Source organism: Haemaphysalis longicornis, unplaced genomic scaffold (assembly GCF_048455015.1).
Source record: "Haemaphysalis longicornis isolate Haplotype H1 unplaced genomic scaffold, Haemaphysalis longicornis Haplotype H1 scaffold_3, whole genome shotgun sequence".
Classification (NCBI taxonomy): domain Eukaryota; kingdom Metazoa; phylum Arthropoda; class Arachnida; order Ixodida; family Ixodidae; genus Haemaphysalis; species Haemaphysalis longicornis.
Window position 1 is genome coordinate 192,111,817 of NW_027526335.1, and position 108,393 is coordinate 192,220,209.

Sequence of the window (108,393 nt, forward strand, 5' to 3'; positions counted from 1 at the left end):
CAGCGCCATTTTTTTAAAGGTGAAAATCGTTTTTATTTATTTTCAGGATAAGCAGGTAAGTACCGTCGTTGTTCACGGTGTCAAACAAAATAGACCACAAAATGCGACCTTCGTGTGAAGTTCGAGAGCGAACCGAGTGGCGGTTCGCTCAAGAAAAATTTTTAGTGTTCCAATTATCGTTGCAACACCCGGTATAAAGCTTTCGAGTGTACTTTCCCCCTGAACGTTACGAAGTACCATTGGACCTTGGTGTGTGCAGCAGGGCTCTTCCAGACGATGGCAGTGATGAAAAACACGTGTGGCTGCGCAACACACCAAGCAGTGATGTAACTGCGGCAAGGGTCGATTTAGAGTTTACCGCCCTCTCCTGCAGTTTGTGCCGAAACGCCAACGTGGTGTCTCCATCGTCTTCGTTAACAAAACTGTGGTCTGACAACTCGTGATCTCCGCTGGACAGGGGCCACGCAACGCGACTCTCGATGTGGCGGCGGTTTATTACAGACACAGCAGTATGTCACGAACTTTGCTGCTGGTGGTTGCTCGGACTGGGATGACGCCTACAACTCGAGCGTGTGCTAGCATCTAATTAAGTTGCTTCTAAACAAAGCCCACGTTGTTGCGATGTCGACGGCTTGGGCACAAAGTCGATTTGCGCGCTGCCAACTAACGCGGAAAATGCATCGACGTGGCGCTTCCGCTCCTGCCTGAGCTGCCGCTCGCTGCTTTCTGACATTTGGCATCCAGTAAAATTATACAGAGAGCTCACGTTTGTTATTTGCACCCACGACAGGTACTTACCTCCGTGCGTGGCGGCCATCTTTCTCAAGCCGACTGGCTCGTCTTCAACTTTCAACTTGGCTTGACTAGAATAAGTACTTGCGCGTGGTGGCCAGCAACAAAATAGAAGTGCTGAAAAATTGTTTCACACAGAACGCATGCACGTACTGAACATTTTCTCTTTTGCATCATTTTTGATTTTAAAATTTGCAGAAGATATTTGTATTCTTCTGAATGTTGAAAAGGTACCCAGCCAGTAAATTAGAAGCGCTATTTTTTTACCTGTATTACAAACAAACAATGTGGACGAGAACGCTAATCACTATCTGTGTGAAATACCTGCGCGTGAAAATTATATTAGCGAGCGTTCCCATTGTCTTCTAGTGACCAAAATTAGCACATCCTGAGAAAGTCCTCAAATAAACGTTTATAGGACACCAAGCGCACTGACGTACTGAGGATCTCCTGAGGACATAGCAAAATCAGTGAGGACGTTTGGACCTTTTGAGGACGTCCTGAGGACCTTGTGTGTTGTCTGGGACGTACTACGCCATCCCTACCAATGTCAGCAACTTAACCAAGGTTGCGTCATTAGTAACGTAAACAAGCATGTCACCAGGGATCATGTATCCATACATGCCATGGGGAAAACCGGGAAAACATCATCCGAGTTCCTGCGAAACTTTCTGCCAGTAGAGCGAGGTCGAAACAGCGTGTCGAACCGGAATTTTTCAGGTTCGGTTCGGGTTCGGGTTCCGGTGAAAGCCTTTCGGGATCGGTTCCCTAGCACCATGACTCGCCATGCCTCTGCCACATCCGCACATTAACAAAATCCCTGGGGAAGGAAAGAAAAACGCACTGCAGATTATTCCGTTCCGGTTCGAACCAGTTCGGAGAAGAAAAAAACATAGCTTTTCTGTTTTGCTTTTTTAGTGCTGCGTTTTTGTTTCTTCATTTCCCTGTCAGGTTGGTGTAAAAACAAATTCATGATGTAGGTTTTCTTGTAAATCTTGACTTGGCCAAGTTAACTGTACGATACACTACAAAATGTTTTCTATGGGAGGCCAACGATTACAACACTAACTGATGAGAAATAATAGCCCTATATAACTGCAATTATATAGGGCTAGTTACGTTTGTGTGTGAAAGCATTACTCTTTATGGCTTCAAGTTCACATTTATTAATTTTATTTTTGTTTATTATTATGAATAAATTTAATTTTATTCTTGGCTCATAAACCCACAGATCGCCTGCAGTTGTTCTCTTGATGAACACAACAACAATGGCTCTACGTAGCCACAGCAGTGCGCCTTGTGCTCCACTCCCCTCACCGATCAGTGACGGGCCGCACCTCGTCTCCAAATAACGCATCTTTGGGCAGCCTCTGGCTGGCAGGCAACTTTTCTGGACAGCACGTGCACAAAGCCTGCCCGTTCGCCATCTTTTTTGAACCATGAAATGTCGCCACACACACACGCACAGTACTCTCCCCCAATGAGGCAAGTAAAGAGCTCTGTTATGCTTTTCGTGTACCTGTACTTTCAGCGGCGTTTTATCTTTAAAGGAGCCATGAAGACAAAATACAAGTTGGGTTTATTAGAAAGACTGCTTAGTCCCGATAACAATGATGCCAATATCATCGTAATCTTCGAACAAAAAACGGAGATATTAAAGAAAACGTGTGAAGCAGTCGCGACCCCGTATCCGATTTCCCCCAACTTTTCTATGACGTCACGGAACCTTGTTTGTGCGATTGGCGGCCGCCTGACCTGTCGCGACGACACATGACCGGATGTCTGTAATGGGGCCTCTATAGTTCATATCACAAGCTAGCTGCAGCACTGTGGAGGATACATTGTTGTCCCCCTCAGGGCGCCTAACTCACCGCGAAGGAAGCGACAAAAGGCGCCGGGGCCGTGCGGTGCCACTTGCCGAGAGGGGTGAAGGGAGTGTCCTTTCAGGACCCCCTTCACGGCGGATTAGGGCCCTCAGTGGGCCCACTATTGATAACAATGTAGCCTCCACAGTGCTGCAGCTAGCTTGTGATATGAACTATAGTTCCATTTGACCGCATCACTTGAATGCTAACGTGCAGTTAACGCGCTGAAAATTATATTTTATTGTTGGCCCGTGTGACGTCATTCTTGCTCATAACACGTCACTGTGGCGCGAAATTTGAAAGTTTTTAAATACTTCTTGCTTTTTTTCGTTAAAAAAACATCTTTTGTGGCTCTAATGGAGCTGAGCGAGATACTGAATCCCAGTTCTTTCAAATTAAACGAAGTTGTATTTTCTCGTCATGGCTCCTTTAACGTGGGCGCGTTAGCAGTGCTAGACGTCGAAAATTGTCCGGCGTCGGCATCAACCTTCACCTGTCAAGCGTGGCAGGTGGCAGAGGGATTTCATTCCCCCCACCTTCCACCTGCGGCTAGAACGAATTATGGATCGGCCATGTGTTTTAGCATAGCGGGTAGCGTCCGCTAACGTTACGGCGGCAGTACCGGGACTCCACTGGGCACTTGAGGATTCGTTCCGGTAGGATGGATTAGTTCCGCCGGCCGTCCCTCGCCATGCCCGCGCATTCGTTCCGCTGAGGGGCGAGCTCCTCGCCCTCCCCGCGCGCGCATGCGCAGTGGGGTCCCGGTAACCCGCCACCGTATACCGTTAGCCTCCGCTAGCCGCCATGCTAAAACTCCATTGACTCACCATGGCTAACCATACCATAGGGAAATGGAACGACGATTATTGGAACACTTCAATTTTTTTTCCTGAGCGAACCGCTGCTTGGTTTGCGCTTAAACTTCACATGGAGGTTGCATTTTGTTGTTTATTTTGTTTGACAGCAGGAAGAACGACGGTACTACCTTTTTTTTTTTTCTGAAAAAAAAAAACGATTCTGCCTATGGGCAAATGGCGGCCGTCTTGGACGTGGGAGCTAGTGGGAGCCAGTGCTCCTGGAACGATGGCGCCACTTGGGGTATGCATAGCAAAACGGACAATTTCACCACGGCAAGAAGCTAAATGGGGTAGCAGATCAGAAAATGTGAAAGCGGGTTTTCTGATCATCTGCTACCTCATTTGGCTCATTCCACTGTAGGAATGAGCCAAATGAGGTAGCAGGCGATCAAAACCGAAGAGAAAATGGTTGCTGGTCCCAGCTGGTTTATGGGTGAATTACCAGCTGGTCTTAGCTGGTCACAGCTGGAACCAGCTGGTCCCAGTGGGGAATTTAACCATAAACCAGCTGGGACCAGCTACGTTTTCTCCTGGGAATGTGAAAGGAGGTGAGGAAACAAATCCAACGTTTATTGGCGACGATGAGCCGTGGGAATATTTTACTATGATTGGTATCATTTGCTATGCAACTATTCGTGATCATTTAAACTATAGGGACGAAAGAGATTTTCAGATCGTTCACTACCATACAGAGAGAGAACAACTTTATTGTGTGCCCGGTGGGAAAAGGAAGAGGTCGGAGATCCTCCCCGGTCCTCTTCCCCCTTTTAGGCGGCAGCCAGGAGTCCTTGGACCCCGGCGGCGTCTTCAGCCATCCGGACGAGTTCAAGCGGCACTTCGGGATCGGAGCTGAGCCACATTTGGCTCCTTCCGACCGTGAACCCCCATCGTCCGTTTCACTCTGCATACCCCAGGTCGCGGCATCGTTCCAAGATAAACTTGCGCTGGCTTGCACGTCCAAATCAGCCGCCATTTTCCCATAGGCGAAAATCGTTTTTATTTATTTTTAGAATAAAAGGGTAAGTACCATCGTTTTTCCCAGTGTCAAACAAAATAGACCGCAAAATGAGCAGCGGTTCGCTCAGGAAAATTTTTTTTTAAGTGTTCCAATTATCGTCGTAACACCCTGTATGCATTATAGGCAACTAAACTTCAGTGCGAGATGTCAATCTTACGCTAGAAACAACATAACAATGCAATATGTGTATAAAGGCCATTTTATAGCATTCAGCCTGTCTTCATAGAAAAACATTTCAGCCATTTTGTGCGCAATTAAATTTTCAAATTTGTTGGGAGGGAGACGCCACAAAATTTGCAAATGCCAAGGATCCCAAAAATATTGGGGTTGGTCCGACCCACCTTTCCTTTCACTGTAACCGACCCATTATTCCTTTCACTGTAACCATTCCAAGATCCGTTTCAATAACCGTTCCCGGAACCGGTTTGGAACAGTTCCTTTGATTCGTTCCTCTTCAGGTGCAGTTCCAAAATGGTTAAAAAATACGGCTTCAGTTTAGTTTTGGTTTGGGGGAAAATTTCGGGTTTGGTTCTGGTTTTCAGTTTGGTTCCGGTTCCAGTTTGACACCCTGATAGAAAGCTTTTGACAGCCTGCTTGAAGCTTTTCTTCTTCCGCTAGTACAAGCAAACCGGGAAAAAAAAATTAATGAAAGATATATTGATGGATCTTCGAAAATGCATGAACAAATACATGAACATTTTCCCTCTCCTTCGCAAACTCAATTGATGCTCTGCTGGATGCACATGCTTGCTCCAGTTTTAGAGGCTTGCTTCATGGTGTTTCTCGCACACCCCTCAAACTCCATCTCAGTGCTCACATTTCCTCGCGTGGCACCATTGGCAGCGTGTCACTCGTTTTGTTGTCCTCCAGTATCGACATTTCATCACAGTCAATCTCATTCCATCCACTGTGCCACCTGCACTTGATGCATGCTCCATTTTACAATACATACAAGCAGTGACAAAGGGCATTAATGCAAGTGAACTGAGGAGGGTTAGTTGGTGCATGATGCTACTTAGAAAAACAGTGCTAAAAACGATACGACAGGAAGTAACGACAAACACATTCAGCACAATGTTTGTCGTTTTTTTCCTGTCGTATCATTTTTAGCACTTTTTTTAAGTGGCATTGATACGCTTCACAATGGGCACCTCTGCCACCGCTTCGACTTGACATAGCTGCTGGGAATGAGGTCAGCAGCAGTGAGCAACAGAAGAGCAAAATTTTTACCCCACACCTTATCGACTGCTTACGCAATAATGACACACCACCAACACAGTCTGCAGTAACAAATTTACTTCCGTTTTTGAAACACAACATGGAAACACCTCAGTAGAAAAGAAAACGAACAAGTACCACGGCCAACAAGACCGTCATACAAACGTGCAGCACATACAAGTATGTATACGTACATGGCCGTGCCCAAGCCTGCGTTCGACCATGCATGTATGCACACTTTTGTGTGTATATCTATAGCATAATGTGTTACTGTCACTCCACACAGGTATATCGATTCTTCGCGAAGCCACGCATTCGTGCTCTAGGCCTCTAAAAGCACGTCCCGATCCTCGCAGCCATTCAAAACACTCCACAACATCCAGGAACATAGAAGTAGTTTGCCTCTTCTTCACAGGCATCACATGATTTACACCGAGGAGGATTTCTGTGCGCTTTCAAGTAGCTTAACTGCGAGCAAGTAATGACAGCTTTGCTATGTTATTCCAGAGCAAAACAATGGCGGTGCAAGGTCATTTTGAAGGTCGTATCTTTCGCTTCCGTGAAATAAGAAGCACAGTTTTACCTCAAGAATTGTGGTAGGGTAGGAAAACTCACTCTTTTTACAGAACTTTTATGTGCGTGTACAAAGCTGCAGGCATCATCATCTACTCGTGCACATACCCCAAGGTATCCGTTATAAAGAAACCATTGAATTCTCTCTTACAATTGTCGCTATCTTCTGTTTAACTTGACATGTTTGTCGTTTTGAAGTAGCTGGCTGCTCTTATTCAATTGCAAAATTTGCCACTTCGAACTAACGTTTTTTCAACTGATTCTTTATGCACGCAGATTTCGCACAATAGCATGTCTATAAAGGCAGCTGGATGTTTGCAGCCAATTTACAGACCATCAATTCAAATGTTCGACAGCATAGCTCCTCATAATTGTATATGCTTATGGGCAATGAGCAGTTGCGTCTTATCCTTGTGCACGTGAAAGCAAGCTCCAGCAAAAGTGAAAATGTCTTTCACTGTGAGGATTCGCTTAGAATATCCAACAGCTAGCATTTACCAACAGAAAACTGTGTCAGCTGTTACGAGCATAGTGGCGTTTTCATGATAAATTGAAAGACTAGTGCAAACACCCTGTGCAAAGCTAATGTCCCAAAGTGGTCTGCTATTGCGATTCTTTCATTTGCAGTAGGACAACGAGATAATCTTATCTCAGAACTGTGCGTGGCATTGTAGTGCTAAACTGTCGCTTCCCATAGATTACAAAAAATCTCTGCCATTGCAAACAGAAGCAGTTGTGCAAGCACATCCATGTTGTAGATAACGAAAGCACAATGAACATAGGCAAAAATCATTTATAGCAGTAGAAAAACCTCAAGTATTAGCGTACTAGACTAAATATACTACTACAAGTAGCATTATTTCTTATCTGCAGTAACTTTACAACCTAGCCACTGTGTACTGATAGTTATTTCTCCCACGAAAATATATATAAAGGTTTTTCCTAAAATAGTTTTGCTATCTCTCTCGACGTGTTCTCGTTGGCGTGAATTTGTACACAGCAACACTGCACTTAATGGCGCTAGGCTAAACAAAGTTTGTTCGATCGATCCGTTGAAAACACTTTGTGTAGTAGGCTGTCAATTTTCCAGTGCTCTAAGGCATCTTGATATCGACCTGGCATCGGCGCATCTCTAGAAACACCAGACGTTCACTACGGTAGTTCATACAGAATTGTAACCAGCAGCTGCTAAAATACCTAGCTTCAGTAGTTCATACAATATTGTTTTCGACTGCTGGTAAGAGTGAGTCCAGCACGATCGTAACACCAACCCTGCGGGCGCTTTTTTGTCCCCTTGTTGCATTCATCCATTTACTTTCTGTTCTGCCCTTGCACACTGATAACAAAACAGTAGGTAACGTCTGGAGCAGTAACAGTGTAGGCACCAATGACCACTGAAGCATGCGTGATTAGGGGAGCTTTGCACTGTGACAACATGAAACATGACAGTACAAGCAAGTCTGACAGATCACTTGCGAAGGGGGGTGGGGCGATACTTTTCAGAATGGGCAAGGGGGAAAGGTGGTATGAACTGTAACCTTGGTAGCGGTATTTTCGGACACCCCTGAAGGATGCATTGCCCCCTCTCCCACTCAGATCCGTAACTGAACAATCCTGAATACACGCTATCAGTTTCTTACACTTTGTTTTACAGAATGTGTCATGTGACAGTGCTTCTCGCAAGGGCGCAGCCGTTCCATCGCTAAACAGGTTTTGGTATTAAGGAGTGTCTGGCTAGCTGTTCGTTCTAAAAAAAAACACCCTCGCAGCTCTGATAAATGACCAAACCCACTTTATGAAAAGCTAGAGCATGAATATTTCAGTGACAGCCTAACTAAATAACCTAACGCATTAACTCTACAGCACGATTTCAATTCCAAAATGTCAGAAGCAAGGGGAGTTCATTGCTGGCAGGTTGCAAGGCACAGTAGACCTCTGTGGGGCAAGACATGGTGATGTCGATGTGCAGTCCAATCAGAATTCATCTACAGCGCACAAAGGTGTCAAACTACAAAATCTGAAGTAGGCTGACTGCAGACCGAAAGTGGCACATGGCGCCGCGCTACTCAATCATGGGCATGCCTACATGAATCGCCTGGCAACAATGCCAGGTGGCAAGCACCTTCCGTTAACGATGCGAAACTCACGTAGTGAATACACCTGAAGATGCAAAGAGCATCATCTGTCACTCTAACTAGATACACAAGAAAATACACTTAGGGGAAACGTTTTGCGAAATCACGAGAAACGTTTTGCGAAATCTAGCGATACCCATCACCCAGTATAGGCGACTGTTCAAATTTTCCAGGATGATCAGTTCACTCGTAGAAGCCACGAACACTACTTGAAGTGTGCATAAGACGTTTCCTCCGATTGACAGAGACCACCGTCGATGCACTCAGTGACAGTTCACGTTCAGCCTGATTCTTCATACTGTGCATACTCGTAGCACGCATTTACTGTTTACAATGCATCGATGCAAACTCCATTCACAGGATCATGAGAGGTTGCATTTCTCTGGCCCTTTCAAAACACCACAAAATATATCTGCCCTTTAAAATGTCCAGCAGAAGCAGTAGGACTTTTCCTTTTTTTTCAGGAAGGCATGTTTTTCAACAACACAAGTAAATGGGGCGGAGGCACCGTCCCTCGCGTTCGTGTATTTAAATTCAGATTAAAATACATCTAAATTCAGAAAATATATTTAGATAAAGGTACCCAATTCCTCGTGATACTACACTATTGTGGTGGGCTTACAGAAGCACTACACAGAGGCACATAAAAACAACATTGAGACATATCAGCTGTTACCCACATATGAGAAAGCACGCTGGTGCTTTTTCGATAGAATTTCGAAGATGTTAGAGTGTACTATATAAAGCCGACCACAGCTTTCGCATATCGTCCCTACCAGAGTTGCATGAACAAAACGTACACATCTGGGTGGTGTACCGTCACGCCTATTCTATGAAACGAGGCTCGATACAAGTGTAAAGGTCACTTTTGAGCCACGAATATGGGCTGGTCACACAGCTTTTGTTGCTAAACCAAGAGGAAATTTAAAAGGAACATGCCGTACTTGCACTGCAATTCTGCACAAGATAACTGCCCTAAATGGCACTGGTGATAAAATCTGCGCCTTAATGACAACCTAACAAATCAAGTAGTTAAAAAAATTACGAAAGGTGAGAAACAAAGTAAGTATTAATGACTTAAGGCAAACACCTGCAATAAAACCACCTGTCCGAGGCAGCTACTCTCCTCTTACACACTTGCCACAAAAACCTGGCATGATGAAGATGCAACAGGGAGGGTGACAGCACAACTTGTACGTACACACTGCATTCAGTGGCAAAGGACAACGTTGCAGCCTCAGAAACTTTGGTAGCTCATCGAACGAGACAGCGACTTCCTCTGAGGACGCAAACGGGGGTGTCATTGGTTACACTGCGATTGCCACGAGGAAACTGTCAAAAGTACACACACTCGATTCCTACGAAATAGTAATCGGCGACATAACGGTGTGGAGGATAAACAGCCATCCAGTACACACATTAACTAGCCACGCCTGGTTCTTCAGAGCTTAGACATTCGCTGTATACGATGGGAGAACCAAAATAGAACATCATATGAATAAAACTTATTACGTCCTACTTCGAAACGTACACAAGCACACTGCCTAATGGTTCCACCTGTAATAAGCGATTTTGGGCTGTGCTACACACTAGACTTGGCTGAAACGATCTCCTTACATGATTCCTTGCACTTTTCTCCTCTGCTGTGGTTAAAATTTTGGTCATCTAAATGAAACCACTTTTTTAAACCGGTGCCAACGTGGGAAGGACTATCCCTGCGCATTTCTCCACCCAGCATGCCTCACCTTCAATATTTAGCTTTCTTCGTACATACACGCAGCCGCTTCAAATCATTTCAACGATCACAAAATACAATGAAAACAATGCCGCACCACATTCACCCAGACACGTTGCAAACACCACGCTGTCCACCTTCCTCGCGCACCATTTGAGGGCCTCAGTGGGCAGGGGCCCCTACTGGGGCCACTACTGTTTCTTTTTGTCGTCAAGTGGTATGTTGTCGGTGGCGGAACTCTTGGGCGATGCTTTCAAGCCCCCTGGCGGGGAAGCATAGTCACTGTGCCAGTGCAGCGACAGGTCCGACGGCGACTCGCTCGGTGCGGCAACAAAGGGCGACTCGCTCGACTCCTCAGTCTCCATGGTTAGCGTCTGTTCATCCAGCTGCGGCGACTCTGGCGACTCCAGGCTGATCCGTGATGGAGTGCATTTGGCGGTGACTGTCTCCTCGTTGTCCTTGAGGGGCGAGCCAGCAGTGGACGCTGGGTGGGACTTGGGGCGCGGCGGCGGCGGCAGTATCACGGGCAGCACATATATGGCCGGCAGGCACACGAGGTGGCCCATGAACCAGAAGTGGCTGCGAGAAGGGAGGGGAAGCGGTGGTTCAGGAGCTGGGTGGCTTGGGCCCAACACTGGACAGAAAGGCAGCGGTTCAATGTGCAACGCTACTGTGGTTATAATCATCATCATCATCATCAGCCTGTCAACGCCCACTGCAGGGCAAAGGCCCCTCCCATAGATCTCCAATTATCTCGGCCCTGTACAAACTATGACTAATTTATCCCCACAAACTTCTTGATATCATCTTCCCATCTAACCTTCTGCCACTTTCTTTCTTAGGGATCCACTTTGTTGCCCTTAAAGGAGCCATGAAAACAAAAAACAAGTTTGTGTTATCGGAAAGATTTCATGTTTTATAGTGCCCCAAGCGCTTTTCTGAATGTAAACGAAGCTTTATTCATTGAGAAATTAATTATTTTAAATTAAAATTTTGATTTTCCTACTAAATCGTGTATTTTCGTGGTCTGCAATGACATCACAGGAACCGACCACTCTGCAGCCGATTGGGAAGCCTTGTTTACTGTTAGTGAACGTAGATGGCACCACCATACCATGGCAAGCAGTTTTCTGCCTTTGGTTTGTTTTCGACCATATTTAAACCTGGCTTGTTTTTGTTCAGGGAGAAAATAATCGTTCCGTGAAACATAGTGCTTGCTCGACAGATATGGTCACGTAAGCTACCGTTGCTTGCATCAATGGGCCAGTGTCGTCTGAGACTACCCCAATGCCCCGCAGTCCTGTGCAGCTAAACCAAGCATAGTGCACGCAGTACCAACAGCAGTATGCATCGGTACTTCTATGTTTATGTGTGCATCCATAACTTCCACAGTTTGTCCCACCATTCTTATGGCTTAAAAAAGAATGTGCCCTAAATTTAAGCGCAAATAGCTCGTTCGGCAAGCTTATAAGCTCTGCCTAATTTTCGTTTGCTTTTGTCGCCCTCTGCCAATCACAGAGCTGGCTGGTATGACATCATAGGTTCTGTTGCAGAAAATGAGCGTGTGGGTCGCATGGCCACTCCATTTTTTTCCTAACTATGTTGCTTATTTGAGCGAAGTTTACGTTAAAAGCAGTGTCAGTATGATTCAAATGAGGCAATCTTTTGAATGAACCAAACTTGTGTTTTCTCTTCATGGCTCCTTTAATGACCAACAGTTATCTTGCCTTTGCATTACATGCCTTGCTAACACTTATTTCTTCTTCTTAATTTCTACTAATTAGTCCTTAACACGCGTTTGTTCCCTGACCCACTCCGCTCTCTTCTTGTCCGTTAATGTTACTCCTATCATCTTCCGTTCCATTGCTTGGTGAGTCGTCTTTTTAATAAGCCTCCAAGTTTCTGCCCCGTAGGTAAGTACTGGTAAGAAACTGTGGTACCCCACCACAAAACCACAGAAACCACATTAAACCACCGTTTAAGCACAGCAAAAACCAGACAAAGGATGTGACAGACAAGGACAGGCACTTGTTTTTGTCTGTCATATCCTTTGTCTTATTTTTGCTGTTTCTTAACGGTGGTTTAACAAGGAGTACCAACTAGCTCGTACCCATACGTTGTTAACTGAGTCATGGAAACCAGTGCACACAAAAACGCCGTTGTTATAACCAGTAGTTGCTATAACACGGTTGGGCAGAAAAAGTTTGTTTTAGCATTTAGGGGTTCTTACCCATTACTTAAAAAAATGGATGTAACTGTGCAGCCAATCACCCAGATTTAGCCATGAGTACGCCAACCGGTACCACAAGTCCCCTAGGAAAGACCACCATTAATCACATAGGAGGAAGCCTCCACATCAAATCCTTGACTTCTTCTTTCATGTTTCATGATTTGCAGATTGCATGTTACTAAAGTGGCGTTGTTTTCTATATTTTTTATACATTGGTAATGAACAGTAGCTTTATTTTTGTTGCTTCATTTTTCTTTATTTTAATCTGGACAGTGTTGAAGGGTCACCGCTGCCTCTCTTACTTTCTGGGCCAGCTGACAGCAGGAGATAAAAGGGGGAGTCAGGAGGTCTCTTCCTTCAGGGATAGCGTGGCTACATAAAAGGCACCAACTTTTTCTGAGTGCTGGACAGACAGAAGATGCCACAACTTATTTCATGCTTAAAAAGTCAATCTTGGTCACACACAATGCACCCACGATCTCTCACAGATCTCTGAATACTATACCTTTTGTAGGCTCGTACTGTCAGGCTCAATTGTTATAACCAATAATAAGCAAAATGGCCATTGTTATAAGTGGTTTATTTTACCATATAACGCAGCAAAAGTGATGGTGACACGACTTTTCATTGTTATATCCAATATATTGTTATAACCGGTATTGCTGTCAGTGGGTTGGACTGAATGCCAATGAGAGCAAGTGTGTATTTTTGCTTACAGCATTAGAGTGCGACAACTAGGGTTGCCACCTGCCCGGTTTTGGACCGGCCCGACCGGTTTTTTAAACAGCAGGCCGGTTGCCGGTCCATACTTAAAGGGACACTGAGGTGATATGTAAACATTGCGGGATTACAAGCGCAAATTGTAGTCCGGAGTCCCCAGGCCATGTTTCCACCACTCTAGGCGCGTTTACGCGATTTTATTTAGTAGAAAAACTAATTCGAAAATGCTGTCCTCCTCTCTTTACGCTCGCCCATTTTCTGTGGTGTTTCCGTGTGACGTCAGGAGGGGATGAGCTGGCTGCGCTACTGCACGGCTCCCCGGCCTTCAGACAGAGTCAGTCGGCCCAGCGTTTCGTCCGCCGGCCGCCGGCGGGTCGTCGCAATCAAGGAGGTTAAAAAAAATTGCTTGGTCGCAATTCGTTCGCTTAGTTGAAACGAACCCAGGACACGGTTGTGAATGGAAGAATGTGCCTTTCTTTACTTGAGTTGTTTGTACACTGTATCTAGCTCCAAGTCAAGGTCGCTTCACACAAGCACTGCACAAGCACACATGCGACGCTTCGCTGACTGGTACGCCAGTAGGAAAATATAAGGCCTCTTGAAGGCGGGAGAAGAGTCAGCGAAGTCAATATAGGTACTAAGGAAATAAAATCAACTGATATTTTTACCGTACAGCGTAAAACTAGGGCGCGGGAAGCACTTTTTTGCGCTGGGCGAACAAGCACAGCGGTCAGCAGCACGACTACGCATCTGCGAACGCTTTTCCGTCTACCGTGGAAACTCGGGCGACGCTTACTGCACGAGCGTAGTACAACAAATAGTCATCTAAGCTGCTTGAAATGCCAAAAGTAAATAAAAGTGTAAACCGGTTGTACAATATATACCCTATATTAGCCGACCTTCGCATCCCGCTCCGTGGCTCAGTGGTCTGGGGCGCTAGGTATGTCACCGCAAGTGTTTTGCAAGTCACGAGTTCGAATCCCCGCGGGTACGTGCTTTTTTTTTTTTGTACGTTAACTTTTTTTGTTTTCCGCCGGTGTTTTCTATATTGAGTTCACCTTTTTTTGGGCCGCAACGTTCATGGCTACACGAACTAGTTCACAAAACGCGCGCAGGCTGGCACTGGCGCGCTAGCGAGTTCTCGTTGGCGTGCTGTTGCCATAAGCACCGACTGCTTGCAGGCAGTGGGCACAGGCCAGAATGAACAGACCCTTGGCCTGGTGCGAACACGCTTTTTACGATACAGGCATGAGGGAGGCAAGCTCCAAATATAAGGGAAAAGCGCATGACATTTGGGTGTCTGCGGGTACGCGGAGGGCGTTCATGCACTGCGTAGGTCTCGGCTAGTGAATGCTACGACTACAAGCCGTCCTGGGAGGCTTATCTTGTGCATTTTACAGCCGACAACATGGCAGAAGCGCGGTATGATGATTACTGAGATATTGAGAATGCCCATCCAACAACGCCATTGGTTATGTTTTACAGAACCGAAACCGAAACCGAAACTTGTTTGATTGCTAACCTTGGGCATCGTCCAATCACGGCGCCCCTCCTCCCAACGTCACAGCCTTAGTTGGTGCGGCCGCCGCAAACCGCGCATGGTAGTTTTTCTTCTTTCGCGCTTTGTAAAATAATTACCGATTTGTCAACCGGATAAACGATGAAAAGTGTGCTAATTTGAGCCAGTCTACGCAGTGCAAGCAAAAACGGGAGCTTGACAAATTCACTTCAGTGTCCCTTTAAAACCGGCCGTCATTGGCCGGTTTTTTTGGCCCTCGTGCCGTGATTATGTCCGTTTTGGCGTTTTATAAGCGTCAATTCAACAACTAAGACGATAAATATGTGTCGACAACCTGAGCAAAGACGCGCGAGCAGAGAAAATACGCGGGCGAGTGCGCTGCCTGAGATGAAGGGGGACCTAAGATGCTGCCGCCGCGGTCAGAAATTGCGGTTACTTTTCAGCAAAGCACATACAGAGCAATAACCAAGCTCTCAATCACTTTCAGTACAAATGTTATGTTGATGTCTCTCTAAGAAAACACTAGAATAAATGGCGCCGCATGTCAAAATCGTGGCGTCTTTTTAAAACACAAAATAAATATTCTATATACCACGCCTCTCCCCTTTCTTCTCCCCCCCCCCCCCCCCTCCCCCAAAGGGCCGGTTTTTTTCTCGGGGAAAGGTGGCTACCCTAGCGACAACCAAGTATAGTGTGCTTGGTGTTCCCCGTAGATGCAGTAATGTTGTTCACCAAGCAAAAGTAGGTGTTGCAATGGGAGTGACAGCAAAAATATTTGTCAGGGTGACAAGAATGAGATGTGCAGCATTTGATCTGACTAAAGGGACCAAACCAACTTCACGCTCTCGCGGAGTGGCAGGTATGAGGATATCGACACAGCATGTTTTCCCACACCTTCACTCTGCTGTATGCACATGGGGTCATGGTTTTTCTTCTTTTGTACTTTGTCCCAGTACAGCTTCCGCTTAGTGCAGCCAAAGCCACATAGCATTGCAGCCAGTCAGGAGACCAGATGCGTCTACAGTACTGGCGCTGTCTTCATCAGTGCTGCAGAATACATCCCCTCAATGCACTGTTCACTCATGTCTTTCGCAAATTGCTGAAATAAAGAGCAGTGACCTTGAAAAACGTTGCCTCCGTTTTTTTTATTAAAAAGCAGTGCAGAAAACAGGGACCGTGACAGAGAAAGCAGACGCGCAAGCTTTGTATCTGCTCCACATCACGCAGCACTCATGTGCACCAGCTCATCCTTCCAAAATCCCTCTTTTTCATGCAGCTTCTTTAATTGAGATGTGTAGCAGACTATCGCAACGCCAACATTTAGCGCATCCTTTTCCATCAGGGTTGTACAGAGCCAGCCCCAGCTATAGGCCACAGGACATGCCTTGGTGCACTATACCCATCACACCGCCGTCCTTTCCAAACACCAGAACAGGGCAAAATGTGTTCATAGCGGTTGAGAAACCGGCGTCCTTGCCGCCTTCAACCATGCTCTCCTTGCTCTCTTGCTGCCAGTATCCAACAGAGCTTCACTGCTCCGTCTGTCGCAGTGCCTCCCCCCCCTTGTTCGTCTCCCACCTCGGCCTCTGCTATCAGTGTCTTTCACACTGCTCACCTTGCTCTCCTGCCACTTCTTTTCCTTCCTTTTTTTTAATCACTTCATGCCGCCGTTTGTTTACATTCTGCCAGCAGCCCATTTCCTTCACTGCTGGTTCACTTTGTTAGCAGATTCCCAGCACCTTTCTTTCCAGGGCTCATCTCAGGAAAGCCCCCAACAGCGCTGTTTTTTGCTCATTTGCAATTAGCGAAGAGCACACAGGGTTTGTTTTTACTGTTCCATGCTGAGCACAATGCTTGAAAACATAACGCTTGGTGATGGGATCAAAGTAAACCGAAGAGGCGAGAAGAAATGTGGCACTGCATTCACTGCTTTTGTGTGCACCCACAACATTTCCCTGCTCCAGTAAAACTCGTTTCAGCGATGGCATTCGCATCCTGTTTGCCATTTCACCATGCTTGGCCCTGTCGGCCTTCTCAAGCTTATATCGTGTGTGCATGGTGTGTGGCTTGCAGGATAGCACACAACAGTCCCAGAGAGTGTAAAATGTGCGAGCACTTTTTACTGCAAAGCAGTGTATGTCTAACCCCCCCCCCCCCCCCCCCCAGTTTTCATTCCAGTGTCATCAATTTACTCGGCGCCGCTCCGCGGCTACTCCTCACCACCGCTGTCACCTCTTTCACAACTATTTTCCCCCTCGCCTCCACTGATGCCCCTTTGGCAAACTGCGCAGTCGGCAGCTAACGCTGGTAGTGCGGTTATGAGATGATTGCAAAAAATAAACAGAAGCGCGGATGGGCGTAAAAAAATGCACTGACGATTACTACAGTCCCAAATGTGAAATTTTTGCGCAGCGCGAGCTGCAGTCTTCTCGGTCACGGTGCATTTCTGCTGCGTATCAGGAAGTGTTCGCGTGATCAGCAAACGTATGGCGGCGTGCGCTACTCGGCTGCTACCTCGCAGTGCGCCGCCGCCGCCTGCCAGTATGTTGGGAATCGTGCTTTAACCACCCGCGCAAATGTCACGTGGTTTGGATTAGCATGGCACAAGGGAGCAGCAGGCATGTTGTTACATATCGTGTTTGAACCTCCCGCGCGAACGTCACGTGGTTTGGGTTAGCGGAGAATGGAACAGCGGCTCGGGAAAGTGTCAGGGGGAGGGAACTTCTTGGTGGTGACACATGAAACATGTGTGAGAGAAAGGCAGTGAGAGAGATGATGCTGTAGCCGCACGTGTCGTACTCCACTTCACCCTTCGCTAGACGCTCCTCTCCGTTTTCTTTCTTTCGTCGCTGCTTCATTCGCTCACTCGGGTACGCGGACATAAGCAGACGCTGCTCCCGCGAACCCCAGGTAACGGCTGCCAAAGGGCTGCCCCCTGAAACGACCGAAACCCGCCGTCGCCGTTTCCACTCATATTCACTTCGCTAAGTAGCTGCGAATCCCTCCCGGTAGAAGAAACTTCCCCAGTTGGAACGTCGGCTTGAGCCCATATTTCTTTTTCAGCTTGGAAGGCCTTCCTGAGCAACATTTTCGCCGGGGTCTTTCACGCCTATGTATGCGCCATGACCGGTTGCCGTTTTATGCGTGTACGGTTTGCGGGTAGAAAAGGGGGGGCTTGCATGTACAGCTTGGCTTCATGCCGCACCTGATGAAATACCGGTTGCGCTGGTATTAGATGTCGAAATAACACAGCGCAGTGCCGTTAGTCCTTGTCAATCGAGTGGTTCGGGAGTGGGTTGATGTGTTACACCGACATCTTACACACACAGTAAGATGAATACGAGGGGGAAGGAAAACGGGCAGCCGCATGTTTGTACGCGAGAATCGAGCTCAAGGGCTTCCAGGTTTCAAATCGTTATGGGACGGATGCATGTCGTTCGTTTGGAGGAAGAAGAGCAAGAATCGAAGCGTTTGCTCGAACACAAGCAGGAATGAGTGCAAAAACAATGGTAAGCTGCTGGCACCACCGTTACCGCCTCAAGTTAAGCTCGTGGAGTAGCGCCGAATCCCTCCCAGATGAACAGAAAGTTTCTCTTCGAACAACGGCATGAGCTGATATCACTTCTTCACAGGGCTTTCAGGCGATTTTTTCGACGGCGTCTGTCACTTCTAAGCACGCGCACATGGCCGGTTCCCGGTTTATGCGCGTGCAGGATCGTATCGAGAATAGGCACAGGGAGGAGGGGAGGCGTGCATGCGCAGCTATAGGTTTCATGCCTGTACTGATGGATGACATGTCCGTTGTGCTGGTGCGAGATTTAAATGCGGACGTTAAACAGCCCAATGGGACCTGTCCGGAGTCCTTAGTGGTAGAGCGGATTGGGTTTGTTCAGATTACAGACGCAAAATCAGTATCATAATTTATGGACGTAAAAAATGCCATGTAACTCCAATCGGTTGGCTGAGATGTGAAATGACGTAATTCTTTAGTTATTATGACAGTTACAGCAACAGTCTGAACCCGGCCTTACACAAACAGTCAGATGCTTACGACGCGGGAGGGACACAGGCAGTTCCATGTTTATCAGCAAGAACAAATCTTGGATCCGTCAGAGATTCGTTCAGCTAATTGGCTAGGAAATGTGCTCCATTGCAAATTACGATAAACGTGTTTTGTTTCGTGCACTCTGTGGATTGCATCCAGCTTTGCAGGTCATCCTTTTTCACAGAGTGGAAGGGCACTAATTTTTTTTCTGGGAATTTCAGAAGGCAGTACCTGCTCACATCGCTATCATGGAGTGCTCTGATCATACGACAGCCCGGTCATAAATTTTCGCGCAGCCCTGAAAAATTTGTATAATTGGGGTCCACACTGTGTAACACAAAGTTTCAATTGGCTGGAGATGGAGACAGAAAATTGTTGACAAGTGCACGAGTAACGTCTCCAGCATAGGTAAACAAAACTGTACTCAGAAAAATGCCGTTGCCAACATAAAACTACTTTACAGAACAAGGCAGTGCAAACATTTCCAGCCGTTCACACTTCCGTACCTGAAAACACTTACATTAATGAAGTATCGATTGAAGGTTGGAGAAATTAACAAAACTAATGCCGATCAAGCATTGTGCAACAATATTCATCGCATTCGTGAGTACCTGCACGCTCACAGCACCCCTAACTAATTTTTTTTTTCTTCTTGCGAGCAAAGCTCAGGCCACCCTGTGTTTTTGCTGCTTACATGGCATTGGTCGTGTGGAGCCGAGACAAAACTTAATTAGGCTTAAGGTGTGCTCAGTGACCAACTCTGTCCCAAGCCCCACCCGAGAGTTGCCCGACCACGGGGGCGTGCGTAGAATGGGCACGTGTGTACTGACCGGTAGACCTTGAAGCTTGAGCGGAAGTCGAGCATGAGGAAGGGAAACACCAGGTAGGCGACCGCGAGGCGGGTGGCCAGGCAGGTGAGCAGGTCGTACACCCTCTGCCACTGCTTGCTCCGCTGGAATAGCGGCCGCACGCTGCGCCGAACCTGCGCACACGCACCAGAGGTCGGCCATGCAAAGATAAAGCCATTACTCAAAACGCTGGGACCACTCCTTCTTCGTGCTGTCGTCGTCGGAAAGGAAGCAAGCATTTCGTGATTGCCTGCCTCAAGGCTCCTCTATTAATCCTTCCTGATGACAGTGACTCTACCTATGCCAGTTAGTGGCGGCAGCAATTGATGGATACGTTGAGCCCACAGGTAGCAACAATGGCACCACAGTGCTTGGCAGCTAAGACTGGTTGAGAGCTTAGCAGCTCATTACTAGGAAAAGAAAAAGAAAAGAAAGTGTCGAGATCTTGATTAAATATGACGCAAAAATGGCTTGATAAGTTACAACGGTGCTGCAAATGCCACCTTGACACAGCCCCAACCTTCGTAAACCTACGCAAAGCCAGTCAGACAGTGCACCATCACTAGAGCTTCCATTGACCATCAGACCTGGTGTATTTGCAGCACTGTTGAAACTTATCAGCACGTGTAGAAATTACAAACTGGAAAAGCTTGAGTGATGATGTGAAAGAACACGTATGCGGTGTGATGCATGTTTTAAAGCTCACTGAGCCCCAAGAAGCTGTTGTGTGTACTCTATTCTTCTATCAATAGGACAGACGTGGCCGTGTCTGTATGAGAGATTAAGGGAGCACTGTCGTCTCATTGCAACTGTGACTTGTTGCAAGCCACAGACAACTTGGCCCATCACTTCAAGACATTGGCAAAGACAATCCCAAAGCCCAGAAACACAATAAAAAAATTTAAAGCATACAGCAGAATGACAGCTGCTGATGGCCAGTGTATGAGCAAGTCGAGTGTTACGCTGTCGAAAAGGGAGATAGAATTCATCATGACCGCCTGATAACGATAAAAAAGGTGCACTGGTGGAGTGCAAATTTGATTGCGAGTGTGTTAACTGCATAGAGCTAACACACTGATTTTTTTTTACTGCATCGCTTGAATGCTAACATGCACGTTAGCGTTCAAAGGATATGATCAATGGAACTAGTGGCCCCACCACAATCGCCCAGTCATGTTTCATGGCGGTGGCTCAGGTCGCTACCGCCATTTGCATGAACAAGATTCTGTGACATCATAAAGAAATCACTGGACAGTGGTGGAGTGTTGTCATTGCTTCATATGTTTCCCTTAATATCTCCATTGTTTGTTTGAATTTTCTGACAGAATTGGTATCACTGTTCTTGGGACACAGCAGTCTTCTTTGTGAACCACATTTGTATTTTGTCTTCACGTCCCCTTTAACTCATGTCTTGTGCAGTGTTTGGTAGCACTTACCATATTTATTCGAATATAAGGTGAGGTTTTTTTTCCGAAATCCGTAGTCTCAAAGTCATACCCCCCTTATATCCGAAGCTCGAAGTCTACATGGCAATTTTTTTTACTCTCCAAACTGCAACCTCACCTTACAATCGAATAAATAGGGTACTTTGTTTGGTAGCACTACCAAATGCAATTACTTCCGCTCTACGGTGCCATAAAATGCCGGTGCAAGTCGGCAAGCGAACAAACTGGGACACTGCACGCATACCGAGCGGGCGCCCAGGGTGAAGAGGGTGCCGCTGCCGAAGGTGAGGTAGTAGCCCGGGTAGAAGCCGTGCCACATGGCCGACAGCACGAAGGTGAGCAGGGTGCGGTGGCGGGGCACCCGCTCGTACGACACCGTGCGCAGCCACGTCTGCGTCGACTTGTTCCACGCTATCAGCAGCTCCCGCAGGCTCGTCGACGTCTGCGCCATGCACGTGTGCGTGCGCAGCCACGACCACAAGGTTAGTCCACATCTCTCGCCGTTTTTGTAAAGCGAGCATTTAGCACCCCTTACTACAAAGAAAGATGACAGTAAAAATACCACCGTGCTATGGTGTAAGGAAAAAGCCACAAATCGGCCAAAAAAAGAAAAGAGATTAGTTGCTGACTTTGAACCGAAGCACAGTTGTATCACGTCATTATTGCATTATTTTCACGATTAATTTCTGAAAGGTTCTTCAGTGAGCTGAAGTTATGGTATTGTATACGGTTAGCAAATTGCAGGTAAATGTTTGCCTCGCGTTTAATACAACATGAAAGGATCTTGGTTCCACTAAGTTCCAGTCGGTCGTCATTGTACTTTAACGTCGGACGTCAACGAATCATGCCAAATTCCTGAAGATTTCTATAACATTCTTCAAAATAAATTCATTTTGAACAACAAATTCATTCTTCAAAATAAAAATTCGCTGCATGCAAAATATCGTCCTTATAAATTCCCACTTGCTTTTGGCTGCGCATGGGCTCAAATCTGGGTCTGCTTTGACGAGACAAAAAAAACCATTTCAGGTAGTGTAAAAACAAAAGAACACTAAAAATGCTTAAAACCGTGCTAAATCCACACAAGAAAGGATGCCACCTTCATTGATTTCAACACAGCATGGAAAGTGCAACGGAATATTTTTTTCCTCGAAGGCTGTGAATATCGAGAGCACTAAAACAATCGACTCGGAAGGGGCACGGTATTACCTCGATGGTGACGATGTCCACGTTGCTGATCAGATTCCAGCGTGCTTTGCCATCGTTCGTGTAGCCGTTGAAGCCGAAGCCAGCGGCGTTACAGACGGCTTCACCTGCAAAGGTCAAGAAGAGGGAGGCCTCCTTGCCGTTATGCCCCAAAACAGCAAGCACAACATGCCACCATCTCAGTCCAGTGAATTTTTAATGCATTTGAAGGGACAGTGTACATGCCAATGGCACCTACTGACTCACAGGTAGATTAGACCTGTATGGGAGCAGAGAAGCTGGTATCTTACAAGTCTCTTGTGGGAGCTTCTGCTATGTTTTGCGATTGCAGAGATAACTAGAGTTGTGTAATTGCGTTTACTCCCGTGGAGCCATGTTATCGTGATCATCATAGCAGCCATGTTGGGCTGCCTGCATATGACGCATTCCCGCACAGTTATGCCGTGATCTTAACCGTGGTTACAAACAGTAACACAATGCAGTCCAATGAAGCTACAAAGTCCTAGTATCACAGGAGAGCAACCCACGATTTGATAAGCGTCTACAATGAAGTGCTGTTGCATGCTTTTGTGAATACGAGTGCAAACGAGAAAAATTATAGGCAATCAATCCGGTTGATACCGTGGGGTCCGCACTATCAGTATGATTCTGGTTACGTGACAGATCTGTGTTAAACTGAATTCCCTTCATCTGCTGTCCCTTTCCACTTCCACCAACCACACGCTTTTGCAGTTAACTTGGGGACCACACAATCGAAATACAAACTCAAATAGGGATTATAGGCATGCAAAGCAAGCTATTTGCACTTGAAATTCAGAGCATACATTCTTTTTATAGCAAATAGAGTGGTTGGTGAATGATGTAATAAAAACATGCCCGCATCTGCACCGCATAAAGATCTACCACTGGCCCCTGCTGCGAAACCCCGCCATTGTGCAGATTTTTTCCGTGACAACACCAGCTGACTGACACAAGTGCCACTGCCACTTGTTAATCGAGCCATACCCAATGTTTCACTGAGGGATTATTTTGAGCCGTAGCAAAATACGGTATGCACAGGCTTATCAGAAGTAAACAGAACACAGAAATGGGGACCAAGAGGCAACCAACAGACGTGTTTTGGGAATTCGTTTGCACTGCGCCGCTTAGCCCACTGACCCATCAGGTATGTTTTAGTTGCGGTTCTGCTGGCACGCCAGACTAAGCACAACAGTTTCCAGAAGGCAATGGATACACTTCTCCTCGAAAATATCAGGGGAGACTAAATTCGCCGCTGTTGAGATCGACGAAGCTACGCAAATGCTAATACTTGCCAGTCCATGCTCACTCATCATGAGGAATGAGGTCAGAATATCTGCACGCGTGGTACTGACAGCTCGGTGTTCAGCCATGGTGGCTCATCATTTTTCAGTCCACCCTTGCATGCAGAAACTCCAGCAGATCGTTTAGCATCATTGATTGTTTAGTTGGTCTTAAATCGCCACATTCAATCTCAAGCACCTGGCCGAGTGCTGCACTGTCCGCGCATATAAGAATCAATCACGATGGGTGAACTAAAAATTACTAGCATTTTTAAATGACAGAGGCCTCAGTTCCGCTCCTTGCTGGATTTAGCCGATCGAATGTTACACGGAGTCAACTTACCAACCCTCTGTTTTCGATACCACCTAAATATACATCACTGCTATGCAGCCGGACAACAAGCTATGCAGTGGGATAATTAAGATTTCACGGTTAATTGCTGAATTGATCAGTGAGTATGTCTGCTGCTGAACAAGTGCTGAGGGTATTATATAACACCAAATATTTCAAATAAAACAAAGTTGTAAAACAAAGCATAACAAAGTTGTACAACAAAGCATAAAACAAAGTTGTATGCTGGCTTCATGGCCCCTTTCAGCAACATATTATACATCGAAGAATATTACCGTGCTTACCGCATTTTTGCGCGCATAACCTGCCCCTGCATATAACCCGCACCCCCACTTTCCGTCGACAAACAAAAAAAGTATATCCTCGCGTGTTCCCCGCATATTTTATACATGAAAGGCTGGACCAGAGCTACTATGCAAGCAACATTACACATTTGTTTATGCGTAAGAACTTACCTAGCTGACTACGCAACTAGATGACTTGCCGCTTACATCTTGTCAGGTTGATATATTGTCGAGCTGTCCGTGCAAAATATGCACTGTCAATGGGATAACAGTGGCTTAGTCGCCATTACTGATGTAGGGGCATCACGGCACAACGCGAATTGCGGTGAAGCTGCACCGAAGGAAGTACCTCGCATATAATCCGCACCTCTACTTCACCCCTGAAATTTCGCATTTTTTGGTGCGGGTTATACGCGCAAAAATACGGTACTTCTTAGCCTCCGCTCTTACTTTTCATCAAAAGTTGTCGAGCGCCCAGAAAGGAGTGAATAGGAGAGACAGACGCATAACTTCTCGAAGAAACCCAGAGCAGAGAGAGATTCTCTTAACGATTCAGCGGATGTTCCGCCGGAGATGTGCCGGATGTCTCGGAGGATCACCTTTGCACTAGTACCTAAAGTCCAGGCGTGGTAATACCGGTGCCGGTGCAGCGAGGTGGCCCAGATGATGTACAGCAGCTGCCACAACCTGCTTCGCTTCTGCAAGAACTCGTCCTCTGGAAGGGACAACACGCATCGTCAATGGGGGTGGTGTTACCAGAGCGGTCCAGTGGATAAACAAAGCAGTGGGTTGAATCACGCCTGAAGTCAGGAGTGCTGAGAAACTTTGCTGTTACGCATGCACATACAGTCAAACGCCTGATTAACGAAGCATGATGGACCGCAATATTAGTTCGTTAAACAGGTCACTTTGTTATATGCATTGTGCACTTCGCAGACCCTCTATAAAGGAGATAAGCATACTGAGAGAAAAAATGATCACATTTAAACTGCAATAGGTGAAAAAAAGTAAAAAATTCTCGCCTGCACAGTAGTAAAACGTACTGATTGCGCAACCACCGCTGACCTGATGCCGTCGAGGTTTACACTGCGCTGCGGTGCGAGGTCACGGAATGACAAGATATAGTATATCCGCAGTGCGTCAAATGCTGCTACCACTTCGCAGGTAGTCATAAAAATAACACTTCGCTCTTCTGCAAGCTCTTCACCATTGGTCGCCTGATAATTTATGGCATCCTTTTTCTCTATGATGGCCTCCACGATGCGGTCCACCATCAGGTGAGAGCAAACTAGGACCTGGTCGTTTACCAAGATGTAATCAATGGCTGCCACAATTGCACTGCAACACGCACTGTACGTGTTTATCGATTCGTGCAGCTCCGTGGCAAAACCGGTTGACTCACGGCTGTCGGCATGCCAATCAGCTGCCCGTGACGATGTGCGCAGCTAGACGTTTTTGTTATCAAACAATTTTGCGACTACGGACGCACGAATTCCTTCGTTAAACAGGCTAATTCACTTTAGTGGCGTTCACTATACACAGGAAACATAGGAATCTGGCCAGGCTGTATGTTATGCTTCGTTGTACAGGCTACTTTGTAGCAGAAGCGTTTGTTGTAGCGGCGTTTGACTGTAAACATAAAACTCATAAATTCCATGGCAGTGGTGGCTGTTTTCTGCTGGAGGCAGGAACAAAACATTCGTGTGTACCGAATTTCAGCAGAAGTTGAAGAATATCAAGCGGGGAAACTGAATCTACAGCTCACAGTGCACTATTTGGGGCCATTAAAGGACCCAAGGAAGCAGCTTGCCAAGAAAGTTGAATGGCTTCCAACACAGTTATCACCGCAAGGGTTCATACGAGCACTTTGGACAGGATTTTAACCATGGATGGCATTTGAGATAGTGTATACACCACTAGACCATCTGTTCAATCATAAATTGCCACCACTTTTCTGTAGCCCCAAAAACATTTAATTACTGCAGCATTAGTTTAGCTGTCTATGCAAGGCTTTTGTGGCTAACAGCTTCACATAGTTTGATTTTTTTTATTTGTAACGATTGAAGCATCTCGTTTACAGCCCTAGTGTTGATTCATTTATGTTTAGATATAAAGCTGGAAGAATTAATTTCTCTACTGCGTATAAAAGTCTGTGGTTCTAACTGAATAAAATAGTCCGTAAGCGAGGGTCTGTTATTTGCAGTAACATTTAAGGTTGGTTTATCTCACTCAAACTGTACCTGGGCAGTGAAATTACATGTTCTGTAATAGAAGGCTGTAGATTAATGTACACCACCTGAGGATTTTCTCTGTGCCAGAAAGTGTCATAAGCGTCAGAGTTTTTGTATTTTACTCTTGTCAGAAACACAAGCGCAATTGAAAAACCGCAACCGCAAGTCTGCGCCCGGTATCCCAACACCTCATCCACTACAACGGTGTGGCCAGGTAAGCACATGTAATAAAGCATTTGACACTGTAACGAGTTTTACAGAAATATCTAGGCTTGTGCGATTCGAACGAATATTACAGTATTCTAATTCGCTTCGACCCAAATTTAAAATTTCCGATATTTCGAAGTGTTCGGGGTGAACAAATATCAAAACTGCTTTCAAGTACCATGAGGAGTTTCGCTTTCGTTAGGCAAGCCACAGTGCCATTGACATCAGGCCTACATCTTGACTACACGTGGAGCCAGGACAAGCCAAGCCACATTCAGAGCGTCGTCGTAGCTATCTTACGTGTGCACATTCGTCAAGGTAGTCGAGGCTCCCGTTTCATTTTTTAAAACAATGAAACGGTAATGAAACAATTTGTTTGGTTACTGTGTAGCACGCGTGCAGTGAGGAGGTGTTGATAGCACTCGGTGCTTGGACTTCAGTGGACATCAGTTGCTTCAATCAGTCAGGTGACATGGCCAATGCGTCCACAGGCGGCAACCCGATATAGGCACCGGTCACTGCTCAGAGGGCGTGACGAATAAGTACACCCAGCACCGCCCCGCGGAAGCTTGAGCTAACTTTGGGTCGGTGAGAGGCAGACGGCGGTCGCGCGTTCATATATTCGGCACCTCTCGGTTTGTTTTTGCGATTTTGCAATTGTTTTTGAAAGGTGTCTCGACCTTGAAAACTGTTCTGGCAAATAGTTTCCCCCTGTCTCAAGTGCTACTGGGCGATTTCCGGACAATTACGGGGCTGAACTACTACTGTCGGCCTTGCGTGCGCGAGAAGTTACAGAGATTGTACGTTCCCGCGCGCGTGTGCGCCGTGAAAGAAATCAACGGGACAGACATCGTTGCGAAGTCCCATTCTCAGCAAGGGAAGGTTATTTACGGCACCAATTCAGGTCAGTAGCCAGCGTATACAACGGCGCTCCATGACAGAAGCATGTTTGTGTTATTGTTTCCTCTGTTCGCGCAACCACACTACAGTTACTTTTTCGGTTGCCCTTCTTCAGCCCGGATGGTGTTGTCACTAATTAACAACGCATTCCAAACGTTATTAGCTGTTGACAAAGTAAACGCAGTTTCACACAGTTCGAAATCTGATGCGCAGCGGCTGTTGTCTTTACGAAGATTCCGTTTAGTTTCGGCTTCTATCATGTGAGTAATGTTACAGTCGTCTTAGCGGCTAATTGTGATGCAGTTTGTTCAGGCCGTTCGGAATTCTCCAAGAAAGTATTTCCTCCTCCTCCCCATCTTCTGCTTAAACAATAATAACCTCAACTTTCAGAGTACGCAAAATGCATTAAAGAATTCTCCTCGCCATCCTCTGCTTAAACAATAATAACTTCAACTTTCAGAGTACACAAAATGCATTAAAGAAGTCAGCGCGAGTGAATGCAACCTTGCCTTTGATAGCTTTCCACGCTCTCGCTTGGAATGCGTGCCGAACTATGTACACTTCGGGTAACAAAGTAGGGCAGTAAGCGGGATGCGTATTGACCGTCTTGACATTAGTTTTGGCATCACCCGTGAAGTGCTGTGAATGCATATTCTTGTGCCGCCTTTTGGTATCCATTCGGTGCCGTGAATGTCGCTAAAAAAAGGTTACTGCTGATGAAACAATAGTGGCGGAAGTGGTAATACCTTGTGTTATGCAACTATTACGACGGCATGTGATTCATCGCAGAGCGTGATGTGTATGAACACTGAAAGCAAATGTTTTAGTTTTACGGCCCTTCGTGTGTGCGCTGCGCATAAACGGTAATCGTACTCATAAGTTTGCTCCTCCCACTGACAAAAAATGTCGACTTTCTCAGTTCCTTGACTTTTCTTACTGCTAAAATCATTTCTTGCTACGCTTATTCTCCCACGGCTTCGCGAGCGAGAAACCTGTACAGAACGATGGCAGGCTGCCTTTCGCGATTGTGGCTGTCCTTCGTGCAGCAGTAGCGGCGCTGCCACTAATTCTTTCCTGCAGCCTTTTGATCCTTTCGGACCCTGCAACTTGCAATTATAACTATGTTTCTTAAAAAACTTCCGCCACACAACATCGAACCGCACACAGCGCGTGTGTTTTTACGTGCGCTGAACGGCCGGTCGCGACATCCACCGCCCCAGAGTTGCTAAGCGGCGGCGAGAGGCGGCGCTAGAGTCACGCGCAAACTGCAGTGTCCGGTGCCTATAGAAGTTTTTTATGAAAATCCCACCAGGCCCAGGAGCACAGTTTCTAAGTGACAGGAAACTCAGTTGCACCTGACTATTTCAATTCGCTTCGAAAATATTATTATACACACAAGCCTAGAAATATCGTTTGACTACAACATGGGTATTTTTGGTGAGCCCATTCTTCATTGTTCGCCAAGGTCCAAAGAAATGCACTGTGGGCACACTTACAGCATCTGAACAGGATAGGCATTACGTCTGAACTGGCTAGTGACGGTAGGCACTAACGCCACCACTGCCAAAACGTGCGCACTTCAGCAGCCACCTCTGTTTTGACCGCAATCATCCAGAAACTGCGCTCTAAGTGAGGTGTACAGACGCGTCTTTGGACGTACGTGCAATGTATTCGATAGGGTAGGCAGACAGCAGGTAGACGATGCTGAGCGCACTCATGAAGCTCACTAGCAACTTCTTCACCACGGCAACCTGCAAAAGGAAAAAGGCAAGCACCTGGTATAAGGTGCACTTCTTGTGCTCCTTTTGCTGGGTGCTATCAGTAAGCAGTGCACCTTATCGTTCTGCTTGTGCAAGCTGCTATAACACTCAAAATAGGTATGCCTCCAAACTGTGGATACATGTTCTCAAAAACTGTGGATACATTTTTAACCTTAAAACACACTTGTGGCCAATCAAACTTGTTCCCTTTCTTCTTTTATCCCGTGTATATTGCATGCTTTCAGTGCTTCGCCAACTGGCCAAGGGTCAAGGCAGTTCAAGCTACTGCTAACTCCATGGTTCTCGCTTGCCAAGAGAAGCTTAGAACCACCCCCCGAGGGGCTTTCCCGCAATGCACCGGTGGTGTGCGGCTTAACAGCAGGGGGAGGAATGGGCTTTCCGGGAGCGCCTCTCGTCTCCTCTTCATTGGGCCAACTCCGAACTCGTTCTTCTCTTTTGCCATTCCGATAACGTGGTACCAATCATGCTGCTCTGGCCAAAACTCACTAGATAAGAAAGCCCACATGCATACTGGCATACATAGTGCACCCCCCCGTTTGCTAATCAAGATATGGGCAAAGTGTATCTTTCTTTACCTGGATGCTCCTCCTTTTCCTATACAGGACATCGGATAGATGTAACCTTTGTACTCCTAGAGTTCTAGCAACCATGACAACTCAATACTGGCGAAGCTAGTTTGCCCATGCCCACCAATTATGGATGGTAATTATCACCCACTTGGGCCAATTTCGGTCTCAACTTTGTTCCTGTGATCATATTAGGCATTAAATGCCCTTCACAGGAAAGATCATTGTGTGTGTGGCACAAGTGCGTTTTGAAAGTAAAATTTATAAATTTATGTGTTGTTAGTACCAGGAAAGCAGAGGGTTGCAAGATGCTACCCCACCATAAGGGCACGGCAGGCACGTCCATAAATCAGGCTCATTTTTCGTGCCTTAATTGCACTGCCCACATACACGACGTTCTTTTCTTGCAGCTAGCATGAACTTTCATAAAACTGCCATCTACACTTTTTTATCCTAGAGAATATTAGTAGTCGTATAATTTGTCAGGATATATATTTATATCCTAATTACACTACTAATACACTGAAGCACTTGCGGTTGAGGTCAGCACATCAGATGAGTTTCCCCACATAAAATTTAATACGGTCAATACAGCTAAAAAGCAGCAGGATAGCTTCTGTATGTTTGGTTTATGCCACAGGACGATGCTGTCATCCTGACATCGTCTTGCTCTCGTACTAGTACGCTGCCCTTCGAGGTGTTTAACAAATGCCAACTTGCCCAAATGTCAATCCTTTTATATATAGTTACCAAAGCATGCTTGAGAAATTATAAATTTCAGTTTCCTTATTAGAAATAACTGAACATTTTCTTTGATCTGAGAAATATTCCCTCAATTCGCAACTATACATTCAAGCAAAATTATTATTCGCGTCCTATTTGGTACTCGCAGAATTTCAACCTAAGAAGGCCATACTCCTTATCCTTCAGTGAACGATTTTATTTCATGCTAATCTTAATTTTCTAGCACTAAAGCTAAACTGACACACACAAAGAGCAAGAAAAATACAAGAACAAAGTCACCAACAATTTTAAGCATGATCTGCACTTGCTTTCATAGATTTGACATGCACCAAAGTTGATAGCACTGTTCTGTGTCCAGTCTTTTCAATCCTGGTCATCGTGCTCTGCTTGATTTAAGCTTGCTCAGATGAGTACATTTGAAAGCAAATCTAAAGATCTCAAAGTCTGCGACGCCACTTACAATGGGTGATGGCTCCAAAATTGTTGTTGGGTGTCCCCGGAGCTGAGAAAATAGGAAATGGGAACGTCAAATAAAAAAACATTCCCAGAGAGAAAAGTCACAACTGCTTACAGTCAACATTATGCCAACATTTTTTCATTTACATGCCTCACAAAAACAACTAGCAGCAGTAGAAAATGAGTTCCTGAAAGGCAGTTATAATTAGGCTTTTGTTTGCATAAAGAAATATTTTTGCCTAACATGGCCTTATCCCCTCACAGAGAGGAAAGTGCACAGAAAGCAACTAGAAAAGATTAAAGCAATAAGCTTAGAGGCTACGTCGAGCACTTCTCTAGCTATGATCTCAAAAACACCTGTGCATCTGCTTTACTGCAACATACCTGAAGCACCAATTATCAATTGCGGTGAAGGCAGCAATAACTTAGCCGAAAAAAAACTGGCCCAATTGGACCTGCCGAAAACACAATTGGCCCAAATGGAACCATTTGCATTTCCATATGGTTCCAATTGAACCACTTGTGTTTTTGGCAGGTCCAATTCGGACCTCCAATTGTTTTTTTTTTCCGACTGCGATATACAAGTCCTTCTTGTCCTTTCTCTTTGGTTGCGCTATTGACTCCTCAAATTTATGGGGTTGAGTAGCCCAGCAAAGTAGTTAATTTCTCCTTTGGTCATTTATGAGCAGTGCTGTCAAGTAGACCAAAGGAACATTCTTAACGTTGTGTTTCAGGAAAAACAGACAACCAGCATCTTCGAATCGACACATCTTTTCCCAAAGGAAAAAGAACGCTCTTTTTCAAGCCAGAATTGAGGAGCAGATGGGCAGGACACGTACCCCCGTGCGGACGCTGTGTCTCAGGAACTGCTTGCCACGGATGAAATCCATGTAGTCGTTGAAGAACACCAGCGGCCCACACATGAGGGTGTGGTAGTGAAGGACGTAGCTGTAGAACTCCAGGGGGCTCGGGAACCGACTGCACAAGGTACCACCGGGGGTTCATTGAAACAAGAAGTGAGCAAGGCCACTGAAGAACAGAATCAAACAGCTTTGTAGGTGGTTTCATTGGGCCTTTCTTTCACTAGCAGTTCTTTCTATTTGCCTTGCTCCGACAAATTTAATGCATATCTTCATCCAACCCCCTTGCAGTGAAGGGCTGAGAGCTGTATTCACGGTCTGAGCAAGATCGTTATGGGGAGAGAGGCTAGTGAAGAGATGCATCCTTCCCACACTGAGCTCCTCATAATCTTTGGGTGGCAAACTCAGTGGTTTCAATCACAGCTGAAAGGGGAATTTCTGCCCTAAAATACAATGCCAATGTGGGGCTACCCCCGGTTGAAGCTCAGCACAGTTGTATTATTGCACGCTCGACTACTACATTCACTTATTAAAATTCATGCTACAGGGACGATCACGTAGCAAGATGTGGCCATCCCAACACATCAGGGTGGGACTCACAACTGTTAAAAAAACATCAGTGTAATCAAGGACGTCCCTTATCCCATCTATGCTTGCGTGCCAAAAGGAAGCCAACTAGCTACTACAAACTGCAAGCTCCGACAAAAAAAGATGGGGACTTGCAGAAGAATACGGGTTTGTCCCGTATTCTAGCATTTGTCCCGTACGTATCCTCCTGCAGGTTCCCATCTTTTCTTTTTTTGTGCTAGGAAACATGCCCCGGTTAACACCATTTCACTACAGCTGTACAGCAGCGCACAAGAAGACTTGAGAGGAAAGAGAGGCAACCAGCTCACCTGACCATCTGCCTTCTCTGCTCGGGGTGCAGGACGACGTTCTTCTTCTCCGTCATGCCGTCGTGCAGGTTGAACGCAATGCTGGTCACCTTCTGCGTGGCCACCATCAGGGGACTGCGGGGGGAGGAATCGCGCACGAGTTTTTTAACACATGTAAAACTGCTAGCAGAACGCACGTATTTAAGTGCACAGGAGTGGCATAGACACAGAGCTGCCTTGCAGTAACACTGCAGCAAACTCATCAAACTTTTGTACATCGTTGCATGGTGTAATTCAGCTTATGTGGACTCTTGCTCTAACTTTTAGTGGAAGCTAGGAGTTCAATTCGAAAGAAGAAATCAGGAGGAGAACATCAGGTACCCCAAGCATCAATAAAATTGACAGTTGGGCTAGTTGGTTTTGATTCATCGTAAATAGCGCTTAAACGGACAGAGTGCCGCACTGGCGTCACTCTGGCCACAACGTCTTCTAATGGTATCCCACTCAAAAATTTTATTGAGTTCACAGTTATGGATTGCTTTTGCAGGCGAAGTTTACACATGATAAATGCCTATGTGTATTTTTTAAAAGTCAACCATGTGGTCTTGCTGGAGTGTCGTCAAACTTGTCACCGCCGACTCTGACAAATCAATTGGGGGGTGCTGGTGTAAGAAAACCGAAGTTTTTGCTTGAGACGTTTTCTCCGGAAAGATATGTATACAAACTTGCTGAAAAAACCCACAACATCAGGTACCTTCTGTGAGCTTCAATGCGATAAAGTAGTCAGACGACGTTTACACCTGCGTTCAGCAACCAGCAGGACTAAGCTGCCTAAATCAGAAGTGCTAAGGATAGGACACTGCAACTGTTCCCACTGGCAGTGTGGCAAGATTGGGTACTAGTCGAGTCGCAATCCGGCGGTCCTTGGTGGACAGCGCAACATGAGTGGAAGCGACATCATGATGGCAAGTGAAATTACTCTGCGTCCCTGTGACTGCCTTACTGCTCTGAAACAACAGCGAAGCACTTGCTTGTGCTCTTTCTGTCTGTCCCTCATTTTTTGTGTGCATTTTAACTTCCAAGATGCTCCAAGATGCACAAACACTGCCAGCCAAATGAGCATCACTTCTGGTGTGACACGGGGCTGCACACATCGGCATTCCCCACAGAAAGCTATAGGGGCTCCAGCGGCCAACGATGCATGTCACTTCCATCAGCCTGCAACATTGTGTCTATGCTTTCTTTCCTACCACCAGTGGCTTTTTTGCTCAAGCTATGAAACTTACAGACAATCCACCTACCAGTCTGAACCGGATAATTTGCGACGATGACGACAGCCCTAGCTGAAGCAGCCATGTTTGGCATGCTATCTGAGTTTAGCGGTCAGTGTGTGGCTATTTTATTGACAAAATAACCATCTACACACTAAAGAACAGTGTAATTTTGGTTGTGAATTCACACAGCCTGAAGAATTCACCATGGTGACTTAGTGGCTAAGGTGTGCTGCTGAGCACGAGGACGCGGGTTCGATTCCCGGCCACGGCGGCCGCTTTCCTGATGGAGGTGAAAAGAAAAAACGCCCGTCTGTACGAGATTTCGGCGCACGCTAAAGACCCCCAGGTGGTCAAAATTAATCCGGAGCCTTCCACTACGTACTGCACGTCTCATTGCCTGAGTTGCGGCAGCGCATTAAAACTCTACAATCAATCAACACTACCTGAAGAAAAGAGCACGATAATGCCGTCAGTCTTTCTTAGACTATTTGGTACAGCAGGTTGGCCTAAGGCACAAGCTTGATATTGTTATGCAGCGATTTTTTATGGTGAAAGCTGTTTATATTAATGGTCTTCAGCATAGTTTCGGACTGCAGTGGCTAACAACACGAGTAAACAAATTGCGGAGGACACATGAAACAAGGCTACGATTGAAACACAATGAAGCTATTGCTGTTTGTAGCTGGACATTTTTGAAGGAGCATCACAAAGTTACCATTAGCCTGTGCTGTAATGGGAAGTAAGGAACTCATGCGCACATGCACAAGCATTGCAGACAACGTCACTCGCTCTCGAAGCAGATGGTTTGGCATTACCAAATTTCATTTGGATTCTACGAAAAGCATTAAAGGAGTACTGACACGAAATTTCCGTGTTACTGTTTTTTTCGCTGCTATGGGCCCACTGATTAGCCCACTAATCAGTAGAATGGCACATTAGACGGTCGATCACAGTGTAAACAATCATTTATGGCGTCCTTTATTTGTGTCAGTTTTGGTTTCGACAAAACGAATGCCGAGCGGCCGCCACGACAGGAGGGTGCGCATGACGTCACCATTCTTGTCGCACCGCTGCCGATCTGGACGTGCACGCACCCAGATGAGCCGCGGTCTTCACCATCCCCACGTGCCCGGGCAGCATGACATCGGTCCCAAAACCATGACATGATACACACGGCGTAGCAGTGCATGCCAACCGCAGCCGGCACGTCGGCTACATCATGGAATCACCGACGTCGGCAGTTTGGGGCTAGGAACAGATGATGTCATGTCGGCCCACTCTGGGCTTTCTCGTGCGGGGCAGAGATTAAAAGGGATTTAAAATATGTTATGACAAACGGTTGCTGCTGAAACTGGCTGGGAGATATCTCCTGATAAAAAGGAAGCGTTCTGCATAGTCATCTCAGCTTTGAAATTTTGTGTCACTACTCCTTTAAAATGATCTGGTACCTCCTGTTCTTAATATACCGTTAAGATGTGTTCATGTCTGGCCAAAGTGATATTTTAATATCATCTACCCGCTGTGATGGCTCGGTGGCTAAGGAGTTGTACTGCTGAGCCCAAGGACGTGGGTTCGACTTCCGCCCACGGCGGCCGCTTTTCTGATGGAGGCGAAAAGCAAAAACGCCGGTGTGTACGAGATTTCGGTGCCCGTTAGAGACCCCCAGGTGGGCTAAATTAATCCAAAGCCCTCCACTACGGTGCGCCTCATCACCTGTGTTGCATCGGAGCATTAAACAATACAATCAATCAAATCAATCAATCAATTTTAATATCATCTAAAACATGCGAGTGAAAGCCTGTCGCCTGTAGCTGTATTCCATGCATGTCCATCACAGCCACCCGTAGCGGAACCTTTGTTTGTAATGGTGCATACCGTTATGGTGCGTTTTCTTATTGCAGCTGCATTAAAACAAATTGCACCATGAGTTCTTACCAAGAGTATTCCAAAGGCATTGAAAATATCATCAAGCTTACTATCTGAAACGGTACTATCTGAATTTTCATTAGTATTCATTAGTTTTCATTTGTAGTGAACAGTGACATTACCCTGACTTCCTCAAAGAGAGCTGTAAGGCCCGGAGAGCTTTGTGGAAATAGCCCATGATACCTAGTACCATACAGGCTCACATACGGGATTAACAATCTCTCACTATGCAAGCTGTTTATACAATTAAGACAATGCAAGCTGCTAGTTCCTTTACAAACCCTCCAACGAATTTTTTACTGGCTTAAAACAGAATTCAAAACAGCGCCAACAAACGGGACAAAAAAAAAAAAACAACACAAAGGTGCAGCATGCGTTGTCTTTTCTTGTCCCATTCATTAGTGCTGTTTTGAATCCCACTGAAAAGCGCACCAGTAAGCCTAAATCACCGTCTTATTGCAGTTTTACTGGCTGACACAAGCCCCACAACATCCCAAAGTAAGCTTTGCACTGATGAAGACTGAAACTTTGTTTTGTTTACTGCTGCCACCGGTGAAGAAACAAACAATGCATTTCATATTGCTGTCTATAGCTTGACAAGGCACACATAAGGCACACTTTTTTTCGGCCACCATTTGTCATGGCTGCAGCAATACAGTTAAACCTCGATGTAACGAACTTCAATGTAACGAAACCCTCGATGTAACGAACCACGGAATTTTTTGTAACTTCAAGTGTATGCACACCATGTATTTTCACCCTCTGTGTAACGAAGTCCCATTCACCGGGATTTCAATGTAACGAAGTTTTATGGAGAACGAGGCACGACATTTAAGTTGTAGAAGTAGATTTTGGGAAACGCAAGCGCCGAAATGGTGTCCAATAAAACGCGAACGGCGACACGGGTCGCCCAATGCCGCGGATGCAGCCAGCCACGGAGTCTTTGATTAAGTCCCTTGCCTACAAACTGCGTGGCGTGCATACACGGCTGGCGCACTGTTTCTGTCTGAGCTTAATCGTCTACGGCTTAATCGGCATCAGCGTGAACCGCACGCAGCGTTTTCTCCCTGCAAAAACGCAAAACGCGCCCCGCAAGCCACAGGCGCGCTGATGCAGCCGCGGAGACCACCCGCGCGATGGGGGTAGCTCCAGCGACCGCTTCTAACCTCTCGCTGAAACGCAACTCGAAGGGCATATGAGGGGCGTGCGAGAAAAAAAGCGGATAACGTGGGCGAAATTTTCATTGTAAAACGTGACACGCGCCGCTTACAAAAGCGCCCATCAAATATCCTCCCCGGTGGTAAGCCTAATCGCCACTGGCGTTGCCGCCGCCGCCGCCGCAAGCCGCCGCTTTGCACTTCGTTCGAGTTCGCTCATGCTTGTTGGGTTTCGTCGTCCCAGCAAGCATTTGTGAATCTTTATGAGCCTTGCACGCGCGTTTTTTTCACACCGGCGTCCGCGATTGCGTGCCGGCGGCGGGAAGTGACTCGCGCTGCGCGCAGCAGTGGGAGGAGCCTGACCAGTTTCGCCAATGGGGAGGCGCGCACCCTATGGCGGGAGCTTCGAAGCGCTCGGGGATGCCGGCTGGCTAGACGATAAGGCCGCCGCGAAGGATATTTGATGGGTGCTCTCGTAAGCGGCGCGTATGACGTTTTACAGTGAAAATTTCGCCCACGTTATCAGCTTTTTTTCTCGCATACCCCTCTCGTTTGCCCCTCAAGTTGCGTTTCAGCGAGTGGTTAGAATCGGTCGCTGGAGCTACCCGCATCGCGCGGGTGGTATCCGCGGCTGCGTCAGCGCGCCTGTGGCTTGCGGGGCGCGTTTTTTCGGGACGAAAACGCTCCATGCGGATCACGCTGATGCCCGCGTAGACGATTAAGCACCGATAGAAACAGAAACAGTGCGCCGGCCGTGTATGCGCGCCACGTTTTCTTTTTCAGGAAACGCTTCACGGGATGAACACTTCATTATAACCGCGAATTTCAATGTAGCGAAATTTCAATGTAACGAAGTAAATTACGAATTTTACCGACTTTGTTACATCGAGGTTTAACTGTAATACTAAAGTGCTTACCACAATGAACAAGATAAAAAATTTACTCAATTCTTTTATAGCTAAATAAGGCTAAAATGAAAGCTTTGTCCCTAAGTTTGTACTGTACAGCTAAGAACTAATTAAATCAATCCAAATGATGAAGGTCTTTCTTCCTTTAAAGCAAAGAAAGACACAGCACTATGTCTTTCTTCGTACACTCTCACATTTGCGCTGTTCTAAGCTCCCAAACATGGTGGTCATGGTCACACCACCGACAAGGTTGACAAAATGAAGCAAAGCAGGTGCTGCAGCTGAGAGTCAAGCAGCGCGCTCACAACAATGCAAAACAAACAAGCAGAGCCCCGCCCACAAGGCTCACCCGGTCACATCCAGGTGGTATCCGCCGTAGTCGTAGATCTGCCGCATGATGTGGATCATTGACAGGTAGGCCATGCCCACAGCTAGCGAAATTCTGCACGAGGGGGAAGAGGAGAGAAGAAAACGGGTAAAATGAGTGAATGAAGCACACATTTCAACAACGCCAGCAGCTCACTTCCAGCACAACTGTAATGCAGACAGACCTCTGGGACGTCAGTAATGCTCATGCTGCAATGTGGCGTGTGGCATCCAGCCTTGCCACAGGCGGAGATATATATACGAGTTAGAACTCAGCTTCTTCTTTGTGTGCTCGGATGTGCAATGAGCTGGTGTTGTTGCTCATGGTATAAATTCCACCAGTCGATCTGGGGTGACACACTGCCCCATGGTGGATAACGAATAAAGTTTCGCTCAGTGGGTTTGCATTCGTTTCACTCCACATTCTGGACAAACTTGCCTCCACAGTACACACTTTCCTGCCTCAGCACAAGCTTTGTATATAACCAGAACATCATCGAATTGTTATCTCTAGCTAAGGTTCATGGCAAAGATGGCTGAATTTTTTGCGCTCGTCCATCAACAAGAACAGCCCCTGGTGCATAACCATTTACACGGAACATACATTTGTGGGGGATTGGCTAAAATTAATAAAGGCTTCAGGCACCATGCTAGTATTACTGGCCACCTTTAGTCTAAACTCCTCAAACATGAATTACTTGCTGTCTGGTTTGGAGACGTCCACATTGAAGCGACGGCTATCACTGGAGTGTGTTGACCACAGTTCACCCAGGCAAAGTGCGTCGGCACTAAGTTCTTAATGTCAGCTCTGGGTGTGCCGTGCCGTACGGTATCATACGGTACGGTATGGTATGTATCGTATAATTTGGAATATAGGTCGAGATTTTTCAGTAAAAAGTTTGCCGAAAAGTCCCCCCTTGACATCTATGCCGGTCATTGGCTTAATTTTTTTCCGTTTCTCAGCCGCAAGGTGAGTAGGTCGACCTAAATTCCGACTCGGCGTGCATTCCAGCTCATATGCTATATGCTGAAGAAGAATTCCTCTGGCACTGAAGTCCGCTTATGTGATTTGAAGGCAAAAGCCAGCAATTATCAAACACTTCTCCCCTGCTATGCTACATTGTGTTTGCATCTGTTTCTTCACTTTCATTTCTTCTTCATCTTTTTCACGTGAATTACTCTGAATGGAAGCTACAACAACAGTGACGATGCAAGAGGTATTGCCATGGGAGGAGGCCTTTTGCGCAAAACTAGAAAAGTGCCGGGAATCGTGTCCAGCATGGCCAATCGTTCACTGCCCAGCTGTCAGCAGAGAAACATGCACGGTGCTGCATCTTCCCTGCTAATAGATCTCTCGTGAATGTGTTTCCACCTTGACATAGATAATAAGCAGCAGCGCCATCGTGCGGCCTTACCTTGGAGATGGCAGGCCCTGGAAAAAAAAGATTAAGTATTGCGGGGGAAAAACGGCTTCTTTCAACTGTTTTTTTTTTTTTTCTGGCCACAAGAAATTGGCAAAATCTTCACCCAGCAAACAAAAGTGAAGACGGCGTTCACATACAATTTTGAAAACTTAAACGACACGAGCCAAGTCCCAATTTCTAACTGCTCCCCCAAGTATTACTATCACAAGCCTGAGGGGCAGCATAACATGCCTTCTCAAATTTAATTACACTGACAGAACTGGTAGAGGCAGTACGGCACTGGCCTTATTTGACTGGCCAATACAGCTTGTGGCGCGAGCACCTTACTGTTCATATAATAGGCATTCATGGAACGAATTCACAGAAAATTCTCGAAGTTGAGAATAGGGGCCCTTTTGTAGACTTCGAGAGTTCACCTGGAAAATTTTTGTAAAATTTTGTGAAAACCAGCGTCGGTAACTTTCGCAGTGACCTATAGTTAAATGTATGTTTCATATAATGGACTGCCCATTGTTTCTTTAAAAAAAAACGGTCCATCACTGAACAAGTTAAACAGCTTAACCGAACAAAAACTCTTGTATCGGACTGGATTTGCATTGAATGTTCCATGCCGACTCCTTTGTGTTGTATTAGGACAGCCAACCATTTAATTAGCACACAAGTTGATAACAGTCGGAAAGCAGATTGACTTACTTGTGCATCCTCTCCGGACTTGCATAAAGGATGATCATGTAAATAAGGGTGGCTTGGACGACCAGGTGAAGAATTTGACTGGAAAAAAAAAATACCCAAGGCCCAATCAAGAGCACATCAAGATCCTACACCAAGCAGTGAACATGACAAAATTGTGCACGTACACAAATCCTCCTTACGCATGGATTAAAGCACCAACTACTCGTGCTAGTGCCATTTCTTCTCTGCATTGGACATAAACATAATATTAGGGTATAGTTCTAACGCTAAAGTCCCACTGATTTTAATAGAAAAATTGCCTTTTTTGTGACTTCTGATGTTGCTTCGACGTCACAAGCGACCAAAAAAGGTGGTGGCAGCACCCGTTCTAGATTGAGTGGCGTGAGCTGCTTATGGATGCTTCCAAATGCATTGTTCACAGGTTAGTGAACATGTACTTTGCCATTCTTTGCAGCTAACCCTTAAAAAATCCGCAAGTCAGCTTCATAATGTCACAACTTGTACTATGGGAAATGGCCACCAGTGGTGAAACGAGGGTGCAGTTTAGCCATTTTTTGCTCCTGACTTATCAATAGTGTTGCACTTAAACATAGCATATTTGTCAGATACAGCTGCAGCCTATCAACATTTACTAACTTGTCTCTCAACTACAATGACCCTTTAAGCTGGGGTGTGCCATGTAGTCGAAGCAGAGCATTACTTGACCCAGGTTATGCATTTCCAGAGTTTGCTTAATATTTTCGGCAAACTCGAAGGGTTTTTCTCCAAGCTTTTCTTTTTAATTACCCATAGATCGCAACATACATACCTCTTTAAAGACATCTGCACTACTATACACAGGTGCTTTGCTAAGAAAACATATCTTCCAGAGCAGTATATGAGGAATACGAAAATATGAAGGCTCTGGGGCCCTATATTAATACCTCCATGTATCCCTAGAAAATGCTATTCACCCAGCCCAGGAGTCGGCAGCCTGTGGCTCACAGGGAAGTATTATGCGGCCCCGGCACGACGTCAGAACCCCCCTCTCCGTGTCACTTCCTCTATCTAGCTGACGGCTGACATGGCAATTTTAGCCTCAAATGGGGTTAGACAGGAACAAAGCAAGCTCTCTTCCAGTTGGCGTTGGCCCCCATCTTCACACTTAGCCAGATAATGTCTTCACTTCATTTCCTTGCACAGGTCCCCCGCCCTCCCCCCCAGCCCGGTATGCCGTCCGGCCCTTGCCGTGTCACCTTCACGCAACTCGGCCCTCCACCTCGGAAGGTTGCCGACACCTGACCTAGCCCTTACATAGTTGTCTTCACAACTATGCACAAGTGCCTTGCTGAGAAGAATTCTTACAGAGAGTTACACTCTGAGCCCTCTAATTAAGCTTCCCTACTATACACAAATGAATTGCGGAAAAGACGTTGTTTAGGGGCAATATAAGGAGTCAAGCAAAGCATGACGGCCCATGCGTATGTGGCGAAAGCGTACCGCAAGCATTGCACACAGGCAGATGGGTTTCATCAATCTAGTCCACACAGAAACGCTTAATTCAATGCGAAATGTTCAGGGCTTTGTGTCGCTGAAGATAAGGCGTCGGCCGCGGTGTTGACCGTGAATGGAAACTTCTGCGCCCACTGAACCCCCCGGGATCGTAAGGGGATGCTCCAGCAGATGGCGTGCAAGCAGGCAAAAGCGGAGAATTCGGCACATGCCGAGAAAGTTCCGAGGGCACCGAGAAAGCTGTTACGACCGGGGCCTGGTGACGCTCTTTAAAAGATCGGCTGCCCACCTGCTTGCTTCGCTGCAAATGATGCCGAAAGAGTATGCTAGCCGTACAGATACCTCCCGGCCCCTCCATCCCCCTTCAGGCTCTTCACCCGCCGAGGTGGATCAGTGGCTAAGGGGTTGCGCTGCTGAGCACGAGGACGCGGGTTCGATTCCCGGCCGCGGCGGCCGCTTTTCCGATGGAGGCGAAAAGCGAAAAGGGCTGTGTGTTCGAGATTTCGGCGCACGTTACATCTCCCCAGGTGGTCAAAATTAATCCGCAGCCCTCCACCATGATAGCTTCAGCCTGTGAAAATCCACTATTTTCCCCTTTTCTCTAAAACCTTCACTCTCCACGTCCCCCCCTCGCCCAGTCTTTCCCTCCTCTGTCGTTCCCTCACGTGCCCTTTCGCTAATACATTCCTCCTGTATTCTCATTCCCTTTTTTCTTCCCAGCTCGCTTCCCACGTCTCTCTCTCCCCCCTACCTCTCCCAATTTTCTCCTCGCTATATGTACGTACTCCCGTCTCCACCAGTCGGTGTTGCTCTACCGCTGCCCATTCTCCTTCCTCTTATCCCCCTTCCCTTCACATTTCCGCTTATTCATTCTTACTTAAGCCTCCTCGGAGGCTTAAGCCTCTACGCTTGGTTTTAAGGTGATACGTAAAATGGCACGCGCCGCGCGCGCTTTCGCGACGCCGCTCTGGCAAGTTCCCGGTGGCGATTTTCCGGCGCGGTAAACAGTGAGCCAATGAAACACGAAATGTGCGACCACGCTCTCCATTGCGCAGTCCGAACTTGGAAAGGCCTGGAATGTAGATGTATACTTTCGTACGCCGCTTCAATGAACCGCCGGCCACCATTACGACTGCGCGGACATTACAACCTGACCATTCATTCCCTCCCCTCCTGGTCCAGACTTCCCTCCCGTATACTCTACACTTTTACACCCTCTTCTCCGTCGTCTCTCCATATTTTTCCTCTTACCCGTTCCCTTCCCGCTGCACTCCTTATCTCCCATCGCCTTCTTCCTATCTATCCTCCTCTATCGCCCTCTCCACACTCCTCTTCCCCTCACCAATCAATCACCCACACAATTTCCAGTGGGTCAGAAACAAGTGGGTCCCCACTAATATCCCTCCCTGATTCGGGCATACATCTCGCACAAACGTCTATCAGCACGACGAGCTGCAAGAATAAATGAACAAGTTATACCGGTTATTCCACCGCGCATTATTCAGTTCGAAAGAACACTTAGCGGCGAGAAACGGGGATTAAAAAAAACTTCTTTACACCACCACACTATTATCACCAGCCTGTCGTGTGTCCACTGCAGGACGGATGCCTTCACCATTATCCCCCAGCTATCCATGTATCGCGATATTTCAGTTTTTGAGCTTTGCTCCCATTTTCTCGTTTCACCCGCCCATCTGGTTAATCGTTTTCATCCACTACAGCGGCGCCACGGAGCCGTACTGGATGCGTGCTCGTCACGCATTTCAGAGGCCCTGGGTTCGATTCCCACCCAGATCTCAGTCTCCCTTATTTCCTTTGCGACTCAATCACTTCACTTCTATTGTCTTTGCGTCGTCGGCCATTTTCGTCTGCCGTCTCAACTACCACGGCGTATTTTCGACCTAACGAGTCTTCTAATGCTTTGGCGTTAAAACTGGGAGTAGAGGAAGCCGGTATCATTAAACACACTTATTGATTCATTGGTTGTGGGGTTTAAGCGCGAGACACATGGACGACTGGTGCACGCGATTCGCATGCGACTGATCGTTACGATTGATCGTTAGGACCGGTTTTGGCGACCGCAACGATGGCACGACTGCATCTGGCTTGCCAGTCGCACGTCGTGAGCCTCCTCCGACCAGCGAACGACACCAAAATCGGTCCTAACGATCAATCGCAACGATCAGTCGCATGCGAATCGCGTGCACCAGTCGTCCGTGTGTCTCGCGCTTTAGTCGCTCCAAGGCTATATATACACGTGCAGGCTCCGAGGCGCACCGTAGTGGAAGGGTCCGGATAAATTTTGAGCGCCTTAGGATCTTCAGCGTGCGCCGAAATCTCGTACACACGGCCATTTTTGCTTTTCGCCTCCAGCAGAAAAGCGGCGCCGCGTCCGGGAATCGACCCCGCGTCCTCGTGCTCAGCAGCACAACGCCTCAGCCACTGAGCCACCGCGGCGGGTCATTAAAACACGACTCAGGCGACAGCATTTTAGATGGCCACAGTGTTAGCAAGTGGTATTTAAGGCAGGAGCGTGCACTTACTATCCGAAGCAGAAGTATCCGAAGAAGAGTCCGACGGAGAGCGCCACCGCGTGTCTCGCCGTGGGCGACACTCGCGAAGGGTGCAGCAGTATCCGGTACGGGAACGAGAACAACAGGAACACCATTTGGCAGAACAGGAAGTTGAACTGCGCATCAATCAGGGGAGGGAAGAAAGAGAGACAGACATGTTACGCAATGCCCTGCGACGCATTAAAACACGACTCAGGACAGACTATCAGTCAAGGCTTGACTGATAATCTGTTCTTCAAACAAACATGTCGGTTGGTTATAGTTTCTGAGGCGGCGTAAGCGAGGGATCGTCAGTGTCCAACGCGAACATGGCAACAACATAGGGGACTTTGTTAGCAGCTAAAAGGAGACCGCCTTTCCTTTCAACCCAGTCCTTTCACTTGTCTTTCCCCAACGTGCCTCCCGGTGTTTTTGGGTGCCGAAGCTTGGTCCACGGTATACACTTTACGTCAGATCCGCAGCGAATCCTTCGACGCCTGGGGCATCCCGTCTACAATCCCGCCATCAATTAATACCGTAGTGTTGTCAAAGATCGGCACCGCAGCTGTGGCGAAAGCAGATGCAAGGAGCAGCTGCGATACCCAGTCAGGGTGTCTAATCTGAGTAATCTATAGGAAGGGGGATCGAAATCGCGCGATGAATCGCTAGGTGGTGGCGATTCGCGCAACGGGTAACGCAGCCCTGTAGAGCAATCAAGACTGCAAGTACAACCACACACATCAGTCGGCCTTAGCTGCGCGCCCAGAAGAAATTAGGACGGGCCGAAGGCGAAGATGTATGAGGACGAAGGGGCCGCCTTCAATATCACATCGCCCTAGCGGTGGCGTTCAGTTGTGGCAGCGAGTAGGGTGCCTGGATGCACGCGCTCACCGCCACGGCGAGCGTGCATCCAAGCTGCGGGTAGTCAGCGAGCTAACAGAATAAGTGCAGCAAATATGTCAGCTCATTCCAGCGTTGTAAAGAGCGGGCATCGATTCAGCGCTCTCGAAGCTTGGCTCCGAGCCGGCAGCAGCAGCCACGGCGCTAGGGTCAGCGAGCGCCGACAAAGAGCGAGCAGCCCCAACGCGACAGACGGTGTCAACGGGACTGTCAATGGATGGAACGCCGCACGCATGCTGCGGGGGAGTCAGGAATTCACTCTGTGGCGTCATGGCCTCCGCGATCGCCGCCGGCAGCCGATCGCGGAGGCCGCAGTCTGCACGAAGCCTGGTGCCGCCAGCCAACCAAGTGCTTCTCGTGGCGGCGGAAACATGTAAGCTTGATGCAAGAGGTATGCCATTCTCCCGCGCGAAGTTGTTTGCGGGCTGCAGGCTGCGGGTGTGCTTTGGAGCACAAGCGGTGCGCGATTGTGTACGAGCTAACAAAAAGACAGCATCGCAACATTGGGGCATCGCGAGCGCTTTTTGTTTTGTCACGGCGCATTTTTTTTTTCTATTTGCTATTGCAGAATAAATCTATTTTTAATCAACAGATCAATGCAAATATCACTTATGTATTGACGTCTTGTCTCAAACATGCCCGTAATGTTTTCTTTTTGCTCAACAACGTTGAAAAGTATAAATAATCACTGCAGCCAGATTTAGTAGTTTTAGAAAAGCTTTGCCTGTGTAAGCGTTTCGTTCAAGCATTCTTTTAAGTTAATTGCAGCACGTGTGCTTGGCGCTTGTTTTCCTCCTCGCTACCCTCTCCACACCGCTGCGACCGCGTTACCACATTTAGTCCCACTAAAGCCTCTACCAAGAACACCTTTGCTGTTACAGCGTCAAGAATTTCCCACGGCGATTTTTGCTTCCATGCTCCAGTTTTTCGGCGTCGAAGACTGGTGTCATTATTTATTTTTTTCTGAAAAATAAATCGCGCACTCCCGCAGTTTTTCTAACGTTATCCGATGCTGCAGTAGGAACAGAACTGACGTGCGTGCTACCCGGGGGAAAAAAAAAGAACTCCCGCGGCCTTGAAATCAAACTTCACTGCACGCACGCGGTCGCTGCAGTGAAGACTAGATCTTCCGCCAAGGCGCCTCCACGGCCTCCAAAACGCTTCAGTTTTCAGCCTTCCTTTTGAGTGTCTGTGTGATTTCGTCAAAGGTTCGCAGGTAGGCAGCTGTTTCTGCGCCTTCATTCAAGAGCAGGTTTTTGTCCATTGTTGGAGCCCGGCGTTTAATGGTCATAATTTGCGTGAACGGAAACCAACGCGCGCCGTACGGTGCGGCTTGTGAATGCGCAATAATTTTCCTCCGAGTAGTTCCATAGGCTGGCTGCTCGCAAGAGGAAACAGAGCGCGTGAGAACCACGCATAACGGGAAACGGGTATTCAGGGCTCGGCGAGGAAAGACAGCGGAGGAGTCGGATGAGATGGCAGCAGAACCCACGGTGCTCCTCTCACGGCATGCCTTGGGAGGCGGGGTTAATTTGCGAGAACTAATTCTGCTCCATTCACTCACAGTCTTTCCTTCTTTCTTTTAGGCGCGAAATGCTGTCAGCGGAACTGAGCCAAGGTTGTTTAGCGTACCCTCCCCCCCTCTTTTTTTTTTTTTTTTTCAATGCGGCAGACTTTTACCACCTTTGGGTGAGTCTCCGCATGCAGCTACCGGTGACGGAAATCTCGTGTTCTGTTTTGTTGATGGGCCTCAATGCATTTTATTAGTGTTTGCGTGTTTAGAACTCCTGACATCTTGCATTCATGCCGTCTGTGACGACAAAATTTATCAGTGTCACTGCTAATTATTTTGAACAACTCTGAATACTATATTCAAGCTCTTCAAAGCGACACTTGTCAACAGTTGATGTACACTTTTCAAAGGGGTGACGTACGTTTCCCTGCCTTGAATGTGACCATCTTCGAGATAACTCTGTCTGTTTGGGTTAAACTCGAGTAAGGCAAATACACCAACCAAGGGTGTTTATTAAGTCCCAACGCTGTGGAGCCTACTCGGTTCCTTCATCAGGGGTGACTGTGTAAGACAAGGAGCAGCAGTCATATAAGGTGGCTTCTTTTTCCATTGTTTCCTTTTAGAGTCGACGGCATCTCATTCACTCGCCTTGTCCCTCCATACGGCGTTGTCGTTGTCCGTCCACACCCCTCCCCATTCTCCTCGCCGCACGAGCTGCGCTCTCCGCCGCTCACCCCCTCTCCTCTCCGATAGCGAACACTCTCTCGCGAGGGGCATTGGATTGAATTCGATTGGCTTGGATTTGGATTGGATTGGATTAAAGTGGTTTGTGTTGGATTGTGTTGCGTCATAGCGGCGCCACGTTGCGTCATAGCCGCGGCAGGGGGTTCACGGCACGTTTCACGCGATGGAGAATCAACCTAACGGAAACAACAACGGGACCCCCTATGCGTCGCATCTACACAGGGGTTCCCGCGAGGGGAGATGGGAGAAATTTTTCCTTTTTTTTCTTTCTTTTACTCTCGGCGTGTGTGCGCGGCAGTGTGGGCGTCCGTCGCCGCTATCACGGCTAACGGGCAGGCCAGCGCAGACCTCAAAAACGTTTGCAACATCTAACCCAGGCCCCTTCTCTTCTGTGGAGGGAATCAACCAAGTTCACGAACCCTCGTTGACAACGAAATATAATTTCGGGTTTTTGCACTCAGGTTTTGTGGCCTATTTTACTCTTGACGTCTATAGGAGACAGAAAAAAAGAAACCATCGCTTCCCGTAGGCTTCGTCAGAACAGGAAAGAAATATTATGTCATTATGCCACTCGGGATCAACACCATAGCGTGCAGTCTAAAATCACAACAAGAATACCGCAAAAATGTAACAAAAATTCCTGTCGTACGACAAAAAACTTTGTTATGACAAAAGAAGCTCTGTAGTTACAACAAAGCCACCTGTTGTTACGACACACATTTCCATCGTAACGACAAAGTCAATTTTGTTAACGACAAACATTCCTGTTGTCATAAAAGAACTGCCATTTACGCTACTCTTCGCGATAGGCAATAACATTCAAACCAACTGCAACTACTGATGGAACATCGGGATCACGACACGACAGGAACTCGGCACGACGGAACATCAAAATCAGGACAGGAATACTACACACGACAGAACATCAAAATGACGACACGACAAGAATACGGCAAGACAACAGTACGACACGCGAAAATACGACAAACTACAAAATTTTTCTCGCCGTCTTTTTCGACTGGATAAAGGTTCTGGCTACGTGGACACCTTATTGGTATATATGGAGCGTCGTCTGCACCGGTCCCGTACTCAGAACACATATGGACACACAACACGCGTTACGTGAAGAACTAACAGACGGCGACACGCAGTCAAGCGAGTACAGGGCTGAGAACTCGGACATCAGAAAGGATAATTTCTACGATAATTCCCAGGGCAGTGCTTTGCTTTTTGAGGCTAGAGCAGGTTGCTTTGTGGGGAAGCACTCACAAAATGATGGGGTATGCGTGGTCTGCGGAAAAGAAACAGAAACTATGCGGCACATAGTGTTAGAATGCCAGGGTATCCATCCAAATCTACATTACGGAAATATTCGGCTTCCAGAAGCCCTAGGATTTAAGGGTAGCACAGAGGAAGTTAACTTCCAATGCTGTCGAGGCGACGAAAAGAAGATTAGAATGCTGGTGGACGAAAAGCAGAAAGGGGAATATTGCCTAGGACAGTTACCACCTGTAACAGGGGAAAAAGTATTTTGTGCCTAATAAGCTTGCTGAGCCTGCCCTGAGCAGCGCTAGTATTAAACCAAGAGTATAAAACATAGGTATATTAGTCCTTTTTGGTAAGATACGCACGTCATCACCCCGCTACAAAGAGGAAACCAATGGCAATCATCATTTTAATCAGTGCTAGCGTCACTGAATAAATTTAGCGGCTCTAATAAATTTAGCTCCCAACACGAGGCCCACGAGTTTGATTCCTCTCTACGTATACATGCGGCAAGCGCGCGGTGAACCTCGAGCAGACGACGTCATCGAGTTAGCCCTGTCGGCTACTTTACTTTCTCTTCTGTGCTGCAGCCACGTAGTCGCTTCTATTCGCTATCTTACGTTATAATAAACCCAGTTAGCCCAGTACAACCCAAGTTCAGCGTTCTATACCAGAACCCACAACTAAACAACACGTACCCGCGCTCGGACTTAGTTCTGCCCTGCTCTGCGTGCCTTGCATTCCAGAAGCCCTGCATGAAGCCCTACATGATAGATGGGTAGGTCGACAATCCCGCGTAGTCATGTGATGGCAGAGAAGCTTGCTGGGCAAATTTTGGGTCCGGATGGGAATCGAACCCGGGGCCTCCCGAATTCGAGACGCACACCGAACGCCACTAAGGTAGTTGAGACTCGCGTTACGTCGTCTCGCCGACAGCTTCCGCGTCCACCTCGAGTTGTGGACGAGAGGATGCACCACACGTACATGCCCGCGCCAATTTCCTAGTGGATGTATTGTGGCCTCTGTCCCCAAAACTTACCATCCCTCTTTTAAAAGAAATGGACGCCATCCCCGCCCTGCGAAAGTCGATGTCACGCGCAGGTGTTGCAAACCACCACACATGCTGATGGAGGAGGGTGGGAAATGTTCTGCTCGTTTTCTCGGCAGGATTGTCGCTGGCCCGCGGCCGCTCTGGCGGCAAGTGCTGCGTCCTGACGCTTGCGATCGGCTTCTTGGGCGAGAACTGCCGGCTCCTGCCCAGCCTGACGCATGCGCTAGCCCTCGAATGACGTCAACACTCCTCCCAGTTTCAAGAGCAACTGTTCACCGGCGCCTTGTCATCCATCATGCGGTTTCTACGCTTGTTTTGTGGTTTTTTATGTTTTTTTTTACACGAACTGAGCTGCAGGCCTGATTAGCCTGACGCATGCAGTCGGCGTCTTGGCCCAGAACAGCTGCGCCCTGCCTGGGTTTTTGTTTGCGACGCGAAATTCTCCGACCAACGAGAGACTAACAGCTTCGCTGCAAAAAGTTGGGAGAAGCGCGAAAGCTGAAAGTGCGTCCAAATCGATCGTCAAACGCTCAAAGACCCAAATCGCAAACGAAGAACGAACCCGTGCGACGATTTCTCGCGCGCAAAGTAAACGCATCAACGAACGAGCTAAATGTATACCGATACGTGGTTGATGAGATAGAGGTACACTATTGTACATCTCCTCAGGAATGACCAATGCGTGTGTTGTCTTAGCTGGAACCGTTCCTTTTTCGCGATTTTTAAAGTAACCGTTTTGACACAACGGAAGCTCGGTTTCACGCACGCGCCGTGTTTCCAGATAGCTTATCAGAGCTTTTCGGTCGCCCAACAGGTCTATGGGAAATGTATTGGTCTTTCTGACAGGGCGCCATAGGTCCCACTAACAAAACTTGCATTTCAGAAACGTACGTTTCAAACTCGTACTGAAGGCTATGTGAGTAATGTGAGCACGCGATTTCAGCGGTTGCAATTAGGCCATACGCAACTTAGGCTCTGCGTTCGATCTAAGTTGCCTTTTAGTTGCGGGAGTGTACGGCCAGGACAGCACACGAGCTACCTCGAATCCAAGGCAAAAAAAAAAAAAGGAAAGAACCACTGAAACAAAAATTCAAGGCCATTCTGCTCTGCTAATGTGGATGACCAGAGGAGCTGTAATGCCATTGCCACCTAGTAGTACTAACAACGGTCACAAGGGTTTCGCTGTCGCCATTATATGCACTGACCAGCCTGCTCGAAACTGCAGGCACGTGCTTCGGTAAATGCCAAATCGACGCACCTACACAGTTGCCATGATTTGAAGCGCAACAAAAAACACGGACTAAGAAACAACGCCTGTCTCGTCGACGCTGTTTCTTCAAATCATGGCAACTATTGGCAATGCGCTTCATGGCAATGCGCTTCAAATCATGGCAAATATTCACCAATTAGTGCAGCAAGAAGCTCTTCTCAGCACCTAAACAGCTGGGCATGGCTGCTCGGTTGGGCCGAGTCGGTGAGGCATATTGCCAGCCCAATGTGTCCAATATACGAACCGTGTACACCGCTCTTTACCACTCCCTTTTCGGTCCGGACACGTACTGAAATTACCGGCTACGACCACATGGGTAGTGTCATCGCAACTAATTAACCCATGGTAAGGGGTCACCTAAGCACTTCCAAGGGTTCTGAATGAGAAAGCTATAATGTCTTACGGCATTTTGTGCAATGCGATATCCCGGCGTGATTTGTACGCTGCGGTCACCACTGTTGTTTACATGTGTGATAGGCTGTTTTTAGGTCAGTTCTGGAATGACTGTTGTGCATTTCGGTACAGTTTTGTGTATGTCTGCGTAGAGTACGTTGTTTGCCGTTTGATCATTTGCTTTGTTTGGTATCTCACAGCCAAAAATGTTTTCTTTGCCTTTACGTTTCAGCCTACGATGTAATATTTTGCCCACTGCCCTTTACAATGCTTTGGCACCTGAGGGATTGTGAAACAAACAAACAAACGTATCTTATTAAAAGCCTGAGGCGCTTTGTTTCCGCCCCACGTTCTCGGAGGGCTTCGTCTTTTTGCCGCTTGACACGATTTCCTTCGCGATCTGCTTCCGCCCTACGCTTTCGAATAGCTTTGATCTGTTTCCCACACGTTGCGCCGCCGCTCGCTCCTTTTCGCTTGGAAACACTTGGAAACCCTCGACGTCCCCGGCGTCCGGGAGTCGGGACTATACGCGGCCTCTTTACGTCACAAAGGAGCGACATTCAAAATGGAGAATGTCGTATTTCTGGTTTTCTGTCGCGTGCTCGGCAGGCAATGTCAAAGTTTCTTCCCCGGCGGACGCCTTTTTCGGCAGCAGCCGCGAGCAAAAAATCGAGCAAACAAACAAGCACACAATCCAAACAACCAACCAGCAAACAAACAAACGAACGAACGCACATACACGCCTTGCGCTTCAAGGACACGTGGATAAAGTTGGCTTTGTCGCAAGGCGTTTGATATGACGGCGTCGAAAGAATTGGCCGCCATCCCGCCCTGCGAAAGTGGACGTCCAGCAAAGCTGTAGAAAACCACTAGAAATGGTGACAAAGGAAGGTATGAAATGTCTCTCATCGTATCGGCGGGCTTGTCGCTTGCGCTCGGTTGGTGTCTCTAGATAAGGGTAAGAGTGCCGACATTCTTTTCTCCTATTGTTTCGTGCTGCCGCCATGATCATTGGTCAGTTCAGGGCAAAGGCCTCTCCCATATATCTCCGATTATCCCGGTCCTGTGCTAACTGTGACAAATTTATCACCGCAAACTTCTCGATCTCATCTGCCCGCCTAACTTTCTGCCGCCCCCTGCCACGCTTGCCTTCTCTAGGAATACACTCTGTTATCCTTAACAGTAAGAACTTTATAGTAATAGTTTATTTCATCTCTTGAAATATAAAAATCAACATCGGGTCAGCCCAAGCCATGCAAGGCTTGTCGGGCCGTATCCAGCCGTCAGCAGAGGCAATAAATGGTATTAGAGAAAATTTAGAGAATAGAGAACAAAACAGAAAATTGTTTACGCAGGTATGTTCTTAGGCCACGTAGAGAAGAAATAGAAAATATCTCATCGGGTAAGGAGTTGAAACTTTTTGAGACATAGTGAGGTCTAACATAGGATCCAAAACGAGTGTAGCAACGCGGTACAACAAATCTATGACCCTGTCTGAACGCTCGCACCGGCACATGAGGGGACAAAAAAGAGTTAAAACAATCGTTTGAAAAAAACAGGGCATCAAATGTAGGCAGACTGAAATAAGTTAAGGAATCGACGTTAACGGGGACACCTACATTCTAGGCAACGCTGAGGACAATGTTTTAAGAGCGAATGCTCTTTATAAGCGACCCCAAACCATCCACCGCCGGCGGCGGCGTCGGCGTCCGCAGTGCTCCTCTATATTTAAGGAAACAGCATCCGGCGCCAGGTTTCGATCCGAGGACTTTGCGGGCCGCAGCCCGACGCTCTACCGAATAAGCCACGGACGCGACGCTGATATCGGTGTCAGAACGCGCCTTATATCTTTAACGCACTCAAACTACGTCGTCAGCGGCGTGCGTTGGCGACTCAGCGGCGTTATAGCGGCTTGATAACTGCGTGGTGTACACGTGATACTACAAACCCGATGGAAGAGATGGAAGAGAAGGCGGCGAGGCGGTGGGCTGCGGGGGCCGAGCGCAAGCGCCGCAAGCGGGCCGACAACCGTGCATTCGCACTTTCACATTCTCCCCCTCGGGGAAATGCGGGGGAATTTTTTTTTTTAATATGCAGTTTACTTTGGAACGCCCGGTGAAATAGCAATAGTAAAACCAAGATATCCCATATCTGAGAATATTGTAAGCAAGTGAGTGCACAATAAGTTTGCGCGTTGGGACTGGCATGAAGGAACGTACATTATATAAAACACAATTACCAACGGTTATCTTGCATGCCTCCGCATTACATGCCCTGCCCACACCCATTTCTTCTTAATTTCTACTAACACACGTTCGTTCCCTGACCCACTCCGCTCTCTTCTTGTCCCTTTAATGTTACACCTATCATCTTCCGTTCCATTGCGCGCTGAGTCGTCCTCAATTTAAGTTGAACCCTCTTAGTGAGCCTCCAAGTTTCTGCCCCGTAGGTGAGTACCGGTAAGATGCAGCTGTCATACACTTTCTTCTTCAGGGACAATACTAGGCTGCTATTTATTATCTGAGAATGCCTGCCATATGCACCCCACCCCATTCTGATTCTTCTAATTATCTCTGCCTCATGGTTGGGATCTGGGGTCACAACTTGGCCTAAGTAGATATATTCGGTTACCACTTCCACTGCCTCGCCACCTATCTCAAACCGCTGTGCTGTCCCGAAGTTATTGATCATTACTTTAGTTTTCTGCATATTAATTGTCAGGCCCACGGTTCTACTCTGTTCAGTGTGGTAATTATGCTTTGCAATTCGTCCCCCGAGCTACTTAGCAAGGCAACGTCATCAGCAAATCTGAGGTTACTGAGGTATTCTCCATTAACCCTTACTCCAACCTGTTCCCAATCCAATGTTCTGAATACCTCTTGTAAACACAACATTGTAGAGATTGTGTCTTCGTGTCTGACGCCCTTCCTTACATGTATTTTACTACTCTCCTTATGGAGGATGACGGTAGCTGTGGACCCACTGTAAATATCCTCATGTATTCTGACGTAGTTCTCACGGGCGCCTTATCATCCATAATGCGGTTTCGATGCTTTGTGTGGTTTCCTTAAACTAATTCTGAGCTCTGTGCTGTATTCTTGATTAGCTTTGAAGTTTTTGCCCACGGAGATCGTTTTTACCCACGGCGATGCAACCGTTGGGGGTACAGGTATACAACTTTGCTGTCAAATGTATGAGAACCTAACGCAGATGGGCTCCGCTGTAAGGCTGTTTGTGAGCGCGTTCGTGTGCGCAGATACGCGCACGCCGCGTCATTCTCTTATGCGCGTACACCTCCGAAGGCTTGATTCTCTTTCCGGTGCGCACCAGAGCATGACTGCTCATGCGACCGCGCGTAGCAGACACGGGGTGTCTAGCTTAACACGACGGCGATATGAGCAGTCTGGCGTGGACTAATTAATAAAACTGCAATGCAGTAGAACTGAAAGGCACGACAGTCAATCAGGAAATAGGCGATCTATAGAACTAAGCGTTAGGGACACGCGCAGTGAGATCCAGATGTGGTGCACAGCCGTTCTGTCCGACACCGGTTCTCTCTCCGACTGCATGCGTGACATCTGCGAGTGGTGCAAGCGAACTCGGGAGGACTTTCACGTCGCGTCCGCACGAAGCACTCGTTTACAGTTTCGCTGCGGGCAACACAAAAACATGGCATGAGCCATCCCACTCTGCGAAGGTGAATTACCTGCGAAGCTGGAGCCCGGACTACACGTGGCGTACGTCCCCACCACGAAGACAGAAAAGAAGCGAAATTCGAAATAGAGGACGGCAACTTGTTTTCACTACGGGACCGCTGCCCCGCAAGCGCTTGGGACACCGACAAGGAAAGGGCGGTGCAAACGTATACACGTAGCCGACGCGTGTCGCACAGCGGCAAACCTTCGAGAAATCCATTTATCTACTTGAGACTCTACTGAGCTTAGTAAAGAGTTCTAGTTGTAAATTAATCTACTCGAAATGCATATGCAAGTATTCAGACGCATAGGCATGAGGTACAAATTACTATCGCCAACAGCGTGCAACTTTGGCAGTGTTCGCGCACGCAGACAGGGACGTTCGTTTTTCGGCGCCTCGCGCTTCAAAGACACGCACGGCCTCCGGCGATTTTGTCCACAGACATAAAAAAATACGCGAAACCATAGCCATATAAGCTTTGCCTAAGAACAGGCCCCAAATTAATCAGACCAAATGCCTTATGACGTACGTACGCAGCTCAATGGCTAATAAGTGGTCACATGTGTTTAGTAACTCTATACGACAAGGTACACACGTAAAAGACGTATATATTTCGTCGTGCTCCTTTTGTGCGTGTTCTTATTTCGTCTATTGTGCTGTCCACGTTGACGGACACAATGTTGTACGTGACTGTATGCATGCCTTTTATGCATTGTCAGCTGTGTGCCTTGTTGAACGTGCGTCATACGTTTTGTGCGCCCGCAGACGCACACAGGCGTCCTCTTCGCTGGCTACACTAACTGGCGGAAGAATAAGAAACGCGTGTCCGGCACGAACTGAGCATAAGTGGCTTCCTGTTGTCGATGCGAAACATGACAAAATACTTCCCGTAAGACTATAACCAACCAAGAACCATTTCCGCTTCACCGCTCATCATCATCATCATCATCACCAGCCTATCTACGCCCACTGCAGGGCAAAGGCCTCTCCCATTATTCTCCAATTATATCGGTCCTGTGCCAACTGTGACCAATTTAGCCCAGCAAACTTCTTGATCTCATCTGCCCATCTAACTTTCTGCCACCCCCTGCAACGCTTGCCTTCTCTAGGGATCCACTCTGTTACCCTTAATGACCAGCGGTTATCTTGCCTTCGCATTACATGCCCTGCCCACGTCCATTTCTTCTTCTTAATTTCTCCTAACATGTCTTTAACACCAGTTTGCTCCCTGACCCACTCCGCTCTCTTCTTGTCCCTTAATGTTACACCTATCATTTTCCGCTCCATTGCCCGCTGAGCCGTTCTCTTAGTGAGCCTCCAAGTTTCTGCCCCGTAGGTGAGTACCGGTAGGATGCAGCTGTCATACACTTTCTTCTTCAGCGACAATGGTAGGCTGCTATTCATTATCTGAGAATGTCTGCCGTATGCACCCCACCCCTTCGCATTACATTTCACCGCTAATAACCCGTAAATAATGATACCCAAGCAAATAATGACAACAACCGAATAAGGTTGCGCACAATCTGTTACAAATGGCCAATTCATATGAAGACGAATAAACAAGCGGCATGCTCCCTCTCCTACAAAAACATGCAGGACCCTTCCCAAGCCCTCCCTAAAATCGCCTTACTCTCCGCAAAGGCATTATTTCCGGTGTCTGCGCTAATATACATACTTACTATATTCCATCGGGAATCTGAGTCTCGGGGCTGAGTTCATTAGTTATGCGAGCTGGATGTGTTAAACGCAATGACGACGCAGATAACCCAGAGATTCTGTATATTTATTCCGGACGGACGAATCACGCGGCGGGCGATAAGGAGGTGGGGGGGGGGGGGGTATTTATATCACGTGTGTGCGTATTTTATAGTGCCGTGAAATAGGTTTCAAACTTCGACGCACTTCAGTACATCATTAAAAGATAAATTTTCGCAATGTTAGAACAGCTACCCAGGAAATGAAACGGAGCAACTACAATTAATATAACGTTAGCGCACAAACAAAACTGCCAAACAGACCACGATAAATTAACGGTAGCTAGGTATACCAGTGATTTCAGTTTGTTTTTGTTATTCAAAGTACCCTCAAGAGTCCCGGGAAGGGGTATTACATAAAAAAGAAGGGGGGGGACAAGTCGAAACAAAACAAAAAGTAAAACATACTGTAAGGCCCTGCAAAAATATGGTACAAAATATTCTCAGCAAAATGTGCATCCAAAGTACACATACTACTAGGGAAAGCACACCAACGCAAAAAAGATTATATAAACCAAAAAAAATCAAAAATGAAGAAAAAAAATCCAGGTGACGCTAAATAGCACAGACAAACATAACAGTGGTGGTCGCGGAAAGTGTTCGCAAATCTGATAGGGCACTGCAAACTGCGTCGTAGTTACTCATTACAGCAGTGTTGCAGGGAAGGCCGTTCCATAGTTTTGTTGCTAATAAGAGTGGTGAGTACTTGTACATGTAAGTGCGCGCAAATGGTAGGAATACTTTTAACGGGTGAGCGGTACGGCGGGAGATGTGCGATGCTGGCTGTATGTGCAAACTGTATGGTAAATTTTGGCTGTATGGTAAATTTTCAAAAAAAAAATACTGAAATACAAAGTTCAGTCTGTAGCTCGGCCTCTCGTATCGGTGGAACAGGAGAGGAGGGATTACTTTCAGCCAGGGAATGTAGTAGCCCCTGACCACCACCTTTAACTTCCCTCGCCTTTCTCGCTGCGTCATTCACATATATATTTCCGCACAATTTTTTCTACACCTAAATGGCCCTCTTGCAGGGTTATCCGGCAAGTATGCCATTTCTTGATTTTGTGAACGAGTATATTTCAAGCTATCAACGCTTAAATCGTGTCATAACCGTTCGAGTTCAAAGTTCGTTATGGTAACGATGGCTATACCATAGCAACTCCATGCACAAAGGCCGCCTCCGAGTACTCGGAAGACGCTGTCTGGGACGTTTCGCGGTGACGTAGCACATACACTCTCAATATATTTACATAGGCATACACAAAGCACGTTTCGGATAGGTACCTCCTTGCGCGCAACCATAATTACCAAAGCCGGTTTTTAAAGACACGAATGCTATGCAGACTAAAGTACACGCCCACACAAACTTTCTGTGAGCTTGCGAAACACGCCCAAACTTACAATCAAGACTGTTATAACAGTACACACAGTTAAAAAAGGAACGGAAGTTTAAAAGGAACAGAGCTCCCATTCATCAGATACAAACGAACAACCAAACGAAAACCGACCGTTTTATTTTCTGCTGTGCGATGCCCTTGTTGACATCCACTGCTTGGTGCACACCATTAGAGGCTGTCTTGCTTGCTTGATAGAATCTAAAAAAGGGTACCTGAAGTGCATCGTACGCTGTTTAAATACTTATTTGGGGAACTGTGAGCGTCGGACACCGCGTAAATAATCTAGTAAAGACGAGTAATAACCCTGATGTGCTGCTATATATATTTGATTTGTTGCGGGCTGCGCAGCTTGGAAGTATTGAGAGCCGCCAGAAGCTCATAATATATTCGACCTAAAGCAAAAACGTTTTCCACTGCACTCAAGCGCCGAAACCGACGAATCCGAGCACAGAAACTGCTACCAGACGCAAGCATAAGCCGACAACGGCGCAAGTCCGCAGCTGACGTCAGGATGTGACACTCAGACATCTCGCCGCTAACAACGGTGCGTGCATTCGGCTGGCATCCTCAAAAGCGTCCGCTAAAGTTAGCCCTCGGCGGGCGCTCAACAAGAAAGAAAGAGAACAAACAAACAAACAAACAAACAAACAAACAAACAAACAGACAGACAGACAGACAGACACACAGACAGACACGCGCACGCACTCACGCACGCACTCACGCACGCACGCGCTGTCTTTGTACACTTGAGCACAAAAAACGGACAGCGACTCTGAAAGGACACAAAACAAGTGCGCTTGTGTAGTGTCCTTTCACAATCCCTGTCCATAGACGCTTGAAACCGTCGGTTGCCGGCATTTAATAAAGTTACTCCTATCCTATCCTATCCAGAATACCAAGTAGGTCAATCAATCCCGTTGCTAAAAAACACTCGGCGCGCGCTTAATTTCTATCGACGCATTGCACAGCGCGATTCAGAAAACATAAAAACGAGGAATAACTCGGCGCGCACTGTCTTCGGCGCGACCTATAGCGCATGCGTGCATTGAAAACCAAAGCACAAAGAAATGAAAAGCGCGTGCACTTCCGTTTCTCAGTGAGGACACCGGCACGAAAAAGCTCCGCTGAAAAAAAAAAAAAAACCTACTTATTTTAGAATTTCAAAATTTACCGCCACGCGACGTCAGAATATGTCACTAAGGGAATGCCAAAAAAACAGAATAGTCGGAGTATCAACTCCATGCTAGCTTTTAAACGGCGCGCCCATGCAGAGCCAGGGGCTTTAGTATAAATTTCAGCTATATTTATTCGCGATAACTTTCGATCGCGGCATTGCGAAAAAGTGACCGCTCAGCCGCACTTTTATATTGTTTTGTTTGTTACACAGCTCGGTTTGTTGTCCTTGCGTAATATTTGCGCGCCATTTTAATCAAAAATTGCTTGATGCCAACACTGTACAGTTTCTTCTCGTTCTTTTGTTTACTTTCGTTATCTTTTTACCGCTCGGGTTTTGCAAATTCTCACTGTAAGCGTTGTACAGGTGCTTGTACCATATAGGTTTCTTTCTCTTTCTTTTCTTTCTCTGCAACGTATATAACTTGTATGATTTCGCTTTTTTTTCTCTCTTTCTGAATGAGTGCACTCTAACTGTTAAATTTGAATCACGGAAGCATCCCGTGATATCCTTTTTTTTTTTTTTGCGACAGATGTGTCTTTATGCGTTTATATTTCTTTACGCGGCTCTGTTCCTATGTAATGCAAAGCGCATAATTGCCGCAGCTGCTGACTTTGTATTCGGGGGGCGGAAGCTCTGTCAAGTTGCTAAATGCAGCTTTTTCTCTCGCCTCCTTATGTTCCTGTTAACATGGAATAAAAAAAAGCCAGATGCGTATGCGTCAAAACAGGCATGATTGTTTTAAAGCGAAGCTGTCTTGCCCTAAGTTCTGATTCAAATTGCTTAACGTCTATCGGGTCGCGTCGACAAAGGATCGAAAGCGTTCGCTTTAGAGCTACAGCGCAAAACTCTTTGTAAGTCCCACTCTAAGAAAGTATCTTGAAAAAAAAAATTATACTGGTGTTGTCTTCTAAGGTGACTCTACTATTACGGCGAATTTCATTTACTTATCATTAGTTAACTCACAGTAAAGTTGTAAACGTTACGAAATTCCAGTCTGCTCTCACACATGACCGCCTATATGGAGGAAGTACGGTTACTCTTGTTACGGCTGTAACTCTTGTTTTATAGGAACTTTCCCGAAACAATTAACACGATAATTAATTTGGCATTAATTATAAGCAAGTTATGAGTATGCCTCTTTATTCGATCAATATAGCAGGTTATCATGCACAATTCAATTATATAGTTAACTGCACCGATACAGCTTCGCTGGTCTTCTATCGTCACAGTAGCGGGAGGGCTCTAATTTTTTTCTGCAGAGGCAATTTTTCGAATGAACCAAATTTGTATGTTGGCTTCGCAGTTCGTTTAAGCCCCTATAGAACAGATATATAGCATGTTCTTTTAATAAATAATTCTAATACGAGGCAGCAACGAGAGCACTCTGGAATGGGCGATAGCGTAGAAAAGTAAATAACGATCAGTTTGGGATTTGCGAATCCAGTTCGATACAAGTGGACGCAAAAAAAGGCAAAGAAAGAAGTCCGAAAATAAGGGTGCAACGAACGTTGCGGATTCAAAGATGTTCACGCTGACGACTCACGCGACCTTTAAGGAAGTTCTGTTAAGAGATGTCGGAAAAGGTTACAGCTTTACGAAGTCAGCAACGGCAAAATATAAATCGCACGCTCCGTGATTCAAAGCGGCGGCAGGCGATACAAGTTAAGCCAACGCCAGTACACATCTGCAAGCGCAAAATGGCGTCTTTTTCGTCTGGCGGGGAAAACGCGTATTTTTCGCTTTTCTGCCGGCGAGAATCTCCAACACATGTGGCAGCTTGAAAATGAGAAACGATCGTATACGGTCTGCGATTTTGCTGACGGTTACAATGGCCTCGACACGTTTAGCCCAAGACATCCTGCTCCAACCGCGGCGAATGCCACTATTGCGGTTGAAAGAAAAAACGGCATTTTTTTTCCCCTCGACACCACGACGGGAAACCGTCGCACATTATATATCGCCAGCCCTTTACTCTCAGCAAAAATGACGATCCAGTAGGTGCGTCGTGCGCACTACACACCGCAATAAATCGTCTGCCGCGTGAACCCGTAAACAAGACCCGCAATCTGTTGTATTTTCTCGCACGATACCCGAAGGCTGGAACACACAATTGCTCACGGACCTCTGTGGCTCACTGGCTACGGGGTTGTGCTGCTGAGCCCAAAGACGCGGGTCCGGTCCAATTGCCGTTGTTCAGATGTGTGCGTGAACGAAAACGCCCCCGTGCCGAGATTTCAGTGCACGTGCGCTAAAGATCCCCATGCGCTCAGAATTAATCCGAAGACCTCTACTACAGCATGCACGGCTCATAACGCCATGCGTAGCTTCGGCGAGTAATTAACCCCCTTCCCCTCCCGATATTGACAACCACGCGTCGGCCCCTCAGACAATTTACCAAACTCGATTCGTATACCTGGACAAAAAAAAGCTCGAGGGACGAGGTCGGAGGAACACACAAACGACGGGACGTGACAAAACTTACAACAGAAGCTTTTATTGCAAAGACAAAATGTATAACACCAAAAGGTAAAAACGCAGCCGCAGAAGCGGCACAAATGATACGGCAATGAGTTTTTTCTTGTCTGGCGTCAGTGATTAGCCATAGCATATATATATATATATATATATATATAGAAATAAGAGTTGGCAGTCGAGAAAACCTCAGAAAGCAAAGGGGAGGATGTGGTAGATCATTGAAACAGATTAAGAATTTGGAAAGAAAGAAAGAAAGTGAAGAAAAAATGCCCGCCAGGTGGGATCCGAACCCACGACCTCCAGAATACCGGTCTGGTGCGATAACCACTACGCTACCGGCGGGGCGATTTTCCCATTCACTTTCTGGGGTATTTATGTTAGGTATGTTTGTTTCCTGTGCTTGGGGGTGGTAGCCAGCGCCACTCGGACTAATCGGGGTGAAGGGGACCTTCTTTTTAACCCCCGTGTCGTGACTCGAGTGTCTACGACATGTCCAGAGTGGTCGACCAGCTTTGAACCCTCTTAAGCTCCCTTTGGCAACAAGACTGCCAGAACAGAGGCCCTCGCTATGCATGTAGCGAATCAGAATAGGAAATGAGGGGCTCGTTGAAAATAACACAGAAATAAGAGTTGGCAGTCGAGAAAACCTGGGAAAATCGCCCCGCCGGTAGCGTAGTGGTTATCGCACCAGACCGGTATTCTGGAGGTCGTGGGTTCGGATCCCACCTGGCGGGCATTTTTTCTTCACTTTCTTTCTTTCTTTCCAAATTCTTAATCTGTTTCAATGATCTACCACATCCTCCCCTTTGCTTTCTGAGGTTTTCTCGACTGCCAACTCTTATTTCTGTGTTATTTTCAACGAGCCCCTCATTTCCTATTCTGATTCGCTATATATATATATATATATATATATATATATATATATATATATATATATATATATATATATATACACAAAGTAGAAGTACGCTCTTCGGAGACTTTATTTCCAACGTTTCGACCTGAGACAGGTCTTCCTCAGGAATGAAAGCTTTGGGTAAAATCGTACGGACTCAGAGTGGGGGCGGCGCCCCGAAACACAAGCCACATGGGAAACAAACACACAAACGACCACAAACAGCATACAGAGCTTATTCTGCCAAAGGCAGGCGAAAAAAAGCCTTCAAAAAAATAAAAAAAGCGAAAGGAAGAGGGAGGAACAAGGTGGCAAGGAGGAGGCAAGAAAGAGGCAAGGAGGAACACACTGCATGAACGCGGGTTGTGGGGATAACAGAAAATGCGACGAGCATGTAAACTCACTGCTCGTGGCGGCGTGTGCTTTGTAGTTTTTCCCTCCCGGAGACACCGGATGTTTTTGGGCCTTTCGCCACCCGTGAACTCGTCGCATTTTCTGTTATCCCCACAACCCGCGTTCATGCAGTGTGTTCCTCCTTGCCTCTTTCTTGCCTCCTCCTTGCCACCTTGTACCTCCCTCTTCCTTTCGCCTTTTCTTTTTTTTTTTTCTTCTTTTTTTTTGAAGGCTTTTTTTCGCCTGCCTTTGGCAGAATAAGCTCTGTATGCTGTTTGTGGTCGTTTGTGTGTTTGTTTCCCATGTGGCTTGTGTTTCGGGGCGCCGCCCCCACTCTGAGTCCGTACGATTTTACCCAAAGCTTTCATTCCTGAGGAAGACCTGTCTCAGGTCGAAACGTTGGAAATAAAGTCTCCGAAGAGCGTACTTCTACTTTGTGCGTATTCCTGCAGCAACTAAGGACTCCACTTCACGACTATATATATATATATATATATATATATATATATATATATATATATATATATATATATATATATATATATATATATATATATATATATATATATATATATATATGTCATATCATATTCACACAACACCCTGTTTGACCAACGTAGATTCGTCCGCACGGCACGTATGCTGCCTGCATACGACAGACTAAACTTCTGCGCATGTTCAATCGCACACGCCCGATTGGTCCGTTCCGAACGGCTGGGCCAGGCAGTTTATTCGGTGCAGATAATACAACGTCAACTTCATAGCGATCGTCCACGCTCTTGATGGAATGCATGCGACATTCCACGCATGAGCATGGCTGTCATCCGTTTTACAACTGACAGCTACCCTCGTAAAACAAGGCGTCATGTGATTGCTATGGCATTCCCATCTGGCTTGTCATTTCCAAACCCGCGGGTGTAGTCCCGCCTTAACGAGTCGAGGAGGAGGAGGGGGGGGGGGGGGGAGGAATCGCGCCAGCTCGTCATGATTGTCGCAAAGGCGGGTGAAAATGGACATTAGCCCGGCCTCAATCATCGACCTCACGTCGTCGCAGATTCCGGCTTTCCAGAATATTTGGTTAAAAAAATACAGCTAAAGAATTTCTGTCCCTTCTCCGCCTGACTGCCCTTGGACTGTACATATTTTGATGCTCTTACTAATAAAAGCTCCAGCTGTGAGTCGTGCTATACGCCCCATCGTATGTTTGTTGTTTTGACCCCGTTTCAATCGCGCTTTTTTTTGTCCACGTATATATGAGCCTTCAGCGACCCCCGCAGCTGTATCTCCTTACTCACAAAACTTAACCGAAAGTCGCGACAACACAAAAGTTTTTGAAGCTCACGCTTTGAAACTGCATATCCCATTTTGTGGGCGCCACGAGCCAACTATCGATAGTACATACGGTGAATTAGTGTGACTAGATAAGGTTAGTATCGGCACTCTTTTTTCCTATTGTTCCCTGCCGCCGCCGTTATCATTGGCGCAGTTCGCTTCCCGGGACATTTGTTTACAGTGCAGCAGTCTATGGGCACCGCCATTTTGATGAGGTACATATAGTCAGCTTGTCCACCCTGCTGTGCGGCTGCGCGCGACTGACGTCGCTCCGAACGTTTCTACAAGATAAGGCGCTTCTCAGCATTCCAGCTGTGGAAGTGCGTCCGAAGATGCCGTGTTGCAGTGTCTTCGACAGCGTTGTTTACAAATGACCGGGCCAAATTTAGCGGTGGGGCCGCAGAAACGGCAATCTGGAAACATTGATAAACTCCAAAATGGCCGCCGTTGCTTCCTAGCGTGCCTCAGTGACGGTAGTCCGTATCTTATCTAGTCACACTGCGGTGAACATTACACGGCGAAATGCGCAGAAACCGCACGGTCACATATTAGACAGTCTGGGAAGAAAAGTGTCAAGTAGCCCTCGGTTAGAAGATTACCGATTTCGGGAAATCGGAACCCTCGAATACCGCCGCAGCCAGAAATCGTACGGTTAACGACGGTTAACACAGCACCAAGTTCGCAAATGCGTTATGATTTAGGCCGCTTGGACATCAAACATGGCAAACGTATGCCCCCGAAAACAAAATTGGTCTAACTTCCGACATGACGTGGAAAACTCCAAGATTAAGCAAGGACGAAACTTGATAGAGACAGGGAGACAGACCGTTTAACTTTTGAGTTTTAGAAGTTACACCACGGAGTGCCAAGGCGCCCGAAAGCCCGCATTAACCAACGCATTAACCATTACCCAACTGGATTTAGTGCCACAGTATCTCGTGCACATAATTATTTGGAGCTTGTTTTGTCCCCTGCACTTTCAAAGGCGACCGCTTTACAAGGTCCGTTCCACGAAATTCCAGCGACGGCGTGACCGTATACGATGGTGCCAAGAACCCCACTGACTGAGATGTCAACACGCATTTATCACGAATTCTCCTTCCATTATCTAGGAACACCAGTACAAACTGGCATCCTGACGTCCCGTTGGCTAGGACGCATCATGTGACGGCATGCGAACGCGGGTACTTGCCGGCCTGATGCTATAGGCCTAACGTTGCGTTTTGAGGTATATGTTGCCAACCGGTACCCGCTGCTTGATGTGCAATGAGTTTGGCGTTGCTTTGCCCGTCGCAAACTTCAACTTGAAGGATACCTAACATTGAATGTGAGTACAGGCCTAACAACACACCCGGTGGACTGGTCAGTGACGACGACAGCTATAACCGCCAATACCACCCCACGAAAGGATTGCGGATTTTATTTTGGCTGGGAACACTCCCGCCGTGAAACCAGCTATAAACATACCCAAAATCTCTTCGGGTCGAGCATTATCTCCCGGTAAAGTAAATGCGGTTTTTCTGATTTATCCTCCGTAACTTGTAATAAGGTAATTAAAAAATTGGGTAACGTATAAGCGAAACCGTAAGCTAAGCTTACTACGCTTGTCGGTCCCTCTTCCGCCCAGAGCAGTTTTGAGCAGTTCGCGGGCACACCAAAGCACGCTCTCGCAATGGAAATTCGGTGGGCGAAAAATAATAATGCGGAGCTGCTCTGGAACAGTTCTGATCAATCCAAAATGAAAAATAAAAGAGTCGTTTTGACTGTGCGTTCCTGAAGCGTGACCGCTCTTGGTGAAAAATATTTATTATTATTATTATTGTTATTATTATTATTATTATTATTATTATTATTATTATTATTATTATTATTATTTCCACATAATTATTATTTTTCTTGCGGTATCTTTGCGGGGTTTAGTTCGCAGCACTTAAGCGTCCGCTGCTGTGGTTTGGCGGCTTCCTCGACCTCGTAACAGAGAGAACGAAGGGAACACCGAAGAAAGAAGGAAAACGGAGGAGGAAAATGAAAGTGTGACTAAAGTGTGAGGGGGAGGGCGGTACGCCGAGGCGGCGCCGCAGAAGCCCAGCGCGCGCTGCGGGATGCACGCACATGGGTCCTTCGCAGTCCTCCTCGTAGCTCCTTTCTTTTCCAGTAATATAAATCAACTCTCTCTCTCTCTCTCTCTCTCTCTCTCTCTCTCTCTCTCTCTCCTCGTTGAGTGGCCCATCCGAAACACGTGACATTTGAGCGCGACGTTCGAACACGGTTTACAACAACATGCTCGGCGGCGGCGACGCGCTGCGAAGTGACGACGGAGTGTATACTCTGCCGCGCGCCGACGTGCACGTTCGCTGATCACGCGATCACTTCCCGAGACGCACCAGATATGCGCTTGACTGAGAAGACTGCATTTCGCGCTGCGCACAAATTTTTCATTAGAGAGTATAGTAATCGCCAGCCATTTTTTTTTTTTTTTTACTTCGCTAAACCCGCCGAAAAGATAGAATTTTAGCTGACCGTTTTCAACGGTCCGCTCCGGTATCGGCGGCCCGCTCAGCGCAACCAATGCCGTTCGCGGCCAAGCGCGCCACGCATGCGCAATGGAGCTCCCGCTCGCTATCGGAGCGGAGCGGACGTTAAAGACGTTCAGCTAAAACTCGCTAATTTCTTGATCAGATACTCGTTTTGCTTGTCGACGAATGTGGAGATGAGACCGCGCCGCTATAGACGAAGATGGAAGAGTTTTCGGAGAAGCATGCTAATAACGTACGAGCGAAAATTGAGACCGAGAAAGGAGAAAAACAAGCCTCTTCAAGGCCCCGAAGTAAACACGGCGGTGCAACCACATCCGGCACGCTGCAGCCTGCCATATGCCAGGGCTGTAAGTATGCCGCCACGCGTTTTAAGTGGCGGTAAGAGAATCAACTGCAAAACGACTTATACGTCGAGCAACGAGCGACCCTGACACACAATGCGGACAATACGGACAGGCACTACGCGTCGCGGACGACGGAAAAGTGACAACTGCATGAGTATACACTCTCGTGAACATTTTCGGCAACAATGAGCCCGCAACTGCCTCGTTTGTCGCGCATATGCGAAAGAAGAAAAAACGGCACTGTCGGCAAAATGGGGATTGTTTTCGCCACAAGCGAAGAAGAAATGAAAGCGTTATCGCGAATAAACACGGTGCTAAGCGATCACGTGCTTCCAGCCGTCCGAAACTATTGCTCACTACACCTTTATCATTGAGTAGGCATTGTGACGCCCCTGCACCCTCTTCGGGCATGGCGCTTCAGGAATAAGGCCCTTCGCTCAGCCCCCAACGAGTCCAGCTGCAGGTCGACAGGAGCCGGAGTTGGGCCCAGCTGATGAAGTTAGCCCCCTAATCACTCGCCGCAACAAGCACTCCAGGCTGCGCCCGCGAAGGGAATCAAGCAAGGGCCTACTTTCGACGAATATTTTTTTCAATAATTGATGCAGCTGTAGCGGGCATTGAGAAGAGGTTTAATCCAGATTCTGAGGGAATAGTGACGTACAGGGCACTGGAACTTGTCCTTCTGAACCGGTCATCAGAAGCAGATTTGGACGTGATCCGACGATACAAGAGCATCGATATCGGTAAAGTCGTGTTTCGCGTGCGCTTGTTGCACGAAGAACACTGCAACCTCAAGTCCGTCGACAACGTGGCAGCAGTACTCCGGAACATGCACACGTCCACCCGCCAGTATTTCAAGGAAGTGGAGAGTGTTCTCAGGATTATCTTAGTGATGCCGGTCTCTTCCTGTGAAGCAGAGAGATCGTTCAGTGCCTTGAGAAGACTGAAAACATAGCTGCGTAGTACGATGGGGGAGGAACGCCTCAACTGTATGGCTTTGGCACACGTTCATCAAGACATTATAGACCTCATAACGTTGCCAGGGTTGTTGAAAAATTTTGTCAGTGCGTGCAAAAACCGCGCTCTCGTTTTTGGACCCTCTAGAAGTGTCGAAAGCTAGGAAACATGTCATAGGTGATCAGTACTCATATTGTACAGAGTATTTCTTATTGATCTTTTTTTAACGTCTGCAATAGCACAGTGCAATTACGTGAGGTATGAAAGCATGCTCGTTTTTTCTTATTTTAATTCAAATCACGATAGTAATTTGTATATAAATAAAAATAAAGCACAAAACAAAATGGCCGCCTTGGCAAGATGTTTGTCCCCCCTTGTGATTTTTCTGGATTTACGCCACTGTCCATGAGCACATCCAGTGTAACGAAAGACAGTACGTCGCGGATGTCTGCACCTACGCAGTGTGTGCACAGGAGAGCGGTCAGGCCGCAGAAATGGACGTAGGAGGTGCGTGGAGCTGTCTCCAATATTCATACACTGGACCCCCCGCGGTGGCTTAGTGGCTAGGGCATTGTGCTGCTGAGCCCAAGGACGCGGGTTCGATTCCCGGCCGCGGAGGCCGCTTTTCCGGTGCAGGCGAAATGCCAAAACGCCCGTGTGTTCGAGATTTCGGTGCACGGTAAAGATTCCCCGGTGGGGAGCCCTCTACTACGGCACGCCTCGTAACCTGCGTAGTTTCGGCGCGTTAAACCCCACAATCAATCAATCAATCAATCAATATTCATACACATGGGAGGGGGCGGATATACGGAGCACGTGGAGCCCCGAGTGGGAACGGAAAGGATGATTTTTTGAGCGACGCGTTCCACTGATCGTCGTCTCTTCTTCGGCCGCTGGTGTTCCGCCACCCAAAGGGAAGTCTTCGGCCGGTTGCTCCACCACCTGGATTCGACCGTCCTCACGCAGCGGCCGTAGCCAAGACTGACTGGTGTGCTAGCCTGACTCAGCCCCATCGCTTTGCTCTTCCTTCTCTCTTTCTCTATATAGCTTTAACACTCTCCGTTGTTCTATCCTCCTCCGCGCTAGGTTGCATGCTGGTCAACTGCCTGCCGAGCTCAGAAATAGCCGCAGTGCACTAACTTTCCTTTTCCTTTCACTCGAACCACAACTACTTCTGCGACAAATGAATAGACACGCAGGCTGTTCTACCTCGCGCTTTTTTATTTATTTATTTACATACCTACATCGCCCGTTGAGCATTATAGTAGGGGGGGCAGATAACTGATATAAAATACAAGATTGCACTCATTAAAAGGTAAGAGAGAAAAAGATCAATTGTAACAGAACATACAAGGCTAAAATTTCAGGGCCATACACTTCAGATCGTGACTACAATACTAAGCATGCATGTGGTACATTCTTAGGGAGCACATAACAACACAGCGCTAGAGGACATAATTTCGCCATTGTTTAGAGGACACAGTTATCTAGCTTTATCTAACGTTATCTAACTCGTAATCTATCCAGCCAAAAACTCATCGTGCGGTCGCGCCGCGCCGGAAACAAGGGGGAAAAACTCGCACACAAACACCGCAAGATGATAAGATTCACAACGACAGCTATGGACCCGCGGGTACGCGATTGCGGTGGTACTCTCCCACTCTTCCCTTCGTATGCACCTATGGAAGCACCTGGAAGGCTGTAGTTATGGGCGGCACTGTGTGGCACTGCGCGATTTGCTCATTGCAGCAGGTACACCTCTTCTGGCCTATGCTTCGCTTTTGTAGCGATTTTCTGTAATGCACAGCTCTGCAATCGAAGGGAAGTCGGCCAATTCCGCGATATGGCTTCTGAGGGCTCAGTCAAGCCCGCAAACGATTCCCACAGCGGGAAAGAGAGGGGAACAGGCGCTTGAGCGAGCTTATTTTAAGTGCAGAGCACTTCAGGGGCTTGCCTTGTCATCGTAGCTCGCTCGCTGGACCCAGGTAGAAAGAGACCCACGACGTACCGTCGTAGCGGCGTCCCACAGAGGCTTCGAAAGCCAAGCGGTTTAGAGCCATAAGTGTTCGAAACTCGTGAACCGCTGGCGCTTGTCATACATCTCCCCGTTGTTTAGCGCAAAGAAAACTGCAGGTATACATTTGAGGCAAAATATCTGTAGTTAGGGAACGCTCGTTGGGTTGGTTTTTACGATGCTAAGCGAAAAAAAAAAAAAAAAGTGGCAGTGCACCGCCGACACGTGCGGGAGGAAAAGCAAGCACAAACTACGTTGTCGCTCGGTCGTCCGGGACTGCCGCCTTCCTTCCTGGTTGGGCGCCAAAGGGGGGGAGGGAGGGGGCGCGCGGCGACCCAAGCAAACAGAGGCAGAGGGCAGCGCGGGGAGGGCAGGCAAGGGAGAAGACCCAAATACATCCCCCTCGCGAGGGGCACGATCAAATGCACAGCATTTCCGAGGGGGTGCGCCGGCAAGTCGTATGGATTACGTATTGGTTGTTGGTTTTCTTGTTACACGCTGCACGTCATCAAATTTGCGGTGGGCTACAGCGGGGCGTCCCGGCAGCACGAGACGCGACCAGCGCTGCTGGTCTCTCGATCATAGTCTCGATCGCGGGACCTGTGTCGCCATCTTGCGGAGGCGCGTGACAACTTATGGCGGGTCTCTCGATCATAGTCTCGATCGCGGAACCTGTGTCGCCATCTTGCGGAGGCGCGTGACAACTTATGGCGCTTTCGAAACAAACCATAAATGAGTGAAGGATATAAGGCGCTATCGGTGCATCGAAATCCGTGTTGGTTGCGTGGCTCAATCGGTAGTGCGCCCGGCACTTGCCGTTCCGCCCGCGCCGTCATGGGTTCGAATCCGGGCGCCGGAAACTGTTGTTTCTTTTATAGTGTAGTGGCCTGGCTGCGGACTAGGCCGAACGCCGCGTGACATTGTGAGTTACTAAAATGCTATGCATTTAAAAGAACAGAACTGCCGCTGGCGCAGTTTCAGGCACGTATACGGGGCGCCCGATCAGAGCACTGCGAAGGCGGGAAATTTGAAATGCGTTGGACAAAACTCTGTTCAATTTGTCAAGAGAGGAGTGAGACAGGCGGCGAATAGCGTGACGGGCAGTAGCAATGAGCCGATAACGGCGCTGCAGCCCATTATGGCGAATCACCGATCTGCACTTCCGACAGCTTTCACATTGAGTGGAGCGGCTCCAATTTTTACCTCATTTCCAACGCACAACGCTGATATTTGGCCTGTGTGCTTTGTGCACGCCCGATTCAGGTACCTGCATTAACTAAGTTCCAAAAGCATTTCAACATTTGAAGAAAAAAAAAGAAAGAAAAAACAGGTTGAAGAAAGAGTCGCAGGGGACTGTTAAATACAATGTTTCAAGCTGAATTCATCCTAAAGTTTCCGCTTTTAAAAAACAAAACCCGGGGTGGGCCATCGTGTGCCTCGTCTGCGTATGAGTGCTGGCCTGCGGGGAAGGTGACCCTCCATGAATACACTGCGCTGGCGCTGCCATTTTCGTCCCCTTGTCATGTGCGTGCGGACATGGGGGCGGAGTTGCAGCAACACATCGTGTTATTTTCGTCGTTGCTATTCCCCGTTGTGGCGAAAGGTAAACACGCCAATACGAATTCTTCTCGCCACCCGCTTAAAACAGGCCACGAAACTTGAATATAAACCTCGCAGTTGGAAATTGTTATAAATCAACACTCGTGGCTGAGCGGTTATTCCGGCCTAAGAAGTTGCAGGAGGGAGGGGGGGGGGGGTGAGGCTGTGTTTGATGCCCAGAACATCTTAAACTGGCAAATCGCTCTTCACACCTTAGCATCAGGCCTGACACACACGCCGAGACAAAAGTACTCTCTATAGCAAACCATGACAACGAAAGCTCTTGAAAAAAAAGTGGGGTTGATTCCTCTGTCATAGGAATCGGTAAAGCACGAACGTGAAATGTGCAGCGAAACCTGCAGCTGAGCATGATTTGCGGGTCGCCGGCTATCTTGTGGGTATGCTTGGCGAGCGACGTCCTCCTGGCGGGTCGCTTCGGCAAAGGTGTACTGGCGTCATTTCCGTGACGGTTATGACGTCAGTGAAATCCTGGTGCGCCCGGGCATGAAACACTTTACTCTTAAAATATAAAACCCCAAAACGAACAACCCCAAGTATAACGTACTCTTTAGTACTAAAGGTGGCTTCCCCGCAAGAAGACCTGTGTGCAGGGGTGCACCCTTTACAGGCCGCTTGCGTCGTTGTACTGGCGTCACTTCCGTGACGGATATGACGTCACTGAGATCTTTGTGTACCCGGGCATAAAACACTTTCGTGTGAGAATCACTGTCGTTGCCACATACGTATAGCCTCACAAATACAAAGCCATGGCTGGATATTACCTTCGGGATTTAAACAAAAATGTATATGGACGCATGAAATGGACAGTCGGTCTAAAAAAAATATTCCACCTCAGTGTTTTCTTTGACGGAGTCGACGACGCTTACACTGTCTACACGAGATGCCAAACAGGGAATCGCGACATTTCTACGCTGACCTCGCTGAAATGTAGCCAGGCCGTAGGGCGCGTTTTCTCGTCGGCGACATTTTATAGGCGCCAACGACAAGTGCATGTGCAGCCACGCCTAATTAACCTTGTGCCAACTCCAGTACGTACTGCAACGTCGATTCATGATGTTGATGATAAGCAACAGCCTCCCCTTTGAATCGAGGTGATGCCATGCGCGCCATCTCAATTTACCTACTCGGCGACTCCAGCCTATATCTCCCATAAAATGCAGCCTCTCATTCTGCACAACCAAATGGCCGGAGCTGAATTTCAGCACCCTGTATGCTTAGTGTGCTGGAGGAAAAGTACAGGTGCCGTCATGAGTAATTGGAGCACGGGAGCTGTACCCGAACCGTATCGGAGAGCCGTGTAGCTGCGCCGGCGGTAAATAAAAGGGCGACAACACGCATGCGCGCCTAAAGAAGCATTTTTGTAAGGGTGCCGACGGCGATACCCCATCTACACCTCTAAAACCACTTTCTGGATGCAAAGCATCTCTTTTAGTCGACCCTCCGTCGTCCGGCGTCCGCACCTCTCCTCCACGGCCCCCTCTCCACGCCAGCTGTGATAACGCCGCTCGGCTCGTCTCGTGCCAGCTCAGGAAGACACCGGCAATACTGTCGCTCCATGGAGCCCTAACTAGCGTCACTAAATAACTAGCCCTAACCAGCTGCGATAACGCCGCTCTCCTCCTCGCCGCTCGGCTCGTTTCGTACCTCCGAAGACAAGGCTGCACAGAGGAGAGCTGGCGACACTGAACGTAAACGGCAGCGTCGAGCAGCGGATTCCCCCCTTCGAGAACGAGAAGCCGCTTTGAAACGCCAGCGGCGAGTAGCTGATCCAGATGGCGTTCGGCAACGTGACAACGCTTCGAAACGCCAGCGTCGAACAGCGGATTCCTCGCTTCGAGAACGAAAAGCCGCAAAACGTTCCCCACTACTCGATAAATAAAGAAGACATTTAATACGCTACTACACGTGTCTTTACTCTAACAACCAATTAACACGCTACTACCCCACGGCTTTGCATCCCCTCAGGGTTCCCACGTGGGAGGATGGTGTAATTTTTTTAACCTGGCTTCACGCATTGTTCGCAGAGAGTGGTCCCGGCGATGGCTCTGATAGCGTACGCACCTAAAATATTGGAATGAAAAAATTCCCCCGCATTTCCCCGAGGGGGAGAATGTGAAAGTGCGAATGCACGGTTGTCGGCCCGCTTGCGGCGCTTGCGCTCGGCCCCCGCAGCCCACCCCCTCGCCGCCTTCTCTTCCATCTCTTCCATCGGGTTTGTAGTATCACGTGTACACCACGCAGTTATCAAGCCGCTATAACGCCGCTGAGTCGCCAACGCACGCCGCTGACGACGTAGTTTGAATGCGTTAAAGATATAAGGCGCGTCTAACACTGATATCACCGTCGCGTCTGTGGCTTGGTCGGTAGCGCGTCGCGCTGCGGCCCGCAAAGTCCTCGGATCGAAACCTGGCGCCGGATGCTGTTTTTTCTTTAAACAGCACTGCGGACGCCAACGCCGCCGCCGCCGGCGGTGGATGGTTTGGGGTCGCTTATAAAGAGCATTCGCTCTTAAAACTTTCTGCAAATTAGCGTGACAGCGCGCCGCGTCACCTGCAGCTCAAATTTACTGGACGTGTGCCAGAGACGCTGCAGACGCGCCTATGGAATAAGCGCCGTCGCCGAGATCAGTATGCCGCGTACAATGCGTGAAGCCAGGTTAAAAAACTGGTTTGAGAGATGTAGATGGGCTATCGCCGTCGGCAGGCGCGCAAGCGTGTCCTCGCCCTTTCATTTACCGCCGGTGCAGCTACACGGCGCTCCCATACGGTTCGGCCACCGCTCCCTTGCTCCAATTACTAATGACGGCACCTGTACAAAGCGTGCGTCTATAGCCGCTGCAGAGCGATTTTTCGACAATGAGGACAGGACAATGCAGGCACTCCCGAGTGGGCACTGTCGGCTAAGCGGCCACTAAAGTCGGCTTCAGTGCTAGACACTTCAGCACTGCTGGGAAGACGTTTGTCCAAGAAGGCCCAAACATATGTCGCTCAATACCTACCGTTCTCTTCTCACGTATACCAACACATAAGAAGACTCCATGTATCCCGATACCCTACAACGCTGTACAATGAGCCCCCTTAAAGCCGACTTCGCTACCTCACAGGGATGCATTGCTGAAAATAGGAAATCAGGGGCGGTATTCTCGTGTTCTGTCCGTTTTGAGTCCGTTTCAAAAGTGTCCGTTTTGAGCAAGCCCTCGTTGGCTAAAAGCGAACACCCGGATGTGACGCCATGCCAGCACGGCGGAGCTATGAGCCGCGGCTTCTCAGAGCAGACGATTTGGAGCAGACGATTTTTCGTCGCATTGTTGTTGGTTCGCTGGCGGAGCAATAAACACATGAAAGATAGTTTAAAATAGGTTTAGTCGTTTAAAATGTGTTTACAAGAACAGCTGCGCAAAACTCAACCAACAATAAAACGGACGCAAAACCGACAATTACGAGAATACCGCCCCTGATCTCAAAGTATGGTGGCCCCAGGGCGTTTTATAGTCAATACCTCCGCAACAAGACCCCATTTACCCCTCTGGAGCGACCGCTCACACAGACATGGGGAAAGAACAGCGCGGCACGACTAAATACACATGGGAATTCCTTGTGTATTTCGTCGAACCGCGCTTTTTTTCCTTTTTTACCGTGGCGATGTACCAAGTTGCCCAACTTTGCATCCTGTTCCTTAACACGGATTTCAACGCGTTCCGCGCCTCTTTCGCACTGCGCACCGGACGTTTCTTTTTGAACTTAACTAAATGAGACGGTTGAGATTATTAGCGGCTTCTTGCGCGTCCCACGTGCGAAGTTGCAACTGAAAAAAAAAAGGGGGGGGGGGCGAACGCCGCCGGGCGGCCGCATGGAAGTCGCAGCGACGACAAACACGTAGTACGTCGTCGTTAGATGGAGGCATTATTCTTTCCCTGGTAAAGTTAACCAGAACATGTATGGGTCTAGGACGCCGAGGGGCCTGGTGCACTCCCGCCCGGGAGTGCACCATATATATATATGTGGTGCACCATATATATGGTGAACCATATGGTGCACCATATATATATATATATATATATATATATATATATACACATATATATATATATATATATATATATATATATATATATATATATATACATATATATATATATAAATATAACTTTATTTACCGACTGTGTCTGCCCGACCGTGAGCGACTTATATATATATAACTTTATTTACCGTATTTTTGCGCGTATAACCCGCACCAAAAATGCGAAATTTCAGGGGTGAAGTAGAGGTGCGGATTATATGCGAGGTACTTCCTTTGGTGCAGCTTCACCGCAATGCGCGTTGTGCCGTGATGCCCCTACAGCAGTAATGGCGACTAATTAAGCCACTGTTATTCCACTGACAGTGCTTATTTTGCAGACACAAGATGTAAGCGGCACGTTATCTAGTTGCGTAGTCAGCTAGTTAAGTTCTTACGCATAAACAAATGTGTAACGTTGCTTGCGTAGTAGCTTTCGTCCATCCTTTCATGTATAAAATATGCGGGGAAACAAGCGAGGATATAGTTTTTTTTTATTTGTCGACGGAAAGTGGGGGTGCGGGTTATATGTTAATGTTGCGGGTTAATGTTGCGATGTTACATGTCCGGGGTTGATGGCCGCCGTCAGGCAGAGTTAATCTGCCTTTTGCCTCTCCTCCCGAGACACGGTTTGTTTAAATAAATGAAATGAAAATGAAATAAAATATGCCGGGGCGGGTTATACGCGCGAAAAACGGCAACCAAGGCTTAGCGCAGCCATGGTGGCCGAAGACCGTAGACCTTCGGCGACTGTGTCTGCCCGACCCGTGAGCGACTTCTGGAGATCCAGGTTTGAGCAACCCAGCGCTGCTTCCAACTGGTCGAGGGTGGTGATGAGAGGGAAGGGGCCAGATTTGCAGGCCCACATATGCTGATGTTCACCGCTGTGATGGCGGGATACAGTGAGGGGTGAACGTGATGAAGTATGGCTAAACAGGGGAGGGATTTAGTTTGAAGCTGATGCCAAAGGCGTTCCTCTTCCACTGATAGGGTTGGGTAATTCGCTCCAGTTGGGCAGCTCCAGCTGCCCTACGGGCCCAGTCAGGCGATCACGTCGTCACACAGCTGCTGCAGCTGTGTGACGTTGTGATGTATCGCCTTTCGCCCACGGGCCGCTGCATTGTGCTTCACTGTTGTTGTTGTTGAACAAATTGAATTGAATTGAATAAATTGAAATTAAAGCGTTGTCCAATAACGCAACACTGCCCGGGGCTTCAGTGCGCGCGCACGGGCTTTACAGTGTACTCGTACGGGCGTGTTATGGCCGAACCTTCTAGTGCTTGCGCTCTGAAACAAAACCAGGCGGCGAGCACAATGCTACCTCTCGAGATTGCTTGCCAGCAGCTGCGTTGAGCGCACAATTGGACAGTGATAGAAAGCTTCGTATTTGCGGGGTTTTTTTTTTTTTTCTCCTACTCGGAAAAAAAAAAGTCGAGATTGAGGGGACAGAGATCTGGAAACACCCGCTGTGGATATATTTCAGAGAAATTCCCACTATAAATAACCGTCGGTTCGACGTTGGGCGAGTAGGTATTGAGTCATATAGTGTTCCAACAGCGCAGAAAATGAAAAGAAGAGGGGCGAAGCAAAACGAAGCACTCCTGCGGAGCGCACGCTCAGTGAACGGGAGGTACATGCACTCCTTTTCATTTACTTTTGTCCGTTACCATACGACGTGTGCACTGACATGCTGCCAAGTCATCATTCTACAAGTCCCCCTCGTTGAAAATAAATTTACGGAAACATAACGGAGTACTGAGGGTTTTTGTCGGCAAGCTCTCTCTCTCTCTCTCTCTCTCTCTCTCTCTCTCTCTCTCTCTCTCTCTCTCTCTCTCTCTCTCTCTCTCTCTCTCTCTCTCTCTCTCTCTCCGTTTCTCTCCTTTATTTGTCTGACAAACAGAGCACAGAATAGAACGAGTTTTGGGCTCACTGCGGTTTACTCGGTTGGTGTGACGGGAGATGCATTGACCCCCGACTTAGGCCCAGACAATGGGGGAGGGCCACTTTCCACCCCTCCGTGCTTCGGCACTGGAGCACACTCGCGGTTCGATGTACACCAGTTCACTGCCTTTCCGGGCCTCGGAACATCAATAAAACGGTCGATCGAGCTTTTGTTGCAAGGTAACTCAATACAGCCGCGATCACCTACCCAGCCGGCGACTCGCCGTTTATTTTTCCCCGACACACTCGTAATTACCTCCGGCGAGCGCGACGACCAAATGTCATAAAAAGTTCAAACGCTGGCGTCGAGAACACAGATACCAAAGGGCAGCGATGTAGCTGCATAGCAGCTGTCTGTAGTCGCTGGCGAGACTGCCGCCGCCTTGCCCGAGAGCGGAACACCGCCCGTTTCCTCGTGATAGCCGCGTGCCGTCACCACACGCCTCCAGGTTCCGCGTCCGTCTCCGATCCAAGGACGGCGGCAGGAACCGTCGCGGAAAGGGGGGTTCGGCGTGGCGGGCTATCCGTGGTCGCCTATTGTGTTTTGGTGCACGCGTACGCGACGGATCTCCCGTCGGACAACAGCTGCGCGCAGTAGCTAGCGCGTCGAACACAATTGGCGAAGAGGAATCCGAAGCTGCATGCATTATTCATGACCACCACGCGCTTTCCTCCTGGCTTCTCCTCCTTTTCTTTTTTTTGAAGAGGGGGGAGCTACCAAAGTCGCAAATTTAGTTGGTTTCTTATCGCACGCGTGCTGCGTACGCATTATGGTCTCCAAGCGCGTCTAGACAGGAAAGATTCTTTTCGTTTCCGACACGAGCGACGTGTCACACGCGGAGAACTACACGAACCAACTGCATCGCCGTACGAACGAATAGAAAATTCTCCACACGTCTGCAGCCGTTACGCTGTGCGTTGACGAGGTTTTAATTTATGCTACACGACGGGGAAAAAAAATGCAGCTTTAACAGGTCTTTGGTGACAAGCGCTAGGAAATTAAAGATTATCGGAAAGGGTGGGTCGCATAGAAAAAACGACAGAGATGCAAGAACGGAACTCTACGTAATCTCGGCAGTCCCATAGTTTCGGAAGGGGGCGCTGCCCCATCAGGCCAGTCAGTATACACACACCTAAATACTAGCTCTGATGAGATTTGGGGGGGGGGGGGGGGGGGGCGACGTTTATCCATCCTATCGATTTCGTGTTTCAGATGAATTTGCTATTTATATTTTTATGAATTGTTGCAAGGTAAAAAAAAAATGCCAGTCAGAAAATACCGTGGAATAGAACCATACAGTTTTTAGATGCGCATCTGTGACCCTATTTCCGTGACATGTACATACTGCGAGAGGAATTGAGCAATGACGAGACGCACGAAATCCTCTCCACGTCAACGTTTATTTTGCACCGGCATTTGTAACGCGACAAAACGTTATCAACACAATCCGATGCTACACATGAAATATAAGGCATATGGTCGCTGACAGCTATGCAAATTAATTAACCCGGGGTTCCTGAACGAATGCGGAATGAAAGCTGTATATTACTTTATGTACCAGGAAGGCCATTCGAGTTCCGAAATTGCTGGCAACAGACAGGAACCCTTTCAATCAATTGTTAAATTCTTATATACCCGGCTCACCAGATACGCCCGCATATCGTTTTTCTTTTCTTTTTTTTGTAAAGACATACCGTATATGCGCCTTCTGCCAGAAATCGAACTCGTGACCTCTTGGAGCCCCGTGCACATGGGCTGCTTCCGCAACAGTTACCAAGAACAGGGATTGAGTGGTAAAGTGGTACCTAATTGTGCAGCATGTACGGACGAGTGTTTGCCCTTGCGATATTTTGTGATCACGGAAAATCAAGTTACCCACTAGGCTACGTTAATTCAGTGACAAAAAACTAAGGCGCCCGCGTTCGAAATGCCAGGAAACTTTGGAAACGTTACGAAATCACACGACCACGTGGGTAACGGTGGTGCAAGCGGGCGCACGTCGCGGGTATTCGCCGCGAGCTCGACATGTAGGTGGCGACAGCGTCGCGCTGCTAGTGTGGATGCTCCGCTGAGCGGCCCGTAGGAATGCACACTGTGGGCGCGCTTCGTGCCTTTTTCTCGCCGTATGTGCGCACGACAGGTGCAAACAAGAGTGGTATGTTGTAGTTCGGTTACTCAACGTTCAATGTATAGCATGGAAGCGGCAGTCAGTTTTCATTATTACGCCAAAAAACGCGACGACTCATCGGGAATCTCAGAATGACCGTAATTGTGACAATGAACTTGTACGCTGTGGCTCGTAGCAAGCTCGATCTTTCCAGACTATGGCTTTGAGCCTTCAATGAAAGCATAAATAGAAACAAATCAGGAAGCCTCGATCTCTGAAATTTAGATTACAGCGGCAATCTCAATCGCTTTCACTGGTAGCATGACGCATTCTTGCATTTGTGGGATGCTCTGAAATGGTAACACTACTTAACTGCCCCGAAATTCCTTCTAAGAGCTTACGATATTTTTTGGGTGTTCAAAAGGCAACATAAAATTACTGAATTTTGATGAGCGCAGAAATATAAATGTAACCGCTCTAACGTGTCTTTTAAATGAAATTTTAGTGACTCTGAAGGAAGGTTTGATGAATAACGGTTTCGGATCACTTATTTACGGCTTTCGTCGCAAGTGAACTTGCGAATTGAATTGTCAACGCACGCAGTACAATCCACATCTCATGTTTAGCTAGGTTTTCGCAAAGTGACAAGCAGGTTTACAGTGTGCAAACCAAGCTTCTGGGACCTCACAGTGAGCACAAATTTTCTGTGACGGCTGCTCTGTTGACGATTTGCGTTCCTTTTAAAATCTAACAGGTGCCTGCAACAGCGAGATGTGTTTGCATTCTTACGTATAAGGTCGCTTACGAACCATAAAGACGGCAATAAATGAAGTTGCGCTGTTGCAGATGTAGTAAAACATTTCCTTTTTATTTTTCGTTGCAAATCAGCGTAACGGGTTCCCGGTAACTATTTTGTGTTGTAAACTGAATATCGCCTTTGTCTTGGCATTTAATTATTGAGGATTGGTTAAAAAATGAAATTCTGCGCATTTCCTTTTTTTCGGGAAGGGGGAGGGGGGGGGGGGTGTCCTGCCAACGTTGCAAGAGCAGCGAGAAGAGAACACATGTATCGCGCGCGAAAAGCCAAACTATGGTTCTCAGTATTATTTACAATCGAAACTACACTAGGCGTCGTGTTCTGTAGCGGTGAAAAAGCAGTACACGTATTTTCCAAAATGATTAACCCCCCTTTGGTCCGAGATTGTCCAGGAATTGTGGGACGCCTTTTTCAAAATTGTATTGAAAGCAAGCATTGTGGGAAAAAATTAAAAAAAAAACAGCGAGTCATGGCACACACTCCACACAGATGTGGGCAACAACGTGCATTATATATTACGCGTTTTCTTCTCTTTCTTTAAACTTAGGTCCACCTTAAGAGATTAAGACATGACCAAATTAGGCATTTGGTTATGCTGAGTAAGACACGTTTCTGGACAAGGTGATTCATGTTGGATTTGAAAACGATATATATGAAAATGACACACAAAATGCCACATGACTGACGCAAACTCACAACTGCTTAATTTACCGAAACATTCCCCCTAAATACTCTTGCGCATCCATAGAAACGTATTTAAATAATACGTAAAATTAGCAAATAGATACAGTTGAATAAATGCTTATTCCTCCTCCTGAGTATAACCAACGACTGTACAAAAATGGTATTTATTTTAGAAAAGGTACGGGAAGGACACGATCACACAGACGCTTGCGGGTGTAAAATACGTGTCCGGTAATGTATGGCGATAGCGCACGGGTCGTGGGCAGTGTAAATGTTTTTGTTTTCTTTCTTCGTTCTATAAGGACACAGCGAATTTGCACGGCGTATGCACAGGTCTTGTCGCTTCTTACCCGTTTCGCGTACTAAACTTTTATCCTTTAAATAATCGCCACGCCACCTTCAAAAGCACCCTTCGACGTTCTCGAAACGGCAGACGACTGCACTCAACAATAAGAAAAGTGCAATGTGTGGAAGCAATGTTTAAATTATAACACGTTTCACACTCAAGCGGTGAGCCAAGATGTTTCGTGGAATTAAACCAGCGCATTAACCCGCAACGGCCGCTGATTATTGCCTCGTTTCTAGAGGAAACGAGCACGCAGAGGTTACTATGTCATTGCTTACTGCCAAACGAGCACACATAATTGGTTGTTTTGTCGTGTGCAGCTCGCGTCTTGCGCCGCACGCAACGTGAAAAAGCAGACGACGCCGAGCGCGCCCATCCACACTAGGAGCGGTTCGTCCCGCCGCCGCCAGGGGCCCGACTGTGTTCGCGCTCGGGGCGAATATTCGCAGTGGGCGTGGGGCAGCTTCATGGCGCAACTTGTTTTTTGTGGCGCTCACATGGGTGCGGTTACGCGAATTCGCGCACGCACTGTCTCAAAACTCCGCAACACACGTGTACAGGCAGATATGAATGTGCGAGTTAAACGTACCCGAAAGCGGAGATCAAGGGCGCGTTTCAGACGACCCGTAAGCATCCAGTCTCGCGCAACTCTCCGAGGCGCGCGCACGGATAGACGTGCGTAACCAATGTTCCGCACCGTTGACTGCGGATGCAGGCCGGGCCAATCGCTCGGCGATGACACCGAAAAGCGAGATGTATAAACGGGCAATGCGTACCTTGTCAATACTGAGTCCGAAGTACGCAGCCACGGGCGCGAGGGGCCCGACAGCCCGACGTAAAAGTCCGACTCCGACTTGAGATCCATCGGGTCGGCAGCCGGCGGCGTTCAGGGGAATCGGTGTTCAAAAATAGCCCCCCGAGGGTCCCTTCGGGCCGCGCTGGCGGGCGCGTCGACGGGCGCCGCAGCGATGATCCGTCGGCTCGGGCTGCAACACATGGTCGTAGCCCCCCGGCGCACAGCCACTGTTGTTGACAGCGGCTGCAGGGAGCGCACCCCGTCGATTCCGCCGCAGCTAACAGTGTCCGCCGTGGCGAGCGAGCGGTGTCCAACGCCGGTGGCCGCTGCTGCGCTGTGTCGGGGGTCTGCTCGCCCGCGTCCACGTCGTCGTTCCGCTGCCGTCTCGTCACCTTCTGCTCTCCGAGGCCCGCAACAGCGGCCGGCTCGCGCGCAGGCTGGATCCCAGCTGTCCTTCGCGTCGCGCTTCGGCGACGCCATTCCCGACTCCAATCTCCCTTTCCGCGCATCCGGCGCTCCACCACTCGCGCAGGAAGTGGCGCAAGACAGTTTCGGTTTCGGTTTCAAAGACTGCACGAATGTGCGTATTCACTCTGAATGTTTACTAATGTCACCCACTTTTATTATACTTATCTTAAAATGCCTGTTTTAGTACTGTAATAATACATTATTATTTGGGAGTGATATAAGAACCCGTCATCAAAATCGCAATCGATGTAAAGATCACGCCGCATTATGGCTGCGACCATTGACGCGAAAAATGCTAGACCGGTATGCGGGTAGACCGGTGTAAAAATATGTTTTCTTTTTTCGTAGTACAGCTGTGCATCCTCGTGGCTTATTTGTTTCGACACTGTGTATCCAAGCTGTGTGTTTTTCATCAACGTGACATGTTCTCTGCCGAATATCACGGACCTCCGCCGGCAAAGTTGTGATCTTCTGGGATTTGGTTTCTTAGCGCTTAGAACCATAGAGTTAATACCCTTTAACAATGGGCAGGCGCCTCGTGGGCGTTGTGAAATCCACCCCACCCCCCCCCCCCCCCCCCCCCCCCCCCCCCCCCCCCTACCCGAGACGGCTGCCTCGAGAGCTTTTAAAGTATGTTCGTTAACAAGGCAAGACTGAAATTCAAACGCGTTTGATATGCTGAACAGCCCAAATCTAGCAAGTGCCAGCATCTCTTGGCATTGTCGATGTGTTACCAATCCTAGCTCACTACTTGCATTGCCACGAACTAATTTCGATACGCCTTTCTATTCTTTTCCACCTCAATGTGTTTGCAGAATACAGTTTTAATGTCTTTCGTTTGTTCGCCTCCACAGTACATCTGGACTTATGTGTTCAAATTGAATGTCCTTTTCCCGGGAGCTTATGTTGGGGTGCTTACCTGTTTTCCTACCATTTACCAATTGTTGTTCACAACAAGTGTTCTTTGCTGTGCTCTTATTTTGAGCTATTCATGATGGCACAAGCTATGGTTGCTTGTTTCCTCAAAGGCTACACTTGGGGCCATGAGGCGTTTGGCTGTTTTGCAGCGCACGCGAATCTAATATCAGCTAAAATTCGTAGGCACAGCGTTTTTGTTTCTCAATAGCCTAAGAAAACAACTGTCGGGAATCAAAGTCTCAAAACTAGTGCTCACCTACACCGTGTGTCGGCTACTGAGCCAGGTAGATAACGAGCTTTGCATGTCAGCATTTATGTCCATCGCGCACAGTTGACCATATCTTGCGTCTTCCATGGCAATAAACATGCCCCTTAACATTGCTGTAGCCCAAAGCATGGTCTGAAACAAGTCAGTTTACGCGACAACATAAACGAGAAATGCACTATGGCTAACTGAGTCGGATCTCATTTAAAGGGGCCATGCAGAGAAAATACAAGTTTGTTTTGTACGAAAGATTTCGTGTTTTATAGGCTCCTAAGCACTTGTTCGGCAACAAGCTTTATTCACGGAGAAATTGAATATTTTCAGTAAAAATTTCAATTCTCTCTCTAAATCGTGTGTTTTGTGACGTCAACAATGATGTATTAAGAGCAGAGCCTTAAAACTAAATATAGCCTGCTGACCAGGGTTGCTACCATCTCACAGGCACCTGTATGACTATCTTGCTTCTCACCCACTTTCATAGATGGCGCTGCAATAGTGCTGAAGTGCCAGTGTTCGCACTTTGCTTCTGGCCAGACGTCTACACCTGCCGTATTTTTATTGCGGTTCATACTTATCATTTCGTAAAACTTACGCTATGACTCGACAAACATGGTCATGTAAGCGATCGTGCCGCCTGTGTCAGTTGGTCTGTGTTGTTTCAGACAAGTCCAGCGTGTCTGACGACGGTGTTAGCGGTGTGAGATGGTGAAGTGCCACACTAACTGCTTCGATGTTTACGTGTTCGTTTGTAACTTTAATTGTTAGCACACCATTCTTACTAATACAATAAGAATGTGCCCTAGATTTAAGTGCAAATAGCTCGTTCGGCAAGCTTATCAGCCGTGCCTAATTTGCGTTTGCTTTTGCCGGCCTCAGCCAATCGCAGACCTGGCACATATGACGTCACACGTTCTGTTGCAAGAAATGAGCTAGTGGGTCGCATGGCCATTCCCCTTTTTCCTAATTATGTAGCTTGTTTGACGGAAGGTTACGTTAAAAGTGGTGTCAGCATGATTCTAACGAGGCAATCTTTCAAATGAAACAAACTTGTGTTTTGTGTGCGTGGTCACTTTAAGTGCACTATTGCAATGTGTTTTGGCAAAAGCACTTGCTGACGTGTCCACACGCATGTAAAAAACGTGAAGGATAAAAAGGCTTACGTGACATCAGCTTTGGTGCTGTGGTTATGCAAGCAAGCTGTCTGGAGGAAAGACCTAATCTGAGGCCTTATGAAAGCCTTAAAATGTGAATTTCCAGCACATGTACCAATGGGTGCCTAAAGCAGAATGTGTATAAAAACTGTATCGTATAGCTTGGTACCCTGGTGCATAATGGTTAGAGCACTGTCTAAAAGTTGCGAGTTTGAGGAGAATGTTTGTGATGCCTGCTGCCCTGATGCAGGTTAAAAAAAGAAAACGGCGTCTATGTGGATCACTTCAAGTGTGCATCAGAGAACACCAGGTGGACACGAGTAATGCAGTGCTGTGTGCCGTGGATTGCCTCATAACCTGGATGCAGCTTTGCCGATTTAGACAACGCATTTGATTATTGTGTACTTTGTTGGTTGGGTATCATGTACATGCTTTTCTATGCACGTCCCCCATGGGAAAAGTAAAGTTCCTTCCCACTGTAGCCTGTAGGATTGATTCATTTAAGCAGTCTTTGACTAGTGCAAAAAGATACTGTGCTTGCTATGACACTACTGCAAATGCGAAATGCCAGTTTTATTTTTGGTCCTGGAGGCATTGTCGACTGCACTGTGTTCTCAGTTTAGCATTTCTTAAAATTGAGAAACTGATGTATGTATGATGTGCTCAGCCCATTTAGCAAGGCAAGCGCCATCACCATCCTATTATTTGTGTTGATGCTTCACTTGGGACTACATCATGATGCCTACTTTTTATAGCGTAAATTACTTTAGGGCATTTTTGTTGTCACCAAGTGCAACTATTGAAGTTTACTAACTGCATTGTTATGTGGTTCCGTAAGTTCTGTTTGTTGATTTGCCTCTTGCCGTGTCTGAAATCGAGATGGTTTGTAGCAATCAACACTTGCTGGTAGCATGAAACACATGGATTGCCCCAGAGGAGGGAAAACAACACAAATGCTGCTCAACACATTTGGGACTACGTTTCATGTCCCAAATGCTTAGTGCTACTGCGACATGCTGATTTATTTGTCTCAATAGAGAATACATGCTTTGCTGCGATTTCATGTTGAGAGCTGCACTGGGCAGGCAACATGTATTGTAAGCCTATTTAAAACTTTTGGCCAGCATAGTTTGTTTGTTTTTTTTGCTACCATTGAGAGTGATGTTGCCTCTTGCTGGAAGTCTTGTAAGCCAGTCTAGAGTGCATTGTGTCACATCTGTGATTGTCTTCATGTGATAATGACTGCCGACAGTACCTAGATGAAATGTTTCTATGCACATGTACTGCCTTCAGGAAAAGTTCAGGTGCCAACGTGCCAGGCACCTAACGAAGTGTAGAAAATTCATTACTGGCTCACACCGCTTGGCTAAAACCACTTCAGTAATACAAATGGACCTTTGGGCACTCCTACTTTAAGCTAGGTCAGTTTGATGGCAAAGTACCACCGATGCTACACTTTATTCGGATGAAGGCAAGTCCCTTGCCGATACGTGAGTGTTCTTGCTCTTGCCGCGTGTTCGACTGTTTACTCATACTATTTCTATATGCTCTTTCTAAGTTTTCTCTTTTCCTATATGTATATAAAAGGATTGACATTTGGGTGAGTTAGTACTGGTTATGCATCTTGAACTTCAGCGGAAAGACAGACACCATATTTTTGGTGCACGGCAATCACATCACTAGGGAAATCATTGAGGCACATCGTATTAGAAAAAGAGGCGAAGTGCATATCAGTGAATCGTCGATAACACTGCACGAAATAAATTTTGGTTTTTGGATCGGTCTGTGCGTTAGTTAATAATCAGTTTGTTATAATCTAGGTGTACGTCATGATGTAAAAGCACGTGTGTTCAGTCGTCGTACGTATGTTTGCATTTGGTTTTCAATAAAATTAGTTGCGAGTGCAGCGTCGTCCTGTCGTCTTCTTTACCTCCTGTCTTTGTCTTTACTCTTAAGTTCAAGATGCACATATATATAGCAGTGTGTTTGGTGCATGGTTAGCTGATCTTCACCTATGCACGTGGCACATGGCCTCCCCTAGTCTAAATTTAAGTGCACCTGTCCATACCTGTGCAGTGGCATCGAGATGCAGTCGAGTGGACGACGCCCTGTGGCGGCAGCAAGTGAGCCACCATCAACACCGGTGCCGCTACTGCCCCTTTGTGACGACCCAGGCGTCCCTGGTGTCGCAACACGAGTGCACTCATGCGGGCGAGCGGCCCTTCCAGTGCGCCGTGTGCCTGCACCGCTTTGCACAGAATTTCAACCTCACCGCCCACCTGCGCAGCCACACGGGCGAGCGCCCCCACCGCTGCCCCGCCTGCCCTGCACGCTTCGTCCGGACCACGCACCTCAGCCGGCACCTCAGGGCGGTGCATCGCTCCACTGGTGGCGTTCGGGGCACCACTGGTGGCATCCAGGGCACCACCCCAAGGGCCAGGCCGCTCCGCTCGGGGGCGCAATACTGGCAGACCTGTGAGTAGCACTCCGCCTCTGTCGATGTGTGGTGCCAAACAGTCCGGGCAATATTCTCGCGTGATTTGAACATGTGCCATGTTTCTTCAAAGTTTGTTCCCTCACTGGTTACCCAGTCTTCTGAGTTCATTTGCGACATCTGAGTGCAATAATTCATATGAAAATCATCATGAACATCTCAATATCATCTCACTTATGCACCCACCCTGATTTCATGCGACGTTTAGATTACACTGCCAGGAAAACCTGAGCCAAATATTACACGTGCACGTGAAGCGGTGAACGCGAAAATCGATGTGAAAGACGCGGAAAAACAAACTGCTCTCTCTTCAGTTGTCCTCATTATGCATGGCCTAAGGGACGTCACATAGGCCATGGCTTCCCGATCGGCTGTCACTGGTCAACTTCGCGGCTAGATTCTCCAATTTCCGTCGTCGTCATCGCTGTGTACGAACCTCTTCTATGCCTGAACCTGTAGGCACAGTTTTGCCGTTTATTTTGTGTTTTGAGTGCGCGCGGAGTTTGAGTGATGAGCTCAATACTTCCTTTTCAACGGGACCACTCGACTACAAACGTTTATTGCTTCAAAAACGCCCTACCAGCCCGAGCGCGCACTTGCGAGCAGGCACTCATGCCTGCTTTTTTGTGGCACCAGACCGGAAATAGGCCCCTCCGCGTTGCGGAGAAAAGGAGAAAACTACCCGGCATGTGATATATCGAAGGCCGCCGAAGAGAACGCCGCGAGCCGCCGTCCCTCTCCGGGAGAGAGCGCGCAGCTTTCGTCGCCTTGTCCGCGCTCGGGTTGAGAGGGAACGATTATGCGCGATTTCTCATCGCGCGTAGTTTCGTTAATTGTGAACTGATTTTCATAATTCTTGCGGGAGCAGATTTCTGGGACAATAGACTTTATCCCAAAATACAGTACTAGTAGTCGATGGCAAGTGTTGCAGGGTCCCTTTAAAGGCAAGCTTTAGTCTTCTCACCTATGGCGTCTGTAATGCGAATGTGCCCTGCAGGAGAGCCAACTTTCTCCTATGATGATGATGATGATGATTGTGAGTGAAGTGTAGCAAAATTAGAACACTTCCCTGCGAAGCTTGGTAACAGCTCCGTGGCACCCCCTCCGCTAAAAGTTGATGTGTAGCAGAGGGAGGATGCATGCATGCGACAGCGCAACGTAAAAAGGCTTAACATCATGTTGCGAGGTGAACATCGACAGCTGTTACCCCGCAAGCCGACGTAGGATGAAGAGAATGGTGTTGCTTTGCGTGTTGAAGGATAGCCACAAGATGTTAAGACTAACTTCCCATTTTGAGGTTTAGGACGTTAGGCCTAACGTTGCATCTTGGGGTCACCTAAAACCGGCACCCACTCAAAAAAAGATCTGCAGAAATTCAGAGAATTGTCTACTAATATGTTGCATTGTTGAGCTCTTTACAGCCAAATTTTGGGGTTTTTCTAAATACTGTCCGACCAATTATCTCCATTTATGCTGTTATAACAATTACAGGTGGAACTTTCATTGTCTGCATTATTGTGGAAATGCAGGGCGTTATACGGTTTGCCATTTCCCAAATTTTTTTTTGTTACTATTTTTAGTTTTTCCAAATTTCGTTCAACCAGTTATTTCTATTTACACTATTATAATGGTTGCATTTGGAACTTTTGCGAAATCTGCTTTATATTGTGTAAATGCAAGGTGTTACACAATTCATCATTTTCTGCAATTTTTTTATATTTGCCGCCCGCGCGCATATCTACCGGGCGTTCCCCTCCAACACTCCAGCGTCACCGTAGGAAACGTACCATTCTGTACCTCAAAAATTCAAAGACATCCTCGAACACTACCGCCCCAAACGCTGCATCTTTCCCCCACCCCACGACAAGTTGACCACCCGCCGTGGTGGCTCAGTGGCTAAGGCGTTGCGCTGCTGAGCACGAGGTTGCGGGTTCGATTCCCGGCCGTGGCGGCTGCTTTTCTGATGGAGGCGAAAAGCAAAAACGCCCGTGTGTACGAGATTTCGGCGTACGTTAAAGATCCGCAGGTGGTCAAAATTAATCCGGAGCCCTCCACTATATGACGTGCCTATGGTGTGCCTCATCGCCTGCGTTGCGTCGGTGCGTTAAACCCTACAATCAATCATTCAACGACAAGTTGACTAAGGAAGAAACCACCATGCACCTACCACCGCCTTCAAACCAACACCTACCCGCACGGCACCCTCCTCCATGCCATCCACCCCACCTCCTACACCTCCACCTGCAAATACTAGAGGCATTTTTTTTACCTGAACTGGCTGCACTGGGGCAAGCAGTGTAGCATATGTTCATTTTTTTTACTAATTGATATCCCCAGTAGCACTTTGCACTGGTCTGCACGACACTGCACTAATCTGCACCAGTTCAGGTAAAAAAAATGCCCCTACTGTCCCCAACCCTGCACACTCTACCATATGATTTGGGCGTGCTCCCACACACCATCCCTCCCCCCTATTCCCATCGCCCAGCCATGAGCAGTGGGAAGGCATGTTAGCCGGCCCGGACCCCGGCGATCAGCTTCGGCTGTTTGAAAGGGCCCGCCTAGCAGCGACCGCCCAGGGACTTCTGGACTGAGAAGACCCCTCATTGCCACTACTCCTGGACTAATATAGAAATAAAGTTTATTCCTCCTCCTCCGCCTTCTCATTTTTTTAGTGTTTCAAAATTTAATTTGACTAATTATTCCCATTAACACTACAATAACGATTGCAGGGGGAACTTCCGCCCAATCTGCATTATTGTGATAATGCAGGGCGTTGTACGTTTTGCTATTCTCCATAATTTTTTTACATTCTTCTCATTTTTTAGTTTTTCAAAATTTCGTTCGACCAATTATCTCCATTTACACTATTGTAACGATTACAGGTGAAACTTTAGCAAAATCTGTGTTATTGTGGGAATACAGGGCATTACACGGTCGCGGCTGTGGGAGGTACTTGATAAAAAAAAATGCTGCGCATTAAAAATTGCTCGCTGAACGCCAAGCAGCAGATACCGATTCATGGCGCACAACCCGCACTCGCAATGTGGGATTGGTCGACCTAATAATCCGTCACGAGAAAGCTTTGCGCTCAACCATCATCATCGTTAGACAGAGGGGTGCACGATTTTTCCCCAAAGGTTGGGATACGACTAAACGGGATCGTCACCCTTGCCATGCACAGCAACGGCAAATAAAGAATCCCCTGAAGTCCTCTTGAGGCTGACATCTTGACACCAGTACAGAGATCCAGCGCAATGCGGGTCACGACGGTTGCTTGATCAGCTTGAAAAGGAAAAAGCAAACTGCAAGAATTTGTTCCAGCAGTGATAGAAATGATGAGAGCACTGTATAGTTGTGCGAGGGGTTATTTTTAAGGGGATTGTTTTATAGGGTGTGTTCCAGTTTACCTTTTTCGTGGTTTCATTGCCGTCTTTGCGGACAGCCTGCCATGTTAAGCCCCATTGCAAATCAAACGAAACCGGCTATGAAGACTGCTTTGTGAAGACGGCATGGAAGTCAACAACAATGCACGCTACCTTCCTGTCTAAACTGAGAAATGGTTTACTTTTTAAAACGCGTAATAGTACTTATAACAATAATGTTACCATTTTTTGCAAAATTATGGCTTGAGTTTGTTAATATGTCTGTTACGAGGTTTTCATCTGCTCTGCCGTTCCACTTCTTCTTCCTTTAGGTGTCTAATTAGTCTGCTTCATAAGTCGTCTACCAGGCTGTCTGTGAATTTGAATGCAGCCTTAATGTGTAAACGTAGATAAATAAATTCGTTTGCTGGTGGCTGTAGCAATCCCATGCGAAACCATACAATGCCAGCTTCCCATTCTCAGGAGGTTCAGAATGCATGCCGTGCTGCGCAGTCTATAATCGGGGCACATGTTTACAAGCTGTAGGCATGGAGCAGGTAAGCTCAAAGCGCAGCATCATGCTTGAAATGCAAATGTAGGGAGCAAGACCACAGAAATATAAAGTTAGAGCATGACCTCATTGTCAGGTGGCCAATTAGGCACCTGTAAGGTTAAAGCAGGCAGTTTGGTTCAAGCCAGTAGTGATGGTAAAGATGTTTTCTGGTGACTTGCAGTGGTAGTAAAACACGAAACCGTTTAACTTTGCACAGTTGTTTTTTTTTTAGAAGTGGCAGTTTTTGTACATTGCATCTTTCTGAAAAACTCTAATTTGGTACTGAGTAGGTAAATTTGGAAGCATTTCCTTGGCCTAGGGCAGTTGTGTAGGTGCTCTGAAGAAACAATTCTCGCTTGGCATTTGTGGACGTGCTTGCAGAGCACTACTGCAGGGGCAAGTCCACCAACGTACGACACTGCTGTGACTTTGTCGCTGTTTTGTATGTCCTGGTGGTTTCTGGTTGATGCCGAGAGGAGCTCTGTTAAAGAACCGGCCAATCTCCTTGCTGCAACTGACATACAGGGTGTTACGTCGATAAATGGAACTTTTTAAAAATTTTTCCCGAGCAAACCGCTGCTCGGTTCACGCTCAAACTTCGCATGAAGGTCGCATTGTGTGGTCTATTTTGTTTGACACCGGAACAACGACGGTACTGACCAGTTTATTCTGGAAATAAACAAAAATGATTTTTGCCAATGGGAAGATGGCGGCAAATTTGGACGTGCAAGCTATCTTGGAACAATGACGCCACCTGGAATATGCAAAACAAAACACGCGATGGCGATTCCCGGTAGAAAGGACCTAAAGGAGGTAGCAGACGATCAGAAAACCTCTTTTGTCGATAGTTTATGACGGCCACAAATAGTTACATAAGAGCTTACACGAATCATATTAAAGTATTTCCGTGGTTTATCGTTGTCAATACCAGGTTTCAAATCGTCTGTCATTCTGGGCCAAGTTACCCCGCTTTCCAAAATAAGGCTCACGTTCCTTTGTTCACGTTTGTTGCTTTGCAGGCGACAGGGCAGCCTGTTCACCTGTAGTGAATGATCTTATGACGCCATGTTACAAGCAAAGACGCGCATGCATGGAATAATGAACGTAAAATGAGAACCAAAGCCTGAAGACAACAGGCGGTCTGAAACCAGATGGCTGGAATTGACAGCGATGAACCATGGGAATATGTTACTATGATTCATACGAGCTGTTGTGTAAGTATTTGCAGCCATCCTAAACTATCGACAAAAAGCTTTTCTCATCGTCTGCTACCTCATCTGGCTCCTTCCTACCCTGAATTGCCACCGTGCGTTTTGTTTTGCATATCCCAGGTGGTGTCGTCATTCGAAGACCAGCTTGAATGTCCAAATTGGCCGCCGTTTTCCCATAGGTGAAAATCGTCTTTATTTATTTTCACGGTACACAGGTAAGTACCGTAGTTGTTCCTGGTGTCAAAAAAAAATAGACCACAAAATGTGACCTTGGTGTGACGTTTCAGCGCGAATGGAGTGGCGGTTCACTGAGGAAAACTTTTGAAAGTGTTCCATTTATCGATGCAACACCCTGTAGTATCTGCAGTTCTCCGTGCCTAGTTTTGTAGAATGCATAGAGAGATGGACGCCTAGCACATAATCCCCCCTCCTCCTGTTTTTCAGCTGACGCCAGTGCACTCAGCACCACTTAGAGAAGGTTTTCAAGGCCCGCTGGGACAGGATTAGTGACACCTTGGAAAAGGACCCACACCCACCCCAAGTGAGCCTGCTCGCGAAGGATTTGCAATGTGTTCTCGGCAGTGGCTTGCTCTCCCAGTCACAGAGAGTGATCGATTTGGACTACTGCAAGACAGAGTGGAGCCATTCTTCTTTTCTTCTTTTTGTGGTACAGATGCTGGCTAATATATTTTCCTTTTTTTTTAGTTTTTATGTTGCAGGCTTTGTTAATGGGTGGACAGTTTTTTTCGCAAAATGTTTGGTCCAAAGGGCACGTTAGGAAGCTCACTTGCATGACCAGCCGTGTAGAAGCTCAAGGAGTTGCTGTGGGACTCTGGAGTGAGCTTTGCGACGAGCTGGCGTTAGTTTTGAACCGTGAAAATGCTCGTTGCCTTGAAAGTGCCTCAACAACAACCTAGTTGTGGGCTATGAGACATTCCCTGCCGCTATGTTGGGTGAACAACCCCTCCCTAGTCAGTTTCCTTCACCAGATGGCAGTGCGGACTTGTGGCCTCGATTGCTTTGGGTTTAGATTTGGCTTTGGATTTGGAAGATTAATCCTAATGTTTAATTTGGTAATCTGCTGCTCATGGTGAACCTGCTGCCTGTGTTGCAGTCTTTACTCTTCAGAGTTCTTCATTGTGCACATTGTGCATTCACCTACTTTCTAGTACCTGCATTTCTTTGAACAAAGAAAGGGCTCTTCACACTGTTCTGTGCGTTTGTGAGATCTCCAAAATGTCTGCAGCAAATAAAGTGATGATTATCTTTGCATTAGGTGTTCCTTGCATCCTTTGAATGTGCAAAACAAGTTGAACTGCACAGTTCTCAAGTGTGGGGAAGCGAGGGGGGATTTAGAGAGGCCACTTTAGGTTTCGGCCCACTCTTAAATCTGTATCCGTTGGTTTTTGTCACTGTCCCTTTTTTTATGTCGCTTTTACAAGCAGATACCTATTTTAACAGTTTTCAAGTGAATTAGTGACACTTGTAAATTTTATGCATGTCGTTAGGCGCTGATTTTTTTTCTTTCGGCTGTTGTTTTGTAGTTGGAGAGTAGGTATTTTGGTACCCCTAGAACAAAAAAACCTGGGATATGCCACTGGGGTAGGGGGATGGGGAGATGTTGAGGGGGTGATTCAAAATGCTGCTGGTGTCATTTACTTCTGTGGCTTGTGCGTGTTCGCGCTTGTGCTTGAAACAAAACCTGCGGGATTTCATTATGACTGCCATCACTTCACGTGATCTCTCTCTCTTTTTTTTTTTTCATGCATGTGTGACTGCGCTTGACTAGTCTTTTAGGATCTTTTCAGCAATTTGCAATCATTGTTGGCCCCCGTAGACTTTTCATGGCTATCTGAGTATAAATTGCAATGTTAATTGTCCCTACTTACCTGCTTTGTGGACAATAGAAGGGCGGTAGCACGTTACGTGTGCTGGAACACGCCGAGGTTGACCTAGAGTCAAGGCGTGTACATTCATGGTGTGTAAGATGTGTCACCTTGCATGTGCAGGGTCCGACGTGTTATATTCATGGGCCAAACATTCTTATAGAGGCTATGAATGCCTCTGGCTCAGTGCAGTTTCTGTAAGTTGGTGCTTAAATTGTGTCAGGTGGTGCTTCATTCGTTTTTCATAATTTCTTTTTTTTTTTAAGTACTGCTGACTCTGCTTAGCTCAGCAGCAGTTTATTCAATCGTATCACTTCATTCAACCAAATGTAGTAACAGCCCATCAGGGCCTGAAGAAGCTATGCGCCATTTCAACATTTTTCAATTCCAACAAATTCTAGGAGTCTTTGCAGGGTATAGTTAACGAGAGTCAACCGCACTTGCCTAACTTTTTATTTTTTTTTTTTTCGCAAACTTGTGCAGCATTGTACGCCTACTGTTTTGCTTGCACTTCATTTTTTTCTCGTTATGTGTGCAGCAGTCGTAAGACTCATTCAGGGCTGCACACGCTTTGAATGCTGTGACCTCCTTGCGTTTATGTTTAGTTTAGGGGTCTCAAACTCACGGCCGAACCCGCGATCTTATCGATTGCAGCCCGGCCCGCAACATGGGTGTCTTCGTTCATTTATTTTATTCATCTGTTTAGAGCGGATGCGTGAGTGCGTGCCTTGCTCTCATAGCCAAGAAATCCTGACGTCAAGGAATCCTCAAGGGATTCTCGAACCCAGGCTCCAAATTCTATTCAGAAATGACCCGGGATATTTCCAAGATGTAGGAAAGGACTTGCGTCTTTCAAATGCATTTTGTTACCCCCCCTGCCTCTTGTTAACGTGAGTTTGAGACCCCTGGTGTAGTTCAAGCAGTTGTGGTCGGCTCATTCTGAGCTATTATAATGAATAGCAGGCAGCACATTTGGAATTAGTAGCTTGGGAGCTGTGGAGGCTGTTCTATTTAGAGCATCCATTAGAACAACTTGTTTTGTGGGGTTCTTTTAAACTTACCAGACAAAGCATCGTGCTTACGAAAAAGTACAATGAAATTGGCTTTATTAAGGCCCCATCCAATGCAGCTTCCCCTGCTATGCAACACCCATACACAACACACGTTGCTGGTCATAAAAGTTGACTGCCTTTGAAGCTGGCTGTTTTAATGTCATGCCATCTCAGGAAGTGAATCACTGATGGTGATCAGATGTTTCTCTGAGCAGTGTATGAAGCTCTTTTGAGGTTTAATCTGGTCATTTCACGCTTTTGTAAAAATTAAAAAGACAAAGTGTCTAATTTTTACACTTATGTAAATGTTTCTTTTTTACATAAATTTAATGAGCTAAAAGTTTTTTAGAAGGCTGCAATTGTACTGGCTGTCAAAGCTTACGTTAAACCCCTTATGCTATAGAAACCAATGCATCTTGTGACCAGTGTGCGGCAGTTATGGGTTGAGAGTGTACGGCAGTTATACGGTGTACGGCAGTTATTGGTTGAGAAGTAACCCCGTGATCAGAAAGGTTTTTGGTGCAAGCAGCAAAAGCAGCTTAATCTCGTGGCGTAGTTTAAAGCAGTGCCTGAACGTACGTGATAAATGTGTTTGAAATATATTTTTTAAAAAGCTCTGAAAGCTGATAGCTCAGAAAAAAATAGGAAGGTCATCATGCCTATTAGTGTCTTTGTAAGAGAAACATGAGCTATGTTCAGTACTACAGACAGCTTTAAAGTGCTGCTTGTGTCTGGGCCAAGGAATTTTTGTGAAAGGATTTCAAAAGTTAATCAGGCGTAAGCATCTTAGCTTGAGTTAAGCCTTCTAAAGGCCTTGCATATGTGATGCCTTGTGATGTGTGAAGGGGACGCTATGCATGAACCTGTGCTTCTAGTTCCCACCACCTAGCAGTTGTGTAGGAGCATCGTCAAAACGCGGTACAAGACTGTGCGTACTCCCAGTTTTGTCTGCACTAACTGCAAGCCATAAGAATTCAATTTTGAGAGAAAGGGTGGAATGAGAGAAGTTGGATCAACGCACTCAGCAATTCACTCGCTTCACAGCTCCAATAGCAAACGTTTAGCTCTCAAAGCACTGCAAGCTAAACGTGGGTTCCAGTAGGTCTGACCTGAGAGAAAAAGTAATGTGCACAGTTTTGTTTGGTATGCATAATAAGCCCATGAAAGGCTAAAAATGCTTTGTTTAGAGCACCTTCTCTTTAGTGTCCGCTCTTGAGGAGAGGGGACGTAGAAAGCGAACACAAATTGCACATTGCAGGTATTATTATCCGTCTAGTGTTAACATATTCTGTGACCAATTATCTCGTATGACCCTATCATACGAAGGTCTCAAGTTATAATACAGGCAATGTGGAAACCAAGTGAGCACTCCTTTTCCAGTGGTGTTCCTCATTTGTTATGCATTTTTTCCAAATCTCCGCTGATACAGCTTTCTTATCAGCAGTAGCAGAGATTACAGAGCGATAAAAGTCGCAGATGCAAGATACGTGGGAGAGAACTCTACTGTACAGGTGTGTATACAATGCAAAAACAGCACAGCAGCGTCGTTTAGACTAACACTATTACACGCAGTTAAAAAAAACGTTGAGGATGTGGTTTGGCAATGCTGTGGCTAAGTATTGGTTCTCTTGCAGCCGTTTCAGGGGAAGTGGATGTGGCACAGACCAGAGGCCCACAGCAGTGCTCAGTGGTCTGCCAAGCACAAACCGTGTGTGTAGTACCATTGCACTCGTGGAGGAAGACGTCAACTGCTTTGCGAGTGGACTCTCTCAAAGGGCCCTCGGTACACAGCGCACACACAAAAAAAATCTGACCGAACTTTTTGCAGATGTCCACTGCGTTTGTTTTTCACTGCTGAACATTTGACATTTGTGCTGCCACCCTTGTAATGTCCCCCCCCCCCCCCCTCTTTTTTTTTAAGAGTTAAGGGTGGCAATGCTGGGGGCCTCAAGAAAGAAGTTTATGATGCCTCGGAAGTGTTTTAAATGCGTGACACGTGCAGGGCCAACCCTAAGCGCATCCATGATCGATGCCTCTTTGGTGCAGCCTCAATAACAAAAGGAGCTGAGCCTAGCTGAAGGAGGCACAAGCCCTGAATTTTATAACAAGGGAACGTGAGTCTTTATAATGTGGATACAGGTTCAGTCATGGTGGCTGCTTTCCTGATGGAGGCAAAAAGCAAGAATGCCCGCGTTACGAGATTGATTCCCAGTCGGTGGTCGAAATGAATTCGGAACCCTCCACTAATGCGCAGCTCATAGCCCAGTTTGGTGCATTACACACTCAAAATTTTACTTTGAGTCTTTATAATGGAGAGAAGTTGAGTCTTTGGATTAACGCAGCGAGTCTCAAGCACAAGGAGGAGAGGTGCATGCAGAGGAACAGGAGGTTAGCCTTTGGGGAGAAGCAGGAAGGTGTTGGAGGATGTGCGCATGCTGTTGCTTTGTGGTTGCGAGATTCCAATCATGCTTTATTAGGAAGAGTGAGAGGTTCCCTATCAGGAAAGGTGTGGGAGGAGGGAATACTATCTCTGAAACTATGTACAGCCTGTCTAGAGGAGGCATTTAGAAAGCTTGGTTGAGAGAAGCCAAAGATGCGAGTGAACGGAGGCCATTTGAGCCACTCTAAATCCACGGATGACATCACCTTGTTCGGCGAGTCCAGAGAAGACTTGTAAAGTACAGTTGTAAGGTTAAAGATGAATGTGGCAAAATCAGATGTGATGTTAAGCGGGCAAATGATAGGCGTACCACCAGTGCTTTGTCGACCAGAAACTGGAGGCTTACAATGCATCTCAAAAGGAAGCTTTGGTCAGCCCAATAACCTGTGGGAAGAATAGGAGTAATGCTCAAAGATGCGAAATGAGCATTTTCGGTTAGGGAGCAAACTTGCGTGGAAGACAGCCTAGTTTGAATCGAGGAAAGAGAAAATGTGTAGTTGGGCTGGGCATGTGATGTGGAGGGATGACAACATGTTTGTCCCATCAGGGTATCAAAGTTGTGTAAAAATGGGACTGGGGGATGCAGCAAACTTGGATGGATGGCGTGAAAAAAATCTTGGGGCAAAGAATGGACTCGGCCCAGGACATGATTAGATTTCTTTCGTAGATTAGATTTACTTCTAGGCACTTTTATCGCAAGTTTGTCCAGTCCATTCTTCGCCCCTCCAAACTTTATTAGCTCATCCCTTCACCGAGTATGTGGTCTTGTCCCATTTCATTTACAGTCCATCGGTAGCCATTCTGTGAAGTGAATGTGTCCTGCCCAAGAACCCACTTTTTTGAACTACGGTATTGTCCATGTACTTGTATCACACCATGTGTTCATCTTTGTGTTCATCTTAACCGTAGAATACGTCCTTATACTTTTCTCAGGGGTAGCTGCGAATACTTTTCTCAATAGCACCCCAACATCCATTGCAGGAGAGCCCGCAGGAACGTACACCTGGCCAGAGGAGGAGGAGGAGGTGGTGGTGGACAGGCGGGTGGCCATAACCGCCACGGAGCAGCAGCAGCCCAGGCCCCCGACCACCACGGTGGCGGTGCTGGGCATGTACAGGTGCCGCTCGTGCCCCTACACGACCAACAACAAGGTGCACATGGAGACGCACGTGCGCAAGCACACGGGCGAGCGGCCCTTTGCGTGCGCCCAGTGCGGCCGCCGGTTCAGCGACCGCTGCAACATGCGCCGCCACGAGCGCAAGCATGCTGACCCCTTCGCCGCCGAGGGCATGGCTGCCGCCGAGGGCATGACCGCTGCCTTCGCGTGTGGCCTCTGCCCCAAGACTTTCCCACATCGCAAGGGCCTCTCCAACCACATCCGCACGCACAACCGCGAGCCCAGGGTCACCGCTGGATGGCAGACGCTGCCCCGATGATGTGGGGAAGGTGTAATAAATGCGACAGCACTCGTGTACAGTGGTTGCGGTCCCAGCGCTTTGCAACCTGTCATCTGTAACAGCTCCATGCACTGAACCATTTCTGTTAAATAGCGAAACATTTCCCCCCTCCACCCACAACAGTCCTCGTCACATTTTAGGTGGTGCGACGACAGGGAGTGAGGATGTTTATTCCTCATCTGTCTCTGTTGCGTCTCCCAAAGTGAATATTCCCGTTGCATCTCCCGAAATGTTGCATCTCCAAGAGTTACATCTCCCGAAGTGAATGTGCTCTTGCATTCTGTACCACTTTCACATGGGCGAAACAGTGCGGCAAGTTATTTTAAAGAATGCTTTGCAATGAAATAAACAGGTAGGAGAGGAGTTACAAGTAAGGTGAGAGAGATTGACAGGGTTTATAGATTGTTGCGAAGGGCGCCAGTCTGCGGACCCATGACGAAATTTATGGACTTTTCTTTTTGTTACACCCTAATGAACAAGACCCTAGGCCCTGCGTCGTCCGTACTACTTTCCTGGACAGCCGCTTTCTTCCGCTCCTCGAAGACGACTCCCCGGTTCTCTCTTTTTCTCTTGAGAACTCAAGTTGTGCCACACAAGTAGGCTACAACTAGGCATCTGGGATGGGGCCTTGAGTCGTCTGCTGTGCCCTTTTCGGCAGTTAGACGGCATGCAATGTGGATGGCAAGACAGAGAATAAAAAACAGAGTACTAGTTGAGTTGGAAAGGTGGCTAAATTTGGGCGAGGGTTAGATTTGAATTGGAGACCTCCCAAATGCGAGACCGGCACACATCCCCAAGACCACCATTGTAAAGGTGGGCCTTTTGACGCAGAAACATGCATTAAGAGACGTGTACTGAGGACTACAAGAGCAATTTCAGAATGCAATTGCAGAAGCAGCAGTTGCAGATGCAAATATGTGCCACGTCATAGCAATCAAGAAAGGAAGAAAGGCACAATGTGAAAGGTGATAAAATAAGAGGGCACATTCAGCAATTGAAGAATCATGCTTTTGCAATCACTACATCATGAGGAGTGCTTCGTTGTCTTTGTAATATTTTTAACAATGTAGCTGACTAAACGTACCTATATTTGCCCTTTCAAACCCTGAAAACGTCCAAAATATTTAGTATGACTTTTTTTTTTAGTACAATCAGATTCAAATATGTTATTGCGCAACATTCTGAGATTTTAAACAACCTTAGGCCTTGGGAGTAAGCAGCATTGTTATTTATGCATCTCGTTGAGGTCTGTCCCCATTTGTGTTCCTGCTTCAAGTGATCTCAGCTAAGTAGGTCTACCATGGAGAGAGAGAGAGAGAGAGAGAGAATGCTCTTTATTAGAGGAAATCAGAGAGGTCTGCCGGCATGTTAGCGCCGACATGCTACTCTGCGGGGTACGGGAGGAGGGAAAAAGTTGCAATAGGAAGAAATGTGGAAGGGAGAGAAGAAAGAAGAAAATAAAAGAAGTGAAAAAAAAAAGGAGGAAGCGTGTGCGTTGGGGACCGTCAGTGCGACGCGTGAAAAGTCTATGGACGGTTGTAAAGTGCAAGGATGGTCTGGTCCTATATCAGCTCAGCGACGCCGATGTCATTGAGGTATTCAAATAATGCGGTTAGCACTTTACGCTGAGAGGAGGGAGATGGCCATGGTCCCAGGAGTGCTTTTAACGTCAAGGAACTGTGGTTGAGGCACTCGATCTTCTGTGCGAGATTGTTTCTTGCTTGATAGTATGTAGGGCACTCGAGTAAAATATGCTCGACGGTTTCTGGTGAACCGCAGTTGTCACAATAGGGGTTCGAGGTTAGGCCAAGGCGATAGCGGTAGGTACGTGTTAGCGCCACGTTGAGACGTAAGCGATGGAACAAAGTCTCTAGCCGACGTGGAAGTCGCTCCGGTAACCTCAGTGCCAAAGTTGGGTCGACATGATGGAGGAATGGGTGCTGGTTTTCCGGGAGAGACCAGAAGGTGCTTCTTTCCCTGAAAACAAGCTCCTTCGCTAGCCTAGAGGCATCGTGCTTCGTGAAGAAAATGTTCCTCACGTTCCGCAGTTGCAATCCTCTCTTGGCAGCCTCATCTGCTTTTTCATTGCCTATGATGCCGCAGTGGGCAGGGATCCACTGCAGTATCACGCGGTGTCCGGCGACACAAACTTGATGATTTAAGTAAGAGACATCGCGGGATATATGTTCGTGAATGCTGAAGCAGCTTGCACGTTGAAGAGTTTGCAGTGCCGCCTTCGAATCCGTAAAGATTACCCACTGTGCTGGCTGCTGGCGGAGAATGTAGCGAAGTGCTTGTTTGATGGCATGAAGCTCAGCAGATGTAGATGACGTTGGGCGCTCAAGACGGTATGAGAGTGCTTGGCCGGTGGATGAAATGAAGAGCCCAGAAGAACTGCAGTCAGGCGTAGATGATCCATCAGTAAAAATGTGGGTCATACGAGTATTGGTCACTTATATGGGCAAGTGTTAATTGAAGGAGGCAGGGCCGTACCCAGAGGGGGGGTTTGGAGGTTCGAACCCCTCCCGAAATCTTTTCCAGGCAGCGCGAAAGCAATACTTACTGTTGCTTTTAGCAAAACTACCCCCTTCCCGAAACCCATAACCCCCTCCGAAAAAAATTTCTGGCTACGGCCCTGGAAGGAGGCATATCTGAGGCATAACTTTTTTTGATGTGAGTCCAGGTATGTTTAATTTTATGCATAGGGGTGATAGAGTCCAAGGCGGGAAATTAGATGGCATGAGTTGTCGTCGTTGGGTAGGTACAGAGATGTTTATAGAATTTAGAGTTTCTGCGAAGCTCGAAATGTTGTTGCATCGTACAATACCTGCCAAGAACTTGGATTTTGCGTGCAGGGTATGCCTTAAGTATATTCGAAATGTTTCCTGCATTCTAATAATATCTAAAGGCAAGCAACCAGCCTCTGCGACAGTGCCAACACACGATGAGCCCTTAGGAAGGCCGAGGCAGGTACGCAGGCAGTTATTTCTAGCCGCATTGAGTTGCTTTTTGCATGTGGGCGACAGCCGTTGCAGAACAGGCAGACTGTAGCGCAGCAAGCCGTCTACATATGCTTTGCAGAGAAGCACCATGGATCTGCAGTCGCTGCCCCATCGACATCCAGCAAGGTACCCAATAACTTGTGCCACCGCAGAGAGACGAGTACGTAATCGCTTGACTTCCGGCGCCCATGATAGATTTCTATCTATGATGATCCCAAGGTATTTTTGGGTTCGTGCGTATTGTAGACAACGACCGCCAAGGATTAGAGGGTATTGTCTCATCCGCTTGCGGGTGAACGCCATGGCAACGCTTTTCTCGGAAGAAAGGCGGAGACCCTTGGACGCAAGGTACGAAGACACATTGCTCAAAGCTTTCTGCAGCCGCTGTTGCGTTGTACGACGTGACTTTGCCGCACACCAAATGCAGATGTCATCCGCATAAAGTGTGACCTTGACGCCGGGAGGGAGCGCACGTTTTAGGTGGATAAGCGTAAGGTTGAATAATAGAGGACTTAAAACGGCTCCTTGAGGCACTCCTTTCTGTATACTGTGATGGGAAGAGGGCCTTCTGGCGTGCACATGAAAATTTCACGTCCTTTGAGGTAGCTCGCAATCCAGTCGTACACTCTTCCACCAAGACCAAGGACAGCTAGGGACTCTAGAATTGCAGTGTGCAAAACTGAATCAAACGCTGATTTTATGTCAAGAAATATTACTGTCGGTATGTGTCCGCTTTGTAGTTCTTCTTCCAGTGAAGCGACGAGAGCGATTATGTTGTCAATAGCGGATCTGTTTTCTCGGAAGCCATTCATTTCAGGTGGGTAAAGGTTTTTGCTTTCCAAGTACCACGTAATTCTCTTAAATATCATTTTTTCCATGATTTTGCCAATGCAGCTTAGTAAGGCGATAGGCCGGAATGAGTCGAATCTTGTCGGTTGCTTTCCAGGTTTTAGGATTGCAGTAATTTTAGCGATTTTCCATTCTGTAGGAACACTGCCACAGAGCCAGGTTGAGTTGTAGTATTCCAGAAGGCGTAGGCGGGAATGGTGAGACAGATGGGAAATCGCTTCGTAAGGTATGTCATCATGACCTGGAGAAGAACGTTTCTTGACATTCGAGATGGCCGTGTCGAGCTCTCGAATAGAAAACGGAAGATCCATTGCGGCTACAGCGTTTGGTGGCGTTACGTCGGGGACACGCTGAAGGAATAGCGGAGGCATGGATACTGTAGATATGAGCCGACAATACTCCTCAGCGGCTTCTTTTTGTGATATGCCTTCGTGTAACGACAGCGCTTTGAAAGGATACAGTTGCTGGTTATCTGTGCGCATACCTTTTATAATGCGCCATATCCTCGATAATGGTTTGTGGACATCTAAGTTTGCGCAAAAATCACGCCACCGTTGCCGGTTTAACTTTTCTAAATAACGCCTCACGTGTCTTTGCGCTTTGCGAGCCTGCCTCAAGTCCTCTAAGTTTTTGGTGCGTCGCGCCTTACGCTCAGCGCGTCTGCGGATGGCACGCAGCCTTTCATATTCTGGATCGGTCTTAATATCTAGGCGCTTCCTCACTACGATCGATGACTCTGCCAGACAATTAACCACAGTTCGTATTATGTCATTGTCGTTAGTGGCTGCGGTTATTCCCACGTCAGTGCGGTTTTTGAAGGCTTCCCAATCTGTGCGCTTGACGTAGCTTTGACGTCGACCCACAGCTGCATCTTGATAAGATATTAAAATTGGAAAGTGATCACTGCCTCTCGTTTCCAAATCTGTACGCCAAGTAAATTTTTGGATGAAGCTGTTTGACACGAAGGAAAGGTCAATACAGCTGCTGATGGTTGTATTTTTTATGTAGGTGATGCTGCCGTCATTGAGAGGTTCGATACCGTGATTGATAAGTAGATCAGCAAGCCTTGCTCCACGAGAATTGGTATGCGCACTTCCCCATATTTCATTGTGGGCGTTGAAATCACCGCATATGATGTGAGGTGGGGGTGTCCCTGCAATTATATTTTCAAGCCTGCGGGCATCAAATGCAGCTCCTGGTTCCAAGTAGGAAGCAATAAATGTAAATCGCTGAGTCCCGATCATTGTGGTGGCACACACATATTCCTCAGTGTCGTGAGGTTGGACCGGTACGCCTGCTGCTTGTACATCTTTCCGAAAACCAATAAACAGCCGACTTACTCCCGTCAGGCGGTGCGAGTGAAGGAAATAATAATTTCTTAGCCGAAAGTGATCTTCAACGCGGGATTCCGAGATTACGAGGAATGGGAACTGGTAAGTCTGTACAAGTTGACGGAGATCTGCAAGTTTTGAGCGCAGGCCGCGGGCATTCCATTGGAAGATTGTGCAGTCCTTGAGGTTAGTGTTTAAAGACACCTTTGGAGACGTGATTTGAAATTTGGTCATCATTGCTGAACTCCGAAACCCCGCTGCAGCACCTTGAAGGAGGACGTCACAAGGGGCTCCAAGGCCAAGATAGCCTCGACTTCAGGGAGAGATTGAGCGGACGGGTTCGCGTGCAGCAGAGCCTTGAGAGCCGTAAAAAGCATGGGAATGAGAAGACTCACAACATCTGGCTGTGTGGATTGATGTGCCGTCTCGTCGAGGTTCTTCTGATGACGTCGCTGTGAAGACAAGGCCGTGTCCTTAGTAGCACCTGACAGTTGAGCAGATTTGGGCTGTGTCCGTTCTTGGAGTGCTCCCGAATATGACTTGTTCTGCGGTGGGCTTTGAAGCGGTACGTCTTTCGATGAGGAAGTCACCGTTGCAAAAACGACCTGTGGGTTCGGCGGAGGTTCACGTCGATTGGTAGTTTTGCCCTGGATTTGCTCGACACTGCGAGCGAGAGTAGCAGCCTTTTTCTTCGGGCAAGCTCCATACGACGCGGGATGTGGGCCTCCACAATTCGCACACTGAGGTTGGGTCCAGGAGGTGCAGTCCTTGTGGGAGTGAGCACCGGAGCATATTTTACAACGTACTGGTCCTCTGCAGTTTTTGGCGATATGTCCATGTCGCTGGCATTTAAAGCATTGCCTTGCTGACCCTGCATATTCTGTCACCGGGAAACTGCAGAAGCCGAGGAACATACGTTCCGGCAGGGGTGAACCTGATTTAAACTCCAGAATCACAGATTTTCGGCGAGATTCAGTAACGACGCCGTCGTCATTAGGCCGGTAGGAAACTTGCCTTCGGGCGGATATCACGCCTTGGTCGCGTAGGTAGTTTCCAAGATCCTCGTCCGTGTACTCCAGAGGAACACCTTCGGTTTTCCCGTAGGTAGCCATGTAAGAGTGCGGTACCCGAACATCCACGACCATGCCAGCGATAGTAGAGATCTGGAGAAGGCGGTTCACGGCGGTCAGAGACGATACGGTTACAGTGAGACTGCCGTCCTTGTTCAGTCGATGTGTTAAGACTTTCTCCTGTGCCGCCGCAACGACGTCCGCAGCCAAGACATTTGGGTTGACTTTCCACAGGGTACATCCAGCTACTGTCGGTTGGAACACGACCGGAATTCCGGCGGTTCGTCTCTTCTTGTAAGTGACAGGCGTGAACGGTACCTGGTCCATTTCAACGACGTCGCCATCAGGGTCTGCAGTGTCCGCTGGAGGTTGATCTACTGCGCGCTTTTTCGGGGCTGATGGGCTCTGTGGGTCTATAGGTGTGTTACATGGTACAGCAGAGGGAGACTGGTGCGGAAGGCTCCTGTCGTGGTTCTCCATGATGGCGGCATGGAGCGCAGGTGATGGCTGCACCCCGCCGTGCCGGAGGAGCCCGCTCACTGGTCCCAGCGAGCCGCTTGATGCGGTGGGTCCTCTTCCTGGGGATCGCGGCAATGCTAGGAGGAGACAGTGCGAAGGAAGGTGACCCAGAAGGGTAAACACAGGCAAAAGAAACGAAGAATTTGGAGACCGGCTACAGCAACCAGCCTTCCAAATCGATCTTCTTCTTCTTTTCCCTACCATGGATTTTTTCTCTGCATTATCGTACACCGCTGCAGGGATTTCTTTAAAATAACGCAACATACAAGAGGCCTCTGGTTCCTTGTAGCATCTATGAGGCAACACATTCTACAGGAATCCTGTGGAATCCGCAAAAATTTTGTATTGGCGATGTTGTAAGCAGTATCTCCTCCCCTCAGTGGTGTGTGCTTTCTCCCACTGCTGACTGCAGCAGGAAATAAGCCCCGTCCACAACAAATGCTGTTAGTGGCTAAAGCCATCCTTCAGATTGAGCATTTCTGGAAGCCGGAAGTATTGCTGTATTCGTCACCAGAGAGGAGGCTGGGAGGAAGGTTCCAATTATGCTTTGTCGCTGCACACATACGCGGGCTTTTTAAAAGAGTACTGACACGAAATTTTGGTGTTACGTTTTTTTTCGCTGCTATGCCTGCCTACCAGCTCACTAATCATAGAACGACAGATTAGACGGTCGAGCGCAGCGTAAACATTCATTTACGGCGTCGTTTATTCGTGTCAGTTTCGGTTTTGACAAAACGAACGTCGAGCGGCCGCCATGACAGGAGTTATCATGTGACGCCACCATTCTTGCCGTATCGCTGCCGCTCTGGAAGGGCGCGCCCAGACCGGCCGAGGTCTTCGCCGTCCCCACAGGCCCGGGCAGCATGACGCCAGTCCCAAAAACATGACGTGTACACACGCCCGAGCAGCGCGCGCCAACCACAGCCAGCGCGTCGGCTTCATCACGGGAGCCCCGACGTCGCCAGTTTGGCCAAGTAGCAGATGATGTCGTGTCGGTCCGCTCTGGGCTTTCTCATGCGGGCGAAGATTAAAATGAACTTTAAATATGTTTCGCTGAACGGTTGCTGTTGAAACTTGCTGGGAGACATCTCCTGATAAAAAGGAAGCGTTCTACATAGTTATCTCAGCTTTGAAATGTCGTGTCAGTACTCCTTTAATGTTTACAAGGTGAGCGGAAATCGCAACTGCAAGGAACACAGCGTGGTAGGCGAGCGCGACCCTTTGAATGTGTGCGTTAAATTTCTGCCACAATGCCAGCAGACTCACAATGTTGTTAGGAAGAAGCACACGCAAATGCAGTGCTGTTGAAAACCCACTCAATGTGCGCAACAC

At 47.4% G+C, this 108,393-nt stretch overlaps 3 protein-coding genes across 3 annotated transcripts; 2 read left to right on the top strand and 1 right to left on the bottom strand.

Annotated features, from left to right (window-relative positions):
• Positions 1 to 5,810: 5,810 nt before the first annotated feature.
• Oys (lysophospholipid acyltransferase 6) lies at positions 5,811 to 83,531 on the bottom strand. Its single transcript, XM_077704973.1, has 13 exons — positions 83,011 to 83,531; positions 44,546 to 44,691; positions 40,512 to 40,589; positions 38,378 to 38,470; positions 32,785 to 32,898; positions 31,868 to 32,006; positions 31,033 to 31,074; positions 29,142 to 29,232; positions 24,757 to 24,858; positions 22,210 to 22,313; positions 21,245 to 21,442; positions 19,538 to 19,689; positions 5,811 to 10,772 (listed from the first exon to the last, which is right to left on the bottom strand). The coding sequence occupies exons 2-13, from the start codon at positions 44,668 to 44,670 to the stop codon at positions 10,385 to 10,387; spliced, it is 1,626 nt and encodes a 541-aa protein (XP_077561099.1). The 5' UTR covers positions 44,671 to 44,691; positions 83,011 to 83,531; the 3' UTR covers positions 5,811 to 10,384.
• Positions 83,532 to 85,490: 1,959 nt separating this feature from the next.
• LOC144175908 (uncharacterized) lies at positions 85,491 to 94,040 on the top strand. Its single transcript, XM_077704975.1, has 3 exons — positions 85,491 to 86,152; positions 87,909 to 88,307; positions 93,900 to 94,040. The coding sequence occupies exons 1-3, from the start codon at positions 86,053 to 86,055 to the stop codon at positions 93,926 to 93,928; spliced, it is 528 nt and encodes a 175-aa protein (XP_077561101.1). The 5' UTR covers positions 85,491 to 86,052; the 3' UTR covers positions 93,929 to 94,040.
• LOC144175907 (uncharacterized) lies at positions 93,900 to 100,718 on the top strand. The gene is made up of 4 exons (XM_077704974.1): positions 93,900 to 93,996; positions 97,823 to 97,904; positions 98,028 to 98,176; positions 99,815 to 100,718. The coding sequence occupies exons 2-4, from the start codon at positions 97,870 to 97,872 to the stop codon at positions 100,267 to 100,269; spliced, it is 639 nt and encodes a 212-aa protein (XP_077561100.1). The 5' UTR covers positions 93,900 to 93,996; positions 97,823 to 97,869; the 3' UTR covers positions 100,270 to 100,718.
• The last annotated feature ends 7,675 nt before the right edge of the window (positions 100,719 to 108,393 follow it).

What these genes read in the sequence shown, in the direction of transcription:
- LOC144175908 (XM_077704975.1), top strand. Translation starts at nt 86,053, where the DNA reads ATGTTTGTGATGCCTGCTGCCCTGATGCAGGTTAAAAAAAGAAAACGG. An exon ending in AGAACACCAGGTGGACACGA is followed by an intron (nt 86,153 to 87,908) that starts GTAATGCAGTGC and finishes ATACCTGTGCAG; the next exon opens with TGGCATCGAGATGCAGTCGA. An exon ending in GGCGCAATACTGGCAGACCT is followed by an intron (nt 88,308 to 93,899) that starts GTGAGTAGCACT and finishes CCTGTTTTTCAG; the next exon opens with CTGACGCCAGTGCACTCAGC.
- LOC144175907 (XM_077704974.1), top strand. Translation starts at nt 97,870, where the DNA reads ATGCAAGATACGTGGGAGAGAACTCTACTGTACAG. An exon ending in GAGAGAACTCTACTGTACAG is followed by an intron (nt 97,905 to 98,027) that starts GTGTGTATACAA and finishes GTTCTCTTGCAG; the next exon opens with CCGTTTCAGGGGAAGTGGAT. An exon ending in ACTCTCTCAAAGGGCCCTCG is followed by an intron (nt 98,177 to 99,814) that starts GTACACAGCGCA and finishes CATCCATTGCAG; the next exon opens with GAGAGCCCGCAGGAACGTAC.
- Oys (XM_077704973.1), bottom strand. Translation starts at nt 44,670, where the DNA reads ATGGTGTTCCTGTTGTTCTCGTTCCCGTACCGGATACTGCTGCACCCT. An exon ending in TGGACATCGTCACCATCGAG is followed by an intron (nt 21,443 to 22,209) that starts GTAATACCGTGC and finishes TGCATGGCGCAG; the next exon opens with ACGTCGACGAGCCTGCGGGA. An exon ending in TCACCCTGGGCGCCCGCTCG is followed by an intron (nt 19,690 to 21,244) that starts GTATGCGTGCAG and finishes GCGTGTGCGCAG; the next exon opens with GTTCGGCGCAGCGTGCGGCC.